Source organism: Cannabis sativa, chromosome 1 (genome assembly GCF_029168945.1).
Source record: "Cannabis sativa cultivar Pink pepper isolate KNU-18-1 chromosome 1, ASM2916894v1, whole genome shotgun sequence".
NCBI lineage: Eukaryota > Viridiplantae > Streptophyta > Magnoliopsida > Rosales > Cannabaceae > Cannabis > Cannabis sativa.
In genome coordinates this window covers 22,299,142-22,413,486 of record NC_083601.1, presented here as the reverse complement: position 1 = coordinate 22,413,486, position 114,345 = coordinate 22,299,142, and the positions used below count along the sequence as shown (strand labels likewise).

The following is a 114,345-nucleotide window of genomic DNA, read 5'->3' as shown; positions in this document are numbered from 1 at the left end:
CCATTAAAAGATTGGCATAGTTACCAAATTCTTAGGATGATGGTATAATTTAACACCATTACACATTTTTAAGCATAAAATGTCAAATTTCCCTTTAAATAAGTGGCATTGAGTGGATTGCATGTTATATTATAGTGGTCCCATAATCATTAGTGATATCCCTTTTTTCTTCTTTTTTCATTAGAGCATTCCTTCATATCCAAGATAACTAACTACTTATAATTAAGTACCGCTTTACCAAAACAAACACATCCCATACTCTTAATTATTTCATGAAATTAGCTAAAATTTCTACCCACACTTATTACCATATATATACAGTATACGCAAAATAAATGACTATAATTAAACTCCATGAATAATATAGACACAAAATATTAGATGAGTCATCCTAAAATATAGGTTTAAAATTAATAAAATGCTATTTATTAAGTTATAGTTTAACTCATGAATTTAAGAAGCGCAAGAATAATTAGGAATGAAAAAGATTAGTTTGGTTTGGTGTACCTGATTTTCATAATTAATATTTTTCTCTTACTTTGTTTAATTAGAAGGATTATATTTGGCAATGTGTGGTGGATTCGTGTTAATTAATGGGACATATTGAGTGTGTAGTTCTTGACTTTAATTACCACAAAAATCCCTACTAACTTAGGCAAACCAAACTTAACTTTCAACTGCTCACCACCTTCACCTTCGAGCTCCCTTTATATATATATATATAAAATAATTTTTTAATGATTATTACCTATTAATAATTACTATAAATATTAATTTTAAAAATATTAAATTATAAAATTTTAATACAATGACAAATGATAAAAAAAAGTTATACTAAATTTAATTACTTAATTAAAAAAAATATTAAAAAATATCCCTTTTTACATTATATTAAAAAATATATTTATATAAATAAATACTTAAGTAAAACTCAACTTTCTTTTATCTTTTCTTTTGCCGAAAATTTTTTTATCTTAATTTTTTTTTTCAACCGAACAATTCATCCCCTATAATGTAAAAATAAATAATTTTTTTATTAGATAGAAAAATTAATCATAAAAACTCAAATTTTTAAATACTATACTAATTCATAAATAATACCTATTAAAAATATATTTCAATAATTAATTTGGCCGAGAGACCAAATTTTTGGTGGGGGAAGATATTTTTATTTTTTTTTATAAAAAAAAAGAAAGGGAAGAAACATGCACATAAAAGTATAAATAATGTTATAATGGATACATACACTATTGAATATGTATAATTAATGTATATATATATATAAGGATTTGTAATATATGATGTGTATCTATGTATTTGGTACTAGACTAGTAGTTAAGTTATGGTCATTGTTGATTAATACCCCAATATGTGTTAATTGGTAGATTTGGCTTTTCCTAAAGTGAAAGATCGCATAACAAATGACAAAGGTCGGATTAAAAAACACTATACACTAAACCTTATCAATCGGAGTGGTAATTCATTACTGCTTGCTTTTTGGATGACTACCACACCAAAGCTAAATACTATAGCCTCCTACTGAGCATCTGCCATAATTAAGGATAACATGTTCAATTAGCATCCGAAAAACTAGTAGTTTACTACAAAAAAAATTTATTTTTAATTACAACAAAATTTGTAACAAAAAATGAAAAAATTATGAATAATTATTAATCACCATTCTTATATTGTGGCTAAAAGGTTCGTGATTATAAAAGATGTATGTTGTTACTAACAAATTATCACTAAAAATAACTTAATTTATGTAAACACTCTTTTAAAACAACTCCAATGAACATGGTTGTGACATGCTAAATGTTGGAATTTATTTTACCAAGATCTTAGATCTACTCGTTTCAACACCCTAAATATGAACTTTCTAAAACGATAAATTAAACACATATAAAGTTAAAAAAACCTTACATTGATGCAGCAGAATTAATGTCTCCTTCCACTCAGATCTCTAACCCTTGTATCCTTTCTGTAGCAGAGTATAATCAAGATCTGAGCTCGAATGTCCTTCTTCTTTAAGTTTGATCCTTCACAGTCTTCCAATCTATGATTGAGTTACTGCTTGCTGTGTGTGGGAACTTACTCTTTCACTAGGGTCACGAAATTTATGATGGGAAAAGAGAAGAGGGATTTCGGCCAGATATAGAAAGTGGGAAAGGCTCAGTTTTTCTGAAAAGAGAAATTTCTGTCAGAAGATGTAATGAAAACTTGTTAAAGCATGTGATTTGACTGAGCCATCACTTTCTATTTATAGGCAACTATCAGGTTTAGGTTAGGAATTATTTGGCATTAAAATAATGAAAATATTAATTTAAAAATCCACAAATAGTGGCCGGCCATGGTTGTGTTAGTGGGCCCCACTTGATTTTGCAGTTTTAACAAATTTTATTTCTATTTTCTTAAAAACGCCAATTTTCCAATTCTAACATTTTAAATGCCAAAACTAATTATTTAATAACTAAAATAGATTATTAAATAATATTGTCATTTAATTTAATTATTAACTAGACATATAAAGTCCATTAATAAATAAATAAACCTAGAATATCTTTTCTTTACAATTTCATCCCTGCTTAGTGAAAATTGACAATTCAGACATAGTCTAACTTTAGAATTATAATTGATCAATCACGAATCAATTAATGAGTCTTACAAGCAGAATGTTCTCAACTAGAATGGGGACCATGGATCTATATGCTGAGCTTCCAATAAGTGAACCAAATTTACCAAGTAAATTCCTACTTATTAATTTTTCGTTGAATCCACTCTTAGAACTTAGAATTGCACTCTCAGACTTATATAGAGCATATTATATGTTCCACGATATCAATATGCTATCTCATTTAACCATTGTTATAATCTTATTGTGATTTAAAGATCATCTATATAGATGATCTACATCAAGATGGGATTTCTTTACCGTTCTCACCCCTCAATGTATTTTGCCCCTTAAAACACTTAGCTACCTGTAAATGGTGTTTAATGATCTAATAATTAGTCAGTTAAACAAAAGCTCATCCATTTACTTCTATTGGCTAAGCTCGAAGGGAATCATCACTTGACTTCTATACACCAGTAGAAGCTATAGATTCCATATTTATGTTCAGCACTCCCACTCAATCATACTATCATGTTCCCAAAATATACGTATCACCCTGACATTAAAGTAGACTTAACCAATAAATCAAAGAACATGAATAGAACTCCTGAGTTGAGCCTAAGCATATCAGGATTTAGATTCTTTTAATCTTAAGATCAACTACTGATATTGACTTGGAAAGATATATATAACGGTAAGTTTGTAATATCTTAACTTAGTTGCAATATCGGTCCAGTCCAATGTATACTCCATACATTCGAAACTTATATACTTTACTAATGTCCTGGAAAGAACATAACACTTACTCCAAGTGTAAGTACACATCATCGCTGATTATCACATTAGTGTAAATCCAAAACACTGATGAAACAGGGACCGAGTCTTTTGATTCATATGATCACAAACACATTCCACTGTGTTGACGATACTGTAATTGTGAATAAACATATGATCTGGATTTAACCGATTTTGTGTATAAAATTTATAAACATATTAAACTATTAGCATGTTAAAATTCATGCAAACATCAATCACTTCAAATTTCTTATATTGATAACTAATCAGATTGTAAAGAGTTTTATTTAGGGCATAAAACCCAACACTAAATTGACATAGTTTATTGACCACATAAAGCTATGTCTAGTCTGGTGCAAGTCTGATCCTAAGATTTGGTGGGCCCTAGGAGAAAACAAATTGTTGGGCCATTTATTTAAAAAAATATGTGGTATTTTTAAAAATTACTAAAAATAATATGTATAATTTTAAATGAAAAATATTTTTTTGGTCCCTTTGGTTGGGTGAGCCCTAGGCGCAGGGCTAGCCCGTTTTAGCCCAGTCTGGCCGTAGTGTGACATAAATATAGCAAGACCTCATCTATAATATACTTCTATACAGGGATGGAGAGACTTTAGCTCATATGTAGACTTAAGCCCTCACTCAAATATATACATCAAACTTTTCACATGTAGATATATACATATATTAATTCACTTCACTCAATTTATTAAAGCCCAATTCACAAAAGCCCTCACTCAATATCTTAATCATGATTTATGAGCCTACCCTCATTCTAATCAAGCCCATTTTAAAAGTAGCCCAATACAAATAATAAAAAAAATAACACTTTATTAAAAAAATAAAATAATACTATTGACAATGTTTTATTTTATTTTGTTGAAGATGAAAATTTGAAAGGATACATTTATCAGTTATGCATAGGCTCCAATTGTAATTGGTGTTAGGCAAGATTTTTTTTTTGGGGATAAAAGCTATTATATTAAAACAAATGTTATAATACAATAGATATTATAGGTGTTGGGCAACGTTAACTTTCTCCATAAACTCTTTTATGCATCTTATTTGAGTCAGATAAAGTCTACCTAAGTCATTAAAAAGAAATGTAATGATTAACAAAGCTTGTTAATTTTGAGAAAATATTAATGCAATGACTCGTTTAGCAAAGATTAACTATTTAGAAAATTCCATCAAGAACTTCAAAAAGAAAAACTTGATGACCACTAGCTATGCTTCAAAAAGTCGTGAGGAAAATGGAGATGCCAACACACATAGAAGTCATGTTTGAATAAAATTAGATTTGATATTAAAAATATTGGAGAAAAACTATAGAAAAAAAAATTATTATGTTCTAAAAGAAAATATTAGAAGCAAATAAGTTGGATGAGCAATTCGATCTTTCTTCTAACTATGGAAATACAAATTTAGATAAAGATATAAGGTAAAATTATCCCAAATTTTTAATAGAATAAAATTTTCATATAGGCTAATTAAGATTTTTGCCTCCTGAACTTTGACATGTACCAAATCATGCCCCCTGAACTTTTAAGGTCATTGAAAATGCCCCTGAACTATTGAGATTGTTAGATTTAAGGACTTTTGTCTAATTTTATTCAATTTTACTATTTCAATGATTGTTTATGTACTAAATCATGTTCCCCAGACTTTGATATCGACCAAATCATGCCCTTCGAACTTTGACATGTACGAAATTATGTCCCCTGAACTTTCATCCATCTTAGATTTTTTTACTAAAATTAGAAAAAAGTCCTTAAATCCAACAATCTCAATAGTTCAGGGGGCATTTTCAATGACCTTAAAAGTTCAGGGGACATGATTTGGTACATGTCAAAGTTCAAGGACAAAAATCCTAATTAGCCTTTCATATAAATTATTTTATTCTTTTGGTTAATTTTTATAATATTTCTATCCAATCTATTCTCACCCTTCAAAGCATGATGACCGGTTGAGAAATCAACAATAAAGGTGAAAGGAAGGAATTAGATATTTTGAGCTTAAGGTGAAAATTAAAAAGAACTTGATTTTTTTTTATTTTTTTTGTAAATTATTTTTCAATTTTATGAATAATTTATTAGAATTATACTTTTGCCAGCTGGATGGAGAAATTGGATACGTCTCTATGCACTATTCAATGTTTTATGTCATATTCATAAATTTGTTATCATACACAATCACTTATATCCAAAACCAAAATCTATATTTTTGGGTATGAGCTTAGCATCCATGTTCTTTTTACGGAATAATGATGTGGGAAATTTCATAAAAGAAGGCATATAATGAATGTGGAAATTAAGAAAGTGTACCCAACAACCAACATAACCCCAAACCCTATAGTTATAAGGAAAATATAAGAAAATGACATGCAGTAAACAAAAACTTGTAGAAGCAGCTTTTGGGGCTGCGGGCTGGTCCTAATATCCAACAACGAGTTTCAACACCCACACATATATGTATAGGTATATAATAGCCCCCACTATATACCAATTACCACCACCCAACCCCAAAAAAATAAATTAAGAGTTTTTTTTTTTTTCGGAAGAAAAATAAATTAAGAGTTTGTTTTATATATTAATGTAAAATTATGTGACAATTAATTCGTGCATATTTGTATAATTGAGCAAATATATATACCATTTATTTTGTATACATATACACATATAGTTGTAGATAAGTAAATAAATATGTATTGTGCTAATTTGGTCTATATTTTGAAAAGTCCGTAATAATAAAAGTCATATCGTGCTGGTTCATAAAAAAATATAAATCGTGTCATACTGTGTTAATATATTAAAGAATAAGCTTGATACAACTTATATTTTAGTGTTGTGTTTATATTCGGGTCGACCTATTCTTTATAAATGGATTAGCCCTTTATCTTATACGGGTCAGACTCGGATTTTATTTTCTTATATATTTTTTTACAATTAATGAGTTAGTCACTTGTTTATATACAATTTTATATTTTCAATTATTTTTATATAATTTTTCACAATAATTTACACATAATTATATAAAAAATTAATTATAATGATTAAAATTTTAATATTTATTAGTAAACACATATGTATTATTTTTTATTGTTGTTGTTGTTTATTGAGATTTTTAAGAAATTGATTATAGTAAGAGTTGAAAAATTAAATTAAATAGTAGAAAGTAAAAGATTGAGATTATTACGTGGTTCTTGTGTTAATAAATTCTAGTTTACAAGCTTAAGAATCCTAGTTTCTTGCTATAGTACTGTTTATGCAATGAATTTCCAACTCTTTATATGAGGGTATAATATAATATTTATAAGCTAGGATTTAGGTTTAGATATATTCGCGATCCTCTAAGATTTGCATGTAATATGACCCACACTAATTGGGTAAATACATAAAATATGTTTGACTTTGGACCCATAAATTAAGGCCCAACCCACGGGGTGAAGGTGATCCGTACGTTTGGAGAGACCACGCGATATTTGACAAATGGCATGCCTGCGCGCCGTCTTTGTGTACTAGTGTCTGTCGGACTAATGGGGGATTTCCTTTTGGTAGTGGGCGTACTCTTAGGGTTTGGCACAGGGAACAATCTCCTGACTCAATGGAATTCGATGTCAGAGGGCTTTGTCATGCCATCCTGAACTAGGTTCACGGAACGCCTCTTGGAATGCCCTTTTGGATGTATCCCAGATGCTCATCCGGAGAGTCTCAACTACTCATTTTTATTTGGACAGGTCGCCCTTCCGAATCTAGAGAGATCTGGTCTTGGGTGTAATTATCTTGTGCCTCAAATAGGTCAGTGTGAGACCCATCCTTCTGTACATATCTTGGGTACGCTATCTTAATAAGGCTTTTGATCAGACCTTAGATGATTAATTATGAGTTGGGAATGCCATGTGTATACTTTTTGGAAGCACATATTATAACAACTATTATTATTATAAGAATTTTTAACGTGTTATGCTTTCGGGTTAGTCTGTTTTGCTTTTGTGCCGTGTTATGCTTAAGTTTATTTTTTTTGTGTCGTATCATGCCAATTTATAGTATTGTGTCGTGTTCAAACTTATTTTTTTTTATGTCGGATCATGCTCGTACCCTCCGAAATTGTATCAATTTCGTGTCGTGTCAAAAACTCGGACCGTATTTACAACTCTAATAGGCACACCGTTTATACATATACCGCCATGTATCATATGTATCGAGATACATTGCATTTGCTGATTCTTATTAAGAATAAAATGTTGTCAAAAAAAAAAACTGATTAATTAATATCATCACATCCTAATCCCACTAATATTTTAAATTATTTTTCACCAATTTTTAATTTAATTCTAACATTATACAAGTTGCGTTACTCATCCTAGTGGGCTTCCGAGTGTATATTTCAATTGTAAGTTTTAGAAGTTCAATAAAAAATAGTGAAATGAAGCACTCTAATTAATTCTTACATATTATAAAAGTAAAGCGTAGCACGTATGATTTTAACTTTTTATGGATGTTTATTTTCCACAAAATATGATATTTTAATTGGGTGGTTGCTCTAATTTTTGTTGAAGCCTATTCTCTATTCACCAAAGAAAGAGTTTACATACATACATTGTGTTTATCATTGAATTTAATTTAGTTGTTATATTATACACTATAGGGACATGCATTGTCATTTCCAATATACTTATATGTATGGTATATATGCATATTGGTCATATAACTATAGAAGTATTTTATATATTGTTTGATTTAAACTAAAAGTGATAAAGTTTATAGTAACAATAGTACATGTATGGACTATAGTATAGTTATAACTTATATGAAAACCCTTTTGGTAGATACAAGAATAGCGTCACCTTTATTATTTAGCTGTTTAGTATTTTCCGAAGTGACAAATCCAAAAGTCGTCTACCCAACAAGACCATAAATTCCACTCAAATAAAAATTTTGAAAAAAAACATAATATATATAATTTATGCCACCCAACACGTGATGTATCCACAAAACCAGATAAAATCTGTGTCCCACAAAAACCACTGATCCCATAAAACCACCTATAACCATAACCAATGGACTTTTTTTTTTGTTTGAAAAGTAACCAATGGATTTTCTTTTGAGCCAACTTGTATGTATGTACTCTTAAAAAAAAACTTAATTAATCTCTTTATAATTTTGGGATTTGAATAATCAATGAATATCCAAAAAAGCAGAGTTTAGCAACTATTATTTCTTATATGGTATATGCTTTGCTCCTTTACCCAAATCCCAAAGATTAGGTCCCCTCAACAAAAAAAAGAAAAATCCGAAAGGTTAGGAGTATGTTTGGTATTGTTTTCTATTTTTTGTTTTAAAAAATTATTTTTAGAAATGAGAACAAAAAATAGTTTTTGAAGTTTTTAAAACACAAGTCATGTTTGGTTAGTGATTTTTAAAAACAATATTCACCAAAGGTGAATTGGTTTTTAGAACAGAAAACAACATTTTGTTGTTTTCAAAATTCTTGTTTTTTGTAACTTTGTTTTTTGAAAACTGTTTTTAAAAAACAAGGCCAAACAAGCTAAATTATTTTTAAAAACAATTTTCTGTTTTTAAAAACAAAAAACAGTTTTTAAGTTATGATGCCAAACATGTACTAGGTTTTTGATTTGTTTTGTCGGTGTGTGTTGCCACGTCAGTTTTTGAAGGAATTAGCTTGTCTTTTTTTCAATGAAAGTTATCCACCAATTTCATTGCTTGGGACCCACTTACACCCAATACTTAGTTTAGCTTTGCTACTGGGACCCACCCATGTTATAATTATCTGAAATCGTAAACTGATTCGCAGTCGGATCATCCAATTAAAAAATTACACGTCATCTCTGAACAGAAGATCTAAGTATTTCTTTCGCTTCATTTTATTGACGAAAGCTCACCAAGCTCCGTACATTCTGAAACCTTTTAGCCGTTTATTTCCTTTATTTCTTATTCTTTTAAAAAAAATATATTTAATGGAGTTTAATTAAGAAATAGCAAAATAAAAAAAAAAGAGAGAAAATTTGATTATTAGAGCATCTTCGAGGAGACACAAAATTTAGTGTTGCACTATCACTAAATTTGGTGTCAAAAATTATTTCTACTCCAACCACAACACCAAAAATTACACTAAAAAAATATTCCTTATTATTATATTAATTTTTTAATAAAATAAAAAAAATAATATCATATTAATTAACAAAAATTACCACAATTTTTATATTTAACTAATAATTTAAATGAACTTACTAATGTGATTAAAGACAATAATACTGTAAAATCGGCAAAATTCGATAAATTAAAATATCATATTGCAATAACATAATATTCACATTTAAATTTACACAAAAAAAAAATATTATAAGGTGCTTTTACAATGTATTCTTCTAAATAAAAGAGTCACGCAACAGAAAGTTTGAATTTTATTTTCGGCATGTTAAATTTTTTTAAATTTTTAAAAATTTTGCAGGATGTTTTAAATAACTATAATGTACACGACCATAAAAAAAAAGACTAAACAAGTCTCCCGAATGCTGAAACAGGTAGGAGTAAATCAGTGCACCACTTTTAAAGAAGTGCATTATTTTCGGCGTATTAAATTTTTCTAAATTTTTTTTAAATTTTACAGGATGTCTTAAATAATTATAATGTATACTACTATATAAAAAAAAATAGACTAAAAAAGTTTATCGGATGCCAAAATAAATAGAAGTAGATTCGTACATCACTTTTAAAAATGTGTATTAAAAAATTTTCAAAAAAATAATTCTTATTTTTACAAAATATAATAATATAAATATATATAAATATTATTTAAATTATTAAAAAAAAACTAAAAAAAAAAAAGATGCCGTGACTATGCCGTGCACTGTAGAGAAATCTACAAAATGCTGCATGATATGCAGCCTCCTTGGATCAAATACATACACCATATAATGATTTTGCAGTCTCCTTGGAGCTGCTCTTAGCTCAATGAGGAGTGCTAGGAAAACTCTCTTTTGCACTCTTTTTTACACTCTCTTCCTAATTGAGTGACATGTGTAACTTTTTAAAATATCTTTAAGTATAGTTACAATTATACCCTTTTTACTTTCACTAATAATTAAAATGTGTTATCTCATTTACTTGTTTATTTTTTGGACTATATTATTAATTTCTCATATTTTTTTTACTAAATAATGTATACTACTATGCATCTTTTTTATAATAAATATGTAATATTTTATGTTATTAAAAATAAAAAACACTAACTCTTTTTTTTTTTTTCAATAAATTTTACATCAGTTTTTTTTTTTTCCATATTGTATCATTCTTTAAATTATTTTATTTCATATTTTTATATATATATAAAGAAATATTAAAAGAAAAGATTTAAAAAATAATAATAAAAGAAAAAAAATAAACTAATATAATTATGCCTATTCAATAGTATATGTTAGATCGATTTACTTTTGTTTTATTTTTTTAAGTAAAAAAAAATTATTTTTATGAATAGACAAAAAAAAAAAAAACTAATTGATTTAACATATATATACATATTTGATTAGAGAGAAATTTGAGAACTATTTAAGGGAATGTAAAAAAATAAAAACAAGAATTTTTTTTTTAAAAGAATGATACGAAGCAAAAAAAAAAAAATGAATGAAAAATAATAAAAAAAAATTGATACAAAATATATGAAAAGAAATATTTTTCCATTTTTTATAAAGTAAATAGCCAATATTTATTATAAAAGAAATTAAAAGAATAATTTATTGTGGTACATATTGTCTATTAAAAAAATGAAATTTTAATAAAAAAAAATTATATAATTTAATTAAGTTTTTTTATTGTCTAAAAAACAAACAAACAAGTAAATAGAATCACACATTTTAATTATCAGTAAAAATAAATAGATTAATTATTAGTTTTAAAAAAAATAAAAAATAAATAAATGAGATGAATCATTTTAATTATCATTAATAAAAACTAAATAAGGACATAATTGTAACTATTTTTAAACATAATTTAAATTGTTACACATGTCACTCAATTAGAAAGAGAGTGTAAAAGAGAGTACAAAAGAGAGTTTGCTTAGCACTATGCATGGAGTTGACAAAATTGCCGCTGATTATGGTGACGTGGCGGATGTTTACAGGTTTGGAATTTAAATGTCGGAACCAGAAAAAAATTATTACATATATTATATAATATCCTACAATACAAGAACAAGAGTGCTTCAAATTATAACTATCATTTTTTTTTTGGATAATTGAATTGAATAATAAGGAAAGTAGGGACACAGAAGAATACCGAACATTATATAAGTCAAATAATTACAAGAGTAGAGGCTTTAGAAAAAACTAGTACCCCATTTTTTTTTATTTAAATATTCATTAATTAAAGAATTGAAGAAAAAAAAAAAAAAGAGAGCGAGAGGACAGGTGTTGTATTAATTTGACACTACAACCATAAATATTAAAACAGTATAAAACCAAGTAGTGTACGTGGGACTATATATGTAGTATATATAAAATTAAAGAAAAAAGATGATAAGGAAAAATGTGTTAAGCGGTTTAGTGAAAACTACACTGAAACCACAGGAAGGTAAGAGTGGTGGTAATCATTGTTTTTCTAGAGAGAGAGAGAGAGTGGCATTATCAATTAAAAAAAAAAGAGAGATTTGCATAATCCAGTAGTAGACTCATAAATAGTAAAAAGTAAAAGAGGAAGGTGGAGTGGAACATGTGAAAAAGAAGTGAAGTTTCCACCTCTCATTCTCATATAAAAAGGGCCTTTGCCCATTGCTCTCTTCACCTCATCACCTCATTCATTTCCCTTCATTTCTTTCCTTCATTGCGTTCAACCTGTTTTTAGAGATCCATTTTCTTCCATTCTTTCTTTCTTTCATTTCATTTTTATATTCTCATCACTAAAGCCAGTTCCATATTTTCCTTCTTCTACCTCCTAAGGTAAACACTTCTCTTTCTCTTTCATCTCAACTAGATAATAGAATTTTAGTGCAAAATGCTCTGTTTTATTGTTTTTTATATTTTCCCATTTAATTAATATTATAATGCTCTTAATGTATATATATATATATAGAGAGAGAGAGAGAGATATTACATTTTATTTTCTAGACTTGAAACTTGGGTAGTTTAATATTTTCGGTCTATTCACGGATAGGAATCTTCCTATGGGTGACCGAATAGCCCAATATTGATATTTTAATAAGAGTATTGTTAGCGTTCGGAGTCTCTACTGCCTCTAAATATGTTATTTTTAAGATTAATTAATAATATTCTCTACCACCTCTAAAGTTATTACATAATATTTTATATTTAATTAAACCAATAATAATATTAATATATAAGAAAGTGATAAGTACCACATTTCTCTTTAAATAATGTATATTTGGTTCCAGTCATCGTCATTTTTCTTATATATATATTTAGTACTTTTATTTTTCTTAGGTAGTTTGACATTTACAGTGGAATAAAATGGATGCAACATACAAAGTAATGTATAACAAATACAAATATTTTGTACATACCAAAGTTACATCATTAGGTGTACATTATTATTATTATTATTACTATTATTTTAATTTGGGCTTGAAGAAGATAAGCATGAACTTAGGTATAAGCAAGTGCAATAAATAAATAACAAAAATGTAAGTCATAGTTTTTGATCAACACCAGACTAGAAAAATTCCAAGCCAAATATATTTTCTTCAGAGTTTTCTTCTTCCTAGGTAACTATTTGACCCCACACCACACCATCTAAAAGTTCAAGCAACCAAACCGTAATTTGCTTCCTATTTCCTTTTCCATTTTTTGAAATGTATTTCTTTTTTTTTTTTAAATAAAGCGTAAATACTTAAATCCATTTTGTAATATTACTCAAGAAAAAAAAATCATATTATGTTGTATTACTCAACACACCACCCAAAAAAAAATCCACTATGTTATATTTTTCTTTTTGTGTACTTTCGCTTTAAATTGCATAAAATAGTATAGACTCTAGAATGTTATAAATTGCAATTATGGGTACATTTACTAAACTACCATCTAGAAAAATAGTATAGACTCTAGAATGTTTATATTTGTGTAAGAATAAACAAATAGAAAGATAATCCCTTAGTCCAAAAAGAAAAAAATCCAAAAACGACAACTAAATGGAAGAAAAAAAAAATATAAAAGATTAGGATGATAATTTAAAACTATATAATTAATTTCAAATTTAAAAAATACATTAAACAATATAATTATGTTTTTTTTTATTAATAATTAGTGTACAAATATTAAATTTAAAAAACCATTAAAATATTATATATTAAAAAAATCATTAAAATATTATATATTTTCCTTTGATGTTGTATTTATTATCTCCACTTTTGTCAAAAAGAAAAAAGATAAAAGAAATTTCTCTTGTGCTTTTGGCTCTATAAATGTCCCCAGAAACCAAGCCTTTGCAAACCACTTCTACGTATTACTTCCTTTTACTCTCGTCTGTTCTTTGCGTTTTTATTAAGGTATTGTACTGTTAATGTACCCTTCTTCTACTCTCTTCCTCTTAACTTTATCTTCTCTTTGTTTATGTTCTTCTGCTTTAGTTTTAAAATCCCAAGTTTTCTTTTCTCTGGTTTTAATGACCGACCCTGTTTAAGTTATACGATCATTATGCTCTAAACAATGTTTTTCAATCCCATGTTTAACTGGGAAGGTACTGTGTTTTATTCATACTAGATGCTCTGTTTCAATATTTCGTTAAGTAACTTAAAATTTTACTTTGACCGAAATTCTGTGGATTGACGAAGAAAAAGAACAGGTGTTTTCTTTTGATTTGTGTTGCTCTAACACATTTTTTTCGGAGGAAGAATCATTACACGTAACATTCTGTCCGGTCAAATCTGTTGTTTTCTGTCAACTTTGCCTTAAATGTAGTTTTTAATCAACGTGTATGGCGTTACTTGGTTTAGAAAAGCCAAAATTGTTAATGATTGCTTTCAAATTTAATTCTGTCATCCACTCTGAAAGTGTTGGGTTTTGAAATTTTTGTGTTTATGATTGGATCTAATTGTTTAAACATCTAAAACAGAGGTTGTGCTGCAAAGGGTCATTGAGAATAATAATAATAACAATAATTATAATAATAATCACCATTGTTGTATTGGGATAGTGCTCTAATTTTAATAATTGTTATATTTTTGTGGGGGTTGTTGTTGTTGGGAGTGGTAGGTTTTTTTGTTTAGAAAAAAACTTGAACACTTCTAGAATATTAAATTCGTTTACGTAAAAGTTTGTTTTGACTTTAATTTGATTATTATCCATTGTTTCTTATCATAAGTGACCTTTTAGATCTTGTCATAACGATAATTCTTCTGTCCGTGATTTTCTCTGCAGTTTTAAGGTTTGTCTGATCTTACTGAGCTAGCTAGCTTAAGCCATGCCTGAGCGTGCTCTGACCCGTGTCCACAGCCTCCGAGAGAGGTTGGATGAGACTCTCTCTGCTCACAGAAACGAAATTGTAGCTCTTCTTTCCAGGTACTTAGTTGTGTTATGACCCTTGTTGTTATTGTAAAAGCTCAATAAATGGAACCATGAAAAGAATTATGGATGATGTTATAGGATCGAGGCCAAAGGAAAGGGATTCCTTCAGCCCCACCAGATCATTGCTGAGTTTGAAGCCATCCCAGAAGTGAACAGGAAGAAACTTTTGGATGGAGCTTTTGGTGAAGTTCTGAGAGCCACTCAGGTAAAACTTGTTGGATCTTTATTACTGGAATAAAGTTTTTTTCTTTTTTGGTTCTTTTGAGTAAAAGTTTGAAACTTTTGTCAACCCTTTTGGTTTACTCAGGAAGCCATATGCTTACCTCCATGGGTTGCTCTTGCTGTGCGCCCAAGGCCTGGTGTGTGGGAATACATTAGAGTGAACGTCCATGCTCTTGTTATTGAAGAGTTGCAGGTTTCTGAGTACTTGCATTTCAAGGAAGAGCTTGTTGATGGAAGGTATGATTTTATCTTTTTTTGATCTAAAAAAGGTTTTTCCTTTTGATTTGTTATCCTCTTAATTTATAAAGGTTTTTTTTTCTTTTACTGTGTTCAGCGCCAATGGCAACTTTGTGCTTGAATTGGACTTTGAGCCATTCAATGCCTCTTTCCCTCGTCCAACTCTTTCCAAGTCCATTGGAAATGGTGTGGAGTTTCTCAATCGCCACCTTTCTGCAAAACTTTTCCATGACAAGGAGAGCATGCATCCTCTTCTCGAGTTCCTCCGAGTTCACTGCTACAAGGGAAAGGTAATACAAAATTTCTATGAATTGCTGAAGAAAATCTATGAAGGTAAGAGCTTTCTCATGTTATTGATTTTGTTTGTGGTGTTTTATGCAGAATATGATGCTGAATGACAGAATTCACAACCTGAATGGACTTCAACATGTTCTAAGGAAGGCAGAGGAGTACCTGACCAGTCTTGCCCCCGAAACACCATACGCTGAATTCGAACACAAGTTCCAGGAGATTGGTTTGGAGAGAGGGTGGGGTGACACCGCCGAGCGCGTGTTGGAGATGATTCAGCTTCTCTTGGATCTTCTTGAGGCACCTGACCCTTGCACACTTGAGAAGTTCCTTGGCAGAATTCCAATGGTGTTTAACGTTGTCATTCTTTCTCCTCATGGATACTTTGCTCAAGACAATGTTTTGGGGTACCCTGATACTGGAGGCCAGGTTAGCTAAAACAGATTTTGACTCTCTTGTCTTTTGATTTAAGTAACTTTTTGTTGATAAATTCTAAAACTTTTTTGTACTTTTTCACTTCAACAACTAGGTTGTTTACATCTTGGACCAAGTTCGTGCCTTGGAGAATGAGATGCTTCTTAGAATTAAGCAACAAGGACTTGACATTAAACCTCGTATTCTCATTGTAAGTTGTCACATAAGAGTTTCCAACTTTCTTTCATGTAATTTGTATTTTGTTTTCTTTTTTCTAATGGTTGGTTGTGGTGTTTTGTATATCCAGATCACTAGGCTCCTCCCTGATGCTGTAGGAACCACTTGTGGTCAGCGATTGGAGAAAGTTTACGATACAGAACACACACACATTCTCCGAGTGCCATTCAGGGACGAGAAAGGAATGGTCCGCAAGTGGATCTCAAGATTTGAAGTCTGGCCATACCTAGAGACCTACACAGAGGTAAGACAAAAGAGTTCTTTTTGTTTGTTTGTTTGGTCTTGAATGAACACTAGATTGATTGTGAGAGACTAAAGAAAAGAGTATTTCGGGTTGTTGTTTAGGATGTTGCACACGAGCTTGCCAAGGAGTTGCAGGGCAAGCCTGATCTTATCATTGGAAACTACAGTGATGGAAACATCGTTGCCTCCCTTCTTGCCCACAAACTAGGGGTCACACAGGTTTGTTAAGCCTTCTTTTTTTATCTTTACATGTTTTGAGTTTCACAACTTAAAATGACTTTTTATTATGACTCTCATTTGTTGTTTGTATGCACTTGCAGTGTACCATAGCCCATGCCCTTGAGAAAACTAAGTACCCTGATTCAGATATTTACTGGAAAAAGTTGGAAGAGAAGTACCATTTCTCTTGCCAGTTTACTGCTGATCTCATTGCCATGAACCACACTGATTTCATCATCACCAGTACCTTCCAAGAGATTGCTGGAAGGTGATAAATCCTCTCCTCTCCTCTGTTTTCTTTCATTCGTGCATGGTTTTACTTGTTGTTTAATCTCAGGAAACTAAATCAGTCTTTGTTTCTATTTTTCCAATCCTTTTCAGTAAGGACACTGTGGGACAGTACGAGAGCCACACCGCTTTCACTCTTCCCGGACTCTACAGAGTTGTTCACGGTATTGATGTTTTCGACCCCAAGTTCAACATTGTCTCTCCTGGAGCTGACATGAGCATCTACTTCCCTTACACCGAGACGGAAAAGAGACTCACCTACTTCCACCCCGAAATCGAAGAGCTTCTCTACAGTGATGTCGAGAATGAGGAGCACATGTAAGTTTTCTATACCAATTCCTATGTTGGATTTCCCCATATTTGATCATGGCATGTCATGACTTAAGAACTCACCCTTTGGTTGATATTGTTTTCGAACAGATGTGTGTTGAAGGACCGCAACAAGCCCATTATCTTCACAATGGCGAGGTTGGACCGTGTTAAGAACATCACGGGGCTAGTAGAGTGGTACGGGAAGAACAAGAAGCTGAGAGAGCTAGTCAACCTTGTTGTGGTAGCTGGTGACAGGAGAAAGGAGTCTAAGGACATTGAAGAGAAGGCTGAGATGGCAAAGATGTATGGACTCATTGAGACATACAAGCTGAATGGACAGTTCAGATGGATTTCTTCTCAGATGAACAGAGTGAGGAATGGTGAGCTGTACAGGTACATCTGTGATACCAAGGGAGCTTTTGTCCAACCTGCTGTGTATGAAGCTTTTGGATTGACTGTTGTTGAGGCCATGACTTGTGGTTTGCCTACTTTCGCTACCTGCAAAGGTGGCCCTGCTGAGATCATTGTACATGGAAAATCAGGCTACCATATTGATCCTTATCATGGTGATAGAGCAGCTGAGACTCTTGTTGAGTTTTTCGAGAAGTGCAAGGTTGACCCTTCTCACTGGGACAAAATTTCAGAGGGAGGGTTGCAACGTATTTATGAGAAGTAAGCAAAAAAATAAGAGTAGTTGATTCCTTCACGCTTGTTATTTAGAGTGCTTTGATGGGGGTATTAAGAGTGGTTTGTGTCTCTTTTTGACAGGTACACATGGAAGATTTACTCTGAGAGGCTACTGACTTTGACTGGAGTTTATGGCTTCTGGAAACATGTTTCTAACCTTGACCATCAAGAGAGCCGTCGTTACCTTGAAATGTTCTATGCTCTTAAGTACCGTAAGTTGGTAAGTTTCTAAAATTGTTTCTTTGTTCAGTAAGTAACAAGTTTATAAATTTCTGAATGTGATGATTTGATTTCTGTTGTGATTAGGCTGAGTCTGTTCCCCTTGCTGTGGACGAGTAAGCGAAGGGTGAGGTTGATTGATATGATGATGAGTAAATAAGAGGCGGAAGCAAATTTGGTTGGCAAAGTGGAGTTTTTTTACCTTGAGGAATAATTGTTTTCTCGATTGTGATTACATCAAGGCTTTACTTTTACCTTTCTTTTTTTGTTTTTGTTTTTGTTTTTTTTCTTTTTCGATCTTGTCGAGTTTTATATTTGTTTGTAATATTTCATTTCCGGGTTTGCAAATGTTTGAACTTGGGTGTTTAACCCATTCATTCAAATTGAATGTCAGCTTTGCTTTGCCTTACATCAGTTTTACTTTCCAATTATCTCTCTCTCTCTTAACTTTTCGCGGTCCTCCACAAAAAAAATTAGTACAGTGCGGTACTGTTTATGTAGTTTAGACTATCATTAAGTAATTAAACTATCACAAATACAATAAAGTTTGAGCAATATTTATCAAAAATATCATAAGATTTGAAAATAAATATGAAAAAAAAAAATTCAAGTTTCAACAAGGGAAACTTACAAAAATATTGAAATTTTAGTTAACTTTTACAAAAATACTCACACGGAAATTTTTTCAAAAATACTGTGTTATTATAAAACACCAGTAAAACACAAAACAATATAACTCAAAACAACAGTAGAACACTAGTAAAACACCAGTAGAACATCAGTAAAAACTTAACACAGTATACTGCAGTATGATACTTATAAAAAAATACAGTAAAAAAATAAAAAATACCACCTGACAATATTTTTGTAAAAAAATAACAAAAGTTAATATATCATGTAAATTTTCTTTTCAGCAATACAATAATTAGTAGGCTTAAATTGAGCCTTCACTTATTGGACCTAAATAAATATAAAAATTAATATTTTTATAGTATGCGGTGCGGTGCAGTTTAAACCGCATATTAAAAATTCAAAACCGCAAACCGCACCGCGCGAATTAGAAAAAATTCAAACCGCACCGCAAAAAATTTCAAACTGCATTTTTTTTTGCGGTGCGGACGGTTTGATGAACACCCTTATCACAGATTGGTAAAAAGAAAATTTATTAATATTATATCGACCAAAATATAAAAATTATGGTAAATGTGAAACCATCTAGACTCCTGTATGCAGCGTGGATCACGACCCAATAAATGAATTTAAAAATTAATAAACTTTTCGATTTGCTGTCGGAATCTAACTGTACAATATACACTATACTACTATACACTATACATCATCATATGACGACGAGCTTGTACAGGGGTCAAAACTCAAAGCCAAACCCAATTTGCACCCTCCACCAAGACATCATGAAATTTTCTCTTCCGTCTTCCACTTCAAAATTTTTTGCCTCAACAAATTCGAGATTTTGGCCAACTAGAAAGTGCCTAAGCATTTCCCAGTTGAGATGCAAGAACTAGAAGTCTAGAACGGAACTACTCCCTCGCAGAAACCAACAACCATGGTTCCTGTGCTGTATTTTGTCAATCTCCTAATCTCATTTTGCAAAATATTTCTCAACATCAACCGTGGAAAATAACTAAGACCAACAGAACAGGTATTAACTATTGAGGCCACATTATACACACCCTACTATTCAAAATTTGATGTTTTACCCTTGAGTTTGAATCTTTAAACTCTTAGTTTGCATAGGTTGTCTAGGATATAAAATTAGGGCCATCAGTAAGGAAAATGCGAAACCGGATAATCCAGTAAAAGGTTGGAATGGTTGAGTCCCAGTCAGCCAGAGCGAGAAATTAGGCTTGTAAGTCAGAAAACCACCTGTTTGCAAGACAAAACTCGATGCCAATATTCCGGCCCTTATTCCAATTGGAACAGAGAGGCATCCCTGTGCTTTTTGGCGTACTCCACTTAAACTCAAAGATAGAAGCCATAGCCCTGGTACCGCCCACAGAGACCTGAAATTCCACCACCAATTGTAAGTATAAATCAAACACAGGAAGTAATCTTTGTCAAATCCAAATCACGTATTGGTGTAATTTTCATTTTTTTAACCGAACTACAAAAGAGAAAATGCTTTGGTCATATTAACAGTATGAAAAAGCAAACGGTATTTTTTTTCAGGAAAACAAAAGAAAAAAAAATATCAATAACTACCAATTAAATAATCATGTTAGCCACACCTCATAATGAGATTTGTCCTTTACTGACCAAAATATGTAAGAGGAGCTACAAACGTACTATTTTGTGCTTGACAAAATAATATACTCTCTGGAACACTAGTGTATAAACATTGTGTTCTGTTCAAGTTCAGTGAAAAATCGTGTTTTTTTTTCTTCTTCAAAAATATCAAAAGAATACTTGAATGCACTAACAAGACAACCCCATTAACATTTAACCACTTCTATACAAAGAAATTCATAAAATTATACTTTGTTGTTTGTTTTAGTGCCCTGTTGTTTAATTAATACCATTGTGGTCATTGTAAATTAGTCTGGTGAATACAGAAATATATGCATAACCTTTTATCAATGTGAATATGTACAATTCAGAATTACTTTATAGTATACAAAGTATTAGAATGATATTAAGTAAGCAACAGCTAAGTCGGTCTAAAAACAAACAAGTACTAAAATTGCAAAATCCCTAAAATATATCCAAACCTAAGGTTAAGAGATCAAATGAGGAATTATTTTTGAAAAACTAAGAAAGTGAGAAATGTTTGTGCATTTCGATTTAATGTCATAATTTATTTTTTGTGTAGGAACATCCCATAATTTTTTGAAATTTAAAAAAGTAATTGCACAAAAAAATAAGCATACCTTTGTATTAAGGAAAACACAAGCCCTGATATTATGTATGCTCTATGGTATCCAAGATCAGCAGCGATTTCTTCAGGTAACCATGACCTGAATAGCAATTCTTCTACTAGGGCAACACCAGTTGCCGTTGCAATGCCTTTACCAACCATCATAAGCATTTGACCATACACTTTGAGACATGTCAACACATCAAAGGAAGATGGAGAATAAGGCCAAGAGAGACTCACACAGCCAAGTACTACGTTCACAGCTTGTATTGATAATACAAGCATAATTCCTCCAGCTAAGCCTTTTAAATAGTTTAGAATCTGCAAGCAGAAGGAATAACTATATTTGAGCAAAGAAGATGAATAAATGGTTCCATATAGAAAATTAGCATATAATTGGTTCCACCAATTATTTGCCTCTCACAGGACGCAAACTTTAAATCCTATTATCAAGCTTCTTTCTTATAACTACTAGCTTGTCAAATTTGCAGGAGACAATCATTATGTAGAGAAAAAGAAATGTAGTTATATCAGAAGCTCACATGATTGCAAAAAATAAATGTGGCCAGATACGAAGAATATGTCCAATCTATACCTGTGCCAATGATGTAAAATTCAGGCCATACTGTTCAAAAGGATTCTCGTACCCACGTATTCTCTTACCCCATAGCATAACAAGTATCATAACAGCGACGTAGAGCCCAATTACGCAAGCAAGCTCAGCAATTCTTAAGGGGCTTTTTGAAGTCCAGCCCTGAACAAGAGTTGGAAGCAGTGGAATGACAACTGGTGACCATAAAACAAGCACCATACACACAAACCCAAGAATCCTACACAAAAAATACGGGCAAAGAAGTAAGTCTTGAAATCCAGGTAGTTCAAATGAACTTCAATAATGTTCTCCAACATTGCTGCAACATTAGACATTGACTTCACCTTTGGATCAAGGGACGCTCAGCTATGTGAAAAACTGAAATAAGCTTATTGGTCAAACTCATGGCACCCCGTATACCACCCCATAACAAAGCAAGCTTTCCTACAAGCCTCAGAATGCCACCTCTCTGACTTAAATCTCCCAACATTGAGACCAGCCTGCTCAAAACATTACACATATTAATGTAAATATGAAGAAAGAATGGAAAAGCTTATATATCTCAGGAATGTACTAGTAATGCAGTAAGACCTTTCTTGATCCACTCCACCATCTTCCTTTGTGGGTACCACTGGACTAGCAACTGACATGGCTTTTTCAGCTAGACTGGTTACAAGGTTCCCTTGGTGTTTTTCAGACACCTTATCCTTTTGACTGCCAGCACTCATGTTTGAGGACTTTGATGAATTAACATCATTTCCATTGGATTCAAAAAGTTCTTGCACGTTCTAATCAATCAAAGAATAAAACAAATGGTACAAACAAAAAAATGTCAGCCGAATATCTGTATAGTGACATGAAGGAAACAAATACTCTTCTTTAAAGAGATGTTCACAACAGCAAACATTTAATGTTTTTGCCAGCATAAAGCAAATAAACAAGTACAGCTAATTAAAAATCTCACATAAGCAATGACTTTATTCAGCATGTGACACTATTTATATATGCATAATTCTAATAGATTTAACCATTACCTGTTGGTTCACTAGTAAGGCAGATGCCCCTAAAGCAGCAGTAACAGCTCCAACCATGACAGATGCATTATTTCCATCATTTGGTTCATCATTTTCCTCCTGCTCGGGGACCAAATCCTCAGACAGGCCATTGCTCTTAGTTTTTTCAGAAGGTATATGCTGAGCCTCAGCAACTTCAATCTTATCAAGATACTTTTCTCCTATGTTTCCGGCTTCAATATTGAGAGTGTCATCATCCTGCAGTGTAGCAACACTGAATTTTTTTCTCAGTGCAGCTAATATAGAGCCAACAATGACACCAACTGGGAGTACTTTTCTCAGGTGACTGCTCTCCTGAACAGCAGAAGATATAGCCGCAACAATGTGCTCTCCGTTAAGTGTATCAACTTCTTCCAAAATACTATCAACACTAAGGTATTCAACATTGGAAACCAAAGCATGCCTCACATCATATCGAACAGATAGTGCGACAGCATTTGCCACTTGTTCCAAATCACTAGCAAGATTGGGTTCAAATTCATCCGTACCAGCTGCACCTAGCTTGCGACCAACTTCAACCTTCAAGGCATCCAATATTATCTTCTCTACAAACAGCGTTAACTCCACTAATATGTTGTCATCAATTTCAATATTTTCTTCTTTGTAACTAGTTTCAAACTCTTCTACTGGTTCTTGGTGTGTTTCCGAATCTAATATTACATACAATGGTTCGATAACTTTGCCATCCCCTTCTGTAGGTGAGCTGGTTTGAGCTTCTTTTTCAACAGGAGTTCCGTTATTTCCTGGTTGTTCCAGTAGTTTCCACTGACCTTCTTCTGGAATATACTCGAGCAAAAGAGCAGTAGTTGCATCTGAATCTAGTGATTCTAAAGGTATATCTGAGGCATGATATTTATGCAAATTCTCTTTAAAGGAAGAGCTACCAAAGGTATTTGGAGTAATGTGCGATGGAATTTTATCTACTTTTTTTATTTTACCTGAACTTTTAAGAAGAAGATTGCTACCAACTAATTGATCCTTCTGTTGATTTGCATCCTTACCCAAACAACTAGCTGTATCTCTGTCTTTCAAAACTTTTGTATCAGTCCCATTTGATGATATTGGGTGTTGATTGGATTCCTCGGCATTCCTAGGGTGCTTTGAAACAGAAGAATCACTTAATTTATCAGGCTGTGCACTTCGGTCATTAGGAGTGGCATCTGAATTGTGTGGTTCCGTATTGTGGATTGGAATATCATTTTGCTCTTCCATATCTTGATGTTCAGAATCATGTATTCTATCAGCTTGTATACTTTGGTCGACGGGAGTGGCATCTGACTTTTGTGGCATATTATTCTCCATTGGGTTATCGTTTTCTTCTTCCTTAGCTTTATCTTCATGTTCCGGCTCTACATCTAGTTGTGATATCACATCCTCTATCACACCAAAAATACTGTTAACTGCCACTTGAGTGGAATCGTCCATCCCAGTAAAGGCATCGAAGGCCTGAGAAACACTAAAAGTTGGAGAAGTAGACTCTGGGGCAGGCTTAGATTGCTCTGGAGCAGGCTTGATGTCCTTCTTCTGATTATCAGTCTCTTCCTTTTCCATTGATTGAGACTCAGGTGAAGATACCGAAGGTGAAACGCTTTCACTTACCACTCCAGATGCCGTCATCTTATTTTGATCAGGCTCTGATTTCTCTTCAGTTTTGGCATTATTATCGTCTTTTTTTTCTGCCAAAACTGTTTTCACATTTTGGTCCTTCTGATCTTCAGGATTCGCTTCTTCAGTTTTCTTTTCAGCATGGTTATTAGCAATTGACCCTTTTTCTGTTTCCTTCTCAACAATCTCAGAACTTACAACACCTTGTCCTGTGGAAGAATCTTCGCCAATGTTACTTTTTCCAGAATCACTAGTTTCTTTCTTGAGAGAACCGTTAGTATTGTTTCCATCACTACCCACTGAATGAGATTGGTCTGAAATGACAGACTTTTGAGAGCTATCTGACTGAGGAAGCTCTGCTTCCGTTCCACCTGATGGCATCTGTGAGCCTGGTTGATTGTTAGCAGAGCTATCTAACAGTGTGTCTGCCTTTTTCATCTGATCTGACGGATGATGATCCTCTGACAAACCTTCTACATTTGATGTTGATTTTTCATCCATTTTCGGCTTCAATCCTGATGACACGCTGGGTTTCCGAGAAATATTCAGGAGATCAGTTAGTTTTTGTTGTGTGCCTTGGGCACGCAAAATCCCAGACACAGCAGTTGTAAGCTTTTCACGAACATCATCAGGCACAGCACCTTGCAAAGCAGTCATCACTGTCTCTCCTCGACCAATGGCAGTTATGACCTGCACATATTTGATAGATAAACACCAGTGTTTAGACTAAAGCAAACACTGCAGTCAATAATGGAAGTTATGAGCTGCCCACATTGTTCATTTGAAATTTTAAAGGTTAGCTCATATAGAATATATCAAATTTGTGATACAAATGCTTACTAACACTTTCATGTAGAAATTAAGGAATAAAATTCTCGACAAATAAAAATAATTAAGAAATAAAATCATTTAATAGTAACGTCAACACAATAGAACATTTTTTTTGTTTAAAAAAAACACTAGACTCTATAGCATTATGCGTGTATAACTTTGTTTCAATACCAAAATCTACAATATTTAAGAACCATGTTACAAACTTAGGCTTGGAATTTGAGTTGTCATGGATTTTACCAAACCACAACATGTGGTTTTAGATGCTGTAGGTTGGACGGTTGTGTGAGATTGTGGTTTGCTTGTTCACCAATACTAAATAAACTAATAAATATTACTCTAATAATAAAAACATAAAGAGTCCATGTCAAAAAAAAAAAAAACAGAGACAAGTAATTGTAGCATTAGGAGCATAAATTGGGAAATGGTACTTACCTTTTTCTTCTTTTCTTCTGTTAAAGTACCAGGCATGGTTACATCAAGCATATTCATAATGACTTGTGCTGTTTGTAGCACTTCACCATTTTCAACCTCTGAACTGACTTCCTCATCTTCAACCATATCTGCATCGACTGTGTTAGTCTGCTCCAATGCACCATTTTCCACTTTCTGCAATCCCTTATCTTCAACTCCCTGTCTTTTCTGCAATTCCTTTTTGGGTCTTACGATCATGCTGGCAGCAGTGTCCCCTTCTTCAACTATTTCATGAATAGGATCTGTGTTATATCTATTTAAAGAATTTGAAGGACTAAGATCCAAAATCTTGGTATCTTTCTTAGTATTTTTGGTTGCTTTTCCTTCCTTTAAGGTTAACCCTTTTGACAGGTTAATGGTAATGTCCACATCTTCAAGTAGAGGATGACGACCTTTCAGAAGTCCAAGCTCCACAGCTGTGAGCCACTGAATCAAGACAAACATGCTTATCAGAATACATGGTTCAAGTTATCAAATTTCCAACTCCCCTCACATCGCACCCAACCCACAGCCTCTTCCAGAAATGAAGATGAATTAAAAATGAATTTGACATGCAACTTCCACCCAAAATACATGAAGAGAACCAAATATATATCAGATATAGACTTGTAATTGTAAATATGCCCCATATCGCATGAGGTGGCATCTCTTGTGTTTTCCAACTTAATTGTTTTTAACGTTTTTTTATTATAATGAGGCCCGATTTCAATAACAAGCAAGTATATTAGCAACATTTTTTTTATCCTTTTCCCGTTATTGGCTCTAGCAACTATGCCAAACATTATCCTAAAGGTTTCCTCCTCTTACAAGTTCTGTACTTTTTTTGAAAAACAAATTTTGTGAGGTATGATAATTGACTTCAAAACCAAGAGATACGGTGTAGATGTGGACAGGATGCAATGGTCTTTCCAACCCATACAGCATAATCCGACCAAAGCATTGTTATGCACCACTTAGAAAGGTTTAAATTCTTTCAATAACATCGTAAGTTATTTGTATCAATTTGTTTTTAAAAAAGAGAATGTTGTGTGTGTGTCAAAATATCAACATGCTCAAATCTACTTTTCTCAAAGAAATACCAAGTCATAGGTACAATGATTTCATATATTAAATATTTATATATAAGGTATCGTATGATCCTGAGGTAAATAAACAATTAAATAATCAAATCTCATTACCTCAATCGTAAGTTGCTGGCACCAAGCTATAGCAGACCTACCACCATAGATGCCACTAGAAGGCAAACACGAGCACAAGAGCAAGCTGGTGAATGGGTTTTCAGCTATCGAACTGCGTGGGATTGAGAAGAGTGGTGAAGAACCATTGTCATTCTGATAATGAATATGTTAGTAAGAGCCTTTTAGTTATGCATAAGAACCAAGAAAGTATTGCGTTTAACTACATCCAGACAATTCATGCCCAAAGAAGAATACCATAGGTGAATGTGGAAGGCCATCAAAGACATAAAAGTGTATGCATCAATGCATGTTACAGGGATTTGGAAATTTAAACTCTCGCATTCTCGGTACTTGGCACCCACGTCAACACTGTCTTTCAGATATTTCCATTTAGAATGGAGATGAAGTAGGGGAAAGTATTTCTTCATGTATATCTTTACAGTCTGCTGAAATGCTTAAGTTTCTAGTTTTAAAAATTCTCACATTGTGAGAATCATCTAGCCCGTGAAACATTTCTTGCTGAAATGCTTACCACTTCAGAAGAAGGGGTGGGGATGCTTGGTCGACCATGTTTTTTAACAGCATATAAGCAAGGACAACTGTAATTTTATAAGAACTTGAGGGGGAGACAACAATAAAAATTAACAAAATACCTGTATGAAAAGAACAGGAATCTTCACATCTCCAATCAAATTTCTTGTACTAGATTCCGAATAAAAATCTTCAATGGCTTCAAAACCATAAGAAACCATAGAAATTTCCTTTTCAAAATCACGAACAGATTTTGCCGATAGAGCCTTTTCAACATTAAACCCTTTAGCTCTTCCTTGAAATATTGCCTACATAATCAAGCAAGCAATCAAGTAGATAAGTTACAAGCACCATTACAAAGACTTCTGTAAATTGGTCGGCATAAAAGGAAGACACGACATTAGGACTTCTGCTTTTGAACTGTCAAGATTCCGTTGTCCACCTTATTAGATCTCAGAATATCTATCAGTCCACTAGTGAGATTGTTATCAATAGCCATGTGACGAGAGGATCTTGTGGCTTCCTCTAAATCAAATGGATTATCTATGCATGCTGCAGCAGTGAGCGGTGTCCCCTCTCCAACTTCAGCCAGGTACTTCGTCAACATGTTTGCGCCATAACCACAGCCAACCCCCATCAACGTACTCCACGGCCTTGCTTTATTGATGTAATGTACAGCTGTGGAGATATCATCGCTGTCAGCAGCTGTAAATAACCTACATAAAATAAAGTCGTTTGAGAAGTCCTACTAACAGATATATGGTTTTCCAAAAACAAAAAGCCCGGAAGAAATCTACTGGCTCCAGAAAGGTAGGATAAATTTTTTTCCAGCATATATAAAAGATTAAAATACAAGAGTAGAATATTCTGTGTATCCCCATTGATAATCTTCGCGAATATATAAAATAGGATCGGAAAAACCACGTACGCGGACAAAACATACAAGCAAGCGTACTATTCTCACATGATTCCCAATCTAATGGTGTATGTACCCACATATATGTTCAACATACTCAGCTCACCAAAGTAGTTATTCATAAAGCACTTTCAACATAAACCAATCAAAATGTAAGAAATAAACTAATAAAAAACCTCAGTAATAAGTAATAACGAAGCAAAGCTGTTACCTTGCAGTTGTGAGAGGTGAACCAGCACAACCCCTGGGATTCATGACTATTGGAAAACAACCACTCTTCAAAGCGTCACAAACGAAGGACCGTATATTGATGTCCATGCTACCTTGAGTCGAACCCGGAACCAGCAACAGAGTAGTATCCAATCCATGCTCCTCTCTAAGATCCAAATTCGCAGGCCAATCCAACGAAATCACTCCCCCATCATCCGTACTCAAACACACTCTCTGATACTCCAATTTCTCCTCCAAACCACGGTCACCGCCATGCACCAAAACCCGCCCACTATCGAGCCTCACATAGTGCCTATCTTCCTTAACAAGCTTCTCATTCACATCCTCCAACAACTCACTCCCTACAAACGATATCGATGGACACCGCAGCAACACAAACCGGTTAAACGGCGTCGGACTGGTGAACATAATCCACTCCCCAATATCAGTACCTTCCGGAACCCTCCCGTAACCAAAACGCGAAGCGTAAAGAGCAAAACCAGACGCTAACCCGATCACCGGAGCAAAAAACTCCACCGATTTCGCCGACGGAAGCTGCGCCGTCAACGTCAGTAAAAAATCGTCGACAGGCCCCAATTGACTTCGCATAGGAAATTTCCGGCATCGTTTGAGTCTCCGGCGACGGTATACTCGAAATTCACGAAATTGGAGAGGGTTTGGGGAGAAAAAGGAGCGAAAGCAGTACTGATCACGAGGATTGAAATTGATTAAGGAGCCGAGATTTGATGAGGAGGCTAAGCTCATAATTTAGGGTTTGGAAATCAGAAAGACGTGTGGTTCTGTTATCATACAGTTGAGTTGAGTTGCAGAACTAAGAAATGAAGTGAGAGAAAGGAAGAAGAAGAAGAAGAAGGGCGCGAAAGCTCTGGAAAGAAAGGAGTGAGTGGGTGAGAATTGAATAGTAGAAAAAAGCGAGCCACGGTGGGACCCACCCAGTGCCTTCCCGAGTCGGTTGTGGATGTGGTGAACCCTTTTCCCCGGGATGGTTCGTGTGTGTGGACTCTGGATGTTGCACCAACGGTCCTTATTAACCTTTTTTTTAAAAAAAGAAAAAAAAAAATAAATTTCCTTTTTAAGCTTTTCTTTTGTATATTTATTTAAATTGTCGTTTTTGACACTATTACTTAATTCTCACCGCTCGTTCGTATAAAAAAATATATATTTTACATATTGGGATCTATTTCAAAATTTTGGTTTTATTTAGTGAGGGTGAGTCCTTATGACACGTGTTGGAAAGTTATATGAGATCGTCGACATAGAAAATATAATGTCGACACGGGGAATATAGTCATGTTATGGCGTAGAAAAAGTTGAAGCTAAATTGACGATTAAGTTTAGGGAAAATAATCCTTTCCTATAGAATAATACATCTGCCCCTATATTAGTTAATAATAACGCTATTATTTTGATATGGGATTAAAGCATAGCTCATAATTAAATAAGTGATGCAATATTATAATAAAATTATCTTGAGACTTCTTTTATTACAAATAAAAAATATATATTTATAGGACTTTTCTAATGTGAAGATTTAAAAGAATACTCTATCTATAGGGATTTAAAAATAAAATGACTTTTATTGCATTTTGTAAATATAAAAGGAGGTTCGTGGCCATAAAATGTGGTGTATTATATGAGATTGGAATTGCTTTTTAACATAAATCTCATTCATTAATGTTATGTTTAATTGATGTAAAAAAACTAAGAATGTCGATCCGGGCCGCCCGCCCGACATCCACTTTTGGCCGGCGGCCGGCCCGGCCTTCTTTTGGCCTAGCGGTCAAGCCCGCCCGAGATAATTGGTAGGGTTAGGCCCGACCCGGTTTTTTTTTTTTTTTTTTTTTTTTTTGAGAATACTTATTATTTTGTTTTGTTTTGGGTATTTAATTTTGGTGGTGGTTGAGACAATTCATTATAGACACCTTTTTTATATATTATGTTATTTTAGAGAGAGAGAAAATTTGATGAGAAAATAGATAATGCATCAAAACCCACCATTGATTATTATTATTATTTGTCCTCTTTTTTTTTTATTTTCTTTCTAAAAATTATTATTATTATTATTAGGAAGTGGTTAGTTATAACTATTATACTATTACAATATGACATGCCTTATTAAAAGGGATTTCTTTTTTCTTTGGTTTTGTCTTGTTTTGAGTCATGGGTAATGGGAGAACTATTATGTTGTTTGATTATGTTTTAAAATCAATATTATAATAATTATGTAAGTCAATTTATTTTTAATGAAGAGAATTATAAGGGTGTGATGGTAATGTTTTTTTTTCAATTTTACTTTAATAATAGATAAGGTTGGAAACTAAGGTTTTCAATGAATAATTGCATTTTTGTTATAATGAATAAATGAGTGATTCAATTATGCATAATAGAGGAAAGCTTGAGATTGTACTTTTGTTACTAACAATGTTTAATACATCAATAATAACTATCAACCATAAACTCAAATATAATAACTAGCAACCATAAGTACTAAACACTACAATTTGTTCTCATCCATGTCCTCACTCATATACTAAAAAGAACAATGTACTTTCTAATCATCAAGATCAACTACGTAAGGCTCCTGCAAAAAAATAAAAACAGAAAAAAGTATTAATAATAAAAATAAATAATTTATTTGATAAATTACAAAAACTTAACTAATTACCATTGTTGGATCAACATCATTATCTTCATCATTCACTGTTGCTGTTAAAAAAAATAAAATAAATATTAATTCTAATTAAGAAATAAAAAGATGTATATAAATATATATATATTTACAATTGTTAAATAATATCTACCTTTTTTGTCAGTCTTCAACCAATTTTGTGTACATACTAATGCTTCTAATGTAGAAGGATGAAGTCTCGATCGATGTGAACTCACGTGCCTACCACCAGTGCTGAATGTAGATTCCGAAGCAACTAACGAGCACGACAAATACATCCTTGGCAATCATACTCAACAAAGGGTATTTGAGGCCCGTCACCTTCCAATAGTTGCATATATCAAATGACTCTTCAGTCCTAGGTATCAAGTTCTCCTCTAAATATAAATCCAGTTCAGACTTCATATTCTCTACTCGATAGGAAGCTCTAACAAATCTGTCAAAGTTAGAAAGGGCATCCAATCGGCGTGTTGAAGACGATGTTGATACATTTTCTTCTTGAACCCTTCTTTCTCTCAAATGAGGAAACTTAGACCCGTACTCCTCTAGTAGCTCGCAACAAAGCTCACGAACCTTCGCAATTTCAGTTACATATTGCTCATCTCCATAAATTACAGGGAAATAATATTCGAGCAACATGAACTTGTACCTCGGGTCTAAAACAACCGCCACACACATAAGCCCGTGAATCTCTCGCCAATATTTCTGGAACTTGGACATCATTTGAGTTGCCATGTCCTTAATAAAAGGCACCTCTGATAACATCCATGATTCAATGTTGGTCTTAATTTCACATATTTTTGGAAAAAAAATATTGGCGGTAGGGTACTTTGTTCCAGAAATTAATTCGGTTACTTCATGAAACAACTCTAACTTATCACACAATTGTTGAGCATTTTGCCAATCAATTTCCGAAGGGCACACCTCAAACGCAACTCCCGCACCTTGCACGTTCAAATGTTGTCTTGTAGGATAAAGCCGTGCTAAGCATTAGAAAAGTTGAATTCCACCTCGTTACACAATCAAGTGATATTTTTTTGGTGTATGGTACTCCAAGTTGACGAGCAAAGTGTCTTCAAATTTTTCATGTCTTTTTGGTGTGCCCGACCAATAAGCAACTTAACTGTCTCGAATTTTGTCAACACTATCACCAATGACAGATAAGCCTTCTTTGACAATTAGATTTAAAATATGTGCACAACAACGCACATGTAGCAACTTTCCCTTCAAAATAAAACTGTCAGGCTCAAATTGTCCTTTTAAAAGATCAATCATGGAATCATTGGCAGTTTAGTTATCGAGAGTCACTGTACTGATCTTGTCTTCTATTTTCCAATCATTAAGACAAGATCTTAGGGCCTCAGTAGTCTTTGAGCATCGTGAGGACACGGAACATACTTAAAACTCAATATCCGACCGTGTAAGTTCCAAGAATCATCAATAAAATGAGTCATTACGGCCATATATCCCTCTTCGATGATTTGCGGTCCACATGTCACCGGTTATGGCTATTCTCGCTCCTACTTTTTTCCAAATTTTGCACACTTTTCTTTCTCAGTTTTATACATTTTCATAATGTCTGACCTAATTGTATTCCTTGACACCATTTGAAACATGGGACATAAAGTGCTTGAATATTCTATAAACCCGCTATGCTCAACCATAGACAAGGGATATTCGTGCTTAACGATCATTTGAGCCAATTTGGTCCTTGCTAAATCAGGATCAAAATTAAAAAGCGAAGGGCTTTGGTTGCACTAGGATTGGCGGCAAGTTGGGCCTTTCTTACAGGACACGGTTTCACGTGAGAATTTAAATGCCTAGTCCCACTAGAACTTTCTCCCACCAGCTTACGCTCGCAATATGTTGCAACCGCTTTAATTTTTCCATCAATTTTTTCCCGTGTGAAATGATCCCATGCAGAAGTTCTTTTTCTCCATTCCCGAGTTTCATCTACTGTATTGCTAACAGATTGTACTTCATTTGTAGTTGATGGCACAAAATCAACATCATCCTCAAAATTAGAATCGATTTGACCAGACATTCTATTTTAACCTACATTAACACCATATTCTCATATCTATCAATTAATCCATGCAATTGCTTTAAAAATATGATAAACATATCTACGAAAAATCGGGCAACATTTTCCCTATTTTATTAACCTAATCATCTGTCAATTTTAACTATAAATAATCAGATAACACACAATTTATCATCCTTATATCACCGCAGCACACAAATTTCACAGAACCTACTTCACTATGGATGAATATATAAGATATTCAAACTCTTCTATAAAATTATATGTAATATAATAAAGCAATTATAAAAAAAATATATATACCTCCGATGAATCGAGATTCAAATTTCCACTTGACTCAAATTCTTTTCAAACACTTGAAAAACGCCAAAGCCTATAAAAAAATATAAAACAGAGTAAATCAAATGGAGCCAATAATTAATGTAGAATGGAGTTCCTAATACTAATTAATTACTTTGTTGTAATTAGCTCTTTCAAATTACACAACTTAAGGGCAGCTCAAGCAGAGTGCTATATACAGTTCCCATACCAGTTGGGAAAGTTATTATACACAACAATAAAATAAAATACATAGCCAAAAACACAGATATTTAGTTTTATCATATACTAGTGTGGCTTTACGTGCTCCGCACGTAAATAGCATATAAGATGTAAATATTGACATTATAATAATTTACTTCATAATAATTTAAGGTTGCAAAAATTTTTAATGTTGCAACATGATTCATTTCAAGTTGTAATGGAACTCAAAAGATTGTTAAAGTGTTCCTAAGTTGTGGCCTATTTATTTACATATTCATTCCATCCAGTAGTGATAGAGCTTCCAAAAGTGGAAGCCTATGATATAGTGTTCCAACAAGTGGCCTATTTACATATGTATTCTATCATGGAACTTTCAAAATAATTTTCAAAAGAGTAACAAAAGAGCAATTCTATCACACCCAAACTTTTTACTGCATCTGATCTTCATTAGAAGCCTTGTGGTTGTTTCCGTCTTCGTTAGTAGTTTCATGTTTCTTCTCCTCATCGTCAGCTGTAGCTTTGTGTTTCTTTTCAGGAAGAATCACAAGTGGAGTTGGATTAGGATGGGAAGTTGAAGCATTAGAGATTAATTCTTCATTTGAGAGTGGAGTTGTATTAAGGAACGAAGTGATGTTGAATTTCCATCTTTCAGTGGAGTCCTGTTTGACTGCCTTAATGTAAGCTAGTATCTCTTTGTTGTCATGTAGTTCGGGAAGTTCGTTAGGAATGCTATCACTTGCCTATAAAATAACAATTTAATTTATTAGTAAGAGAATGTTTAAAAGAATAAGCTGATTATTTTATCTTAAGTAAAAAGATATTTGTGGATTGAGTGAGAAAACCTTAATTTTGGTATTCATCAGGGTTGTTGCATTACATGAGAACAATGTTTCTACAATTTCCCCAAATACAGTTGCTGTAATCCAAGCTGATGAATCAGTTAGTTCAACATCTATTCTGCATCTGCAAGACATGAGTGTTAGTAAAAATATAATTTGAAAAGGAAAAAAAACTTGAGAAAATGCCTAAGTCATCTAATTACCTAGGGACTGCTTTGAGATCATTGTTTTTGCAATATGTACGATGAAAAGTTTCCCCATATTCGGATCCGGTAATTTCCATTACAAAGGGGACATGCCATATACCAAAATGGTTGGCCATAATTTGTGACTTTAGCAATTGCTTTGACCCAGAAAGTTGTTTGCTGAAATGGGAGATTACATTGTAATGTTATCTAATTGAGAAAATAATAAAAGAACAAAATAAAAATGATAAAAAAGGAGAAGTTAAAAGGAGTTTACCATGTTTAACATGTCATTTATCTTGCTTATATCAGTAATTTGATCAGAAGGAGGAGGTGAAAGATTTGTTGCAGGAAGAAAATATGCTTTTTGAGTGATCCTCTCATTGAGGATGCAGTTGTTTCGAGTTATCCTAATTTTTGAAACATTAAAAAACATACATTAGTAAGGTAATAGTGATTATATGAAAGCATTAGGAAGCATATGATAGATTTATATCTTACCAGGCACGAAGATCTTTAGCAACTTCCAACTGAGGTTCAATTAAAAAGCAGCTTGAGTTTTTTGTGGATATTGACATGCCTACAAGATTAAATTTGTTTTAGAATAATTTGGTATGAATTTTTTTTTTTAAAAAAAAGTAATAATTATTTGATTACCATTGTAGCAAACCACTTTGAGTCGTGTTCCAATCATAATTGGTTTCTTATGAATGATGTTTGAGATTGCAGCACATTCGTTGTCAACAAAATTATTCCACATTGTAAGTGTAGCTATGTTAAACCTACAAAGTAAATAATAAAATTTAATAAAATAATATATTAATATTATATAATAAAAAGAAATCTGAAATAACTTACTCATTATCCACAAGAACAAGTTCTTGGATTGTAGCTTCTCCATGACGATTGTGTATTTGACGTTTAGGACGAATGTCTATGACAGCAGCAATCAAATCTAAGAAGAACCAAAATTATAATTAGTAGAAGTATGTAATATTGTGAAAAAAGGGAGCTAAGTGTGGAAACTTACTAATTTCTTTAGATGGAAGATCAATATACTGTTGTATATTACTAAGAGGCACAAAGTTGTAAGTAGACATCAACAGATCATCATAATTTTCTTGGAGCTCTTTAATTTTAGTTTTTCCAGTTATGACCAATTGGAGATCTCCATATTTTTGTAATCCAATTTGCAATCTTTGACATGAGCATTAGAAATTGCGTATGCTTTTGTCATGTGCAATGTCTGATGCAAGGCTTGAATATCAGCTTGATAAATAGTTGCTTCGATATGGTTTTCCTACAAACATTATATATAATATAGGTCAATATTAATAGGCAGTAAGTAAAATGAAAATATATTAATTGGTTTTTACCTGTGGATCAATTAGAAGCAAATTCTGATATTTGACAGAGTTTCTGGATTGGCGTGGAGGAGTTTTTTCAACTACAATTACTTGGCTGTCCAATTAGTTTGACCTCTTGTGATATGAGGTATTAGTTGGTATTTGAAGTCATTGCTTTGTGGCCTAAATTTTCAAAATAGTTAAAATATTATATAATTAAAATAATTATTATGAGATGAGAACAAAAAAACATACAGAGCAAATATGGTTATACAAATTCTTAAAACTATTATGACATGGCAAAAAAATGCATGCAAAATAAATGTGGGTGTAAAATTTACTTGTCTAAAGTTATTAGCGTGTGAACCTTGTCGTAAAGGTGTTCTATACACTACAAATGGAGGAAAGATCAAATGCATACAAAGTAAGAAATTAAAATATAATACTAAAAGAGATATATGAGATATGAATGAAATAATAATAATAATAAAAGTTATTACTTAGCAACCTGTGAGAAATTTTTAAAAGTGTATATAATTTTTGTAATTTTTATATCTTGTTAAAAGTGATAAACTAAATAAGAAAAAAGAAAAATACCCCCAAATAATCAAGGTTGGAATCTATGAACTAAAACAGACAAGTATTTTAAATATTTAAATGATGAAACTAAACAAAGATGAAAGATTAGGTCCTTAAGTGTTCAAGCATCAATTCATCAATAAAAATAGAAAAATACTCAAAACCACAATAAAGTGAACTATACCATCTTTATTGCCTTGCCTTTCATTCATAATTCATCTCATTTAAAATACTATATGAATGGATTAGTAAAGAATTTAATTTACATTGTCGTCATCTTGAAGTAGCTTAGATGAAAGTTTGTTGATTTTAATAGTGTCCAGAAGTGTGGAGTTCTTTTTTTTTTTTTTATTTTCACCTAAGCAAATGAGAAATTTGGATTAAGCAGTAGTATTTATATGTATATGTGTTATTTAAAAATAAAAAAAAAACCATATTATTTGTCATTTGAATATGCTATAAGTACATGCATGTTGCCAAGTTTTAGTTTATAATAGTTTTGTAACTACATGCTGGCTGACAAGTGTATATTTTGTAATACATGTAATTGCCAAATGTCAATTTAAGAAAGAGAGAGAGAGAGAGAGAGAGAGAGAGAGAGAGAGAGAGAGAGAGAGAGAGAGAGAGAGAGAGAGAGAGAGAGAGAGAGAGAGAGAGAGAGAGAGATAAAGTGTAGTGAGCATTTAATTTTTTCATTAATTTAATTAGATATTATGTGTAAAAAAAATTGATCTTTAAGAATAGTACAAAAATGATCACTCACTTGTCTTGGAATGTAGTCATTTAGGATGATGGGAAGCCCCCTAATCAAGGCCTCAACAATTGTACCAGGTTCAGCCTATGAAAAACAATAATAAAATGATCAGAAATGTTCATGACAATATATTTATCTACATATATATATATATTACCCTATGCAGAGTGTCTTTCTAAGTAGGTCACCTTTGTTATTATGCAATCACAAGCTCCCATGCATTTCTCCATTTGGTTTTCGAAACCTCTAATCTAAAAAAGGGTGACAAAGAAATATTACTGTTTTGGAGTTTAATCTCAGTTATGGTAAGAAAAAATAAAAAGCTAAGTACAGTCAACTACTCACCTTGACTGAAATCTTTCATTCTTCAGATTCAAGTCTGGATAGAAGTGTTTTATTTCGGCCACATATGATAATTAACTGTCCAATTGGTTTGCCAGCTTCTTTGTGATAAAGTGATTCACGAAGAGCCATTGCAGTCTTCTTTATAGGTCCCATTCCTTCACCACCTCCCATTACCAAAACAGCAGGCAAGTCAGGATCCATTTCGAGTTCTTGTCTCAATTGATCCTGGACCAAAAGGAACAAAACTTTTAGATAAGAACATTCATAACAGAAAGCTAGAGACATAAAAAAGTGAAATTTTAGCCATCCACCTTGGAAAGAACTGTTCTAGCAAAAGATGGCCGGATTGCCATCAAATAAAGTTGTTCCAACTCGAATTTGGGTAACATTGATATTGTATGTTGGATTTCTTGAGAAAGAAAAAAAGAATATTACAAAAATAACAATGCAATGGAAATCTTCTACTATGCCAAAATTTAATATTCCAACTTAAATAGTTATCACCATCAAGTACAGGAGAATTTACCACTTACTGTGATGGGTTCAAATTAAATGGGGTCTCTTGCTGATCGAGACTGCCCTTGTCACCAAAACTAATTCTTCCAACCCCATCTTGTCCAAAACACATGGAAAAAGAATTTGCTATAAACCCTTCCCTCGATAAAATGCTAGGTACGATATCTTCTCCATTCCAAGCCCAAAGAATAAACCATTGGGAGCTGCAACATCAAGGAATGAACCGCTTTGAACCTCTCCACAACTGCATATAATTCATGATACATAATCATCTACAGACGTTTAAATTGTGAAATGAACAATACCAATCAAGTTTAACAAAAATTTCATTTATAACAAATAAACAAGATGAAATGGAACTCACCCGAAAGTGACGTATGCCTCAACAAGTTCCTGATATTTATCTTCCCTTTTCAAGTGCAGGACATCCTCTATCAATACTCCAGAAGTAGATGTTTCTCCTGAGACATAAGAGACCATGTAAGGGCAACTGCCTAATTCAAGGCAACGATTCCGACGGCCACATATAGTATTGTTGCAAGTAACCTTTTTGCTTGTTGAAGAGCCATGGCGCTCTGCATCAACTCGGCCTCCAATCCGTCTGCAAATGAAGAAAGCAATTAAAGGAAAAAACAAACAAAAGTTATAGAATGAAGAAAGCAATTAAAGGAAAAAACAAACAAAAGTTATAGAATGAAGAAAATCCCTCAAATAAATGGTATATTTGGAGCGAAGAGTGAAAGATTAAAATCGATTGGAATTCGTTAAAGCTTTTTATTTCAATATTTTATATTGTGTTTAGAAGGACAAACCTGTTGATCCGATTGGGAGTAGTGTTTCTCTACCCTATTTCTTGATGTGGGTGGCGATGGTGGTGGTCGTGTAAACAGTACCCCCTAAACTCCCCATCGTTGGCGGTGTGGAAGCACTGATCGTGGTCTTTTTGGGAAGAAGAGGGTTTTGGAGGAGTGGAAATCCAATCTAGGGCATATAATTAAGGGAGAAGAAAATTAATACAATAAAATAATATTATTCCCTTGAAAGGAAAAAAATAAATAAAAAATTATAATAAGAAAGCTAATAAAGTTTTATAGAAATTATCACAGCTGTTGACAGCTGTTACCTTAGTTATAGCTCAATGAGGGTTATATTTGTAAATTGACTATCAAAAGCCCAAAGAATTATTCTCTTTTTTATAAAGGTTTATAGATATATGTCGACTTGAATGAGCTACATTTGGCTGCTTGCATTATTATTATTGCATTTTATTGTAATTATATATATATATATATATATATATATCCACAACTGTTATAGTTTTGCCTGGTGTTATACTATTACTGTCCTCATTTTGGTTACTATAAGCTCACTGCTCACTTCTACAGATCCTTGTTTTTTTACTGTATAATAAGCCTAAGAACAAGAAGCTAACCAAAAAGCAGAGAGAGAAAAAAAAATCAAGAAGGCAAGCCCGATTCTGTGACTGAAATTTTCTTTAACAAATGAGTTCTTAATTGAATTTCTAACCTTGATTCTTGAGTTGGAATGTAATTCCAATACCTTCGATCATCTATTCCAGTTATTCTCAAGGCCTTTGACGATATCAACAAACAAAGTTTCCCACTACTCTTCTCCAACCAAGCTTCCTATACATAATAATAATATAACATTTGTAAGAGATAATGTATATATAAATAGTTATAAATGAGCCCAAAATCTCAGCTGGGAAAATGGTCAAACTGGGACTTCGTAAGTGAGCCCAAAATCCCAGAAAACAGCATCATAAAGCACAATAGTATATAAGAGCTAGCATTGTGTTCCTGTTAACATTGAAGCTTAAATAGAAGAAGAAGAAGAAGAAGAAGAAGAAGAAGAAGAAGAAGAAGAAGAAGAAGAAGAAGAAGAAGAGAAGAAAACCAGCCTGACTGCCTGAGCGATGACGAGGACAGGAGACTACCGAGCACGAACTAGACCACCGTGGGAGGCGAAGAAAGAGAGAGCGATGACTGGTTTGGGTTGGGCAGCCTGGGCTCTGTCGACGGAGAGAGAAGTCGAAATTGAAACTGAGATTTAGGTTTAGAATTTGGGATTTTTTTTTAGAGATTTAGTTTTTTTTTTAATATTTTAAAACCGGGCATGTGTACCGACCGAAATAATATATGCGGGCCGGGCCAAGCCCGAAGCCCGATAAAAGCCCGAATAATGCGGGCCACAGTCCCGGCCCGCGAAAATGGCCCAGATTGACATTCCTAAAAAAAAACACTCATTTTTCTTCTTTTTCTTTTTATAAAAAATTACACAATAAATTAAAGGGATCATTACATAAAATACTACTTTTTGTAAAAAAAAATTATATTTTTATGTTTATTTTTTTTTATATATATATATATATTTTTACAGTTTTCCATAGAAACAACAAAAAAACTACATAAAAGTAACATAAAAATAACATCAAAACAACAACAAAAAAATAACACACAGATAACAAAAAAAATCAACAACAAATTAACAAGAGTACAACATAAAAAGACCGTATTTTTCGTAGATAAAATAAAAAAAAAATCGTAAAAATATTTAAAATTCAGTGAAACCGTATTTTTGTAATTTTTGTAATTTTTTCTTTTGTGTATTTGTGAAATAATTCCTAAATTAAAACTCATTTTTTTAAGTCACATCACAGTTTTAAACTTTTTTTATAATTATATTTTTTAAATCAATTTTTTTAATTATATTACGTTAAAAAAAATTATAATATTTTTCATTTTTAAAACGGTACAAATTTTTAATTCAATTGCAACATATAATAATTAGAAGAACAAAGTTTTAATCGTCTTAAAAATAAAAAATATAAAAGAATTTTATAGTAGGGACCACTTTTTTCCCTTATTGGATATGGTCTCTATGGTTAACATTTAGAGAAATTATAATTTTAAATCTAACTATATATTTTAATTTGTATCATATATTCTTATTCTATTATAAAAATTTAGAGCTTAACAATTATTATAAAATATTTTAAAATAATATATAAAAATATAATCATATAATACTATAATATTATAAAATATTTTATAAATTATTATAAAATATTTCACTTAAATTTTATATTATATAAAATAACATATAATATCATAATTAAAAAAAGGAATATACATTATATTTACAAAGCATAAAATTTAAAATTATATTTACATTATTACAAAAATCGTATGAAGCGTGGGTATATTTCCTAATTAACTAGAAATCTAAAAAATATCTTATCTGATTGCCACGTAAAAAAAAATTATATCGCTTTTAGTCAAATTGTCGTTTTAACTGTTTTATTTACGTTTTGATTAGTTTTTCCTCTATAAACTTTTCTCAAATAGATTTTTGAAGTCTTAGAGGGTATATTTGTATATATATATATATATATATATATATAAAGTGTGTTTTGTGACTTCAGGTTGTACCCTATTCCCTCAGCCTAATGCTTTATTCGTCCAATTATCCTCTTTTTTTTTTTTAGCAAAACCAAAAGCAAAACTCACATATTACTCACTCACATTTTATGCTCCAAACCCTCTCGGTAGAGCTATAATGAGTTTTAATCTGGCGATTAATAACTCATTCAACCATTAGTTCTCAGACTCCTCAACTCTTCCTATTAATGTCGGATTTTTAGTTTTATTGATGTTTTTGATAAGTTTTTCTTCTATAAACTTTTCTCAAATCCGTTTTTGAAGTTTTTTTGGGTATATTTGTAAAAAGTGTGTTTTTGTGACGTCAGGTTGTCCCACATTCCCTCAACCTAATGCTTCGTTTTATCCTCTCTTTCTTGATAGCAAAAGCAAAAAAGCAAACTCACGCATTACTCACACATTTTATGCTCCAAACCCTCATAGTAGGGCTACAATGGGTTTTAATTCGCTGATTCAAGACCTATTCAACCATTAGTTGAAAGTATTCTTCTATAAATTATTTTTTTTAATAATATATTTTTTATCTTTTAATCTCTAACTTTATTTATTTGTGATTCCATTGACAGATGGCAGAGATGAATAATAATAAATATGATTTTATTGAGAATATGAATTTTCTTATTGGGATAGAAAAACACTCCCACCATCAAATTTACCCAAACTTGATGATAACTTTGATAGAGATGAATGATTAATTGTTATTAACTAACTCAAACTCACTAATGTATGTATTAGTTAATTCCTATCTCATATAATTAATCATTATATTTATGTGTGCTAATTGATATTTATTTTAAATATTAAAGTTTTCAAGTTGATTACATTCCTAATAACAAAGAGATTTGGGGTTCGTTTGCTATCTATTGAAGCAGCTTATGCAGCAGTTGCTGAATTTAACAGGCTTATATGAAAAGCTTTGTATAATACATAATTTTATATAAATTTTATAAACTAATATACTAGTTTATGTTCACCTAGAGCCAATAAGGTTATTCATGAATTAGTTGTGCATGCACTTAGAGTGAGATTATCTATCTTTTTTAATTGATATGTATTAACCTTTTATTCTTCTTAATAAAAGTGTAATTTAAAAAAAAAAAAAAAAACTTATAAATATTTATATAAAATAAAGAGAATAATAAAATTGGGTGCCAAATAAATAGAATCATTTTTGAGACATTACTTTGTCTTCCGTTTCCACAAGAAAACATGAATATCCTCTAGCAAACCCAATTAATCAAATTGCTGCAAATTGTGCATGCACCAGTGCATGTTTAAACTCAACACTTTTATCTATATCTTTTAAATCTACAAATTTATAATGCTTAATTAAATGAGTACCAAGTTTTTTTTTTTTTTGAAAAGGTATCAATGAGTACTATTAATTAAAAATTTAGAATATCTTATCTAATTGCCACATACAGATGAAGAAAGAAATTATATCGTTTTTAGTCACACTATCGTTTATCTTTTTAATGTCGTTTTAACTGTTTTATTGATATTTTAATCAGTTTTTCTTATACAAACTTTTCTCACATTAATTTTTGAAGTTTTAGAGGGTATATTTGTAAAATTGTGTTTTGTAATATTAGATTGTCTCCATTCCCTCAGCCTAATGCTTCGTTCGTCTAATTATCCTCTCTTTTTTTATAGCAAAAGCAAAACCAAAACCAAAACTCATTCATATTTTATGCTCCAAAATCTCTTAGTTGAGCTACAATGAATTTTAATAATCCACCAATTCAAAACTCAACCATTATTAGTTCTCCACTCTTCTTATTTTTTATACTTCTTCTTCTTCTTTATTATGCTCTGATTTTTTGATCAAGTTTATTATGCTCAAAGAATCTTAAATGTACGATCACTTTTCAATTAATTAGGTATTTTTAGTTTCTACTTGAAATACTGATTTTTTCTGCCATAATCTATAGTATACATACATTTTGTTTAAACAAACAAAGTAAGAATATAGATGTACTTTTTATTCTAATGTAAATATATTTTTATTTATGTAATAGCCAAAATATTCAGTTATTAATTTTCTATTATATTGGTCTAGAAACCTCAATGTGGAAATAGTGATTACATAAAATATATTACTTTATCCAGTAATTCTCTGAACTTAGTACTATATTAATAATATTTTTCAAGAATTTATAATACTTTAGTAAACATATAATAATTTTAGATAAAGCTCAAAATTATAGCTCTTTATTAAGATGAAGTGCCTTGATGAATTACATATGATATATATTTGAGAATTATTTACGTGGTCAAAGGAATGAAATTTGTCTATGTTAGTTAATCATTTTTTAAAATTTGTATTTAACCTAGTAGTATTTATCAAGAGAATTGTGTCATTCCTATAAATTAAACTTTGCTAAGAAATTATTTGATTAGGAAAGTGTTTTATCAATATTATTATTGTCATGATTATTAATTAGCCATTTAATAATGAAGTGATATGTATTACTATACTATGTTAGATAGTAATAATTATAGTAGTAGCAGTAGTTAAGTGATATATAGCTCCGGCCAAAAGCTTTGAATAATAAGCTTAGTTAAATATAGCAAAGTATTAATAGTAGCACATATATATAAATATATAATCCTTTAAGATAAAGTAATTTTGGGTCAAATACATAAAGTATTTGTATATACATGTATAAAAGATGTAGCTAGAAGATAATTCAAAAATTCTAAAATAAAAACTTTGTCAATCAAAGTCCACACGTGTGAGTAAAACTCTCAACAAATGGGACTAAATCACATCGCTTATTCTAGCTTTTTATGGGTGAACTTCTTCAATGAACCATATTGGCCGAATTTATGGCTAGGAGGTTAATCTAAACTAGAGTTAGTAGCAAAGTTAAGTTATCTAGGGTGTGGTTAAGTTCTTAGCCTATAAATACTATTAAAGCTTATACTCTCCCTCATCACCTCTAGTTATCTCTGCCACTATTACCATTTACACTCACAATCTCAGTAACTCTTAAAAGTGTCCAAGCTCTCTCTTTCTCTAAGCTAGATCAACTACCTCACACAACTATAAATCAGCAATATACTTCATAACTTTCACTCCCATATATAAATCACGATACACCTCAAGCCATACCATTATCATTCTTTAATTAGTCTCCCATAGCCTTAGATTAAACACCAACTTTTATACGCCTAGAAACTATTCAAGATCTAATATCGTCACATTCATCTATCCTCTCGCATATATATATATATATATTTCATCATACTGGCGTCACTATCATTATCATTTCACATTCAAGTTATTAGTGCTCCACTAAATCTCATTTGGAAATTAAGGTATATCATTTGATAGTTTTGAATTTGTAGATACAGAGTTAACGTTTCTAATATATATATAACACTATAATATATTCTAATTAATAAGTGTAAAATTTAGGTTTTTCGTAAGAAACTCATTATTGGGTCTCAAGGATCACTCTCATTACAATCAAGGCTGGAACTCCACATTCGAGGTAAGGAAATTAAGTAGAAAAACATAAGTTTTCTGTATGTAATATTCTTCATAGAAAGAGTGAGAATAGTAAAAGAGAAGTTAACTAAGGTCTTCTGCCTGACTCTTTATTATTTGTTATTTAGGGCTCGTTTAGAACACCGTATTAGGTCGTATTGTATTGTATTGTATTATATTGAATTGTATTTTATGCGATACTTTTACGTAAAACTATATGTGGTATTAACTTTTATGGACACCTAAATATATAATATTTTAGTATAAATTAAAGTTTAACATAGTATTATATAAAAATATGATATATAATCCAATACAATACAATACGACCTAATACGACATTCCAAACGAGCCCTTAATGTACTGTATAATATATATTTAAATAATATGTTTATAAGATTCATGTTATTTATGTATGTTTACAGTATTAGAGCATGACCATTGCTAAAGGTATATATTTAAATAATGTATTTATAAGATTCATGTTATTTAAGTATGTATGTAAATAGTGTGTTTATAAGATTCACATTATTTAGTTATGATTGTTATGTTATTTAAATAATGTATAGTAGTTTGACATTATTTAAATTAGATAGATTATAGTTTATGTGACATGGTTTGACCGAGAAGATAATGGTTAAATACTTGATTGTTGGGTCTATATGGTAGATAGGGGGCCATTTAGTAGTGGGTATGATTTTACTGAACCCAACCCTCTGCCATTTAGTCCAATAGCTCGGGTTTATTTGCCAAAGTCGGATTCGGGCGTAATCATTTTATGTGATTTAGCTTAGAACCTAGTTATTAGCTACTAGTGATATGATTAAGTTTATGTTTTGCTAGTTGTCTATATATGTGCATGTGCATTTTTAGTTAAGTTTTATTTATGTGACTACCTGACACACATTTTCTTACTGAGTTTGGTAGCTCACCCTTATTAAATTACCATGTCCAGACCAAAGTAACTGAAAGTCTAGAATGCCGGTGGCGAGTGGAACTTTGGACGCTTGTGTGTGTAAACTCGCTGAGGGCCATATAACTGCGGGCGGTCTAGGGCGCTCTATTTATTTATTTATGTTATTAAATTTATGTCGCAATTATTTTAGTTATTATTTATTATGTCTTTTGTACGAAAACTGGCCAGTTATGAACATTTTCAAGTATTAAATAATAATGCGACATTATGATTTTCCGCGTTTAACGTTTGTAAATAAAATTAATATTTTTATAAAAATACGGGCGTTACAATTTATGTAAAAAATTAAACATGTATAATATATAAAAAATATGAAAAACTTTGTATAATATATAATTTTATAAATTATTATACTAGTTTATATTTGTCGTACATTTACACTTATTAGATTTTAAAATTTTGAACTACTAGTTTTCTATTACTTATCAGAGAGTATCAAGTATTTCTTCTTGCTATGTTACCTAGATTGAAAGCCTCTTCTTGTTATTTTTACTATAAATGAAGGTTTGATATGAGTGATGAAAACAAATTATCTCAAGGGAGAGCCTATATATGTGTAGGTAGATACATATTTGTTATTATTTCAACTGTATTAGCACTAACAATAATAAAAAAAAAATTATTACTTTTTTTTTTACGTAAGGATTATTTTTAAATCAATTTTGTTTCTTTGTATATTTAAGTAAATTACATAATTAATTTTAATTTCATTCAACATTATTTGGTTTTATTAAATATGTCTCAAAAGAATAACATAGTTATTGTTAGAAAAATGAACAAAATAGAGTTTGATTGGAGACCCAAAGACATTTTGCCTCCAACAAGATAACTAGACCATTTAATTTAAGTAATTATTTTTCTTTTCTATTAAATTATTATTGTTAAATTAATGTTTTTGAAATTAATGACAAAATTATTTTCTTAAAAAAATTGATATACTTTGTATGAAAAGCTCATAAAAAATATGAAAAGCTTTGTATAATTAGTGATAAGTGATAATAATTTTTCTCCAATTAAAAGGTACACTATAATTGAGTGCTCAAATTATGATGTTGAAACAATGTTTACTATTATATCTTCTAAGGGGTAAATGAAATAGAATATAAGTGTTTTTAAAGTTAATTGTAATGTTGTAATTTTTTTATCAATTTTTTTTATCAAACGATCTAAGAATTAGATAGCTGATTTTTAAGCTCATTTTTCTAATTCTAGTCATGGTCGTGTCTTTAATGAGAAATGTATCTCAATTGAATTATAAATTATTATTTTAATTGATTCTCATATATAAAATTTCATGATTTGTTAAAAAAAAAAATAGTTTAAAATTATTGTCTTGTTAGTTACACACAAAACTCTTGTTACCACATGAAAAAGAAAAAAGAAAAGGAAATGATAACGTATATTTTTTTTATCATTTTTTTTCTATGTTTACGTTAATTATTTTACTATTTCATTTATACATAATTTTTTTGATTAATTTTAAATTTAAGTATAAATTTTATTTTCATATTTTACAATTTCTTCATAAATCACTTTCTTCTTACTTTTTTTTTTTTTTTTTTTTCTGCAATGAATTCTTGTTCTGTCCACCGCAGGCTCGAATTTAGGCATAAGCAGACTAGACCTGTGCCTAGGATCCACCTAACCCAAGGACCCAAAAAAAATTCTTTTTAAAATTATACAATTTTTTATTGATTTTGAAAAATACCGTATTTTTGTTTCTAAATAAGGGCTCAGAAATATTCTTTTGCGTTGGCCCACAAGATTTCTTGGCCAACCCTGGGCCAGCGCTTAAATCTCCCTAGCTTGAAGTTGTATCCTAAAATGAATATCATTCTTCTTCTTCCTCAAAACTCACAGTCGCTCACCACTATGAAAAATGAAGCTTGATTTCTTCCTGATCGAAACGGAATTTGCTACACATATCACAATCCTAAATCATGATCAAATCATATATCGCAATCTCAGCTCCTTCTTCTTCCTCTTCTGAGTTATTCTCTCTTCTCTGTGATTGTTCAAGCGCACAACGTAAGACTTTCATAAAATGAAACTGAAGAGACAACAAATATCACAATCCAAATTACAACCCTAAATCACCATCAAACCATGTAATAATCTCAACCATACTCTAGTCACAACCTAAATTACAAGACCAACACATGAAGTTTCCATTAATTTTCTAAACAAAACTAAATAGTCGCAACTGATATTGCAACACAAATCGCAATTGATATTGCAACCCTAAATCACTATTAAACATATCGCAATCGTAGTTATAAAGTCACAAATTACAACATTGAATAACCATTAAACCATATCGCAATTTTATATATGCCCCTTCGCAACCTAAATTGCAACCTAAATCGTTGTTAGGATTTTATGACCTAAATAAAACTCATTGTAATATAATCTTATTGTAATGACCGCTTTAGTAATTTGGAATAGAATTAAAGGCAACTAGCACTAATTTCTGATATTTTTTAATTATTTATGAATTTAATTATTTGTGGGCCCTATTGTTAGAAATGGACATTAGAGTTATAATTTGTCAATTCGGAAAATTTTATTAAACTCTAGGGGTATTATTTGACTTATATGTGAAGTAGCTTATTTTTGTAATTTTTGCTCGGCGACAACGGAAAATGCGATGGATGGCTAGTTTGATCACATGTGTAAGTTTAGAACCTTATTTCTTAGTGGGATATATATTGTTAAAAATAAAATACCGAGATTAGGCGGGGTTATGGAATTTGACCATTTTACCCCTAGTCTTAAAAATGCTTAAGTTGTAAGTTAAGGGGAATTTTAGTCTTTTTGTTAAATGGAGAGTTAGGTGGCTGCCTAGAAATGTGACACCTAGCAACTAAATATTCAGCAAGGTTAATTCAATTAACCTTAGTTTTATTTTAGGGAAAATATAGAGAAATTAAGAAAAAGTCAAGAGAAACTCTTTCTCTTTCTTCCTTTCTCTTCGAGCAGCACCAAACCAAGCAGGAACCAACTGTTTTTTAGCTGTTCTCTAGAAATTTAGTAGAGATGCAAGGGTTCTTGAAGCTAAGGTAAGCCCTAGTAACACGCTCCTTTAGTTTTTGAATTTTATGGTTGGTTGAGTATGTGATTTTGTTAATTGGTGGTTGTTAGGGTTAGAAATACTTAGGGTTTGGTTTTTATGATCATTTTAGGTTGATTAAAGGTTCTAGTAGCTGGTTTTACCACTTTGTGTTGAATTTATGCAAGTTTGAGCTTTGAACTTAAAGCTTTGATCTGTAATGGCATGTTGAGTTTCATTAAGTTTTTCTGTGAACTACTGGTTGGGATTTATTGTGTATACCCTAATTAGGTACTCTGGAAGGTTTGGTTGCATTTGGTGGAGTTTTGAGCAAGAAATAGGGTTTTTGGGTGAACTAGTGTAAACCGGCTAGCCGGTTTTACCAGTACAACTGGCTAGCCGGTTTTGGAAGGGTCCCTGGATGCTCTATTTTCTCAATTCTCGTCCATTTCAGTGCCTTAGTTGGGTGTTTTCCTATTTCCTGAGTTAGAGTAATCCCTAGAGAGTATAACAGAACCTAGAGTGGTGGGTTCGGGTTTCCCAGATTAGGGTTTTGATCATGTGATTTACCCGATTTCATTATGTGATTAGGGCATCCATCTAGCACGAGACTTTCCGTTCAGGTCGACCAACACACTTGAATCTGGAAAGAAGGTAAGAACTGTGTATAATATGTAATATGAATATCTGAGTGTATATATGTGTTAAGTGTATATGCATGCTTATGTGTTAGTCGCAGTGCATTGGTATAGTGAATATTGTTTAAGAGTACATTACAGTGATACCGGCACAAGTACGGGAAAGTATAGGGTGTCTGTGGTACATCACTCAGTGGTACTCAGGGTACGAAACAAACCTTACCAACACTCGAACTTCTCTTTAACAGCTTTGGTTGCATTGTCACCCGGCTGTTCAGGAGACGACTCAGTTAACACAAATAAGGCACTTTCACCTATGAGAGCAATATTAATGTTCTCATTCCATTTTGGGAAGTTAGATCCATTTGGCTTATTTTCAGTCAAGAGTGATAACATGGGATTTGACATGGCTATACAGGATACTACAAAATAATAAATAGAAATCAATTATGGTTTAACACAAAATCCAATTCAGAAATTATAAGCACATAGCAAGTAGGAATGATAAGAGAAAATACTAAAAAATACAATCCTAAATAATTTCCAAGGTTTTCAACAAACTGATATCAGTGTCCCGTTTAGGCGAGAGTCAAAGCTACCATCCATTGAATAGAGTTGTCAGCTCATCTAAAATAATAAATATTCTAGCAACCTTTTATTCGATCAAGATTGGAATCCAGCGTTGTCCCGTTTAGGCGAGAGTCAAGGCTATTCTATCTTATGAGCTTCCACCATTGTTTCATATTTTGTAAGTCAAATACAGTCGCCACCATTAGGGTGATCAATACCATATAAAACACTTACAAATATACTTATCTTTCGAGATTAAACGGTGCTAACTTGCTAATGAACGTTCCTCCATTAGGGAGGATTACTCACTAAAACAAAAGCTATGTAAAACCAACAATGGAGATCGAATATCTTAATAATAATAAAGCTCATTATTTAAAATGTATTTTCTTTTATTATTTATAATATAATATTTTCATTAAATATCAAATTTAGAATAAAACTCTAAATAGAATTTAATTTAATATTTATAAAATTATACTTAGATGGTTATGAAAATAAATTGAATTATTTCCATCTTAGTATTAATTTTCCAATAAATATTAAGAAAATTATTTAATTTAAGTTGTATTAATTTAAATTAATTTGCAACTCAAATTTAAATTTTCATAAGAATATATTCATTGTATTTGGAAAAAGAAAGTATAATACTATACTATTTTCGAAATACTTAAATAATAATTTCTAGAAAAAAAATACTTCAAGCAAAAATATTATCTATCTTGATTTTCTTTTGACTAATTAATTCAATTTCTAATAATATATTTTAGTTCATTTATTTTAAATTAATCATTAAATGAAAAAATCATTGATTTAAGTTGGTTCAAAAATTAATTAAAATAAATAATTAATTTACAACTTTAATCTATTTTTCATGATAAATTCAAAATCATCTTGCATAATTAAATGCAATTTCAAAATTGATTAATAAAATAAATAAAATATATTTTGAAAATTATTTAAATTTAAGTTGTAAAAATAAATTTCAACTTAAAATAATTTTCTATTTAATTAAGTATCATGGAAAAAAATATTTAAGTATCATGATGAAAATCAACTTAGATATTAAAATTTTTAATTTAATTAAATGTATTAAATTCAAGAAATAAATAATTAAGTGTAGAGAAGGCTTAATTATTAATCTCTAGTTTAATACTAGGAAAAAAAATATTCTTAGCTTGAATTGTACCAAAATTAATTATAAAATAATTAATTTCACAATGTATAATATTTTCCTATTTAATATTAGAAATAATAAGTAGTCTAGAAATAACTATCTAGAAAATATCTCAATTTAACTAAGTATCTTTTCAAAAAAAAATTGAAAAATATCTAATTTAAGTTATTATAGAAAGAATCCAAAACTTAAATATTTTCAAATTTGAATTCAATTAAATATCAAAAATTAAGTTGTAACCACTTGATTTGAAAAATATTCCATTTTAAGTTTAAAACTAACTTAAAAAATATCTCAAGAATCTTCAATAACCGATTCCTAGAATTCCTCAACTTAATTTCAAATTCAAAAAATATTCAAATTTAAGTTAGATAAGAAAAATGAGTTAAAATAACTAATTTATAACTTAAATAGGAATATTTAATAAATAAGCTTCAGAAAGAATCTAGTTAGTTAAAATTCTTTATTTAATTAAATATAAGAAAAATACAAATAGTTTATCTAGAAATAATATCTAAAAACTAAGAGTGTTTTTCTTAAAATTAACTTTAAAATATTAAAATAAAAATAAATTTCATATATTTTAAAAAGTTAATTATGTTGCTACTCAATTTTATTAGGTTAAACTAATTTAATTAACCTAACAGAGTTATTCAAATCAGGCAAATGTGCCTTCACAATTGGGGTAGTTCATGTGAGGGGGAGCTGGGTTCAGTATGTCGTACCCACTTCTATTGGCCCCTAACTCTCACACAAGACCCAAAAGAGAGGAATTCAACCTTAAAATAAATAATTGTTATTAATTGAATAGGTCCAAAAAAAAAAATGGACCTAAATAAAATCTATCAGGGTGTGACATTTTATTTAGCAACAACCTATATGCATCTATAATAAAATAAACATATAGGCTCACACAGGCACACAGATTTGGATGGACCCTATCATGTTACTAGGTCATACACAGATGAAAGAAGAATGTAAAATTTACCTGTTACAAATTATTTACTTGACCTATTGACAATTGAACCATGGGTTAAAATCAGATCATTGGATTTGTCAACAAGTTAACCATGGCAATTTAGATCAAGCAATAATAGGTTTTATAAAACTTACACATAAGCTAAAACACATACTCCTGCAACAAGATAAACTGGATAGTTGGATGTAGGATTTATTTAATTTTAAATAATTAAATTTCAAAAATAATAAATAATTATAAAAAAAATATTTTCGGTTTTTAAATTAAAATAAAATAATATTTAAAATTAAACCTACAATTTAAAAAAATTAGGTTTCAACTAACCTAAATATCATTTCAAAAATTTGCTGATCACTTTTAAAAATTTATTGTTATTTTATAAATTAAATATTCAATAAAATAAAAAAATGATAAATTAATATTCTTTTGTGATTTTATAATTTAATTCAAATAATAAAAAAATAACAAAATTTAAAAGTTAGCAAAATATCTTATTTCTATTCAAAATGTCATGATTATAGTAATCTTATTTTAAATTTAAATAAGGTCAAATTATTTAAAAAAAAATTAATTTTAAAAAAATTAATATCTGATCTTACATTTAAAAATAAGATAAAATAATCAAATTTAAAAATAAGATAAAAAATTAAGCAAAAAGATAGATTATAACCTATTTTCAAATTCAAATTACACTAATATCTAAAATTAATTTTAAAAAATCAAATTAATTTATTTCTGATAATTAGATTTGAAAATTGAAAAATAAAAAAAAAATACAAAACTACACAAAAAATCAGAAGTTAATTCCATGAAATAGCATGAAAAATCGAAGAAAACGAAAAAAATTGCAAGTGGTACGGACAGTATTGCATACTGTCCACACGCACGAGCAGGGGTGCATGACCGAAGGTCCTCGGCGCAGGAGGCTGCATGCAGCCTCTTCGCGCGCGCGAGGGAGGAATTTCAGACAAAACCGTGTCTGAGCGCGTGCTGTCGAGGATATCACCCTCATCCGCGCGCGTAGGTGGGTTGACAACATCCCGATATTTTTCGATTTAAAAAAATTCATAACTAATTCAAATAAAATCGAAATTAAGTTCTGCAAAAAAGTAAATTGCTTAATTTTTTTTCAAATTATCCAATAAAAATAATTCCAGAAACAGAATTTCAATTATTTTTCACGAAAAATTCACAAACATCAATCAATCATCATATAACACATAGATCAACATGAAACCATCCAAATCACATACAAATCATTTTAAGTCCAAATTTCTTGCAAGCAAATCAATTACCATGGCTCTGAGGTCAGTTGTTGGAATTTATTTTACCAGGATCTTAGATCTACTCACAAGTATGTTGTTTAACACCCTAAATATGAACTTTCTAAAACGATAATTAAACACATATAAAGTTAAGAAAACCTTACATTGGTAACAGCAGAATAATATGTCTCATTCCACTCAGATCTCTAACCCTTGTATCCTTTCTGTCGCAGAGTATTATCAAGATCTGAGCCCGAATGTCCTTCTCTTTGAATGTGATCCTTCACAGTCTTCCAATCTATGATTGAGGTACCACTTGCTGTGTGTGGGCACTACTCTATCACTAGAGGGTTCGAAATTGAGAAGAAGAATAGAGAGAGAGAGAGAGAGAGAGAGAGAGAGAGAGAGAGAGAGAGAGAGAGAGAGAGAGAGAGAGAGAGAGAGAGAGAGAGAGAGAGAGAGAGAGAGAGAGAGAGAGAGAGGAAGGGTCAGCAATAGAAAGAGAAAGAGGAAGGCTCAGTTTTTTGAAAAAAGGCAATCTTTGAATTACTGACAAAAGCATATTTTTGACTGAGCCATCACTTTCTATTTATAGGCAACTACTAGGTTTAGGTTAGTAATTATTTGGCATTAAAATAGTAAAAATATTAATTGGAAAAAGCCCATCAAGTGGCCGGCCACAGGTGTTATTGGGCCTCACTTGGATTTTGCAGTTTTCACAATTTTTATTTCTATTTTCTCAAAAACGCCAATTTTCTAATTCTAACCATTTAAATGCCAAAACTAATTATTCAATAACTAAAATAGATTATTAAATAATATTGTCATTTAATATAATTATTAATTAGACATATAGAGTCTCTTAATTAATAAATAAACCTAGAATCTCTTTTCTTTACAATTTCACCCATGCTTAGTGAAAATTCACAAATTAGACATAGTCTAACTTTAGAATTATAATCGATTAATTATAAATCAATTATTGAGTCTTACAAGCAGTATGGTCTCAACTAGAATGGGGACCATGGATCTATATGCTGAGCTTCCAATAAGCGAACCGAATTTACTAAGTAAATTCCCTACTTATTAATTCCTTGTTGAATCCACTCTTAGAACTTGGAATTGCACTCTCAGACTTATATAGAGCATTCTACATGTTTCACGATATAGATATGCTATCTCATTTAACCATCGTTATAATCTTAATGTGATCAAAGATCCTCTATATAGATGATTTACATTGAGATGTGATAAATTTACCGTTTTAACCCCTCAATGTATTTGGCCTCTTAAAACACTTATCTACCTGTAAATGAAGTTTTAGTGATCTAAGAATTAGTCACTGAAACAAGAGCTCATCCATTTACTTCTATTTAGCTAAGCTCGAAGGGAATCATCACTTGACTTCTATACACCAGTAGAAGCTATAGATTCCATATTTATGTTCAGCGCTCCCACTCAATCATACTATCATGTTCCCAAAATATACGTATCACCCTGACCCAAAAGTAGGCTTAACTAATAAATCAAAGAGCATGAATAACACTCCTGAGTTGAGCCTAAGCATATCAGGATTTAGATTCTTTTAATCTAAGATCAACTACTGATATTGACTTGGAAAGATACAACGGTAAAATTATATTATCTTAACTAAGTTCGATATCGGTTCAGTCCAATGTATACTCCATACATTCGAAACCAGTATACTTTACCAATGTCCTGGAAAGAACATAACACTTACTCCAAGTGTAATTACACATCATCGCTGATTATCACATCTGTGTAAATCCAAAACACTGATGAAACAAGGACTTAGTCTTTTGAATCATATACTCACAATCACATTCCACTGTGTTGACAATACTGTAATTGTGAATAAATATATATGTTCTGGACTTAACAGATTTTGTGCATATATTAAACATATTAAACCATAAGCATGAAAAATTCATGCAAACATAAATCACTTCAAATTTCTTAGATTGACAACTAATCAGATTGTAATGGGTTTTATTTAGGGCACAAAACCCAACAATGTACCAACTATCTATTAATGTAAATTCTCACCTATGGCTATGCCCCAATCATGAACCCATATCTATAAGGTTCGACTTTATTAATTGGTTAGTGGAGGAACTGTGTTTTGATGAACTAACAAGTGTGGAATTCATTCAGAGTCGCCACTAGAGTCTGACTGCCGATGAGAATTTTGGTGTTATTGATACAAACAAACCTTTTCGTTTTGATGGAAACCATTTTAAAAGATGGAAACAGAAAATGTTATTTTTCCTCACTACGAAAAAGGTTGCTTATGTTCTGACGACTGATAAAAACCTGTTGTTTCTGATACTGCAAAGGATGATGAAAAGCAGAAGCAAACTGCTGATTTGACAAGCTGGGTCGAGAATGATTTTCTGTGCAAAAATTATATTCTCAATGGTTTATCTGACAATTTCTATGATTACTATAATTCTGACAAAATTGCCAAGGAAATCTGGGACGCACTTCAAAAGAAATACGACACTAAGGAGGCTGGAACTAAGAAGTACGTTGTCAGCCGCTACCTCAAATTCCAGATTACTGACGATAAATCAGTGGAGGGTCAGTCTCATGAACTTCAGAAAATTGCTCACGAAATAATTTCTGAAGGTATGTCTTTAGATGAACAATTCCAAATTGCTGTTATTATTGACAAATTGCCTCCTGGTTGGAAAAATTTTAAAAGTATTCTCACACACAAAACAAAAGAATTTTCTTTGGAAAGTCTGATCACTCACCTTCGCATTGAGGAGGAGGCTCGTAAACAGGACCAGAAAGAAGAAGTGCTTGTTGTGTCAAACAACAACACTACGAAATCTAGTGCGATTCTAAAACCCACTGGGAAAAATTTCAAGAATCAGAATCGCAAGCATGCTCCAAACCGTAACAATAATTCTTGGAATAATAATAAGAATTGGTTTCAAAGGAACCAAAACAAACAACAGCAACCCCTAATAAGAATGACCCAGCACCGTTTTTGTGCTTTCTCTGTCACAAACTGGGTCATATGGCATGCAAGTGTCGGAACAGGTCTAGTTCTGCTCCGCAGGCTAACCTGACTGAAGAGCTGCCTTATACAACTATGATTTCAGAGATCAACCTGATTGGTGGATCAGAAGGGTGGTGGGTAGACACTGGTGCTTCTCGCCATATCTGCTTTGATCGTGCGATGTTCAAAACATAGACAACTGCACCCGAGGATAAGAAAGTGTTGTTAGGCGACTCTCACACTTCTATTGTTGCTGGTACTGGGGATGTGGAATTAAAGTTTACCTCTGGAAAAACCATGATTCTCAAAGAAGTCATGCATACTCCAGAGATGAGAAAGAATATAGTCTCGGGCTATCTCCTCAACAAAGCGGGGTTTACACAGACTATAGGGGCTGATTTATTTACTTTAACTAAGAATGAGATTTTTGTGGGGAAAGGGTATGCTACTGAAGGCATGTTTAAATTGAATGTTGAAGTTAATAAAGTGAATGTTTCTGTTTACTTGTTGTGCTCTTTTAATACTTGGCATGCTAGACTCTGCCACGTCAACAAACGAATAATTAAAAATATGAGTAGTTTACGTTTAATCCCTAAATTATCTTTGAATGATTTTGAAAAATGTGACTTTTGTAGTCAGGCTAAGATCACAAAAACACTACATAAATCTGTAACTAGAGAAAGTGAACCTCTAGATTTAATTCATTCGAATATTTGTGAATTCGATGGTGTTTTAACTAGAAATGGAAAACGATACTTTATCACTTTTATTGATGATTGTTCTGATTTTGCCTATGTGTATTTAATGAAAAATAAAAGTGAAGCTCTTGATATGTTTAAGTTATTTGTGGCTGAAATTGAGAATCAACTTAGTAGAAAAACTACGTAGTGATAGAGGCACTGAATATGATTCTACTGCTTTTGTTGATTTTTATAACTCACATGGAATTATACATGATAAAACTGCACCGTATTCACCTGAAATGAATGGTAAAGCTGAAAGAAAGAATAGAACCTTTACTGAATCTATTGTTGCCATCTTACTTAATTCTGGTGCTGCTTCTCATTGGTGGGGAGAAATTCTCTTAACTGTCTGCTATGTGCTTAATAGAGTACCTAAATCTAAAAGCAAGATTTCTCCCTATGAGATTTTGAAAAATAGACAACCAAATATTTCCTATTTTAGAACTTGGGATTGTTTAGCTTATGTTCGTATTCCTGATCCTAAGAGAATTAAGCTAGCAAGTAGAGCCTATGAATGTGTATTTTTAGGGTATGCTGTTAATAGCAAAGCCTATAGGTTCTATGATCTTAATGCGCATGTGATAGTGGAATCTAATGACGCTGATTTTTTCGAAGATAGATTTCTATTTAAATTGAGAAATAGTGGGGGCGCATCAACTAGCAATCTTCCAGTAATTAGGAGTAATGAACAAACTAAGGATTTAGAAACTGAACCTAGAAGAAGTAAGAGAGTAAGGTTAGCTAAAGATTTTGGTTCTAATTTCTGTGCTTATACCTTAGAAGAGGATCCTGCTAACCTCCAAGAAGCTTTGACTTCTTTAGATGCAGATCTTTAGCAAGAGGCCGTAGATGATGAAATGGACTCTCTTGTGACCAACAAAACCTGGCGTGTTGTAAACTTACCCCCTGGCTGTAAGACTATAGGTTGTAAGTGGATTCTGAAAAAGAAATTGAAATCCGATGGAACTGTTGACAAATACAAGGCTCGTTTGGTAGCCAAGGGTTTTAGACAGAGAAAGAATGTAGATTTCTTTGACACCTTTTTACCTGTCACTAGGATAACATCCATTAGAGTTTTAATTTCATTAGCTGCCATACACAACTTAATTGTGCACCAAATGGATGTGAAGACTGCATTCCTCAATGGTGACTTAGAAGAGGACATCTACATGGATCAACCCGAAGGGTTCGTGATCCCTGGTCAGGAACATAAGGTTTGCAAGTTGGATAAATCTCTGTACGGTCTAAAGCAGGCACCTAACCAGTGGCATGAAAAATTCGACACTTTAGTCATTTCAAATGGCTTTAAAGTGAACGAAAGTGACAAGTGCATCTATTACAAATCTGAAAATGACATATGCACAATCATATGTCTATATGTTGATGACTTGCTCATTTTTGGCTCTAACATTCATGCTGTTAACACTGTAAAATCAATGTTGTGTTCCAACTTTGATATGAAAGACCTCGGAGAAGCAAGTGTAATCCTTGGAATAAAGATTACTAGGTCTGATAAGGGAATCTCTCTAGATCAATCTCACTACATTGAGAAGATTCTAAAGAAATATAATTACTTTAACTGTAAACCTGCTTATACCCCATATGACCCAAGTGTAAAATTATTCAAGAACACTGGAGATGGAGTAAGACAGTCAGAGTATGCTAGCATAATCGGCAGCCTCCGATATGCTACTGACTGTACTAGACCCAACATTGCCTATGTCGTGGGATTGTTATGCAGGTTTACCAGTAGACCTAGTATAGAGCATTGTCATGCTATTGAGAGGGTCATGAGATACCTTAAAAGAACCATGAATCTTGGATTACATTATCAGAAGTTTCCAACTGTCCTAGAAGGATACAGTGATGCTGACTGGAATACTTTATCAGATGACTCCAAAGCAACTAGTGGCTATATTTTTAGTATAGCTGGTGGAGCTGTTTCTTGGAAATCAAAGAAACAAACTATTTTGGCACAGTCCACCATGGAGTTTGAAATGATAGCACTAGTAATTGCTAGTGAAGAAGCAGGTTGGTTGAGAAGCCTGCTAGCTGAGATCCCTTTATGGGAAAGACCGATACCGGCTGTGTTGATCCACTGCGATAGTACCGCGACTATTGCAAAAGTTCAGAATCGTTATTACAACGGTAAGAGACAACAAATACGTCGTAAACATAGCACTGTTAGAGAGTTCCTCTCTATTGGAGCAGTAAGAGTGGATCATGTACTCACTGATGAAAACTTAACCGATCCTTTGACGAAAGGATTAGCTAGAGAGAAAGTTCTTAAAACCTCAAAAGGTATGGGACTATTGCCCTTAGAATAAATGAGTCACTCATAATGGTAACCCGACCTATAAGACTAGAGATCCCAAGAAATAGGTTCAATGGGTAATAATAAGTTATGATGTGATAAGGATGAGATCATGCTATGTAAAGCATGAAATCCTGAAGCGATAGAAGGTTGAGATAATAGAAACTCTTAATGAGATCTATACTCTATGTAGAGTGGAGTACCGAGCTACAGGAGTACTCTTGATAGACTCACCTACGTGAATGTGGAAGTGGGGTCGCTTCCTATGAAATTTGGGCAAATTTCTAGAGCGTTCACTACACTGGGATAGACGTGCATGTCCATTAAAGCACAGGCTTTTGGATTACACCCAAGAAAGGTTGTGCGTGGTACATCGTTACAGATAGAGTTCAAGACTACGAGTCACTCTAGTATATTCTAAGTTGTATTCACAACGCAAAGGTTCAAATCGAAAGATGCCTTTGTTTATGCTCAATCTTATTGCTTAAAATACTGCTCGAAAAGATATTTTTTAAAAATTTCACGTGGGGGATTGTTGGAACTTTGTGAAATGTTAAAAAATGATGTGTGTGAGTAGGAGTCCCACATGGGATAGAAACACTTCATTTGAAGTGTATAACTAGTGCAAGTTTAAGATATGGGTTTGGGCCCCAAGGGGTACCTAGTTTTGTGCGCATGGGTGAGGACTCACACACCGGACCACCACACACGCGCGCGCCGCCGCCGCCGTCCGACCGACCGAGCCGAGCTGGCGGGTGTGGTGTCACCTTATTTTTTGGAGAAATTTTATTTCTTAAATTATTATTTATTTAATTAATTAAAACAATTTTCTTTTTTAAATGAAAACGTGTTTGATTAATTAGTAAACAGAGATGCTTCCTGATTTATAGCATCTTCCTGATTTTTTGCATCGTTCACATGATCCCATGTTCCAACGTTCCCATCCAGTAACGTATTTCTTCCCGCTACTACTATCAGCTATAATACGACTGAACAGTGGGAGAAAGATATATAACTTTTCATTCTGAAATATTATAGTATATATACACACTACTATATTACATATTTATATTTTCGCTTCGAGCAGTAGTCGGTTTTGGGTGTTTAATTTCGACGGTTCTCTATCGTGCAATAGAGTTCCGATACAGTGTGTTCGACTGGGCTATTTTATCCTGGGGACGACGAGGCTGATAGTCTGCTTGCACAAATCTGGGCAGTGCCGCGAACGTCTTAAAGAGAGCGACCTAGTCCGCGACTCAACCCAGATTCTATTTCGGTAACTTCGTTCCTTTTATTTTCTGCAGCAACTAGTTTCTAACAATAAGGTTCGACTTTATTAATTGGTTAGTGGAGGAACTGTGTTTTGATGAACTAACAAGTGTGGAATTCATTCAGAGTCGCCACTAGAGTCTGAAAGCTTATTCTCAACATAGTACTCTTGGGGAAGGAAGCTTATTGATCAATCAATTTTGTTGTAACACTATTCTCATATTTTTTTTGTTCTTTTTTTTTTTTTAACTTTTATTTTGATGATATCATCTGTGGCATTTGCATTCCCTCATTGGTCAAATTTTCATTCCCATGCTTCGTGTTTTTTGGTATTTTTGGTAGAAACTGGTTATTGAGGATTATTTTATTCTGTACATGATTTCATTGCTGAAGGTGATATTATTCCATAATGTTCTTTTTCTACTTAAGAGGCTGTTGAGCATAGGAATATTATATTTATTAAGGCGTTGAAAAGAAAAAAAAAATTATCAAAGAAATATAAGCGTTTTACTATTTAATAAATTTCCATTGCTTGTAGCTGTTTCAAAGAAGACATGATACAGTTTTACTTATTTTTTTAAAGCTTAAGTACACGTACATATAAACAATATTAGATCTTAAAAAAACAAAGGATTCACCAATAATCCATGCAGGAACAGGAGCCATGAGTAAAATGATGGAACCTAGCACGATCTCTCATGATGATGTCCACATTAAAGGCACTGGAAATCAATTTGAATACATTGTGGCAATCGTTGCATACTCTAAGGTTCTTAAATATGCGTATAGGAATGCCTGGTTTCGAGTTTAGAAGCCCGAAAGCAAGGGCAATTCTTTCACTATGCAAGTCTAGAGAGTGCTCTTTCGTATCGCCCTCTTCATTAACCAAAGGCGCCTGTGAATAATCTGGTGAATATCCCATTAACTGGAGTCGCTCTTTAATAACATCCAGAAACTTATATATTTCCTTACATTCAGGATGAGATGAATCCCCAGCAAAAAATTCATGAGTGATTCCATCAACCTCAATTATACTACAGCCCGGCTCTTTCGATATACCTTCTTTTGTCATCAATTTCCTTAACAATCCAACATCATCCCAACGGCTAGCAGATGCATAGACACTTGACATGAGGACGTAAACCCCACTTGAAGCAGCATCCTCAGACTCTAGGATTTGTCTAGCTACTTCTTCACTAAGCTCAACACTTGCCCTTTGCTTGCCACAAGCATTGAGTAGACTCCTCCAGATTACAGCATCTGGTTTCATTGGCATATTTCTGACCAAATTCAGAGCTTCATCAATGAAACCAGCACGAGCAAAAAGATCAACTAGGCAACCGTAATGCTCTAGTTGGGGTTGAATCTTGTACTTTTTCACCATCAGTTCGAAATACTTACGCCCCTCACTAACTATGCCTGTGTGATTACATGCACTCAAAACACCAACAAAGGTGATTGAATCAGGCTTAAAAACCTCTGTTTCGATCAAACGAGCAAAACATTCCAAAGCTGCCTTAGCCTGCCCATGCATAGCAAATCCTAAAATCATTGAATTCCATGTAGTTATATCACGGTTGGACATTCTATCAAAGACTTGCTGAGCAATTTCTAAGGATCCACATTTGCAATACATATTTATCAACTCAGAGGCAACCAACACATCACTAGCCATAGCTGGATTAGGCATCCTTAATAAATAAGAATGAACCCACATTCCTAAAGACAAGGCACCAATTCCAGCACAAGCATTTATAATGCTTTGCATTGTATACCCATCAGGCTCAAACATGTTCTGCATCTCCCTAAACAATTTCAACGCATTTTCAAACTCACCTGATTGAACAAATGCATCAATCATTGCGTTCCAAGATACCAAACTTCTAACGTGCATTTTCTCAAACACTTTGTGAGCTAATTCTAAATGTCCGCAAGAGGCATAGAAGTGAATCAAACTGTTGCTTATATAAACGTCCGAACCTAACCCAAATTTCACAACATGGGCATGTAATTGTTCCCCTTGGGAAAGGGCAAACAAGTAAGCACAAGCTTTAAGAACAAAGGGATAAGTATATTTATCAGGGTTAACAACTCCTCCTTCTAACATCTTACAATATAGTTGTATGGCCTGATTTTTGTGATTATCGCTACGGGCACATCCCCTAATGAGAGTGTTCCACATGAATGAATTTGGGTTCTCAATCTGACCGAAGACCCGAAAGGCATAGGCAGTGTCAGCCATGGACGAGAAATGGAGGATTCGACTATATATGAAAAGTGTATGGGAATTATTAGCGGTGGAAGTGGTACGCAAAGTGTGAGCGTGTATTTGTTTTAACTGAGACATGTCTGTACAGTCTTGTAAGAGTCGGAGAATACGGGTTTGGTGGGAGCATGAAGGCCCTCCAATGTTGTCAATGGGCATTGTACAAGTTTGTGTGATTGCCAGAGCCATATTTGCCGTGTTTGAATTGGGAAAATGAAAGCAGAAAAGTAATAGAGAGATAGAAAGTGAAGTTGTGTTATATTCTCATATATGGAAAGAGGTTCACACAGAGGCTATTGGCTTTAGTGAGAGTAAAAGGAAAGATGAAATTTCTTGGGAAAAGAGGATAGTGAGTAAACCGTTAGAGAGAGAGAGAACTGAAAGGAGGAGGGTTGGCATTGTGTTTTTTTTTTTTTTTTTTATTGTTTGGTAATGCGAGGAGAGCAAAGAAAAAATGTAAATGGAAAAAAGTTTGAGAAAAGAAAAGAAGTTGGTGTGTGTTGGGGGTTGTATGTGGAGAGAAAGGGGTGGGTTGGTCCGAGTAGTGCAAGAGAGAGACAGTGTCAGTATAGTTGAGTGAGTTAGTTAGTTGTTCTAACTAACTTTGTAACGGTTTTCTTAGTCTGTTAATTCTTGTTTTTATTTCTGTTGCTTTCTTACACTTGTATATAAATACAGTCAGTAATAACAAGAGAACTCAAGTTCTGGGTTTACTCATTTTGATACACTCTGTTTTCTCTCTCTCTCTCTCTCTCTCTCTCTCTCTCTCTCTCTCGTTTTGTTACTTTGTTCTGTAAAGTTTCATACTCTGAAACTCTACATGGTATCAGTCGCCCTCGACTAGCGTCATCAATGGAGTCTACCTCCTCCGATCCTGTTCCGGCCACCAGAACTTCTGCTTCTGCAATGTCAAACCAGTTGCATTCCAACTGGAATCCCTTTTCTCATTCCTTAACCTCTGTTTTGACTGTCAAACTTAATCGTACTAATTTTCTCTCTTGGAAATCTCAGGTGATCCCTACCGTAATCGGACACGAACTGGATGAGATCTTGTTGGCTGGCAATCCTCCTCTACAACATCTTCTTACCGGAGAGCCAAACCCTGAATATAATCAGTGGAAAAGAAAAGATCAACTTCTTCTGTCATGGCTCCGATCGTCCATGTCAGAGGGTGTTCTTGCATTAGTCGCGAGTTTTTCCTCCTCTCACGCAGTCTGGCATGCCCTTGAACAAAAATTTTCGAGTCAATCTAAAGCAAGACTGCTTCAGCTCAAGAATCAGTTCTCTACGATTCAAAAAGGAGGTCAAACCATCTCGGACTATGTTGATAAAGTCCAGGCCATTGCCGATTCTCTTGCGGTGGCTGGCTCTCCAATTCTTGATCAAGATCTCATCCTGCAACTACTCAATGGTCTTGGACCAGAGTACGATCCCGTCGTCTCAGGGATCACCGCCCGTAGTGACTCACTCACATTCGAAGAAGTACAGGCTTTATTACTCTCTCATGAGAGTCGCCTGGATCATCACAGCTCCCTTACAGACCAGTCCATGAAACTTCAAGCCAATATAGCATTCACTGGCTCAAGAACTAATACCTATCGCCCACCACAGTTCCCCAAAACTGGTGCCAAACCAAACTACAGAAGCCATAATCCCCCAAATCGACCTCTATGTCAGTTGTGTCTTCGTTATGGCCATACAACACCAGTATGTCACTACCGGTTCGATAAGAACTGGGTTACCCCTAAACCTGGTTCATCTTCCACTTCTCAGAATCAACCTCCTCGAGCATTCATCACTGAACATGAATTTGAGTACGATCCTCAAGCCTTTGCTGCTTCATTTGTTCCTGACTTTGGGGATGACTCGGGCTGGTTTGTCGACACGGGGGCTACAAATCATGTCACGAATGACATTGGAAATCTCGACTCAGCAATAGCCTATCCAGGACCCGAAGGACTTGCGGTTGGAGACGGTAAGAAACTCCTAATTTCCAATATTGGTCTTGCCTCTCTATCTGCATCTAATGCTAAGTCTCTAAAATTACAATCTGTACTTCATGTCCCTGCAATTACTAAGAACTTGGTCAGTGTATCACCATTAACTAATGACAATTTTGTGTTTCTTGAATTTCATAAATCATGTTGCTTTGTCAAGGACAAGCAAACAGGGAAGGTGTTGCTCAAGGGGACTCTTATGTGACAGTCAGTAGTCCCGTGATCCGTAAGGGGAAATACCGGGTAAGCTGTGCAATCCCACATCGCCTGGGGAAGGTCAAGTAGGATGATTCTGAGACTGTGTAGGTATGGGACTGCACAGTTGAAGAGAGCTTAAATGGATTGATTGGTACTACCTATGTCAACAAGGTGCATCTTGTTTTTCAGTAGCCCATCTCGAAAGAACTCCACAGTTAAGCGTGCTTGGCCTGGAGCAATTTCAAGGATGGGTGACCTCCTGGGAAGTTTTCCTAGGAAGCGTTCGAGTGAGGACAAAGCACGCTGGAAACACTCGTGTTGGTCTGTAGGGTCAGTCATCAGTCCATGAAGCAGCGAGTGGCGTACTCGTGTATAAGAGCCATTCATTCCGTGGGTGTAAGGACCCAATGGAGGCTTGAAGCGGGGACGTTACAAATGGTATCAGAGCCTTAACCCAGCCGGAAGTGTGGTCGACGAGGACGTCGGACCCCGTAAAGGGGGGGTGATTGTGACAGTCAGTAGTCCCGTGATCCGTAAGGGAAAATACCGGGTAAGCTGTGTAATCCCACATCGCCTGGGGAAGGTCAAGTAGGATGATTCTGAGACTGTGTAGGTATGGGACTGCACAGTTGAAGAGAGCTTAAATGGATTGATTGGTACTACCTATGTCAACAAGGTGCATCTTATTTTTCGGTAGCCCATCTCGAAAGAACTCCACAGTTAAGCGTGCTTGGCCTGGAGCAATTTCAAGGATGGGTGACCTCTTGGGAAGTTTTCCTAGGAAGCGTGCGAGTGAGGACAAAGCACGCTGGAAACACTCGTGTTGGTCTGTAGGGTCAGTCATCAGTCCATGAAGCAGCGAGTGGCGTACTCGTGTATAAGAGCCATTCATTCTGTGGGTGTAAGGACCCAATGGAGGCTTGAAGCGGGGATGTTACATCTTAAAGATGGTCTTTATGTGCTAGAAGAATGCTCCAAGAATTCGGCTAAAGAAGGATATCAATGTGGTGTGTCTAGTGGTAATTGTCCAGCAGCAATGAGTTGTACAAGTTCTTTACAGTTTCCCAATGTAAACACAAACATTATGTGTAACTCAACTCTTATCAAGAAAGACAATGATTTTGAATCTACTTCCTATCATCCCACTGCTTTACAGACTAATACCACTCATGACATAACTGTTTGGCATCAAAAACTTGGCCACCCATCTCACCATATACTCAACAAGATTCTTACCAATATTCACCACAAAGGCAACACTCAACATCTTTCTTTTTGCCATGCATGCCAACTTGGCAAAAGCCACAAACAACCATTCTCTAGCACAGATTCCAAAGCCATTCAACCCCTTGAGCTCATACATACAGATGTATGGGGACCATCCCACATCAAATCCAAAGATGGATACCTCTACTATATTCATTTCATAGATGATTATAGTAGATATACCTGGATCTATCCAATGACACAAAAGTCTCAGGCCTTAGAAACATTTGTCAAGTTCAAAGCAATGGTTGAAAAACAGTTCAACCTTCCCATCAAGAAAGTACAGGCAGACTGGGGAGGAGAGTACAGACCTTTCTCACGATTCTTGAGTGACCAAGGAATCCATTTCCAACACCCCTGTCCAAAATCCAGTGAGCAAAATGGGCGTGCTGAGCATAAACACAGGCATATTACAGAAATGGGGTTAACTATCCTTGCTCAATCGGGCTTAGAGTTTAACTACTGGTGGCATGCATTTCACACGACTGTGTTTCTCATAAACAGGTTGCCAACACCTGTTCTTAACTACAGCACTCCAATGGAGACTCTACTTGGACAGAAACCTGATTATTCCTTCCTTAAGCCATTTGGATGTGCATGTTATCCACATCTTAGGCCCTACAACAGATATAAAATGGAGTTTCGCACTCAACAATGTATTTTTCTTGGCTACTCCTCCTCACACAAAGGATATCTCTGTGAAAATTCAGAGGGAAGACTGTTTATTGCAAGACATGTTGTCTTCAATGAAAATCTCTTTCCTGCATCCACAAAACAACAATCTGAACAGGCAACTTCACTGCCCATCTTTCCATTTGCTCAGTTTTCAGTTTCCAATAATGTACACTGTACTCGTACTAACTCCCATTCTCCTCACCATTCTGCAATCAATGACATTGAGCCTCCTTCCCATACTACTTCCCAAAATGGCCAAATAAACACTGCACCTGCTGCATCTCCCAACCCGATAATAGCACCTGTCCCAGTCAACACCAATACACATCCCTTAAATACCGAGCCATCCTATTTACCACAAAGCACCTCTGACCAACCAACCAACAAATATTACCATACCACCTACAGACACAAATACACAACCACTCCTAGAGACCAATGGTCCATCAATACCACTGCCTGTACCTACCCGTACTCATCCCATGCGCACCAAACTACAAAATGGAATTTCCAAACCAAAATCTTACATAGCCACTAAACACCCTTTACCTGAATCCTTGTTACCCTCTGAACCAAGATCATTACAAGCAGCTCTAGCCAATCCTAAATGGCACAGTGCCATGGATAGTGAGATATGTTCTCTTAAAAAGGAAAAAACATGGAAGCTGGTCCCTTATGAGCCCAATATGCATGTCATTGGTTGCAAATGGATACACAGGGTGAAGCTAAATAAAGATGGGTCATTAAATCGATACAAGTCCAGATTAGTTGCTAAGGGTTACTTACAAGAGGCTGGAATAGACTTTGAGGAGACATTCAGTCCGGTTGTTAGACCAACAACAGTTTGAACTGTGTTATCTATAGCTGTTACACACAATTGGAATGTGTCTCAGTTGGATGTTAGTAATGCGTTTCTCAATGGGCCACTAAATGAGATTGTATACATGTGCCAACCTCCAGGATTTGAAGACTCAAATCACCCCACTCATGTGTGTAAATTGGAAAAGGCCATATATGGACTTAAGCAAGCCCCACGTGCTTGGAATGACAAGTTGAGACAAGCACTTGTCTCTTGGGGTTTTCAAGGTTCTAGAGCAGATAGTTCTCTGTTTATATATGGGACAGGAGCAAATATTGTGATTTTATTGGTATATGTCGATGACATATTAATCACCGGTCCTAACACAACTCTCATCTCTAAACTTATCTCGGATTGGAATAAATCCTTCTCATTGAAAGACCTTGGTCCAGTTCATTACTTCTTAAGAGTTGAGATTTATATAGATCACAGTGGAATGTACTTGTCCCAAACAAAGTACATTACTGACTTGCTAGTGAAATTGCACATGGAGGGAGCAAAAGCAAGTCCTAATCCTACCAGTACAAGTATTAAACTGTCTTTAACAGAGGGGGAACCGTTTGAAGACATCAAACTTTACAGAAGCACCCTAGGTGCCCTGCAATATTTGTCTCTCACTCGTCCGGATGTGGCGTTTATAGTCAACAAGCTCAGCCAGTTTCTTCATGCCCCCACTTCAACTCATTGGGAGGCTTGTAAGAAATTACTAAGGTATTTGAAGGGCACTGTCAAAGATGGCTTATGGCTAAGACCATCATCTGCTATGACTCTTCAAGTGTACTCGGATGCAGATTGGGCTAGTTGCTTAGATGATCGTCGATCAACTGGTGGTTACTTGGTGTTCTTAGGAGACAATCTGGTGAGTTGGTCGGCTAAGAAACAACATGTTGTAGCAAGATCAAGTACTGAAAGTGAGTTTAGAGCATTGGCTAATGCTACAGCTGAGCTCAAGTGGATTCGATCTCTGTTACACGAACTTCAGGTGTCTATAGTTCAGATTCCAGTTATATGGGTGGATAATCAAAGTGCCACTGCCTTGGTAGCCAACCCTGTTTTTCACGCACGCTCTAAACACATAGAGATCGATCTTCATTTTGTCAGGGACCAAATTTTAGACAAACACATTTCAGTTCGTTATGTTCCTTCCTTGGATCAAGCAGCTGATGTTCTGACCAAGGCTTTGTCAACAGAAAGATTTCTATACTTAAAATCCAAACTAAAAATGGTGTCAACACCATTTACTTTGAGGGGGGATGTCAGTATAGTTGAGTGAGTTAGTTAGTTGTTCTAACTAACTTTGTAACAGTTTTCTTAGTCTGTTAATTCTTGTTTTTATTTCTGTTGTTTTCTTACACTTGTATATAAATACAGTCAGTAATAACAAGAGAACTCAAGTTCTGGGTTTACTCATTTTGATACACTCTGTTCTCTCTCTCTCTCTCTCTCTCTCTCTCGTTTTGTTACTCTGTTCTTTAAAGTTTCATACTCTGAAACTCTACAGATAGAGAGAGTGGTAATGAAAAAAAATGGATTTGCATTTGTATTGTAGCGATACTATCGCGTCCATACATTGAGAAACACGTATTTTTATTATGTATTTATGTATGTAGTATACATTTATACCATGACTGTGAAACTGAACTTTGATTTTTGGTATCATATCATATTAATTTTAAATTGGAGAGTTACCGTGGAAATTAAGAAGCCTAGAATTTTGAAGGTTTTAATATATTAAAAGGTAACATAAAGAAAAGTAGTTTGCATGTGTTTGGCTTGGCTTGCCAAAAGGAAGAGAATAGCTACAGTTCCAGGGAGTGCACTGCTCTGCTCTGTGTCACGGTCACGGGCTCACCTTCTCAGACAAGTGATCTTGGCTTACACTCTGCTCTCCAAAGTGCAATGCATTGCTTTTCTACAACTGCCTAAGTTACCACACAAGAGTAATAGTTTCACCCAATTTTAAATGCAATCTATCCATTAATGCTAATTCTCTTACAAGACCTTTTTTTTTTGAGAAAGAATCCCTTTACCACTTTAAAACGTTGTTTCTTTCTTTCTTGTGTACATATATTAAGTATGAGGTTATGTTCCTTATTTCAGCCAAATCCAAACCCTTTTGTGTACGTATACAGAAAAAGATAAGAGATTAAAATACAGTATCATAATATTAACAAGTGAACTTCTGAAATCAGATCATTTGAGTTTGTATAGTCCTTTATGAATAGTTGAACTCTTTTCTTTTCTTTTCTTTTTAATTTCCTTCATATATGAAAAAGGGATAGTGACACAAATTTTAGGGGTTGTTTAGTACATCGTACTGTAATGTATTGTATTGTATGATATTGTGTTGAATTGTATTATATTAGTATTATTTAATACAATATTATGTTCGGTATTAACTTCAATTAACGAGTTGTTTAAATCATACTATATTTACCATAAACATGACCCCAACCCTAACCCCGAACCTAGATCCCATCCCCAAACCCTGACCCTAGTTAAGGGTTGGGGTCCAAATCTAAGTTCAGGTTCAAGTGCTAGTCTGGGTCTGGGATCCAAGGTCCAGATCCAAGTTTGGGTTCCGAGGTCAGATACGAGGTTGAATCCAGGGCCGGTAGCAAGGTCGAGGTCCAAGTATGGGGTTAGGTCTCTAGTTTGAGTTTAAGGTGGGTCTAGAGTCCGGGTCTAGGTCGGGGTCCGAATATAGGGTCGGGTCTCAGGTCTAATGAACACCCCTAAAGCATAACATTTTAGAATGTAATAATTTTATGTTGGAGAAATATAGAGAATACACTATACGATAGTTTATAATTTTTTTTTAGTTAATTTTGTTATTAGTTTTTAAGTTCTTATATTATTAAAGTGGGTTATAAAATTTAGTATATTTAGTTAAGTATTTATTTTTTTGTTTTTTCTCAATATTATAATACACATTATTATGATTTTTTGCTTCTTTAGATAATTTATTTTATCTTTAATATCATGTATTTTTTTTTAACAAAAAAAAATACTTTTATTAAAAACTACTAACAAAATACAAACACAAACAAAGGGCAGCAAGAAACAACCCTACCACAGCAACCACCTACCAACTATTCAGAACATTAAGAAGGTAATTGTCAAATATGCTTTTCCTGCTCCTACTAACATCCAACACTCTAACCTTGACTGCCTTTTTAAAATCAACACTCACAGCCTTAGTTGTTTTACATAAGGGTGAACACGGGTCGGGTTTTCGGGTGGTCGGGTTCGAGTTTCCGGGCTTCGGATCTTGAAAATGCACAACCGAACCTCGTTTTTGGGTATCGGGTCAGGCTTTTTCGGGTTGGGCGTAGTCGGGTTCGGGTCTTGTTGGGATGAGTCCGAATGTTTAATTTATGGGCTGAAATGAAATTTAATTTTTAAAAATACTATTTTTTTTATTTTTATAATATAAGCAACTAATAGTATGTAACTATACATACTATATAAAATATATAACATAACTCATACATACGATACTATCCTATAAAAAAGTAATAATATATAATATATAAGTAATTATTTAAGTATATATAATAATAATATATTATAAATATAAATATATTTGCATTGATTACACATATACATATGTTGATCATCGTAATAAATGAATAACTTTATAGATATGAATGTATACTGTGTCTTGTGTCTACTGTATATGAAGAGTCTTTTTTTTTAAAAAAACAAAAATTAAAAAAATAGAATAATATTAATTAATTAAGTATTGACAAGTGTTAAGCCGACCAATAATCTTTTTTTTTTTATAGAATCTGAATAGTCTTTTTTTTTGAATGTGATTAATATGTGATTAAGTATTATTAACTTTTTTTTTTTTAAAAAAAATGTTCGGGTTACGGGTTACAACCCGACCAAAAAAAAACCTACTTATCCACACCTGAACCCGAAACCCGATTGGAGGCTTTTTCGAGTTCAATCTGACTCGACTACACGGGTTTTTAGGTAATCGGTTTTTTTGGCAGCGGGTTGGGGCGGGTGGTCGAGTTTTTTGGGTTTGCAAGTCTAAAGGTGCAGTCGTAATTTTACAAACAAGATTAAAAATACAATTATTTCTATTTAACTATATGTAGTATATGGCAGTAACAACAATGGAGTTCACAATCTTCCCTTGAAAACTTTTGTGAGGAGCCGAGAGCCAATCACTAAGATCAGTAGGTCAATCGAAATAGTGAACGCACAATCTCCAAAAAGGTGTTTATGAGTCTCTCGAACTCTAGCACAAATAGGGCATAGATCGATTGTGATCAAATTGAATCGGCTGAGATGATCACGGGTTAAAAGTTAATTGTTGATAACTTACCAACCAATGAATCTGTGCTTCGGAATTACCATGTGCCAAACATTTTCAACAAACTTTACTTTATATGCTTGAATAAGAGATAAGTAAAAGATTTAGTTTTAAACTTACTTTTATTTTCATCTTCAACTACAATCTTCATGTCAATTTTATCTCTAAGCCTCAAAATTTTCTTGAAATACCAACTAGCACCATGTTTGAAAGCCATCAACCAAAAGTCTTATCCCTTTAAGTAAATGGCATTGATCCACCAAACCCAGAGATTATCATGCTTGCTTGCAATTGCACAAATAAACTTAGCCATCAAAGCAACATTCCATTTTCTACCCTCCCGAAAACCTATTCCACCAAACTTCATGGGGAGACAACTTTCTCCCAAGACGGGATGTGAAATTTGCTCTGGTTGCCTTTGGATCCCCAAAGAAAATCCCTACAATATTTTTCAATAACTATAGTAATTTTTTGGGGGAGAATGAACAAGGTCATCCAAAAGTTTCTTATACCCAAGAGCACCGAGTGAATCAATTGCGCTCTGCCTGCAAAAGACAAATTTTTGCTAGCCCAATTATTAAGATTTCCGTTAACTTTGTCAAGAATGACTCTGCAGTCTGAAGCTCACCATTTGGTGGGTCTCAGTTGAACCTCCAAATACTTAAGAGGGAATTTTTCTTCTTACGTTTGTAACATATGAAGAATATTGCTTTTACAATCATCATTGACACCCCCAAAATAAACTAGAGATTTGATTTTATTGGCCGCTAAACCTGTTAAAACACTAAAGGTTTTGAATCCTTCATGGATGATCTAACAGAGTTTAAATTGCCCTTGCAAAATATAATAAGATCGTCTGCAAAATAAAGATTAGCCAGCTTAAGAGACTTACGGAGGGGGTGGTAGCCGAATCCCTTCTCCTTGGTTTTTTATCTCAAAAGTCTCGTCAAGTATTCCATGATCAACACAAATAACAAGGGGGACATCAAATCACTTTGGCGAAGGCCTTTTTCACCTTTAAATGAACTTTGAAGTTGGCCATTCAATTAAAGGACATAAGAGGCACCATGAAGACATCTTAGGATCCAATTGATAAATTTGGAAGGGAAGCACAGACCCTTTAACAAATCAGCAACAAATTTCCAGTCCACAGTATCATATGCATCTAGCATATCTGTTTTTCTCTTTATAATCTTTAAGTAAGTCTTGGAAGATCAAGATATTATGTGTCAACTGTCTATTAATTCTTGACAAAGGCGCCCTGGTTGTTACTGATCACACTAGGAAGAATTTCTAAAAATCTAGCATAAATCATTTTGGAGATGCATTTATAGATCGTGTTGTAGCAAGCAATTGGTCTATAGTCAATAGCATTCTAGGGGTGTTCCGTTATAGGGATGCGAGATATGGTTCATTAAGGTGCTTAGGGAGAATTCTTTTTGGAAGAATCCCGAAATAGCTCTAGACACATCCTCCCCAATCTCATTCTAGTGACCCTTTAAAAACTCTACTCCATACCCATGACCTGGGCAATACATAATACCAGGGAAATCTCACATGAATGGTGTTGTTGAGAGATGAAATGAAATGCTTAAGGACATGGTAAGAAGCATGGTTAATCATTCTTTTTTTTACCTAAATCACTGTGGGAAAAAACACTTAAGACTACAATCTACATTCTAAATAGAATATCTAGAAAATTGGTAGCTAATAAATCCCATATGAACTATGGACAGGAAAAAAGTCTAGTAGTAAACACTTACATATTTGGGATTGTCCAGCTGAAGTAAGGCCTTTTTAGGCCACATGAAAACAAAATGGACTCAAGAACCATTAACTATTTTTTTGTTGGGTATCCAAAAAGTGAGAGGGTTTAATGTTTTAAGATCCTTCAACCAAGTCCGTTTTTGAGATGGGAAATGTAAGACTTCTTGAGAATGTTGTGTTTTAGGGGGGAGATAAAGTAAGGAATATTTTTTTTTTTTAAGAGAAATAAATTCTTCTACCAAATGTTATTTTTTGACAATGATCAACCTATTGACATATTGCTAAGAAATATTTGAAGACAACAATGAGGATTCACCTATGGAACTCCCTACTCAATATCAAGAGGTTGTTGAGTTTGCTCTTCTAGAACAATGGAAGTGCAATTTAAAATTATTTTATTGTGTTTCTTAAAGAGCATGAGTTTGACATAAGGACAATGGAAGATGATCCATTCAATTTCCAACAAGTCAAATAAAGTGTTAATTATCAAAAATGAATTGATGCCATGAATGATGAGATGAAATTCATGAAGGACAATGACATTTAGGATCTTGTTAAGTCACCAAGGATTTTATACAAAAGGAAGACATTGATTATAAAGAAACTTTCTCTCCAGCGTCATCAAAAGATTCTTTTAGAATATCTCACTTTTAGCTTATCTTGACTTAGAGCTACACCAGATGGATACATTAAGACAGTTTTCTCATTGACGACATTGAGGAAACTATATATATGATGCAACCAAAAAATTTGGTGTCAAGTAATCCAAAGTCTATAGTTGTAAACTCAAGATCCAATATCTATGGTATCAAGAAAGCTTTCCATCAATGGTATCACATTTTATCTAATCGTTGTCTCATACGCGGATTTAAAGTCAACGTTGTTGATGGATGTGTATGTCACAAGTTTAGTGGGAGTAAATTAATCTAACTCTTGTTGCAAAAGGAGACAAGTTTAGTCTCAAATATTTCCCCAATAGCAAAATTTAAAGAGTAAAGAGAATCCTTATGCTTCGGTTATTGGAGGTTTGCACACATCTAGTTTTGGCGTACATAGTGATTATGTTGGGTAGATACTTAGGTGACCTAGGTATAGATCATTGGAAGGCAGCCGAACGAGTCATGAGGTACTTATAAAGAACAAATGATTATATGCTCACTTGTCAAAAGTTTGAAAATTTGGAGATCATTAGGTATTTAGACTCTGATGTTGCGGGTAGCCAAAAAACTAAGAGATTCACTTCTGGCTATGTCTACTTGTTGTCTGAAGGAGCTATATCATGAAAAAGTACTAAGTAGACACTCACATCTCATCCTATCATGGCAACGAAATTCATAGATTGTTATGAAACAACTAATAATGCAATATGGCTGCAAATTTTATCCCTTGGCTGCAGGTTGTGTAAGGAATTGAAAGACCACTAAAGGTATATTTTGACAATCTATTAGCAGTTCTATATTTAGATGACAATAGAATCTTATCAAAGTCTAAACACATAGACATTACGTTTCTAGTTGTTAAAGATAGAGTTCAAATTAGTAAGATAGTATTTATTGAGTATATAGGAACAAACTTATTGTTAGAAGACCCACTAACTAAAGCTTTAACACCCAAGGTCTTTCATGAGCATATAGCTTACATGGGTGTTATTTTATTTGAGGATGTGCAGTTTCAGTGGGAGTTTATTTTCAATATATTAGTTACTTTGATGATTGACACTATTACCCTACTTTGAGTAGGTTAAGTTTTCTACAAAATAAAATTGATAGTTTTATTATTTTTATTATTCTGGATGTGCTATCTGTTAATTGTGGTTTGACATAAAGTTTGAAAGACTAAGGATTGATCTCACTAAGGAATAAATGACGATTTGAAATAGGCATGAGTAAGATCACATTGCATGTAATTTCTAGTTACACATCCATACTTGATCTATGTCATTGAATATATTTGATATGGTGATCATTGATGCATCTAGTTACAATAAATATAACGACGAAGGTCACTTTGGTCTCATATTGGTATAGGAGTTGGACAAGATTGTTTAAGGAGATGTTTAGAGAATAGATAGCAAGTTTGTGCGCACATGAAGTTATCAAATGTAATTGTCATTAGAATTAATTTAGAACCCAGGTGGGAGATTGTTGGATTATTTTTAATAATTTAATATGTGAGCTTACAAATTAAGACAATTATTTGAGCTAATATTTTAAATTGGGCTAAATAAGTGATCAAACTAAATAAGCTCAATAAATATCTTATTTGGTATGGGCTTTGTAATGTGTAATACCGGCCAATAGTAAACTTATTAGGGTTTATGGGGCTCTAATTAGTTTGCTATATAAAGAATATTAGGGTTTGATCCCAAGACTAATCTCAACCCATAGAGAGAAGATTAGTCTTTGGAAGACCATATACCCACAATCTCATCTCGTATCCAACATCACGGAATCATGTTTGTGTTCCATCTTATTGTTTCATAATCTTATATTTTGACATGAGTTTAAGATTCATATGTATATCTAAATATAATTTCTAACAGTAACTTACAGATTAAAAAATTCTTTTGCTAAAGAAAATAAAATTTCTATAGAATTTTTCTTGGAGAACAAAGGTCTATGTTCACGTTCATCTTTCCCATCTCTAAATCTTTTTTCTTAATTAATTCTTAATAAATCACGTGTTTTTCATATATACATATATAAAAACTAAAAGTTATAATTTTTTAAATATATATTTTAATACTAAATTATCAATAACATGTGCAGGGCCAGCCATGAGCTAAGAGGAAGGAGGCGGCTGCCTTAGGCCCCCGCCGCTCAGGGCCCCATTTCGAAAAAAAAAATTTAAATATAGTTAGTAATAAAATAAATAATAATATTTTAATGTTAAATATATGTTGTAGCCTAGTCATGGTAATTTGATTAGTGTTGACCGAGGTTTTCGGCAACCAACTTAATTTTATATATGAAAGCTATAGGAAGTTTAATGCACAGGATTTTTACGTGGTTGGGGCATTAATGAGCCTTAGTCCACGAGTCTTTGTTATTTATGAGAGTATTTATTACAGAGAATGTTCTTGGTGGGTATCACTCCTATTTTCTCTCTTTAATTCTTATGAACCCTGAATTCTCGACCCCTGTCTTAGTGCGTTTGGGGGGTATTTATAGTGTTTTTCTGGGGGATCCCTCTGAATCACTTGTCTTTCTGTGCAAGTTCAGTAGGGGCACATATTCCTGTTACGAATTTTATGTTATTACGCAAGTATACGCAATCAAGTAGTATTTCACGCAACTGAGGTCGAACCACAGGGAATTGGATTAAGTACTACTAAACTATACTTATGATTCTATTTGGTAAAATAAAAAGTTTGCAATTTAAAATTAATTAACTCAGAAAATTAAAGAGAAAATAAACGAAGATTAATCAAGATGGGAGATTAGGGAGGTGAATCCTGTTGATAAGCTACCAATGTTAATGCCTAATTGCTATCCTTATCTCAATGTGAATGACAGATTATAAATTAACCTAACTCTTTTCAGATCTTTTAGGTTCTAAATAATATGTTCTCTAATTAACTTCTTAATTAAATCAACACAAAATCAGCATTAAGCAATAATCTATTCGTCACTGAGGCTATGTAAATACTCTCGTTTCACATCAAAACCTAGACTATCCAAATTTTAGCATTCTCAATTCTCACTTTTCAGATTTTGAATTGAGATCATTAAACATGTAAAAGGTGATCAAGCTTGCACATGGAATTAAACACAAATATAGATAGTTTTCACAAACAAGATGAAGGAATGGCAATTATTTATTAACTAGGCATAAACTTAAACAACATTCATCATCCTCCCTTATTGGGAAATTTAGTTCATAATAACTCTAAAAACATCCATGATTAATTTAGAAACAAAACTAAAGATAAAAGAAGAAATCAAGGGTAAAAGAAAGAAACTAGAAGGTGATATCGCTCCGGGTCTTCAAGATAGCTTCCTCTCCACTTGCATCCACTATTTAGGTCTATTTCTGCTTGCCTTGACCTTCAGTGTCGTATTCCTTATATAGGGATGAGAGGTGTGCCTCCAATTTGAGAAAAAAACCAAAATTAGGTCAAATCTGCGATTTCCGTACCTAGTCGCGACTAGCACTTAAGCTGGTCGCGACTACAGGCAAACCTCGAAAATCAGAGGTTCTGCCAAATCTCGAAGTCGCGACCAGAGTCGCGACCAGGAAAAAGGGTCGCGACCTGGCTCTCTGGAGGTCGCGACTACTGACGCGTCTGGAGCCGAATTTTCCAATTTTTTTCCAAGTTTGTCCCAGTTTTTCGCCATTTGACTGAATTTGAACTTTAACACTCCGGGAACCTGAAATAATAAAAATCAAGCGTAAAACTGCTCCAAAAAACACCAATAGACGAGATAATGCTAACTTTAAAGACCCGAATCATAGGCTAAATATAACCTAACAATTCCCAGCAAATACAAAATAAGAAATACATGACATATACCGTAGGTATCTTAGGAGTTAGGTGGGTATAATCTTTTATCCCTTCTTGATTGATGTGATCTCCCATAAAGTAGCCGTCACTAGCCTTATTAATCATAGCGTAATAGCTGCAAAAGAGGGGTTTCGCCGTCAGTCATATTGTTTATGGTAGTTCCAATACGTTTTCTCCCATGCGGCATTAAATGCGAGGTGACTGTTCAAATAGAGTCTAGTACCTCCCGGAGATGCCCTAGCATGGCTCTAGCCTCCGGGAGTATGTGGAGCCTTCTTCCATCTTCTCCGGGAGTTATCTTCTCGTTGACACTCCTGTCGCCAAAGACTTAGTCGATTTCTTTAAGAGTTGAGCCTCTCAGCTCCATGTGTCGTCATTACACTAGTCCACATATTTTGGACAAAATCAAGGGCAACAATTAGTTTAACAACTAAGAGGTTGAGAGTAACTAAGAGGTTGAGAGTTCAAATCCCAATAGCCTCACTTTTACACCCCAATTTTTATTTTTACCTGAGACCCAAGGGCCGGCCCTGAACATGTGGCCCAATGATATATCACCAGTATTTAATAGGCTGACTTGGTATTTACAGTCAAAAGAGTATGTTTACAACAAAACATTAATGTATTTTTACAATTTTTTTTATTAGAGCTATATGTGTAACAATTAAAAATGATAAGGGTTTTTGCCGCAAATATCCCGCTAAAACAATACTCATTAATTTTGCCATACCAAAAAAGTGAAGGACAAATCCAGTAATTATTCTAAACTATTTGTTTAAACTAAATTATAAGTAAAACATATTATTAAATTTTAATTTTACTTTCGAAAAATAAATGTATATATATTCTGAAAGATTTGTACATACATACACATGAAACTTATATACAAATAAAAATAGTCTGAATTTTCCACTTTTCGTTTTGGGAAACCGTTGCATGTTCACTATAATGGCAATGTTTTTCACCTCTTGTTTTTGGTTGCCTTTATTGCTATCTTGCTTAATAATAATAATGTTAACTGATCGACAAGAGACTTATTATTATGCCATGTATAATATCACTATTAATTCAATTTGTTTTTAATTCTAAGATTGTTTTTTCACCAGTATACATTATGTTTTATATAATGTATATATCATCAATTAATTAATTAATGACTGATGATCACTTATTAAAACAAACTAATCCGTTTGATCATCTGACATATAATTGATCTTATAGCCCTGAGGTAATGAGGGCCTATAAGGCACATGCCTAAGAACATGGTAAATCTTATAAGCACATGCTATGCAAATTATAAATTTTATTGGGCCCATAAAATTTTTGATAATTAATGATAATCATGACATTAAATATCGTTTTGATATTGTCGAATTATTTTATGTTTCTTCATCAAAGACATGTTTTTGTCCAATCGTATTAATTTCGTTTTGTTTTTCTAAGACAACAAACTGCTATTCATTAGTAAGAACATATAAAATGTTACATTATTTTCAAACATATAATAAATACAGTATATATGTTGATTTTGCAGATAATTGATTCTGTTGGATACCTAATATATATCTGCATTAAATCCTAATTAGATTTATGTTCATTGATTTTAGGCAAAAGCTTAATCATTATATTTAATTCTCACTTTTAAAGTAAACATTAATATATATTTAATTCTCATCACTACGACATGAAGAATCTTGATTTGGCAGCTGTGGAACCCAAACTAACCCATACATGCTCTTTTTCCCCCTTCACTAATTGTTTAACATATTTAGTTTTTAGTTTCTATTAATTATGGAATAAGCATATATAATTCTATATGTATAATCTTTAATTTTACGAGAAGTGGATAAAAACGTCAATCATTTACACATTAATAAAACACATTGTTATATGTCGAGACAAGATTGTATTCGGCGTTTGATTCATATTCCAATCATTTAGGATTTTTTTGTTTCTAAAAAAATATTACGTATTTATTATAGCTTATAATGTTAAACTATATTTTATAATATTTTCAGGTGAAAGCCATAAAGATTCAGATCTCAATATTTTTAAATATATTGCTGTATATAGGTAAGCATTTTGGTTGATCAAAAACCATTTGTAGTTTATATATATTATATATAAGCTATAGTTTTCTTTTATCTTTATATTGATTTTGTATAATAACATGCTTCAACTTTTTTTTTTTGAAAGATCATATATATGCTTGAACTCAAAAGTGACAAATATATATATATATATATATATATATATACAATATATTTTTTTATAATTAACTATTACAAAGAAAATAGCAGGCATGAATGAGATCACAATCTAACGTTCCAAATATAAAATTACTTATTTATATATAAATATTTTTATTTGATTTTTTTTAGTGTAGGGTGTGGCGTGCTGCCCCATGACACACCCACAATAGGGCCATTTTGTAACATGAGCATGCCTTGGTGTTTGATCATTAGTCAAGTCTTGCACCAAGCACCTCATGGGGGTTGGGAACCTTTTGTTGTTTAGCTTTCTTTCTTTGTATTTCCTTCACATATGTCTACAGAGCTAAAATCATCTATGTTCCTGGAAATCCCTTAAAACCCCAATAAGCTCTTTAGGGGGGGGGTGACCAGGTGACTTATGAAGCACCTTGTCACCAGCATGATAGGGGCCCAGCTGTGTACTCCCTTGCCCTATCAAGGCCATATATTAATAAAACGATGTTTATCCATGCTTCTTGTGTATGCTTCTATATGGTCTTTGTGATGCCTGTTTGTTGCCTTTGTTGGGCCCAGGGGCGGAGCTAGAACTAAAATGTTGGGGGGGCCAATATGAGACAGTGCAATATATAATAAATTTAATTTTCGGTGATTTTAATACCTTTTAAGGATGCGTGTCAATCATAAAAAATACTACATTTTTAAATTTTATACAATAATTTTTTTAAAAAAATGAATCAAATCATTAAATTAAAAATTAAATACGAGTGTTACGCTAAAATTTGACGGAGTTTAATTTAATATTACCAAAATTAATAATGATTTGTAATTTCTTAAGGAAAAAATACTCATATTGATTTTAAGAATAATATAATTAGTTAATTTTACTACTATTTATTAAATAATTTACTAAATATATTTTTAAATTAAAACAAATTAATTAAATCTAATAAAATAGTAATATAATAATTTACTATATTAATATATAAAATAAAACTGTATATATTTTCTTAATAATAAAATTATATTTAAATAAGTAAATACTAATTTTTTAATTCTTTCATACATGATAAATTATATATTAATATTTTTTTTATATATGATTATATATATTTTTAAAAATTGAGGGGGGCCACAGCCCCTATAGGGGTGTATGTGGCTCCGCCCCTGGTTGGGCCATTGCGTGCCATTTGTCTATATGTTTGCTTGTGGGTTGTGTGAGATTGGTCTTTGGGGACGCTTTGTGTTTGCTTGCTCATGCTTCTTGTTTGCACTCAACATGTGCGAGACATGTATCGTGCCTAATCTTTGAACTTGTTTGCCTGCTGGCGCGTTTATGCTGACTTGCTAGCTCGGTGTGCCAGCAAGTGCCGCACGTTTCACCTACTTGGGGTGTCCAAATAGGCGGCCTGTGACAGTTGGTATCAGAGCCAAGAGAAGGGAAGCTTGGTAACACGACGTAATGGTGAGCAACACCCAAAGGATTTAAGAGCTTGAGAGGCACATAGGGGAATTAGATGGCCTGGACGAGAGGGTCAGGGATCTAGCCCCTAACAATCAGAACTCAGGGCCAACAGTGACACAACAACAAGTTGCCTCGTTGGCTCAAGACTATGCTAACTTGTTGGCCAGGGTAGCTGCGATCGAGAGAAGAGATGCTGCTACCGGAACATCAGGTGCACCTCAGATGGAGGATCGCATCAAGGCATTAGAACAAGCAACAGCAGGAATGCTGGCTGCTATCACTGTGCTACAAAATGGGAGGCTGCATTACAAGACTCCCTCAATGATACGATCGAGGATTGTAACGTGTCTGTCACAGCCATCCGGGAAGAATTAGTAGGAATGTCAACCAAGCTAAATCTTACCATGATAGCAGCAGAGCGTGCAAATACCGGGGGGCACGGAGGTATGGAGTATGGCCGATCGAGAGCACCCGAGCCCAAATGCTATGGAGGGGCGAGGGATGCCAAGGAGCTCCAAAACTTTCTGTTTGACATGGAGCAGTACTTTAGGGTCGTGCGGACCGACTCTGAAGAAGCTAAGGTAGCAACAGTTACCATGTATTTGTCCGGGGACGCCAAGTTGTGGTGGAGGACGAAATATGAAGACATTCAGAATGGTAAATGCACCATTGACACTTGGGAAGACCTCAAGAAATAATTGAATGCCCAATTTCTGCCAGAGAATGTCGCCTACCTCGCACGACGTCAGCTTAGAGAGCTAAAGCAAGTCGGGACAGTCCGAGACTACGTAAAGAAGTTCTCTGGATTGATGCTCGACATCAAAGATATGAATGAAGTTGACAGACTTTTCTACTTCCTTGAAGGACTCAAACCATGGGCTAAACAAGAGCTGCAAAGGCAGCGGGTGGCAGATCTCGCCACTGCTCAAGCTGCAACCGAGCGACTGACTGACTACACCTCTGAGAACTCGCAGCCAAAGAAGACGAATCCTCAGAGTAGCACCAACAATGCCGCGAGCAAGAAGTCAGGAAAGCAGTGGCCGAGTAAAAGTGGGGGAGGAGACAAGAGAACTCCTGAATCTAGCTCCTCCTCTAAAAGTGATGCTGCAACGGGGAAGAAGCCCCTTAAGTGTTGGCTTTTCCAAGGCCCACATAGGGCGACTGCTTGCCCCCACCAGTCCAAGTTGAGCGCCATAAAGGCATCCATTGCTCAAGAGGAGCAAGGATGTGGGGAAGATGATGAGGATGAAGACTGTGCGCACATGAGCGCCGTTCGATTAATGGCTGCTCTTAAGAAGCATGGCGTCGGAGGGAAGAAAGCCCTTGGGAAGGGATTGATGTTTGTGGAGGCCACTTTAAACGGTAAGCAGGCCAAGAGCGTATTGATTGACACCGGCGCAACACACAACTTCATCTCTGAAATTGAAGCTAAGAGGGTGGGCCTAAAACTGGAGAAAGATGCTGGTCGCATGAAGGCAGTCAATTCGAAGGCCATGGCCACAATTGGAGTGGCAAGAAAGGTGAATGTCAAGATTGACGGATGGGAGGGACAACTTGACCTCGTAGCGGTTCGCATGGATGACTTCGATGTGGTGTTGGGAATGGAGTTTCTAGCAGAGAAGGGGGCCATTCCAATTCCAGCAACAGGGAATCTCCTAATCATGGGTGAGAATCCTTCAATGGTGCCCGCTAAAGTGAGACAGCCCCCGGAAGTCAAGCTACTATCAGCCCTGCAACTGAAGAGGGGCCTGAAGAAGAAAAGGCCAACATTTGTCATCGCTCCCACCGTGTATGACGAAAAAGTGGAGGAGTCCACTCCACCTATAATCGAGGTGTTAGATGAATTATGTGATGCGGGACGAGCTTCCAAAGAGACTGCCTCCTAGGAGGGGAGTTGATCACCAAATCGAGCTGGTGCCAGGTGCAAAGGCCCCAGCTAAAGCAGCATATCGAATGTCTCCTCCGGAACTTAAGGAGTTGAAGAGTCAGCTAACGGAGATGCTGGAGGCAGAATTCATCAAACCCTCAAAGGCACCTTTTGGTGCCCCCGTGTTGTTCCAAAAGAAGAAGGACGGGACCTTGAGACTGTGCATAGACTACCGCGCCCTCTACAAGGTCACCGTGCGCAACAGATACCCCATTCCCTTGATCGCGGATCTGTTTGACCAGCTAAGTGGAGCAAAATACTTCACGAAGTTGGACTTGAGATCAGGATACTATCAGGTTCGGATCGCAGAAGGGGATGAACCAAAGACTACTTGTGTTACTCGGTATGGGGCGTTTGAGTTTCGCGTCATGCCGTTTGGGATGACAAATGCGCCAGCCACATTCTGTACACTGATGAACAAAGTCTTCCATGATGTCTTAGACAAGTTCGGGGTGGTGTACTTGGATGATATCGTGGTCTACAGTGCCACTTTAGAAGAGCATCAGGAACACTTGACAACCGTGTTTCAGAAGTTGAGGAAGGAACAGTTGTATGTGAAGCGGGAGAAGTGTTCTTTCGCTCAGAAAAGTATCAAGTTCCTTGGTCATGTTGTAGAACACGGGAAAATCCGTATGGACATGGAAAAGGTGCGGGGGATGCAAGAGTGGATGACCCCAACCAATGTGAAATAACTTCGCTCGTTCCTCGGTCTACCCAATTACTATAGAAGATTTGTGGAGGGCTATTCGAGAAGAGCGACACCCTTAACAGAGTTATTGAAGAAGGGTGTTACATGGACGTGGTCTGAGAAGTGCGAAGAAGCTTTTCGAAGTCTGAAAGAAGCCATGGTCGAAGATCCTGTATTAGCCTTGCCCGATGTATGCAAGCCCTTTGAAGTACAGACTGATGCGTCAGATTATGCTTTAGGAGGGGTACTCGTGCAGGAGGGCCACCCCGTGGCATTTGAGAGCCGCAAGCTTTCCGAAGCAGAAAGGCGGTACACTGCGCAAGAGAAAGAGCTCTTGGCAGTTATTCATTGTTTACGGATGTGGAGGCATTACTTGCTGGGGTCAAAGTTTGTGGTGAAGACGAAAAATACTGCTGTTAGTCATTTCCTCACACAGCCAAAACTGACTCCCAAGCAGGCCAGATGGAAGGAATTCTTGGCAGAATTCGACTTCTACTTCGAGCACAAGGCTGGACGTCTTGATCAGGCAGCTGATGCCCTTAGTCGTAAAGCAGAGTTGGCGGCTAAAAGGTGTTAGCGGGCATGTCAGCTAGCCAAGTGGGTACACCAATCAAAGAGCGCATCAAGGAGAACTTGGAGAAGGACCCAGTTGCAAAGAACATCATGACTCTCGCAAGAAAGGGAAAGACAACTCAGTTTTGGGTAGAGGATGATTGTGGGCCAAAGGTGGGCGGTTGTTCGTTCCAAAGGCAGGCGATCTAAGGAGGACGCTGCTGAGTGAGTGTCATGACACGTTGTGGGCGAGTCATCAAGGGTGGCATAGGACACATGCCCTTTTGAAGCATGGGTACTATTGGCCGCAGATGCGGGAAGATGTGGTGGACTACACAAGGACCTGTCTCGTCTGCCAACAAGACAAAGTGGAGAGGCATAAGACGCCAGGGTTGTTAGAACCTTTGTCGGTCCCAAGCAGACCATGGGAGAGTGTCTCGCTTGATTTCATTTCAGGTTTGCCGAAGACTGGAGACTTGAATGCAATCTTGGTGATCGTGGACAGATTTTTTAAGTATGCAACCTTCATCCCAGTGTCGAAGCAGTGTCCGGCAGAAGAGACAGCTCAACTTTTCTTCAAGCATATAGTAAAGTACTGGGGAGTACCCCAGAATATAGTAAGTGACCGAGATCGAAGATTCACAGGGACCTTCTGGTCCAAATTATTTAAGCTTCTTAGGTCACAGATGAACATCTCCTCGAGCTACCATCCACAGACAGATGGGCAGACAGAAAGATTCAATGGGATGTTGGAGGAGTATTTGCGGCACTTTGTCAATGCCAACTAGAAGAATTGGCCGCAACTACTTGATGTAGCTCAATTTTGTTTCAACTCTCAGAAGAGTTCTTCATCAAACAAGAGCCCTTTTGAAGTTGTGAACGGACAGCAACCACTGTTACCCCACACAGTGGATGAATACCACGGACAGAATCCGCGGGCCTTTAATTTTACAAAAGACTGGAAGAAGAACACAGAGATTGCCCAAGCATATTTAGAGAAAGCTTCACGAAGAATGAAGAAGTGGGCAGATCGAAGCTTGGGCAAGTTTGGAGTTCAAGACAGGTGACTTAGTGTTGATCAAACTGCGGCCAGAACAATTGAGATTCCGAGAGGACAAGGACATCAGACTCGTACGCAAATACGAGGGCTCTGTTCCAGTCATCTCCAAAATTGGCCTAACATCCTACAAAGTCGAACTACCTTCATGGATGAAGATACACCCGGTCCAATGTGGCGTGCTGCCCCATGGCACACCCACAATAGGGCCATTTTGTAACATGAGCATGCCTTGGTGCTTGATCATTAGTCAAGTCTAGCACCAAGCACCTCATGGGGGTTGGGAACCTTTTGTTGTTTAGCTTTCTTTCTTTGTGTTTCCTTCACATATGTCTACAGAGCTAAAATCATCTATGTTCCTGGAAATCCCTTAAAATCCCAATAAGCTCTTTAGGGGGGGGGGGTGACCAGGTGACTTATGAAGCACCTTGTCACCAGCATGATAGGGGCCCAGCTGTGTACTCCCTTGCCCTATCAAGGCCATATATTAATAAAACGATGTTTATCCATGCTTCTTGTGTATGCTTCTATATGGTCTTTGTGATGCCTGTTTGTTGCCTTTGTTGGGCCATTGCGTGTCATTTGTCTATATGTTTGCTTGTGGGTTGTGTGAGATTGGTCTTTGGGGACGCTTTGTGTTTGCTTGCTCATGCTTCTTGTTTGCACTCAACATGTGCGAGACATGTATCGTGCCTAATCTTTGAACTTGTTTGCCTGCAGGCGCGTTTAGGCTGACTTGCTAGCTCGGTGTGCCAGCAAGTGCCGCACGTTCCACCTACTTGGGGTGTCCAAATAGGCGGCCCGTGACGTAGGGCATCCTTTTTACCCCCACTAGGCACGGGGTAATTGCTTATTGTAAGGAAATTTGCAACTTGTACGATCTGATTGTTGTAAACTTGTAAATTATAAGTTACTTTTTGTTTGCCCAAACAATACTCAATTAGAATTTATTTTTAGTAAATTCGACTGTGTTTATATTGCTTTTAACTTTATATCTTTACTATCTAAATACTATAATCGAATTGAATCAACAAGTAAAATCATAATTGATAATTAAACTTGGTAACCATAACAACTTGGGTCTTTCATGTGCAAACATGAATTCAATTTATTTTGAAACGTATTTTCGACACCATAAATTATTATAATTTTTTAAAAAATTTAGTAAAATATCTTAAATACTTACAATATACATATTATTATATAAATAAATTAATTATAATTTTTATACCAAAATATAAAAAAAAATTCTCTCGAAGGCCAAAAAGGAAAAAAAAAAGTCCCTCTATAGAAACTCATTATATATATCTAGGGATAATTGCAGTAAAAGTCTTAAAAAACTTAGAGTTGATGCAGATTTATCTTCAACCTCAAAAATTGGCGATAATAGTCCTTAAGGTCACCATTTTCGTTAGTCTGTTAGTCCCTAACTTAATTGATTCATTAATTTATTTTAAAAATGCCATGTGTTAAAATATTATTTGTCTAAATCATAATTTTAATTAAAAATAATTTAAAAATAAAAAATATTATTAAAAATTAAAAAATTATTTTTTATTTTCATTTTTCATTTTTTTCCTATTTCTTGTATCGTCTTCCTCATCCCCCACCCCCAACCTTCACCCCACCCAATCCTCATCCTCCCACCCCCACACAGTGTTCAAATATACAAGAGACCACATAAAGCTCACGAGTACAAAAACTCCAACCCATAAAACCCTAACCCCACCTATTTCTTTCTCTTTTTCTTCTTCTTCTTCTTCTTCAACGAAGCCCCTGTGCAAAACCACTCAACGATAGACCATGATCTCTCCAATTCAAACCCATATTTCTAAAAGCCACAACATAATCGTTCAACTTCTCTTACTGAAGCATCATCTACATTGCCTCAACGCAGTGAAACCCCAATCCCTCGAAGCCTGAAGATTCCCCAAGAAGAACTTGTTCTATAAATCGATCTTGATCATATCCAATTAATGATTGTTGAATAAATGAATCCAAAAAAAGAGAGAGAAAAGAAAGAGGGCAAATCGTTAGCCTTAGTGGTGTGCCTTCGTCCACACAGTTCCCTTTGCAGCTCTGCCTACGCTTCACCGATCTCTTCCACGGTGCAACCTCTCATCCAACAGGAAGCCTCCTCCATAGCAGCTTAAGAAATCGCAGCTTAAGAAAAACCTCGTCCATCTCCATTGAGCGATTGCAAACCAAATCTCTGAAGATAGAATCCCACCGTTCCAGATCTCGACACCTCCCATCTGCTATTTCTTCAGCTACGATTAAGTTAATGAGATCTGATCCCACAATGGGATTCAACTTCTCAAAAACTCTTGAAACCTTCACTGATATCATCCAGTTGAGAAGTCGATGAATCCCAGGAGAAAGGTCGATGAACATATCATGGGTGGAGGGTGGTGGAGGTGGTGGATTTTTGGTAACTAGTTGAGCAGTCACGATATGGGCATTAAGCAAGAAGAAGAATAAGAAGAAAAAAAAGAAAGAAAAAATATATTTTTTTTAATTTTTAAATAATATTTATGATGTGGATCAATAAACTTTTAACACATGGTAAATTTAAAAATAAGAAACGATTAATTGGGTACTTACGGACTTACAAAAATTGTAATCTTGAAGACTATTACTGTTAATTTTTAAAGTTAAAGGCTTATCTGTATCAATGATGAGTTTTTAGAGAGTTATACGACAATTATCTCTTATATCTATACATATACTTATATTTGCAAAAAAAATGTTGTTGATCATTCTCAACACCACTTTACATTACATGGCATATACATAAAGTTTAACTACAAGAAAAAGGAACATTAATGATGACAAATTTCGTTGGTAAAAATTCCTGTTTTCGTCAGTATTGCGCATCAATGAGGACATTTCGTTGGTAAAAAGTCGTTGGGAATACTCCGTTGGTAAAAACGATTATATTAAAATTATTAAATTAAATAATTAATTTAAATTTAATTTTTTTTAATTATTTATTTATTTAATTAATTAATATATAAAATTATTGAATTAATTAAGATATGAAATCATTTAACTAAAAAAAAATATTTAGAGTCACTAATATTACAATAAAAAGTGAGTCATAGACATTATAGTACTGCATACCTAAATATAAATTAGTGTTCATAAAATATTAACAAACATATTAGACCGATAGTTCGTAAAATTAAAATAGATATTCTAAAAGAAGTTTGTAGTAGCATTGTCCTCATCACTAGCATCTCCAGGAACATCCGGCATCTGTGGGTAGTATGGCGGCATTTGTAGTAGCTTGTCATCATCTGAGATGTCTGTTGCCCATGTAGTGTCGGCATCATTTGAGATGTCTGCTGCCCTTGTTGTGTCGGCATCATCTGAGAAGTCTGTTGTCCTAGATGTGTCGGCATCATTTGAGATGTCTGCTCCCATGGTTGTGTCGGCATCGTCTGCGATGTGTTCTGATATTGCTGCCCTTGTGTCGACATTTGAACATTTTGCGGCATCTGTGACATTTATGGCATCCGAGGCTCTGACACATGAGACGTCTGAGGCGACTGCGTCATCATATTCAACAATACTTGCGAATTGTTTGGCGACTGAAACACAAACTGCAAGTATGACTGGTACATTTTATGAAACTTTTTTTTAACTTTTATTTTAAACTAAACTTACATTAATATTTTTTTTGTAAGTATAATAAATTATTTTTATTTAATTAAATATTATAGTATTTATCAAATTATTTGTTAATTTTTTTATTACAAGGATTTATTAATTATAAAATTTATCACTTATTCAATTATTAATTATTTATATTCAACTAATTAAAATTATTTATAACTATTTAATTATTTATTACTATTTTTTATAAATATACAAAAAATCTTTTTAATTCAATTACTAAATTTTAGGATTTATTTCACTAATTTTGTTAAATAATATTAATTTAAATAATTGTCCATTTAAAAAATAACTTGTTACTAGTTTTATAAGAAACTATTAACTTATTATAAATTATTAAAATAACAAAATTTTAATTATCTCAAAATTTTACCGAAATTTTTTATTTAAATTATTTTTATTTAATAAAATATTATATATTTTTTTTTATAAATATAATTATTTATTAATATTTTTTATTGTAAGAATTTATTCAATATTAAATTCATTACTTATTCAATTATTAATTATCTATTCTCAACTAATAAAAGTTATTTATTAAATATTTAATTATTTATTATTATTTTTTAAACAAAATACAAATTTCATTTACTTAAATTACTTACTTTTACCATTAATTTCATTAATTTTTATAAATAATTATTAACTTATAATTTTTCTTTTATCACTTTAATATTTTTTGTAAAAAAAATTACTAATTTATTAAAATTTATTAAGTTAACCTATTTTTTTTATCTCAAAATTTTGTTAAAATTTGGGCAGAATTACATTTATATTTTAAACTATACCCAAAAATTTAATAACCTGATTTATACAATCTTAACAACTTTTAAATACATTACAAATTTTTAAATATTACTAATTTTCAAAATAAATCAAAAATTTATTACAATACAAAAAATAACAAAAAAACACATACAAACACACATACTATTTTCGGAATATTATCTAAAAAAAAATTCAGATTATTCACATATATATTAAAAAGAAAAAAAAATTACAATCACTTATAACAACAAAATACATACATTGTTAAAAATACATACATATATCTCAAATACATATATAGATCAACCCATATATAGATCAACTTTGAATATAGTAATAACTACATATATTAACACCACACTATCATTTTCAATGGTCAAAATTATTTTATATTGATTAAAATTTATTATTCTATTTCTGTTTCAAAAAAAAAATTATTATTCTATTTATTCCTCATAATTTTAATAATAAAATCATTTTATATAATTGTATATATACACACAATTTTTCGTTTTTGGCATGTGATAAAAAATATATATATTTTTTATCTTGATATATATATTTTTTAATCTTAATAGCATTATCACATTTATATTATATTATATAGAAATTTTCTCCATGAAAACGATTTCAAAAATCATGAAGCTTAAAATTTATTCTAGAAAATATATTTCCTACCCAAAAATGATTTGAGAAATTAAAGCATATTGCCTAAATCCTATATGAATCTTTTAATATTTTCATTTATATCATTTAGGAATTAAAGACAAGAAATTCGGTCATTGAAATTGTAAAACCCCATATAGCATATTAACCAAAAAAGGAAGAAAACAAATGACAGTTCCAAAAAAAATTACAGAAAAGAGATGAATAAAAAAAACAAAGAACATCATATATATACAAGATTAGTATGACCGATAAAAAGATTATACAACAAAAACGAGTACTATAAATACATATTAAAAATGAGGGTATACCTCAAAAATGGCCGCCGGTGGTGGGCTGACGAACCTTCAGGCGGAGGCGGGCGGTGCTGGGCTGACGCGCGAAGCTTCAGGCGGACGAAGGTGGTGGCTGAGGTAGCTTCAGGCGGAGTAATGAGGGTTTTTCGAACGTTGAAGGGGCTGAAATGAGGGGGAGAGGCGGAGTGAACTGATGAGGATGGGGAAAATGAGGGTTTTCTCAGCAATTTTTTTTTATACCAAAATTGTCCCTAACGACATGCCCTAACGACTATGTCGCTGGTGTCAGTCTGCCACCAACGACATAGTCGTTGGGGCATGTTGTTGGGGACAATTTTGAGGGGAAATTTGCCGCCCAAAACAACGAATCCTTTTCAAAAACAACACATGCATTCCCAACGACAATGTCGTTGTTGAAGATTTTTTCAATAACGATATTGTCGTTATTGAAATAAAAGTCGTTATTAATTAACTATTTTTTTTTTTTTAAAAAAAATATGAATAGCTTTCCCAACGACAGGCAAATGTCGTTATTGATACCCTCATTTTCAATGAGGATTTTTAGACATTGGTAATAGTGGCGTTGGTATTAACCATAATTCTTGTATATTTCTGTTGTACCGCTTGATATTATTTAGAGAAATACTAAAGAGTATTTATGATGTCTAGCATCTTTATGAAGTATAATATCACTATTAGTGTAATTTAATATCAGATCTCACTTACTTTAGTTTAATAAATATTATAAAAGATCACTAACTAATTATATAGTGACATTTCATGGTAGACACCATACCTCTTAACAATGTTCAATTATTTAGTACTACATACACTAAAGTGTTATTGGCACGGCACCATATAATATACTTTATAATAACAATTCTTATTAAAACAAAACTATTGGCTATATATGTACATCCATATACAACTTACAAGGCCGGTGTGAAACCCCCCCAACAATAGCTAGCTAGTACGTACGTGCTACCTATAGCCCTAGCTAGCCCTTCATAAATGTTTTAGTTGTAAACAAGAAACACATGATAAGCTACGTATGTATACCCATGCATATATATTGGTCATATATGATATGTATTGTATGCATCCACTTCCACTGTTTTTATAATTATTGTTATTTGTTAATAATAATAACATCATAAGTTTTGTATATGATGAAAATGAGATAGAGAGAGGTATGTATGGGTATGGTGAATATATAATATCATAAATATTTTATAGTTCTGACAAGTTGAGTCCATGTGTTGCTCACATGCATTTGGTATACTCAGCCGTATGTGTCTTTATCAACATTTTATTTCCCTCTTCTACTAACCTCCTTACACTGTCTTCTAGTGTTTTTATTATGATCATAATTTAAAATAATATAATTTAATTTACATGCATTTTCATATCGTCATCAGCATATTCTTCATCCATATTTGTGAATTTTTTAACCATATCATTTTCCTCATTAATTAATACTTATCTTTTTCCATCTGAAAAAGAAAAATAAAAGATTTATTTTATACTTATCTGTATACGTTATCATATATATGTAATAAAAGCACTGAAAGAAGAGATTTTGCTTCCAAAGCCATTACTGATGCTCTTTCTGGTCATAAAAAAGATATTTTGGTTTTTGGTGACATTATTAAACAAATCAAGAATGCTTTATCTTATTTCCCAGCTGCTCGGCTCTCCCATATTAATCGGGATGCTAACATCCTGGCTGATAAGTTAGCTCACCGAGCTCTTGAGTTAGATGAAGTAGCCATTTAGATTGGAGACGACCCCTGTAATTTCTTTGTTTTTCTGTCTTAGCGGGCTCCTTTCTTTCAAAAAAAAAAAATATATATGTAATAAAAGACAATTACTTATATTTGGAGAAAAAGAAAATAAAACACATTATCTTACAATGTTGAAAAATTATGACTTATGAAACATGCATGTAGCATTTTATTTTTATAAAATAATGAACCATTTACTTAGCTTATACAATTATATCATATATGTATATATATTGATTTGTATATATATGTTTAATTTAATACATTCTTGCATATATATTATTAATTAATAATAACCAATTTATAATTAACTATATATGTTTAAGCTAGTGTCTAATAACCATTGCGCTACGGTACGTATGATTATATTATTAATCCTTCAAAAAATTATAATTATATATATAATTAAGAAGATCTAAACCTTTAATTAAGCATTCTAATTGTTACTTATAAATATCAAAATAAAACTTACAGTTGTTAAATAATTGAGATTAATATTAGAGCGGATCGAATCACTTAATTATATGTGCAAATATATTTTTTACATAGAAGTATAAACATTCATGAGCATGTCCACCATCCGAATAATTGTAATAAATAAAGAAAAAATATTAGTTTTATATAATGCTTAACTAATCCATTAGTTAAAAAAGTGTTACAATAACAAACAAGTAAGCACAACTACATAGCAAACGACAAAACTCCTTTATTTATTTTTTTAATGAAAAAATTCCACTATTATATTTTAATATGGTAGTTAGCACCGGTTGGTCCAGATTATGGGAGGAGGGGAGGCACCTTGTCATTTATATATATAATAATAGTATTAATATATATATATATATAGTACTCTATTGTTTTGTTATTACATAAATTAAAAAAAAAAAAACTTCTATATGTTGTAATAAAAGAATCATAAAAAATATATATTCATACAAAATGATAAAAACATTTGACTATAAAAATTGAAGTCGGATAATAGGTTGAAAACCTTGGCAACACTTCTGCACATGGCAGTCCCTTTCACCAACAGTTTTCCTTGATTTAAAAAAAATATATTAATTAATTATATACTCTATTTGTGCTTGGAGTGGAATTTATCAAGTATAAGGGAGACCAACAACTTTATAGTTTCTAGTTGTTATTATTATTATTATTATTATTATTAATTATCACTCAAAATCATTTTGAAAATCTATAGTTGGTGGTGTGTGAGAATATTTGGCTTAGATTAGATATCAAATTATACACAAATCAAATAATGTCCTTGAGAATGTAACTTATAATATATAATAATAGTTTTTTACCACTTGAAAAGGAGAGTATACCCTAGCCATTATAATTCCTTAGTTTCTCAAGTACACACTAGCTAAAAAACAAGTATTGAATTATGATTGAATGGTCTGTTGGAAGAATTTTTTTTGCTACATTTAGTAAACTTCTGGGTAATGAAAATATTTCGTCTCACTATTCACATTATCACCAAGTGAAAAAACTAGAAAGATTATGCAAATCTTGAAAAGCACAAGAATACAAAATTTGTTGCAAAAATTACGACTGCAGAAGAAAGATGCTGATTGATAAAAAGTTAGAAAGCAGGGGTGTATAAGTCATTTCACATAAAACGAGAGGGTATTTTCGTAAATAAAAACAATGTCCAAAGCCGAAAACCAGTCAGCTGGTTTCGGCTCAAAATTTATCTTAAACAGGCTTCGGTCCCGCTCATGTTGGCCCCACAGCTCTGTAACTGCATTTAATATGAAATCACTATTATACCCCTATCTCACTCCTTTATAAACGAACCTTCCCCTCTTCTTTCCAAACCCTCCCCAATCAAACAAACAAAATCTAAAAAGAAAAGAGACTTCCCTCTCTCTCGTTTTCACACTAACACTTTCTCGCATTTTCTCGGGAAAATCGTTGGTTGTTTGTTTAAATACTCCTGATATCAGAGATGGCAAAGGGAAAGTTGACGAAGATCAAGTCTGTCCTGAAGAAATTGAACTCGTTCAGCGGCAATAAGCAGAGCCGTACGAGCAGCGTGAACTCAGTTGCTGACGATTCCTGCACGAGTACCATCTCCAGAGATCTCCACCCAGTTTACGTCGGAAAATCGCGGCGACGCTACCTCGTCGGCTCGGAGGTCATCGACCATCCGCTCTTCCGGGAACTCGTAGGGAGGTCAGCGGCGGCAGCTGATGATTCCGACGACGTCGATACCGTCAACGTGGCCTGCGAAGTCGTCTTGTTCGAACACTTGCTTTGGATGCTCGAGAACGCTGATCCACAGCCTGAGTCATTGGATGAACTCGTTGAGTTTTACGCTTGCTGAGAATAATTATTCTCATTTTCAAAATGAAGAAAAAAAAAACAAAGAATGATATAAAAAAATTATATATAAATTAAATATATGTGTATGCATGAGTAATTCTGTATGATTGGGTAGAAAATAACAATGAGGACTAATTGATGGTCTGGACGGCTCTGTAAAAGTTGTACATTATTTGTTCAGAGTTCAATAATGGTAAAAATATAGGATATTATGAGAGAGAGTAGGGAGAAAAAAAACTTATTGAGAGATGACATTTGAGGGAGATCGATCGAACGGTTAGGGTTAAATTAAACCTTGATTTTCATATATGATCACCGGTTGTCAGGTCAGCTGATGATATGGAAAATGTCTCTGTACTTTCAATATTCTCATTTGTTTATTATTCTTAAGATTAATTAAATACGTAATGTTTTGTTACTTAATTCCATTGTTTTTTTCATAGTGTATTAATGTTAATTAAATACGTTACTTCGTTATACTATATACTGAGCATATACATAGTTCCCTTCATTTTTACTATTACTTCTACTACTTTTTTTTTCTTTCTTTCAAGATTTAATCAATGGGTTATATATACCATATTTGCTCAGAACAGAGTATCATATTGTCTACTGATAAAAAATGATATCAATTTCCAACTTGTGAAAATTAAGTTTGAGCTTAATTTGCACAAGTTGGAGTATAATATCTATGGTATGATTTTCATGTATATCTATAAGGTCCTACTGTCACTAATAATGTTTTTAGGATCCAACGAAACTGAGTGACAAATACTAATGCTCATAAAGATTACTGCAAGATTATTGGGGTCGGAAGATACCCTACACTATGAAAAAGGCCTAATTCTTTTTTGTGTTTTTTTTTTTTTGAGAGAGAGATGAAGTGTGGAATGAAGTGTATTCTAGTGCCCATTTGATCACTTTTCATACTATATTTGACTAAGATTTTAAAAATAACAAATATGTATTTATCTTCATAATTAACGATGGAGACATATTGAATTGATCGATATTGATGTACACATATATACATATACGTAGCTAGCTGGGGCTCTTTTTTTTTTTGAAGAAAAGCGTGCTTATATTAAACAAAAGGGGTTAGACCTCGCGGTCATTACAAAATAACGAATTGGGCAAAGAGGAAATAGGGACGACGCCAAACCTCTGATGGGAAAATGCCCACTTAGCCACATTATGGGCCATAAAGTTATAAAGTCTACTAACATATTGAAAATTACAGCCAATAAACGAGGAGGAGAGAGTTTTACAAAAGGAGACATAGTTATCAAGCTCCCAACGGGACTCCTTCCCATTAAGAGCGTTGATCACTACCCTCGAATCACTCTCCACAATCAAAAACTGGACACCACGAGCTTTAGCCTCCTCTAAGGCAAAACAGCAGGCCGCCGCTTCCCCGCAGAGGACATTAGAAAACCCCAACTTCAAAGTAGACACCCAGATCACCTTGCCAGCGTGATCCCTTGCAACCACCGCAGCGCACATGCACTCCAACCCCATTCTGATATCGCAATTGAGCTTCAACCAATCTTGAGGGGGGGGACTCCAAGAACTCGTCGGCCGAGGGATGGGGCAAGGGAGCAAGAAAGCATGATGATCTGCAAAAGAGAAACGAATAGAGTCAATGCATTTAAAAATATCCACAGGACAGTTATTGTGTACCTTCTCATTCCGGGTCCGCCATATCGTGTCAATAATGAGTGATGCATAAAGAAAGACCTCTTGATCATTGATGCCTCTCTTTTTGAGATCCCATAAGAATTTAACCCAGTCCCACATTTTTATACCGGTATCACAGATAGGAAAAATTCCCCAGGGAGACGACCTCCATAAGTGAGAGGCAACATTACAAGCTAAGAAAAGATGCTCCATAGACTCCTCCTCCAAACCACACAAGGGGCAACTTTCGTCTTCTATAGGGAACCTTCTTCGTAACACCGAACGAACAGGGAGAGCCTTAGACAGAATACACCACCATAAAACCTTTAGTCTCTCTGGAATCTTACTATTCCAGAGCTTGTTCCACAGAGATGGGGCCACCTCGCCCGGGTTTTCTCTATCCACAACCTGGGCCAAATAAGCTGATTTGCAAGAGAATCGACCATTACTTTCCAAAGTCCAGAACCAGCTATCATTTCCGAGGCCAGCGGGAGGACCCCCTTTCAGAATGGCTGAAATAGTATCTTGATCAAACAACTTGTGAAGAGTTTGGAGGTTCCATCCACCATTATCCAAAAGGAGCTCAGCTACCTTTACCTCCCTATTCAAATCCCGACCAATTGGTTGAGGGATAAAACCCTTTAAGTGTGCTACCCAAGGATCCTCCCAAATATTAGTATCCCTTCCATCAACCACTCTCTTGCAGGCACCTTTGCAAATTAATGCTTTAGATTTAGCCACATTCTTCCAGAACCAGGAGTCTGAGGCTCTCGGCTCGCAGTCAAGGAAAGGCTTACCTTTAAGGTATTTGGCTTCAAGTATACGACAGCATAAGGACTTATGTCCTGTCAGAAGATTCCAACCCCACTTGGCGAGGAAAGCCTGGTTCATCTCTTTAGATTTCCGGAAGCCCAAGCCTCCCAGAGACTTTGGGAGGCACATTTTGTCCCAGGCTTTCAGATAAATTCCGTGATTTCCTTTCTCCGAACCCCACCAAAAGTCACGCACTAAACCATCAATCTTAGCAGCAAGTTTGTTGGAAAGTTTCGTAGTTTGCATAGCATACAGAGGTAAAGATAATCCCACAGACTTAATAAGAGTAGCTCGCCCTGCTTTAGAGAGAGTCTTCGCCTTCCAACCATGCAATTTCGCAGTTAGGTTATCCAAGATAAAGTTAAAATCCGCATCCTTTTGTCTAGATCTGAACAGAGGAAGCCCCAAGCTAGCTGGGGCTCAGTATTCAGTATACGTAGACAGAATAAGAACCACAAAATAACATCGAAATAAATACACATTGATACATATCTATTTTTTCAGATAATAATAAGGGAGGATAACATTGATATTGCTGCTAGTGCTACCCTCTCTGCATGGTAATAAAAATTATTATTAGACATGTAACGAGCTGGCTATATAAGGTGTAGTAATATTTATATATATATAATATTATAATAATTTATTAATGTGAGTGTTACGTATATATGTATATAGAAGACAAGGTTATTAAGTTTTGTCCAGTACAACTTTGGAAACTGAGATGGTCCATGCGACAAGTGACACATCAATTTAGAGCTTGTCCTCACAGACCTCAAATCTCAATGTGAATAACTCCTCAATAGTGCTATAAATGTTACATCACCTCTGTCATTTGAGATAAGGTTTCATGTAATTGACACAGCACAATTAAACAACAAATATATATTTGAACATGGTTGTGAGTGTGACTCATATATATGGACGGGACTACTATATATATTACTATACCTGATCATCATCATTAATATAAGTATAGCTATAACATTTTAGTTAATATTGTATTATGATTGTTTTAGGTTATTTTTAATAATAATAACTTAATAAAGAAACAAATTAAGAATTAACTTAATAAAAGTAGTAGCTCGATAACGTCATCAGCGTCTGTTGTCGTAAGTGCGGAAAAGATAGCAATATATATGTATTATATATATATAGTTCGAGATCAATTGCCAATATACCAGCGCATATGATTTATATTGGATTAGGACATCATTAGAAGACAATATTAATTAGTTTAGTAGTTGAATATTTATACATATCCCATTTAATATATCATATATAAATTATTATTATAAGCCAAATATTAAAGCATGAAATATAAGATGATTAAATAAAAGGGTCTCTATTAAGTATAAAAAAATTTACATATATTATAGTGACAGCAATGAGTCAACTTTTTATGTTGGCCTCGCATAAGACTAAATACCTTTTATGCACAAAATCGATTATAGCTATATTTTGTATTATTATTAATATTAATACTGCCCGAATACAAATATACAATATATTAATTAATACTCCTCCCTTATAGTCAGAAAACGTACAATGTAGTTTAGAACACTAATGATTGGGCTTGAATTACATTATTAATATATTCCCCACATAAAGTCAGACATGTCTCATATTTATTTAATTCTCAATACTAATCATTATAGGTTTGTTAGAGATGCTTTTTCTCTTCGATAAATTTACATATTCTATGCCATATATAATATATATATACGTACGTACCCACACGCTGCACTTTTTCTTTAAAGTAATTAATTATATATTATAATTAATTGGTTAGACAAACAGAGCCACATCCTTATATTAATCAGAGTGTGATGATTGAGGAGACTTTATACGTCTAAAGTGGAAGACACTTATAAATATACAAATACATTTTATATATAGTTATAATATTAATGTTCATGTAAACCAGTAGTAGTGATGATCGAACGCGGTTCCAAGCTGCCTTGCCAACCCAAAAGGCCACTGCTTGAGCTAGCTTGCTTCCATACATATATATATACCAATAAAAGCCAACTAAATGTTATAATCCAATCTAAATAAAAACGTACATAATATCTATATATATATATATATATATTTATATGATCGAGTCGAGAGGGTTTGGTGTACACGGAACTTACTTTTTTTATTTTATTTGGTTCCCGGACTACTTTAATTTGTTTGTGTTTTTAGGTCATGTTTATAATTTGGCACCATATATAAAATAACATATAACTAATATAGCATTGAGCTAATATATTTATCATCTTTATTTAATTAATATTTCACAACCATGCATATATATAAATATTATTGAGTACTCTTTATAGGTAATACTTCATATGCAATTAGATATTTTTTTTTAAGTTACATGAGACTCAATACTTAATTACACTAATAATAATATATGATACCGACAATAGTGTTAGACACCGCCAGTATTTTTAGCAATTCTCAATATTATATATTATGTAATAAGTACATATATAGGCAGTAATTAAACAATTTTAGGTACTATAAGGAATAGAGAAGAGAAAACATGTACCATATATAAAACCTGTAAGTAGGGTATAGCCGTGGGACCTAAGAACATTTGTCTTAGAATCAATATGGGTGAAACCCCAATTTTCTCCATCCGTGTTTTAAGCTCTTGTCGCGTTTTGTTTTGTAGTTTAGTGAGTTACGTACCGAAATGTTATAGTATATAGTTTTTATTTTTATTATTATTATTGGTTAATTTATTAAAATATTATCTATATATACTTTCCAATTGTTTAATTTGACAGCATGGAAAGGATATGAGCTGATGAATATCGTAGCTAGAGAGTTATATTATTTTTGCACAATTGATGAGGACTAATTTGATCAGCTGAGCTGACTTGGAGAGTGAAAACAACTTAACGTCTTTTCTCTGTGAAAGAAGCACATGAAGATGTTGTTGTAGTAGTAGTTGTTGTTGTACTGCAGCAAAATTATTTTGTCATGTGGGGGATGATGATGTTACTTTTATATATATAGAGGTATCTATATATATAGCTAGTCTAGATGTGGTGACTCTTGCGTTTACTTTCGCCAAGTAAAAATAATGTGTGTGTACTTGAATTTAAATTAATATATAGTTGCAGTTCAATATATGTGCAATTTTTCTAATTTATTTCTTTTTGTCTGCTTATGTATATTATATATATATTATTATTTTGTTGGTCATTATTCTAGCAACAGTAGTGGATGGGCATTTGGTTGCCAAAGGAATAAGTTCAAATTCAGTGGGAAGATCCCAACAAGAGTTATATATTGACTATTTCTTATTGAGTTAGAATGGTGGTATATAGAATATTATAAACAACCAAATAGGGTATACTATAGTAATTAACCTGAACCATGAGAGAGTGAGAGATAGAGAGACTACAACAAATTTTACTTTTACTCGACTAATTATTAAATACTATTGTGACTAAAGAGTTCGTAGCTAAATGTATTAGCTAGTTACAAAAATTATAATTTGTTGTGACTAAATGTGATGTTAGTTACAATATTTGTTGTGACTAAAAGTAAATTAGTAATAACAGGTGTCTAAATACTATATTTTAGTCACAAGTAATTTTTTGTTGTGACTAAAAGTCACATTTTATCACAAAAAATTTATATTATAACTAAAAAATTATCACTAAAAATATTACCTATTTTTTTACAGTGAGACAAAGCTAGTAAACATTTTTTGTCAGTATGTGTGATCACTATCATATTTATCTTCTTCTTATATGTGCTTAAGTATTTTAATAATGAATATTTAAACTTATTAGTTAGATTAGTTACTATATGTTTTTTTTTTTTTGAATGGTAAATCAAACTTTATTAGATAACCAAATTCGTTACCAAAACAGGAGTTACTATATGTTATTATAGTATTTAGTTAATATAAATTATATAATAAATATTAATTAGCAAATATGAATGGGTTGTAAAAAGATAAAAATAGTAAGTTGAGGATTGTGAAGATGGAAGATGACGATTAATTAAGAGCATCTTCAATGAAATGTTTTATATAAATGCTTTATGAATATATTTTTAACATCTTTAATGAATACTTATTATTAGTGTGAAAAAAATGCCAAGACATTTTATATCTTCTCTTTTTTTCTTTAAATTTAATTATTTAATATATATATATATTAAATAAGAGTGCTATCATCAACTTTTTATCACTACAAGAAATATTACTTTTTGCACTGGTAAAATAGAATTTACTTGTGATGTGTTGGCAAATTAATGTTGGTATTAGAACTTTTGCCAGCATAAAATGAAAAGCGCTGGCAAAAATGACCTTTTCCAGCACGTAAATACGCTGGTAAAACTTAAATTTTAGCCACTGCAAATGTACGTTAGTAAAACTTTGACCTCTTTGCCAGCGCAGTAGCGAACTGTGCAGGTGAAAGTGACATTTCTTGTAGTGTATTGATTACAATCTCTTAGTCAGTTTTTTATTATAACCTCTTAGTAAATTTTCAATTCAAATTTTTTTATAGCGGTGTTCGTTATGCTTACTATATCATCTGTAATTTTTTTAAAAAATTTCGAATACTTTACAGTACCAAAATTACATTTGAAGTTTTTTGAACACGTATATTAAACTAGAATATCAAAAACTCTGTGTTCGCTACTGTAAATTATTCAAAAAAATTTAAAAATTTACAGGAATAATACTATAACTATAACAAATACCACCATAAAAAAAAATTGAAAAAAATATTTCGGCATGTGATTTTAAATGTGAAGGTTAATTAGGTTGTAATAGAAGGTTATAGCTAGTACTCCTCATATTAAATAATAATATAATATTATTTTGATAATTTTATAGGTGCTTATTATTATTAGAACATTTTAAAACAAAAAATACCAAAAATAATGTAGAAGAGAGAAAAAAAAATATTATATTTATAAGTGATGTGAAATTTTTTTAGGGAAATTACTTCATATACTATATTGGGTAAATACCATTTTGGACCTTGTATTTTGCAAAAGTTACCAATCAGACTCTTTGTTTTGTTAAATGACAAAATGAACTCTGTATGTATTTTCTAAGATAGTACAAATATGACCCTAAACTAATTTTTTGTCAAAATAAAATTAATAAAAATTTGATCTAAATGTGTTATGACAAAACTGTTTACATTTTTTATATCTGTTCATGTTAGGAATTATCTTCAAGTTGGTTATATTAAAAAAAAAAAGTTGTCAAAAATTAAGCTCAGAGTCCTATTTATATCATTTTAGAAAATACAGTGTTTATTTTGTCATTTAACAAAACAGAGGGTCCAATCTATAACTTTTACAAAACACAAGGTCCAAAATGATATTTACCCTACTAATTTTTTTTTTTTTTTAAATTTATGGTTTGAGTTTCTCTGGTAGTTTTTCTGGTGGTTTCTATGTGAATTGCTATACGGATTTTAATTGCAATTTACGTTGCTCTGTTAGTTGCTATAAGAGTCATCATGTGGAATTCTGTACCAAAAAAATATAAAACACCTATTTTAAAATATAAAAATAAAAAAACCTCAACTTTTGAACACCCTTAAAGAAAATACGAAATGCTCTTATATATTTTTTGCAATAAGATAGGGTAAATGGTTATTTGGTACCTTAAGTCCCTAATGCCATATTGACATGTCACTATAATTGGTTAATAATTTTATATATTATTTAATAAATTAAAATAATATATACCATGATGTTTGAGACATGACATGTTTAACAGCTTAGTGAAGATGTTGATTTTGATTAACAATTTGTAACCAAGATGCTCTAAATCTACTTGTCCATGCGAGAGTGGGAGAGTAGAGATGTGGTCGGGGATATATACGTCTTTTCATCTGAAACAAGCATTGAAGTGTCTGGGTCAGAGGCTCAAGAACATCCCACGTGGGTGTGGGCCGCCAAATCGGATTTCGGCCCTTTTTACTGGGCCCACCTCACACACGAGTCCATGTTACCTATGGAATTTTTGTCTCCGATTTCACTAATCATGGCAAATTGTTCATGCATGTAACCCCACTTTTCTTCTTTCATTTTCATTTTTATAAGTTCTTTAAAAGAAATATTAGAAGCTGCTCGATCGTAGTACATTTTTTTTTTCTATACACACACTATAATTAATAAATTTTAATTATTGTAATTAGCTAGAGTTTATTGATCATTATAATTTGTTCCGTAGTGTGTACTCATGAACACTTTGAACGGCTACGACATTACTTGAAATAACCATGTTCAATGTTTTATCATTATAAGACCTATTATAATTATTTTAATATCTAAGAGAGAATCTGTATAATTCAAATAATTAGTGTTGTAATATATATAGACATCACTAATTAAATGGAATCAACTTTTCTCTCTCTAATCTACCATGTCAAAATGGATAATCAGCATCTTTAATAGAGTCCTATAAAAATGATATATATTTATTATTTTACCACTTTAACAAAATGCTACTCATGATAATGTTAAATATGTGTAACATTAATTTGGTATAAACTAATATTATGTCAAAAAAATGGTATAAAATATAGCATGAATTAAATTTGAACCTCAATAAATATTATTTTTTTTTTACTATTTTATTATTTTACCACTAATTAATGAATTTTACAACTTTTAATTCTTTTTTATATAATTTCAATAAAGTTTTAAGTTTTGTTAACTTTTTAAAATTTTAAGTTAGTTTGACCAAATTACACTAGAGTATAATTGTAAAATTTGGACAAATATGGTACTATTAACACATTTTTTTAAAAAAAAATTATTAACATAACTTTTAATTAAACCATCTTCTTGAGCAAATTTAGTTATGCATTAGATTGTCAAATAAGTAAATAGTGAAATTTTATTGTATGTTAATTATTAAATTAGTCAGCAATTGGTATAAACCATTCACAAAATTAGTCAGGTGATTAAGTAGAATTATTTTTTTATGATATATATAAAATATAAGAGAGAGAGAGAGAGAGAGAGAGAGAGAGAGAGAGAGAGAGAGAGAGAGAGAGAGAGAGAGAGAGAGAGAGAGAGAGAGAGAGAGAGAGAGAGAGAGATGAACAATACAAATTTTAAATTTAAGATTGATGTTTGTCGGAGCTTTGAGACCAAGCATTTGAAGAATAGGCCAGAAAAGGAAGATGAACATGCAAAGGTGAATCAGATGAATGAATCCACAAAACAAATTCATATACTTTTGCTTTGCTATTGTTTTTAATTAATTTCCTTTTTTATAATATACATGTACTAGCCTACCTAGGCTATTAGTTTTGTATTAAATATATACGGCCCACAACATTTTTTGTCTTCGAGACCATAGGAAGGGAAGGGATATTAAATTTAATAATGGTTGTTATACACAGCCAAACAAAACAAATAGCTAGTATGAGTGTAAAAAGCAAACAAGCAAATTCACTATTGTACATATTAATTAATTGAGCATTGCTATAAGGCACCAGTGATATTTAATACCTTCTCGACATGTCACTGGTTAGCGGTACTTCTTAAAAACTATTATATTAAATTATATGGGACCTGATACTTAGCTAAACCAATAACGATACTGACACATAAGAGGGTGCTAAGCACCACTGGTGCTCTGTAGCATTTCTCTAATTATAATTATAATGTCCACTCCACCATACATAGTCACGAGGAGCCAACTCCACATTATTTGTTACTGTTTGAAATTGTCTAGCTAGACAAGACTCATGCTTCATTGATCTTGTTTTAATTTCTTAATGCTAATTGATGCTATATGTTTGTCATCACATACGCACAATATATATATAGTGTTAATTAAGTGATACTTGTCTTACGTTTATATATAGTCTATAGATGGAGAGAATTTCAGCGTGCGGTGACATAAAGTTTACGAAATCTCATCATATTATCATTCATTCTTAGAAATTTTGTTCATTCTTTCTTTTTTTTTTTTAAAAAAAAAAAAAAATTCTTCATTGCAATATATGTGGGGGGTCGCCCCTGTATATATCTATTTTATAATGTCAAATGTAGCATTATTGCTTTTATTATTTAATTTCTTATATGATTATATGAGACACATCGGACCATCGGACCCATTGTTTTTTCTTTTTTTTTTTGGTTTTCGGTGGGTTGCACGGGTTGAGAGAGAGAGGAAGAGAGAAGGGGTTGGGTGGTCCTCGGAGGTCGTGGAGGTCGTCGGAGGTCGTGGAGGTGTCGGAGCCGTGCTCTTTGGTTGAGCCATGGAGGTTGTGGGTGGTCGTTTGGGCGAGAGAGAAAGAGAGAAGCTTTGGAATTGTTTGGTTCAAATGTGAGGGGTATTATGGGAATATAGGAAATGTAGTCATATATGGCCTATGGTATAACATTTAGGTTTAGAAAAATAATATTAGGGTTTATTATGTATAGAATTTTAAATTTCCCTATTTTAACTAACGAAACCGGCTATAGTGGTTAATATGGAAAAGAGAGAGAAGAAATTGAATAAAATGTATTCTTATTACTGAATTAATGAGCTTCAGTTCTATATATAAATATAGGTTCAATATAATGTAGGTTGAACTAAACTAAAATTTAAAACAGTTACAACTAATAACGGTACAAAACAAATTTCCTAACTAATTCTAACAAACAAACAAACAATTTAACAACCCTTACAAACTGAGTTGAGATAAGGAAGCTAGACTCAGTTTATCTCTTAAACACTTGAAACAAGGGGCAGAGAGAGCTTTATTTGGTTAGGACATTATTTGCTATTTGATCTTGAGCTGGAGTATGCTTGACAAGAAGTTGCTGATTGAGAATTCATTCTCGAATGAAATACAGGTCAAGTTCAACGTGCTTAGTTTTCGAGTGAAGCATATGATTTGCAAACATGAGAATTTTGCTTTGATTATCACACCATATGGTGAAAACTAGAAGTTTTTGGAGACCAACTTCAGCAAGCAAAGATTGAAGCCATACGATCTCTACAGTAGCATTGGCTAGCCTTCTATATTTAGCTTCGGTAGTACTTGATCTAGAGACTATTTTCTGCTTCTTTGAGCTCCATGAAACCATATTCAATCCTAAGTATATGTATAAACCAGCGGTACATCTTTTATCATCAGAGTTCAAAGCTCAATCCATATCACAAAAGCCTATGAGAACTAGTGTTGAAGGTTTTAAGTGTAATCCATAGTGATCTAGAGCTCCCTTTAGATACTTTAAGATTTTCTTGGCCACCTTTAAGTGAGATTCTAGAGGTTTATGCTTGAATTGGGAAACCTTATTAACAACATATGCGATTTCTAACCTTGTGATGACAGGATATTGCAATGCTCTTGCTATGCTGCGGTATTGATGAGGATCAACAACATAGACACTGTCATACCCCGATAACTAGAATTTGTACAGTCCATCTTTGCACGACATAACAGATCCATAATATACCTCTTTTGACACACATGCAGACCAGTGTCAAGATAATGAACTTGAATATACCAAGGAAGTAATTAATGGTCTTTTAATGCAAAAGTTGCATTAAGATCTTTGATAAGAGTGTTAGAATTCCCACTAAACTTCATGTTATCAGAATGTCATCCACATATACATGAAAAGGAACTGATCAGCTCCCGCAGAAGTGAATCTAAAAGATTACAGAGCACGTCTAAGCTTGTCAAATCAGGCCCTTGGAGCTTGTTTCAGTCCATACATGGCCTTGGTTAATTTGCATACCAAACTAGGAGAGTCTTGATTAATGAATTTTAGAGGTTGAGCCATATAGACCTCTTTAGTTAGCTCTCTATTTAAAAATATATTGTTTTCATCTAATTCCCTTATTGTCATCCATTAGATAAGACAATTGTTAAAATGACTCTTATGGTTCCTTGCTTAATGACTAGACTAAGGATGTGTTTGGAAGGAGGAAGACATGGTGGATGGAGAGGGAAGGAGGGAGAAGGGTGGTGGGAGATGAAAATTCATTTGTTTGGCATAGAGGATTGTGGAAGGGAGACGAGAGGTAGAATGATTTACAATTCATTTGGGCCCACCATTTTGAATCCTTCCACAAATGGAAGGATTTATACTCATCTTTCTAATTTATTTTAAAATTACAAATACACTATCATAAAAAAAAAAATATAAAAAAAATAAAATAAATGGACAATAAAATGATTTTATAAGTATATAGTAATTTATCCCTCCACCTCTCCATCTTTCTTTCCAAACAACTTGAAAGGATAACTACCATACTCTCCCTCCCTTGTATTCCTTATCCTCCCTCAACTCTCCACCATTTATTCTCTCCATCCATCTCACCAAACATAGTGTAAAGGTTTTAGTAAAGTCGTACTATTGCCAGAAATTGGCCTTTAGCAACTAGTCTTGTTTTGTATTAAGCTACTATGCCATCTGGATTTTCTTTCTCCCTAAACACCCACTTGCAGCCTATGCCCTGTCAGCTAAAGTTTATGCTTTAAAAAATCTCTAAAGACATTTTAATTATAAATAGTAGTTGAACATTTTAATATATACTTGAATGTTAAATTATTAATATTTCATATTGAATAATTTATATATATTAGAAAATTCATTATTCATAACTGAGGTTGTAACTTGTATTGTACAGAGAATTAAGATTACTTAGCTATGAATAAAATAATCATCAACCTATGCTCCAATATATGTTCAGTTTTCTTTCGTTGTTCTACTGTTATTTTTTTGTTAATCTGCTTCTTTTTATTTTTGATGCCTTCTCTTGCATTTGCTGCATTTGTTATGTTGTTTCTTTTCCCAACTCTCCACATTTACTGTATTTGTTATGTTGTTTCTTTTGTCAGTCAGCTTCCATCTTTTTTTTTGGCTGTTGTGATATTTTGCACACGCTAGTGCACGTATCATGACAAGTAGTAAACTCACCAAGAGTGAGGTCGATCCCATAAGGATTGTAGTTAAGTACGTTAAAATTAAACTTTTACTTCTATTTGGTGGAATAAAAATGAATAAAGGATTAGAACTAGAAAATAAAAACAGTAAAAAAAATAAGCAATTAAGCTAATAAAGAAATTAATAGTTAATAAAATCTAGGGCTTCGATTTTAACTGTATCTATTGAATATGGCTTAATATGGTTATCTTCCTATTATTAATTTCTATGCAATAGCAGGTTTATTAAGGTGATTTATAGTCATCTCAAATATATAAATCTCAATCACATGCAAACTTTTTACTCTCGTGATAAATTTAACATGCAACAAGCATAAAACACAGAAACCCTATAAGCTATATCTAAACCGTATAGGTACTCTCGTCCTATATCGAAATTCAGTTCTATTTTACTATAGCATAATCGACACTCACTTCTCAGATCTCGCATTAAAATCATAGACAGTTAATTAGTGATCAGGCAATAATTAAAAGTAATTAAGCATGAATGAAATAGAATACATAGAAACTGGGGAAAAATAAATCATATTAATACCATAAAATATTATCAAATAATCTCCATCTAGACCCTAATTAAGTATTTAGCTACTCATGTTTATAAGCAAAATCACACATATTAATTTAAGAAAAAAGAGAAGAAAAGAATGTTGAAGACCCTCTGAAGAATGCCTCTAGTATTGCAGTTGATCTTTAAAATTCGTATATGTATTCTCTGTTTATTTCATCCTGAATTGCTTCCTCAAAATTATTGAAGTCCACTTCTTTTATAGCCAAAAAATGATAAAATATGATGAAAATCGCTAAAGAAAAAAAAAACCTATTTTCCTTAGGATTAGAAAACCTTTTCTGTTTATTATTAGAAGAGGAGGTGAGTTTTCTGCTGCATCGACTAATAGTATTTTGGCCATAACTCTCTCGATATTGCTTAGAATTAGACGATTCGAGATGTTCCGGAAAGATAAAAGAAAGATATAGAACTTTCATGTATTGATTCTTTTCAAAATATAATCAGAACATAGTCGAATTCAGGCTTGAAGTTTCAACTTTATTTTCTTGCACAATTTTCTCTATTTTAAATATCATCTTTTTGTGAGATATTTTTATCTTTTTTTCCCATCTTTTTCCTCTAATATTTTTCTAATCTTCTTTTATTTTAAATCTGCAAAAATAAAAGATAACAAACGTCAAAATGCTCCAAATACGATTAAAACTTAATTAAAAATATATTAAACTTAATTTAAATTTAATACTAAAAATAACCTAACATTTGCCTTTCAGATTTTACCATTTCAATGGGAGGTAAGACTATTACATCTTTCACATTTTGTGCTACATCCGCTCACTTTGGTGTCCTATTGGGTACACTAACCTGTGTAATTGAAAACTAACATTTGCTAAACATACGAAACAATAGTACAACCCAAAAATAATATTAGAAAAACCATGACAACCCGAATATTAATAGTTTTTATGTTTTTGCTTTATCGCGTTGGAATTAATGGTTATTTTTCGGCTATTTTAGTATTTTTACGGTGGTTCTGTTCATGGGTATGGAAGATGGAGGCCTCATTTTTTAATTTCGGCCTTTACAGTATAAAAGAAAAAAAAGGTTAGGATAGTAAAAATGTAAATTTTGCCATGTGACAGTATAAATATAAAAATTTACCTAAAATTTAATATTTTTGTTTTTGTAAAACTCGGGTTAGAAATTAAAAGGGATCAGCTGGTATTTAGTGGACTGTCAGTTGGGTTTTTTTTTAAGAAAAAAAATATTATGTATATAATAATAATAATAATAATAATAATAATAATAATAATAATAATAATAATAATAATAATAATAATGGTTTTGCCAATAAAATCTATATATAATATTAGAATTTTAAAAATAAAAATTATAGAATATATATAGTACGTACTATTTAACTATAACAAAACTGACGAGACAAAAATATATAATACTGTTATAAATATTAGTAATTATGTGGATGTCCAAATCTTTTATTTATTACCATTAATTGTAATCAACATTCCTATTTTTCTTAGTTTTCCTTTTTCTTAGTTTCTTAATATTTCACTCTTGTATTTGTATAAATAGGGGTTCACCCCATTGGAATAAACAACTCAGAAATTCTCATTCACTTTCTCTTTCTCTTTCTCTATTCATCTTCTTCTTCTTTCTTCTCATCTACTTTATATTATTTTATATTATTTCATAATACGTTATCAGCACGAGTCTCTGCCCAAGCTTCAAGCATGAGTCTCTGCCCAAGTCCCAATGTAAGTATCTTGTTAAAGTTCTTGAATTATTTCAAAGTCAAAATACACTAAATATATATTTATATATATACTTATATGACTGAACAATTTCAAGAATCATTTGGTTTCCTTTTTCTTTTTATCTATATATCTATATATTATACATGTATGTATATGTTTTTATATATTTATTATTGATTTCATATATATATATTATGTTCTTATCATTCATAATATTTACAATATATGTCTGCCTATGATATGATAGAGAAAATCTATATAAATTATACATATATCGAGAAGATTATGTATCATCGATAAAATATTGCATATATCCTAAAGATTATGTATCCTCGATAAAATATTACTTATATCCTGATGATTATGCGTCCTCAATAAAATCTTGCATATATCCTGAAGATTATGCAAACGTAATATTCATTATATAGTTGATGGATATATAATCTAAGAGATGAATACATATTTATATATGTGTTCTTGTATTCTTTGAGGACAATGAAAAGTAATCTAATATCGATATAGATTTTGACAAACATTTCCTGAAGTAAATGTTTTATATTTGTCAAAAAAAAAAATGATTGTATTTATGTGAATACAACTAAATAATCATTAAAAATGATTATTATTGATGCAATTTTATAGTGGGTTTTGAATACCTAAAAAGAATGTTAAGAAAATTGCATTGAAACATCAAAGTATAAGAATAACAATGAGCATGACTAATGTTATTTTAATACATGAGGCATGTATTTATTGTTCATCATTCCCTGCAGAGAATGATACGAATTGAAGTCAATTAATTTTAAAGATTGTTCGTATTAGTCATGTTATTATACACTGTTATTACTTGCAATATTGGAAAGTATTGAATCTGACATATATTAAAGATTAAATTTTGCATACATCTTGGAGACTATGCAAAAATTACATTTATATATTCTTTGAAATATCGTAAAAGAAATTGCTGAATAATTTCTTGGATGAACAAGTAATAAATTTTTAAGAAATTTATAATAATGTTCTACTTGTTCAACGTCATTCCCCGAAGTGAATGTAATGATTTTAAAAAATCGATGGCATTATTTACTACTGAAATATTTTCAGAACAAAGTGGAAACAGCCAAAAGATGAGATACCACACACAATCAAAGTGCATAAAATCTATATATCATGTGTGGCATTGAATAATAGTAGTCGCGTACCTGTAGTACGACCACACTTATAATCAAGATAAAAGTATATTTGATTATTGAATAGAATGTGAATTGTACAAATTTATTATACATTTAGAATATTTAAATATCATTCCCTAAAGAGAATGAATAGAAAGAATATAGATTTTACATATATTGATAATGCCAGAAGCAAATTAATATATACATATTTTATTATTTCTTGAAATCAATAGTTTCAAACTATTGTTGGTACAAGATATGTATATATGCAGTTACTATTTAATTCAGTTTGCATATTCCCAGAAGTGAATATATAACTTATTAATATTTGTTAGTGATCTAATATAATCAAAGTGATAAAGAATCACAAAATGATTATTTGAAAAGCTTCCTGAAGAAGTCTTACATACAATTGCTACTTGGAGTAGTAAAATATATTTGTATGTACCTAGATATATAACTTTTATCTAGTTATGAAAGTAATAAGAAATAACTTATTATATGTACTGGTTGTATATTTAAATATATAATATATCAAGTCATGATAATTAGACTAATGAATAGTCTATTAATAAATTAGACGACTTGTTAAAAAGATACCAGGAAAAATAAATGATATATTATGGTTATATCTATTTGACCATTACAATAACATGATGAAGTTGTCATGTATCTTTAAATTATACACATCATTAAATTGATGATAGTGATTCCTGAAGAAATATAAAGTTTGATAAACATAATAGTGACTCCTGAAGAGTGTATATGTTTTGGAGAATAATATAATCATATTATTCGTGTATATAAAAAT

The 114,345-nt window shown here is 33.0% G+C and overlaps 6 protein-coding genes and 3 long non-coding RNA genes across 17 annotated transcripts; 4 read left to right on the top strand and 5 right to left on the bottom strand.

The window, feature by feature from the left end:
* Window positions 1-11,915: 11,915 nt before the first annotated feature.
* LOC115705483 (sucrose synthase) lies at window positions 11,916-18,714 on the top strand. Of its 5 annotated transcripts, none has more exons than XM_030632823.2 (14): window positions 11,916-12,359; window positions 14,793-14,933; window positions 15,018-15,144; window positions 15,247-15,398; window positions 15,496-15,688; window positions 15,780-16,115; window positions 16,216-16,311; window positions 16,408-16,581; window positions 16,683-16,799; window positions 16,901-17,067; window positions 17,181-17,405; window positions 17,508-18,071; window positions 18,168-18,306; window positions 18,393-18,714. In XM_030632823.2, the coding sequence occupies exons 2-14, from the start codon at window positions 14,836-14,838 to the stop codon at window positions 18,423-18,425; spliced, it is 2,421 nt and encodes an 806-aa protein (XP_030488683.2). In that variant the 5' UTR covers window positions 11,916-12,359; window positions 14,793-14,835; the 3' UTR covers window positions 18,426-18,714. The 5 variants fall into 5 exon arrangements, with proteins under 5 accessions (XP_030488683.2, XP_060961831.1, XP_060961842.1 ...); XM_061105848.1 differs by lacking the exon at window positions 11,916-12,359 and adding an exon at window positions 13,686-13,921; XM_061105859.1 differs by lacking the exon at window positions 11,916-12,359 and adding an exon at window positions 13,919-14,112.
* An 830-nt stretch (window positions 18,715-19,544) lies between these two features.
* On the bottom strand, window positions 19,545-29,749 carry LOC115705482 (uncharacterized). 2 transcript variants are annotated; one of them, XM_030632821.2, is made up of 11 exons: window positions 28,589-29,749; window positions 27,904-28,177; window positions 27,584-27,769; window positions 26,931-27,083; window positions 25,714-26,178; window positions 22,804-25,137; window positions 22,361-22,557; window positions 22,114-22,269; window positions 21,773-22,007; window positions 21,191-21,498; window positions 19,545-20,326 (listed from the first exon to the last, which is right to left on the bottom strand). In XM_030632821.2, the coding sequence occupies exons 1-11, from the start codon at window positions 29,350-29,352 to the stop codon at window positions 20,020-20,022; spliced, it is 5,379 nt and encodes a 1,792-aa protein (XP_030488681.2). In that variant the 5' UTR covers window positions 29,353-29,749; the 3' UTR covers window positions 19,545-20,019. The 2 variants fall into 2 exon arrangements, with proteins under 2 accessions (XP_030488681.2, XP_060961824.1); XM_061105841.1 differs by having other exon boundaries at window positions 27,904-28,139; window positions 28,589-28,719.
* A 1,245-nt stretch (window positions 29,750-30,994) lies between these two features.
* LOC133032019 (uncharacterized) lies at window positions 30,995-31,525 on the bottom strand. The gene is made up of 2 exons (XR_009684980.1): window positions 31,410-31,525; window positions 30,995-31,314 (listed from the first exon to the last, which is right to left on the bottom strand). It is a non-coding gene; the product is annotated as an uncharacterized LOC133032019 (long non-coding RNA).
* A 2,454-nt stretch (window positions 31,526-33,979) lies between these two features.
* On the bottom strand, window positions 33,980-38,297 carry LOC115707093 (replication protein A 70 kDa DNA-binding subunit B-like). Of its 3 annotated transcripts, none has more exons than XM_061105824.1 (13): window positions 38,202-38,297; window positions 37,891-38,115; window positions 37,703-37,796; window positions 37,555-37,629; window positions 36,243-36,395; window positions 35,897-36,166; window positions 35,725-35,821; window positions 35,524-35,648; window positions 35,368-35,446; window positions 35,144-35,276; window positions 34,885-35,046; window positions 34,685-34,805; window positions 33,980-34,582 (listed from the first exon to the last, which is right to left on the bottom strand). In XM_061105824.1, exons 6-11 carry the CDS (start codon window positions 35,964-35,966, stop codon window positions 34,903-34,905), a joined length of 648 nt encoding a protein of 215 aa, XP_060961807.1. In that variant the 5' UTR covers window positions 35,967-36,166; window positions 36,243-36,395; window positions 37,555-37,629; window positions 37,703-37,796; window positions 37,891-38,115; window positions 38,202-38,297; the 3' UTR covers window positions 33,980-34,582; window positions 34,685-34,805; window positions 34,885-34,902. The 3 variants fall into 3 exon arrangements, with proteins under 3 accessions (XP_060961807.1, XP_060961803.1, XP_060961810.1); XM_061105820.1 differs by having other exon boundaries at window positions 37,734-37,796; XM_061105827.1 differs by lacking the exons at window positions 37,555-37,629; window positions 37,703-37,796; window positions 37,891-38,115; window positions 38,202-38,297 and adding an exon at window positions 37,058-37,515.
* Window positions 38,298-38,568: 271 nt separating this feature from the next.
* Window positions 38,569-40,536, bottom strand: LOC115703756 (uncharacterized). Of its 2 annotated transcripts, XR_009684979.1 has the most exons (6): window positions 40,324-40,536; window positions 39,934-40,048; window positions 39,219-39,387; window positions 38,953-39,007; window positions 38,771-38,867; window positions 38,569-38,650 (listed from the first exon to the last, which is right to left on the bottom strand). It is a non-coding gene; the product is annotated as an uncharacterized LOC115703756 (long non-coding RNA). The 2 variants fall into 2 exon arrangements; XR_009684978.1 differs by having other exon boundaries at window positions 38,771-39,007.
* A 4,213-nt stretch (window positions 40,537-44,749) lies between these two features.
* LOC133029122 (uncharacterized) lies at window positions 44,750-46,536 on the top strand. The gene is made up of 3 exons (XR_009683330.1): window positions 44,750-45,188; window positions 45,289-45,364; window positions 46,316-46,536. It is a non-coding gene; the product is annotated as an uncharacterized LOC133029122 (long non-coding RNA).
* A 9,742-nt stretch (window positions 46,537-56,278) lies between these two features.
* On the top strand, window positions 56,279-57,237 carry LOC133031750 (uncharacterized). The gene is made up of 3 exons (XM_061105393.1): window positions 56,279-56,293; window positions 56,372-56,970; window positions 57,084-57,237. Exons 1-3 carry the CDS (start codon window positions 56,279-56,281, stop codon window positions 57,235-57,237), a joined length of 768 nt encoding a protein of 255 aa, XP_060961376.1.
* A 4,612-nt stretch (window positions 57,238-61,849) lies between these two features.
* On the bottom strand, window positions 61,850-65,907 carry LOC115704781 (pentatricopeptide repeat-containing protein At1g59720, chloroplastic/mitochondrial). The gene has a single exon (XM_030631987.2). It carries the CDS (start codon window positions 63,821-63,823, stop codon window positions 62,003-62,005), a length of 1,821 nt encoding a protein of 606 aa, XP_030487847.2. The 5' UTR covers window positions 63,824-65,907; the 3' UTR covers window positions 61,850-62,002.
* A 29,976-nt stretch (window positions 65,908-95,883) lies between these two features.
* LOC115703914 (auxin-responsive protein SAUR76) lies at window positions 95,884-97,072 on the top strand. The gene has a single exon (XM_030631149.2). The coding sequence runs from the start codon at window positions 96,273-96,275 to the stop codon at window positions 96,648-96,650; it is 378 nt and encodes a 125-aa protein (XP_030487009.1). The 5' UTR covers window positions 95,884-96,272; the 3' UTR covers window positions 96,651-97,072.
* The last annotated feature ends 17,273 nt before the right edge of the window (window positions 97,073-114,345 follow it).

What these genes read in the sequence shown, in the direction of transcription:
- LOC115704781 (XM_030631987.2), bottom strand. Translation starts at nt 63,823, where the DNA reads ATGGCTCTGGCAATCACACAAACTTGTACAATGCCCATTGACAACATT.
- LOC115707093 (XM_061105824.1), bottom strand. Translation starts at nt 35,966, where the DNA reads ATGTCTACTTACAACTTTGTGCCTCTTAGTAATATACAACAGTATATT. An exon ending in CAAAGTGGTTTGCTACAATG is followed by an intron (nt 35,447 to 35,523) that starts GTAATCAAATAA and finishes TTAATCTTGTAG; the next exon opens with GCATGTCAATATCCACAAAA. An exon ending in GCTAAAGATCTTCGTGCCTG is followed by an intron (nt 35,277 to 35,367) that starts GTAAGATATAAA and finishes TTCAAAAATTAG; the next exon opens with GATAACTCGAAACAACTGCA.
- LOC115705482 (XM_030632821.2), bottom strand. Translation starts at nt 29,352, where the DNA reads ATGAGCTTAGCCTCCTCATCAAATCTCGGCTCCTTAATCAATTTCAAT. An exon ending in TTCCTGTTCTTTTCATACAG is followed by an intron (nt 27,084 to 27,583) that starts GTATTTTGTTAA and finishes ATTCATTATCAG; the next exon opens with AATGACAATGGTTCTTCACC. An exon ending in GCCAGCAACTTACGATTGAG is followed by an intron (nt 26,179 to 26,930) that starts GTAATGAGATTT and finishes GTCTTGATTCAG; the next exon opens with TGGCTCACAGCTGTGGAGCT.
- LOC115705483 (XM_030632823.2), top strand. Translation starts at nt 14,836, where the DNA reads ATGCCTGAGCGTGCTCTGACCCGTGTCCACAGCCTCCGAGAGAGGTTG. An exon ending in TTCCAAGAGATTGCTGGAAG is followed by an intron (nt 17,068 to 17,180) that starts GTGATAAATCCT and finishes AATCCTTTTCAG; the next exon opens with TAAGGACACTGTGGGACAGT. An exon ending in TTGCAACGTATTTATGAGAA is followed by an intron (nt 18,072 to 18,167) that starts GTAAGCAAAAAA and finishes TCTTTTTGACAG; the next exon opens with GTACACATGGAAGATTTACT.
- LOC115703914 (XM_030631149.2), top strand. Translation starts at nt 96,273, where the DNA reads ATGGCAAAGGGAAAGTTGACGAAGATCAAGTCTGTCCTGAAGAAATTG.
- LOC133031750 (XM_061105393.1), top strand. An exon ending in TGGAATAATAATAAGAATTG is followed by an intron (nt 56,971 to 57,083) that starts GTTTCAAAGGAA and finishes GTGTCGGAACAG; the next exon opens with GTCTAGTTCTGCTCCGCAGG.